The sequence below is a fragment of the Triturus cristatus genome, chromosome 3_2 (assembly GCF_964204655.1).
Source record: "Triturus cristatus chromosome 3_2, aTriCri1.1, whole genome shotgun sequence".
Lineage (NCBI taxonomy): Eukaryota > Metazoa > Chordata > Amphibia > Caudata > Salamandridae > Triturus > Triturus cristatus.
The window spans coordinates 161,980,267-162,124,445 of record NC_140584.1 but is presented as its reverse complement, the minus strand read 5'-3'; the positions used below and the strand labels follow the sequence as shown (position 1 = coordinate 162,124,445).

At 44.7% G+C, this 144,179-nt stretch overlaps 2 protein-coding genes across 5 annotated transcripts in view; one reads left to right on the top strand and one right to left on the bottom strand.

Annotated features, from left to right (window-relative positions):
- CD3E (CD3 epsilon subunit of T-cell receptor complex) overlaps positions 1-62,190 on the top strand; it is a 64,589-nt gene extending 2,399 nt beyond the window's left edge. The window contains exons 2-6 of the mRNA XM_085647412.1: positions 2,689-2,712; positions 4,877-5,092; positions 16,110-16,268; positions 40,732-40,775; positions 59,182-62,190. Of these exons, the coding sequence (XP_085503538.1) occupies positions 2,689-2,712; positions 4,877-5,092; positions 16,110-16,268; positions 40,732-40,775; positions 59,182-59,235 (497 nt within the window). The 3' untranslated portion in view covers positions 59,236-62,190. The remainder of the gene's footprint in view (positions 1-2,688; positions 2,713-4,876; positions 5,093-16,109; positions 16,269-40,731; positions 40,776-59,181) is intronic.
- Positions 62,191-95,638: 33,448 nt separating this feature from the next.
- On the bottom strand, positions 95,639-140,446 carry CD3D (CD3 delta subunit of T-cell receptor complex). 4 transcript variants are annotated; one of them, XM_085647404.1, is made up of 6 exons: positions 137,860-138,060; positions 116,334-116,348; positions 114,548-114,727; positions 111,266-111,403; positions 103,093-103,136; positions 95,639-96,073 (listed from the first exon to the last, which is right to left on the bottom strand). In XM_085647404.1, exons 1-6 carry the CDS (start codon positions 137,912-137,914, stop codon positions 96,008-96,010), a joined length of 498 nt encoding a protein of 165 aa, XP_085503530.1. In that variant the 5' UTR covers positions 137,915-138,060; the 3' UTR covers positions 95,639-96,007. The 4 variants fall into 4 exon arrangements, with proteins under 4 accessions (XP_085503530.1, XP_085503533.1, XP_085503532.1 ...); XM_085647407.1 differs by lacking the exon at positions 137,860-138,060 and adding an exon at positions 121,603-121,777 and having other exon boundaries at positions 116,114-116,348; XM_085647406.1 differs by lacking the exon at positions 116,334-116,348 and having other exon boundaries at positions 137,860-140,446.
- Positions 140,447-144,179: the final 3,733 nt, after the last annotated feature.

The following is a 144,179-nucleotide window of genomic DNA, read 5'->3' as shown; positions in this document are numbered from 1 at the left end:
TTAGTTTTTATTGCCATAAACGTTTCTATGCTAGCCGGATGGTGCAGGCACCTGCAATCTCATTCACACTCAGACTCCAAGCACCACAATCTTGCAAGACCTTATCACCTTCACTCAGTCTCTTGCTCAAGACCCCTGCATCATTCATTCACACTCAACCTCCAGTCCTCTCAGACCCTCACTCATACTCACAAGCCACCCCCTGGTCTCAGAGGCTCTCCCTCACATCCTATCTCAAGACCACTTGGACCCACACAGACACTCATACTATACTTCCAGGCCCAGACTTACACTCCATATCCAGACCTGAAATCCTCACTGGCACCCACGATACGTAAAGAGAGTGATACCAACTCCAGATGTTAGCGTCACCTACACCTTGCATTGGCTTCTCTTCCCGTCCCTTCCCTTCTCTTCACTTCCCTTCACTTCACTTTATCTTCACTTCAATTCCCCTTCGCCGTCTCCTTCTCCTTCCCCTTCCCTGTCCCTTACCCTTCCCTTCTCTTACCCTTCCCTTCCCTCCCTGTCCAATTCCCCTTACCCTTCCCTCCCCTCCCCTCTCTTTCCTTTCCCTTCCCTCCCCTACTCTTCCCTTCCCTTCTTCCCCTCCCCTCCCCTCCCACCCCACCCCCTCTCTTTCCCTTCCCTCCCCGTCTTAACTTCCCCCTCTTGACTCACAAGACAACAGAGCTCTCAGATATCATATATGTGACTGAGGATCCCAGTACGTCATTCTGAGGTTTCATGGTGCAGCAGAACATACAGACCCGCCAACCAATTTTTTACCATGGGAACGTACAGGAGGCGGCGGCGTGGCCCTTGATGAGGGGCATTTACACAGCGAGTTGGGCTTTGGGCCCCCTTTTCTGCCCTTCTGTGCAAGGGCTTCCAGCTCACTGCATGTGTGTGCTTCTGCACCCTGTGCCGTGTGATACTGTGTGCCTGTGACGTGAGCTGGAAGGTCTGAAGATAGTGGTGCTATCGTAGTACGGCCCATTTAGGACATAGAAACTGGGATTATCAGGATATGACCTTATATCCCACAAGAATTTGGAATATTTCAGTATGTTTACCATTTCAGAGAAGTACATGGAAACTCATGATAGGGTCCTCTGAGACCAGACCGCAACTAAAAACATCATGATATGCCCTCTCACATCTCATTGCACAAGAGCATGGAGCATAAGCCCTCTCATTTCACAGGAGAACTTGATATATCATGATAGGGCTCCTGGTTTTATGGTATTTATTTTCTAGACATTTCCGTCTGTATTTATCCATATATTTTATTTTTTTAATTTTATCTGTATTTATTGATATTTATTTTGGGTTTTGTGAAAAAATAAAGTGAAAATGAACATATTTCTACATTTATTGAACCAATAAATATGCACAAAATGCCTGAACGCCTGCCTGGTTTCAGTGATATAAACACACTCCGATGATAAAATATACACTCATAAGCAAACATGAAAATGTTATTATCAAGGTTGTAATCCACTGCTGTTTAAGGTTTTTTACTAAAATCTCTTTATTTTGTTCAACTCACATTACCTTTCAATCAGCACAGCATATTGGCCTGGCAGTCATGATTGACAGCATTTAGAATCACTAAAAAAACAAACCGATTTCCGTTTTTATCCACATTTTAAAATAAATACAGACAGGAAAATATATGGTTTTCTGTTTGTATTTATCTGTAAAAATCAGTAAAAACGGGAAATGGAGAGCCTCAATCATGATATTGCCCTCCGGATGAGAATGAAAACATCACAGGAGAGCCTCTGCGATTATCCAACGACTCCTCATACACACATGGGGTTCTGTCATCACGTTTCATGTTTAAGGTTATTTGAGGGATTTTAACAACACAAAGGACCCCCTGACATTACGTTAGGTTTTTTACCAATTGAAATGTGATACGAGACTGCAAACTCTTCAATTTTCTAATTTGTTTTGGTTTTACCATCAGTGCATCTCATGTTGTTTTTGAACAAGGTTCAGCTGGTGCGCATTGTAGGTGATGTCTGATCTTCTTACATAAATACACCCCATTGTCCCATGTCTTGTCACACATCTAGCACATTTCACTATTGAGTTCCATCCAATGAACAGTGATTTTATCACCAAGGATGAATGGATCTTGGCGAACAGCCAGATTGGTAGGAAGCATTGTGTCTACTTGATTCGACCAGGGACCTCTTACAATTCCACCTCCACAGCTGAAGAAGGCTGTGTTAGGCAGTGATGCCGAAACATGTTAACAGGAAGGACCTCGAAGTGGCGATAATCAAAACTCTTTACTCCAAAAACCATTGGAGCAATTTTTTTTTATCACATCTGGTTGTGACAAGGGCCTGTTGCAATGCATGTTTTTAGGAATTTGTATGCATCACACCTGTACATCATTGTTTGGTATTTAAATAGATGCTTTTGCATTTGAGAACAAAAGTGGCTCTGATGTATCTCCCGAACGGTTGTTTAAGGATATGTTCCTGTTAAAACATGGTCTGATGATTACCGGGGCACTCCTAAGAGGACCTGGCAGGGAGGGCAGTAGCATATTCTGTAATAACACACACAGTCTTCATCTGCCCTTCGCAACCAACACAGCATGGAATATCAGTATTAGAAACTAATGGACAACTGTCTTTATTTGATTCAATTTTTTCTACTTTATTGCAGTCTGGTTCTCGGTTGCAACAGCAGGTAAGACACAAGCCTTTATTTTCCCAAATAGCAATATTTTACGCTTTGATGAAATGTGTAATATTATTAGCACGCTGAAAATGGCGATCATACCCTTATACTTTTCAGAGGTGTACAGAAAGCAGCCAGAGTATTACTGAACTAAGAGGAGTCCAATGGTGTAGGAGGTGTGCCACACGTTCTAATGCCATACAACGAGCCCCACTAATAAATACCTACAAACTGCCTGAGAAAGAGGAGGGGGGGGGGCGAATTTCTCTTCAGTTGATGCAATTACCTTCTCTCTTCCTTATGTAGGAAGGCAGACGAAGACTCTAAATCAGATTTTCTGAAGTCTTTGATACAGAAGCGTAACTTTTATTGCAGCAGGTGCGATGGCGGTCAGTCCCGGCTGTGTAAGGGGCATTTTAGAGCCAAATATGTTTGTTTTTGTTACCCTGTCATGTTTCAGGGTGGCACTTTCCTTCCTGGCTGAAGCATAGCACCCTGTAATACCACTGCGGTACTATATTTCTGTACCAGGCAGGAATTTACACATTCTACAGCAGACATGAGAGGTGGGAACAAGTAACCAGGAATGAGGAAAGGAAGAATTTTGGGAACTGGAGGGAGCAGGGACAATCCTGGTTTCTTAGCCACCAGCACGCTGCATTCTGGGATATGTAGTTGCACTTCTAACATTACAATGATATGCTCAAAACTCTCAACCTGTAAAGAGTTGTTGACTAAAATTGCAGAAGATGCTGTAGATGAATTCAGGCGTTATCATTATTACTTTGAGCATTTGTAGAGTGCATTATTATCTAAAAGGCGCCCTGGTGCATGGGGCCACTTGGCAGCTAAGGAACATCATTGTGGAAATTTCCTTTGAACATTTAGCCATTTGGGTTTCCCATGAGACCTGAACAGTAGAGAGACCTCACGTTGGTCTTTAGTTCAAGGTAAACAGACCCCACCTCAGCCCATCTGCTATTTAGATCAGAGAGGTGCCGTGGCAAGGAAAGGGGCATGTTTGGATGCCATTCTGCCACAAATACGAGAATAGAATCATCCAGGGCTTTAAGAGAGCCGTGTCCTGCCGGTGTTCCAAAAAGCAGGTGCCGAAACTGGTCTCTATCGGGCTCTCCATTTTGGCCCTTACCCTCGGGGTGAAAAAAAAATCTTAACTCTGCAGCAGTGCCACCCTTCACTGCCTTTGAGGCAACTTCAAAGAGACTTGTTATATCAATAGTACATGCAACAAAGCCATAGTTGTTGCTTATGTATCTTATGCAACTAACAGCCATTGACAAAGTCAATAGCCATAGCTTGTTGTAGGCAGTGCTTGAAATGGAAAAATAGATGTGCAGGTCCTCTGTACCAGAGTACCTGCTTGTTTCTGAAAAGTGCCGCTACTCTCCAATGAAACGTATTACGTCACTCTTCAGAAGTGCAGGTACTCTCCCTCTCAAAATAAAAAAGGCTGGTACTCAGTAAAGGCCCATTTAAAGCACTGGTTGTAGTTCATAATATTACTTATTGTGTTATATATCTGGATTCAATCACAGAAGCAGCAAAATGCCAATCAGGTGGCACCCTATGCTAAGCACAGAAGTTTAGCTTACGTGTTTTACGCCACGCCTTTAACTGCATCGACCACGCCCCTTTGAGAGGCCCCCAGGTTTTTCATCCCACTTAAAGCCCTGGAATCACCCCAAATGCCCGCCTGTATTCCCTTTGAAACTGATTGTTCCTGTGCCTCAGAAGGATATGTATGTTATGCTACCGGCATTTGTATAGCACAAAATCTACAATTCGTGGGGCTTCGCTGCACTACTAAAGTAAATAGAATGTATTTTTATTCGGTGTTGTAGACATTTGTCGAGAGATATCGTAGGAAAGAGTAAGTTACTCTCCATGAGCGTTGGCCTGAAATTGCTGATTTCCCTCATGGCCAGCCCTCTCCTGTTTATGAAAGACTGTTTTTTTTTCTCACCAAAAGTATTTTTTTTATCATCTGCATTTCTGATCTTTTGTGCTTTATTTTCTTGTCGTCCTACACTTTGATTGGCCTTTCTATCTTCTCACTTCCGGTGCCTCACTACCCTCACTTCCGGTGCTGCCTTCGCTCTTCCATCCCTCTGTCGTTTCTTTCCCCATATTATATTTCCTTTTCACACCACAGGTGATCCAGAATTCACTGTGCGCATCTCAGGGTCCTCCGTGTTTATTACCTGCCCTGAGCCGAATACAGGCAAACTGTTGAAAGATGGAAAATCCCTGATAATGACCAACACGGACACGGGGGAACACGAAATTGAAAAGTATGAAGAAGAGAACAATGGAGAGTACCTCTGTGAGGTGCAGACAAAAAAATATCTACTCTACCTGAAAGCCAAGGGTAAGCAGCATCTAGAACCAATTATAAGGAGGGTTGATACAGTGGTTAATTTGTAAAGAGAAAAAGAAAAAAATAAGCGCCAGGGCTCAGTGGCGTAACGAAAGTTGAGGGGCCCCCCCTGCCACGCATACAGAGGGGCCCCGCTCCGGATTTAATCCGAGCTATTGGGCTTGAGTACTGTGCTGAGGGGGCCACCTGCAGCTCAGGGCCCCCCGCACCGCGGGGGATGCGGGGGCCTGTGTTACGCCCCTGCCAGGGCTGTGGTCGGTAGGCCTCTGCAGCTTGTACCACCCATTCCCCCAGCCAGCGCTGCCGGTGACAGTACAAACACACCTAAAAGACATTGTCTAGAACAGGGTTTTGCAGGGAGTAGCTCCTGAGCTATTAGTAGCTCTTCAGTTACCTGTAAGTTGCTCTCTTTTCTGCAACCCAACATACTGAATTAGAAGCCTTTGCTTGGTTGAATAAATATATGTATTCCAAAATTGAAAAGGGTTTATTCGAGACAAAAACGTGTGCATTTTCAGAACTCATTAGCTGATGTTTGGAGAAAAATGGTCGAATTCACAAAATATATTTAAAGATGGTATTTGAATGACAGGAAGTGAATGCAAAATCATCTGGTGTTGGGCGGACCTCATTAGTTTTATGAACTTGGTGCCAGGAGCATTGTAGCTATTGCAGTTATGTATTTCCCTTGTAGAGGCATGCCACATTGACAAAGCATTTATTTACATTACTGCTGGCAACCGCACCTGATGTATTGATGTGAGCACTGCTGGTAATCTTGCATTTGGTGGCCGCTAATGTAATCCTGGCTGAAGTGGTCACTATTACAACTCTCACAATATTAGTAGCTCATATAGATTTTCATTGAACATAAGTAGCTCTCATTATTGAAAGGGTTGGAGACCCTGGCCTCGGATATGCTACCCCGAAGCCTGATGGCAAGAGACACCTAGACCTAAAGACAAGGAAGGGTCTACGGCAGCAAAGGATAGAATATGAGAAGCTACTTGGAAGATAATGGTAAAAATCGTGTAGAACCAGAGACAGCACGGGGTCTATGGCAGCAAGAGATAGCGAAGAAGATGCAGCTTGAAGGCTAAGTGTAAGAGGTTCCTGGAAATGAGGTCAAGGAAGGTTGTGTGAGGTAAAACAACGCATGGGCGGATTTACCTGACAACTAACATTAAGAATAACCTAGAACAAGGCAAGGTCCTGGGAGCAAGATTTAGCACAGGAGATGCTTCCTGATGGCGAACATTAATTTTCACAATTATTCTATTAAATTTGCAATATTTAAATATATCTAGACTTATTAAAACATTGTATTTAAGGTCTGCTACCGTTGTAAAAATACAATCTAATACATGATTCCCGAACATACTATTCTGGTCAGGGAGGCCTTACTAACATGTAAAAGTATCCACAGTGTGATTATCAGAAATGGGGGTGGGGAGATTTGAAGAATATTTAGAGTCCCTTCCCTTTTGACACCTTCTCCCAGCCAGGATATAAAGGACAACCTTTTTTAGTGATGGCCCATGACAGAATGGTTTACTGCAGCTCATCTTTTTCTGCTTAAAACAAAGCACTTTTCAGCATAATACTTCATTTGGCCAGAGCCTGGCAAAACCCCTAGGATCACTTGAAACCGCCCTAGAGGGACGCCCCCCCCCCTCCCCCCCAGTTTGAAGATCACTGGTCTATGGGAACAAGAGGTAGGAAGGAGATGGACTGAGGGTGAGAAGAGATGGAATGAGGGATGGGGGAGATGGAATGAGGGAAGGCAGAGATGGAATGATGGAGGGAGGAGATGGAATGAGGGAGGGAGAAGTTGCTTCCTGAAGGCTAATATTAGGAATTACATAGAACTAGTGATGTGAAATGGTCAATGGGAGTGAAAGAAATCATAGCAGATACTTTCTGAAGGCTAATTGTATTGTATTGTATAGTCTTATAGCACTTAGAAATCACTCCATGCCATTGTTTTGGTTTACGTAATACTATGATGTGCATTTCGTTCCTGTACGCTCTTTCAGACTCAATGGTTGAAAAAGGCATTGGCTGTAGATTGGCCTGTATAAAAGATAGTTGTGGAGGAGTGCAGTTCTTCTGGCAAGAGTTCCAAGGAAGCCGAGACAACAAAGGTCTTGTAGGAAAGAGAAAACACAGGAGATGCTTCCTGAAAGCTAATGGTGAGAAGCTTCTAGAACCAAAAATAAAAGGTGGTTCATAAGGGGAAAGAGATAGGGAAAAAGATTGTAACTGAAGGTAAAGGTAAGAGGAATTCAGAGCCCAAAGAGAGGCGTATGTTTTAACCCATCCTCTACATCGTTAACATTTACATTGTCACATTCAAATTGTCATCCACTGCTTTATCAATACTTAACCTACATCATTTGTACCATCAAAATAATATCACTGATGCCTTAGCCTTGCCATAACTGTTCCAAAACCTAACCCTTACTAGCAATAGACCTAACCATCCCATAATCACTTTTACATTGCCAATGACTTCACAACTTCAGCGGGCCCAGATTTAGCCCTACCCTACTATGACCCTAAAATGTAAACCATAATCCCTTACTCTAAATCATGCCACGACTCCTACTCCTGTCCGTAACCCAACCACTAACCCTAATTCTTAACCCAAACCCTAAAGCCAACTGCTATTCAAATTCCTAACCTCTAGCCCTAAACCTAGCTCAAACATTTAAACAAAATTCCCTAACCTAACTACAGCCAGTAAACCTAAATTCAAACCCAACCCCTACTTTGACTCCTAACCCTGTCCCTAACCACAAATTCCCAGTGTAACCATGACTGTAAATACTAACCCCAATCCAGAGTTCTCATGCTAATCCCAACCTCCAACCATACACAGTGATTTATATCTTACTCCTAATTTCCCCTACCCTGACTCCTATCCCTGACAGTAACCTATAACTGTAACCCAATCTTTAACCCCTGACTGGAATCCTAGTCTAGGAAACTCTAACAAAAGATTGGTAGTGAAAGGGATCTAGAACTGATGAAATAAGACTCCACAGGGACAAGAGATAGCATTCAAGACTCCACCTGCAGCTTACTGTTACAATCACTTAAGACCAGGGACGAGGAAGGATAGATCATTCACTGTTTACTGTAAGACACTCTAACTGAATGTAAAAGATGGAGGCACGTGGAACCATTCTAAATAGATTCAGATACAAGAGACAAGGAAGAATCTGTGGGTGGGAACTGATAGCATATGAGACTCCACTTGAATAATAAGGGTAAGGTACAGCTAGAACCAGAGACAAGCGAGAGTTTGGGATGGGCAAGGGTAGGCACAGTTGGCAGGAGCTGATGACAAAGAGTAAGCAGGATAAATGAGAGAGACGGATGTTTGTATGAGGACAAGGGAACAATGCTCTACCGAAGGCTCAGGATACCGGGCCCAAGAGATGGAGGCAGACAGTGATGAGGGGTCTGAATAGGGTCTACTAGGCCAAGACCAATCACCAGAGACTCTCCCTTAAGGCAGAGAGCAAGGGGGACTAGGTAGAGTCTAAAAGGCATGGGTTTGAACATGCAAGACATACTATGATGGCTGAAGGGTGAGGGCAACCCAGACTCAGTGACAGAAATTGGTCATTAGGGTGAGTTCAAGAGTAGGAGACGCTACATGAGTATCACTCATAAAGAGGACGTACAACCAGAGATAGAGGAAGGTGCACAGAGGCAAGACCAAGTGAAGGTCACTATTTCTGATGGACATGTGTTAGGAGGACCTAGAACCTGAAGGAAGGGGACATATAAGAGTAGCGCTGAACACCAAACAATCAACCTAATAAACAATAATCATGGTTCCTAAGGTCAGGGACAGCCTAAGTGCTCCCCAGGTGCAAGTTTAAGACAGACCTAGTACCGGAAAGTGTTTAAAGGGTTGTGTAGGACTTGGCCCTTTTTCCCTCAGTTGTTTTCATTTTTCATGTTGATGCAGATTCAGGGAGCCATTTTAGCTACCCCTGAAACTTCTGTCTGAGGGCCTGGAGCACAAAATGGTGGCCACCTGTGACATCACCAGCATCCACTGGAACCTACTAGCACCTTCCAGAACATTCCAGAACTCTGTGACCGTTGGAGGCGGTTTAGAATGTTGGGAAGCTAAGACAGAGAGTTGGCAGTTGGAGCTGGCAGTTGGCACCTGACTGGTGAAGAGTGAGCAGCAGAAACCTGAAGGAGGAAGGAGTGAAGCAGCAGGGGTGGAAACTTGTGCCTGGAGTGGGGTCCATAAACCCACCCTTGATACTAGTCCCTACTGACGGAGCCCAGCCTAGAGCCCTGTGTGGGAAGAAGCAAGAAAAACCATCCTAAGGACCTGGACAGCAGGAACAGGCCTTAGAACCAAAGAACAGCAAGATTCTGACCTGAAAACTGGTTTCCCTGGAGTCCGACGTCGAGTAGCCTGAGACCTGGAGCCCGAGGTGGAGAAGCGGCGCTGACTGGAAAAGCAGACGTCGTACCCGGAGCCGCCAGAGGTCGAGAGAGGGCGCCGTCAGAGGTCGTAGAGAGTACCAGAGGTCGAGGAGGAAGTCACCCGAGGTCGAGTGAGCGGCGTCATCGGAGGAGTGAAGTCCGCCCTCCGGAGTCGTCGGAGACCGAGGTGAAGCGTGCCGGAGGTCGGGAGTGGAGATCGCACTCCGGAGTCGCCGGAACCTGAGGAGAATCGTGCCGGAGGTCGGGAGTGGAGGTCGCACTCCGGAGTCGCCGGAAACCTGAGGAAAGGAGCACCGGAGGTCGGGAGTGAGGATCGCACTCCGGAGTCGCCGGAAGTCGACATCGAGGCAAGGCCGGCCGACGTCATCGAAGCCGAGGTTGCCATCGGACCGGAGCCGCCCGAAGTCGACATCGAGTAAAGACTGCCCGACGCCATCGAATCGGAGGTCGAGATCGAGCCGAGGCCGCCGACATCGAACCGGAGCCGCCTATCGGCGTCGTCAGGAACTGACATTGTGCCGAGGCCGCCGACATCGAACCGGATCCGCCTCACGGCGTCGACACGACTCCAGCGGCGTCGGAACATCAGAAAAAGGGCAGTAAGTGGAGTAGAGGGCGCCAAAGGCCCTGTGGAATCCTAAGAGACTACTCTAGGGGTTAGAGAGGTGCTGGAACCAGCTGGACTGTGCCAGGGGTGAGCTGAGACTACTTTAGAGGGGTTGTGTAGAGTGAGAGAGCCAGGTCTCTGGTATTCCCCCCTTGATCTACCTCAGTTTAGGCCTCAGCCTTGTCCAAGCCAGGGAATAGACACCCTCAAGCCTTCCACCTCCCCACAAGCTGTGCCTGGGCCAATTTAGCCCATAGTAATCTCGAATGTGATCTGATTATATGAGTGTTACTGTATACTTTTAATTATTTATTGGGGGCACTGTATTTATTGTGTTTAACCTATTTATTGCTTCACTGTATTTATTGGTCCACAGTATTTATTGATGCACAATATTTATTGGTTACAGTATTTATTGCCTCAGAATATTTAATTGCTTGTATTACCTGCACTTATATTTATGTCTTTTATATTTATGATCACCCCTATTTATTGAATCATAAGACAGTATTTATTTGACCTGCACTATTTAAAGTTTGTATATTGTGATTGTCTTATTTATTTTTCTGATCAGCAACTAAGAGAAAAAGATAAAGAAAGATATTTTCATAATTTTTACGGTGTAGAGTCGTTTTTGGAACGGATGCACGCATGGTTATTGTATGGGTATATTGTATGCTTAGCACGGTGCCTGTTTCCTGACCACTCGAGCCAAGCTACCACAGTGTGTTCGGGAAGTCCACCACCACCCTGCGGAGTGGGAGTGGGTTTTTCCAACATAATTGGTGGCAGCGGTGGGATAGAGCTGTGCCTACGTATACTCAACAATAACTGTGGGTAGTCCATAGGCCTACACCGGGAGTTTTCTCAAAGCGGCCTTCCTAATTGTGGGTTTTTGTTTTTTCCAAATTTACTCTGGTGGTGGGAGGAGGTATTATTAAAGGTACCCCCCTGCATTCTTACTGCACAAAACCTGTCCTCTAACCTGAGTGGGCGAGATGGAGTTTGTACTAGAAAATCTAGAAACGTACACTGTGGCCCAACTCAGGGAGTTTTGCCAGCGGGAGGGGGTGTACTGTCCCCCAGGAGCAAAGAAGGGTGCACTCCAAACCAGCTTAAGGGCTTGGGGGGAGGCACGCCGAGAAAGCAAGGCTGAGGAGGAGGACAGGGATAGAGAGCCTGACCCCGAGGGGGCTGAGATGTACCAACCTGAGGTGGGGAACCTGTCAGCAGGGCCCAGGACACTTTCTAGGAAGGGCAGCACTGTCTCTAGCGGTGGCTTATCTGAAGTGGAGTTAGCAGATCGGAGGGAGAAAAGACAGCTCACATGGGACTTAGCAAGGCTGGAGAAGGAGAAGGAGGAACAGAGGATGGCTCATGAGACGGAGAAACAGAGGATGGCTCATGAGATAAGGCTGAAAGAGATAGAGCTTCAGATCCTAAGAATCGGGGCACAAACTGTTCCTAATGGTGGCAGCATACCGGAAGCTCCACAGGAGCTAGAAGTTTATTTACCCCAGGATGACATCCCCAGGGTGTCTGAGGAGGCATTGGGGTGGGAACCTGAAGGGGGTGGTGCAGGGATCTCCCAACCCAGCGAGGTGGGAGAAGTGGCAGATAGCCCAGCTAGGTCCCAGGGAGAGAGGGTTGTAGGGCCTCACGACCTATCTGTAGGAAGGCGTGAGACGGGGAGGTGTCCCGAGGTGCCCCAACCGAAGTCTCAGGGCCTGGAGAGTTCCGCAAGGGAGCCCCAGGTTGGGAGCCTAGGCTGTCCCGATGTGCCCTCCAGTGCAGGGGAGCCCCTAGTGTCAGGAGGACCCAGGGCGACTGTAACAGGCGCGCCTGAGGTTCTGGGGTTGGCCCAGTTTCAGGGTTTAGGTCCTGGGCTGGGATGCCAGGCTCAGGGGTTGCCTGACCTGGCGGGTGGGGCCTCTGTTAATCGGGTCCCCCCGAAATTGACTTCCAGGGGTACTTTTCCCGTTAGGAGGGTGCTGACATCTGGAAGGGGGTGCAGAGGGAGGAAGGTCTTGCCTCGGGCACCGACTCAGCCTAAGGGTTTAGACCCTAGGTTGAAGGATCAGTTGAGGGGTCAAGGCCCTTGACTGAGGAGGAAGTGTTGGTCTGAGGGTGCCTTGCAGGGTAGGGTGAGGAACCCCAGAAGGAGAGTTAGGGGGAGGAGAGCCTCGCCCCTGAAGGCTGGTCAGCCTAAGGGTGTGAACCCCAGGAGGAAGGACCAGAGGCAGTTTAGGACTGCAAGGAGGAGGACCGGAGTGGTCAACGGGCACTACAGGCCTGGGGCTACTGCCCCCCACTCCGCGAGATCACCCGGGCCAGAGACATCTGGATGGCCCAGGGGCCGGTCCTGGCCACAACTAGCTAGGGAGCCCCAGTGGGGTGGATTTGTTGGTCCAGGGAGGTTCGTTAGGGAACCATTGGGTTCCAGAGCGGAGGAGAACTTGCGGGAGCTCCTGCCGTTGCGGGCCGGCGTCCACCTTTTCTCGCCCCAAGCAGGGAAGACCATCAAGGCATTGATCGGTCTACCCTGGCTTTTGGCTGGAAGGGGGTTATGTAGGACTTGGCCCTTTTTCCCTCAGTTGTTTTCATTTTTCATGTTGATGCAGATTCAGGGAGCCATTTTAGCTACCCCTGAAACTTCTGTCTGAGGGCCTGGAGCACAAAATGGTGGCCACCGGTGACATCACCAGCATCCACTGGAACCTACTAGCACCTTCCAGAACATTCCAGAACTCTGTGACCGTTGGAGGCGGTTTAGAATGTTGGGAAGCTAAGACAGAGAGTTGGCAGTTGGAGCTGGCAGTTGGCACCTGACTGGTGAAGAGTGAGCAGCAGGAACCTGAAAGAGGAAGGAGTGAAGCAGCAGGGGTGGAAACTTGTGCCTGGAGTGGGGTCCATAAACCCACCCTTGATACTAGTCCCTACTGACGGAGCTCAGCCTAGAGCCCTGTGTGGGAAGAAGCAAGAAAAACCATCCTAAGGACCTGGACAGCAGGAACAGGCCTTAGAACCAAAGAACAGCAAGATTCTGACCTGAAAACTGGTTTCCCTGGAGTCCGACGTCGAGTAGCCTGAGACCTGGAGCCCGAGGTGGAGAAGCGGCGCTGACTGGAAAAGCAGACGTCGTACCCGGAGCCGCCAGAGGTCGAGAGAGGGCGCCGTCAGAGGTCGTAGAGAGTACCAGAGGTCGAGGAGGAAGTCACCCGAGGTCGAGTGAGCGGCGTCATCGGAGGAGTGAAGTCCGCCCTCCGGAGTCGTCGGAGACCGAGGTGAAGCGTGCCGGAGGTCGGGAGTGGAGATCGCACTCCGGAGTCGCCGGAACCTGAGGAGAATCGTGCCGGAGGTCGGGAGTGGAGGTCGCACTCCGGAGTCGCCGGAAACCTGAGGAAAGGAGCACTGGAGGTCGGGAGTGAGGATCGCACTCCGGAGTCGCCGGAAGTCGACATCGAGGCAAGGCCGGCCGACGTCATCGAAGCCGAGGTTGCCATCGGACCGGAGCCGCCCGAAGTCGACATCGAGTAAAGACTGCCCGACGCCATCGAATCGGAGGTCGAGATCGAGCCGAGGCCGCCGACATCGAACCGGAGCCGCCTATCGGCGTCGTCAGGAACTGACATTGTGCCGAGGCCGCCGACATCGAACCGGATCCGCCTCACGGCGTCGACACGACTCCAGCGGCGTCGGAACATCAGAAAAAGGGCAGTAAGTGGAGTAGAGGGCGCCAAAGGCCCTGTGGAATCCTAAGAGACTACTCTAGGGGTTAGAGAGGTGCTGGAACCAGCTGGACTGTGCCAGGGGTGAGCTGAGACTACTTTAGAGGGGTTGTGTAGAGTGAGAGAGCCAGGTCTCTGGTATTCCCCCCTTGATCTACCTCAGTTTAGGCCTCAGCCTTGTCCAAGCCAGGGAATAGACACCCTCAAGCCTTCCACCTCCCCACAAGCTGTGCCTGGGCCAATTTAGCCCATAGTAATCTCGAATGTGATCTGATTATATGAGTGTTACTGTATACTTTTAATTATTTATTGGGGGCACTGTATTTATTGTGTTTAACCTATTTATTGCTTCACTGTATTTATCGGTCCACAGTATTTATTGATGCACAATATTTATTGGTTACAGTATTTATTGCCTCAGAATATTTAATTGCTTGTATTACCTGCACTTATATTTATGTCTTTTATATTTATGATCACCCCTATTTATTGAATCATAAGACAGTATTTATTTGACCTGCACTATTTAAAGTTTGTATATTGTGATTGTCTTATTTATTTTTCTGATCAGCAACTAAGAGAAAAAGATAAAGAAAGATATTTTCATAATTTTTACGGTGTAGAGTCGTTTTTGGAACGGATGCACGCATGGTTATTGTATGGGTATATTGTATGCTTAGCACGGTGCCTGTTTCCTGACCACTCGAGCCAAGCTACCACAGTGTGTTCGGGAAGTCCACCACCACCCTGCGGAGTGGGAGTGGGTTTTTCCAACAGGTTGACACAAAGTCCCAGATGCGGCTCATGAAGACCAGTTGTAAGAAGAGCTCATAACATTGAAATGGGTAAGCCAAACAGGAGTGAAAATACCTTGGGCCATCTTACACATTGTGCCCCAGGGGTGCAACAGGCGTGTGCGCCTACTTTGTGTGTCCCCGGGGCAAAATGGTATTTCGAGGGGGGCAGCAGACATTTGTGCTTCACCTTCTGTAATACAGACAAAGCTGGTGAACGTGTCGTGCCAGCCCTGTCATAAGAAAAAGTTCCCTCATTTGCAAGGGGGTTACCTCCATGCAAATGAGGGAATCCATTTGCCTCTGTGTCAGCACCATATTATGGACACAGAGGCAAACGTGCCATTATGAGGCGCACTGAAATTGCACCGCAAAAAGGAGGAGCACTGTAAGTGCACCTTCTAAAGGCAGCTCTCTGGAGGGGAGTAAGGGAGCATCTCCTGCAGGTGGGTGCAGTCACTCACTGCAACCGCATGCAAAAGGATCTCTCTCTCCTCTTCAAAGTGCAGTCAGCATGCCGCTTGCACTGTGAAACACGGAGCAGCTTTTAAACAGCTTCTCCGTGTTTCACTTAAAACGCCCCTCCCAGAGTGCAGCACAAGTTTGTGGCTGCCCTGGGAGCACCTCATTCTTTCTAAAGGGCCCACTGTCCCTGTTTGCAGCCGGCGCACCTTTTCAAAGGTGCACCATGGCACAAACAGGGAAAGTGTGTGATATTTATCATACAGCTCCAGATGACTAGCTATAAAATTAACCTAGAACAAGAGAGACAGAAAAATCTTTGGATGGAGACATTAGGGGTCTGAGATTCCACCTAGTGACTAAGGGTATAAGGGATTGAAAACCAGAGACGAAAGAGTGTCTTTAAAGTAAGAGTGGGATCTAGAACGCAAATTATTTAACAGTTTATGGGTACATGACAATGTGCTGGAGACTCTACCTAAATGTCAAGGGCGTGAGAGATGTACAAGCAAAGACAGATAATGGCCTGCAAGATCAAGTTTTGACTGCCCCACCAAAGCACTGACAGAAAACAATCTGCGAGGGCTGGGACTAAGTGCTGGAGGCTCTGCTTGAAGGGTATGTGATGCCTAGGATCAGAGACAGAGAAAGAACAACAGTGGGCGAGCCAAGTATCACAGACTACATATATGAGCCCTAGAATTGATGATGGAGAGCAGATTCATAGTCAAGACCAATTGCCAGAAAAATGACCTGAAAAACAGGATGAAGTGGAAGAAATCCTCTTGGTGCATCAGAGCACAGGGGTATGAGAGACTGGCCGGGCACCGAGTAAAGTTGGTCTTTCTATCTGCAGAATGTGATAATATCAATATGGAGTCCTGACTCTCGTACAAGTGATGATCTTCTCTTTTCCTACCTCTTCTATGCTTCCCCAGTGTGCGAGCGTTGCATCGACATGGAGTTCTGGACCGTGGCTGGCATTGTGGTGGGTGATCTCCTGGTCACTGTTGGAGTGGTCATGCTGGTTTATTTCTGGGCCAAGGGCAAAAAGCGAAGTCCAGGTGCTGGAGGTGCACCTGGACGGAAAACGAAAGGTAGGTCATCGTCTGAGCAGCCACACCATACAAGTGCCACCATTAACCTGTAAAATCTACAGTATATAGCTATGTCCCTATTAGGCATTGAAGGTCAAACATATACACCTAGACTTTCTTGTTTTTTCAGAAATTCACTCATGTTTACATGCCTGGCACAAGATGTGGTTCCATGTGAAAACATATGGCCTCTTTTAGGGGTTGGGTGGTAATGGAGCACAACCATGAACCAGCAAATATCCTATAGGCCCATATCTTGGTTCCCTCACCACAATTTAAGGTGGGGGACTGCAGTTTACCCTATAGCGGTACTACCACTGGCGCTGCTTGGGGAAGACTGAGACAGTCACCCCTCCAATCTAGTGTTTTTTCTTGCCCAGTTCTTCCATGCATGACAAGCAGGACATGGCAGTCTTTGAGGAAATAGCAAAATATCTCAGTGTTTTCAGTCAGAGGTTCAGTTTACTTTTTGATTTGCAAAGACAAAATTCTGGATTGGGGGCTTTGACTTTTAAAACAAAATTACCTGCATGACGGGCTGTTCTTTTTTCCACAAAAAGTTCTCCTGCCCTTTCAGAAAAAAGAATCCCTGATAAACTACTGGAGTGCGCCATACAGGGTGGACCAGGCACAACAGAGCCTGTGGAAGGGGACCTCCTCTAACTCAGTGGTTTGGCAGCCTGGAAACTCTAAATGAGGCCCACACATGGTAAAATCTCAGAACTCAAACATATCTACAGCCAAAATATTGACCATGCATAAATATCTCCTCACAAAAATTTCAACCAGTTTTAAATTCTAATCTTTCTTCCCACATTCCTCTGAATTAGATGAATTTGCGTTTCTAACTCCTCTGTCTTCGCATATTTAGGGGCATTGAAGGGGCTGCCTTTATGTGATTCAAATCTTCTCAATCAAACCAGACCCAGGCAGTAAAGTTGGCCTGGGTCAACTTTACTGCCTGTTTCTAAAATGTAATTAAAGAAACAAAATTCCAGCTAAAGTATAAACTATATATAGTTTATAGTATTCAAAATTATTGAAGGTGATGTATAGAATTAATTAAAATTAATTTGTTACATTATTTTTTAATTTAAAAAAGTTATTAGAATTTTTAAAAAGAAAGTAATAAATATGTTTTATTTACAGATAATTTCTTAACATTGACTTAAATATTTTTATAGTTTGAACTAGTTTATATAACATGATTTAATTGAACATTAATGCCAATAGGGTTTTACTTTAAATCCCTACCTGCTTTATTATCTATGGAAGGGTGCTGCAGTATCTGTGGTTGGCAATGTGTGGTGCTGGACTTACTCCAGCTCTGAGCTAGAGAACATTTACTACTCTTTTGGGTCTTTTTTGGCTGTAGTAACTATAGGCGTGCAGTTTGTGAACAAAAATGGGCTTACTCCTTTGTGGGTAGATGCATGTTCCTCCCTAAACCCTTACCTAGATCCCCTTGAGCCCCTCCTTAGATCTTCCCTAACTCCTTCCCTTTATTCATAAATATTCCCAATTTTCCAGTGACTTTCCTCCCACATTTACTGCTAAGACATATACTTATGTGCACAGAGATCTCTGCAGTCGGGGGGGAGGGGGCTCCACAAGTAAAATGTAGAAGAGGCGGTAGACTAGACCTCCACACCTATAAAAGTGAAGAATAAGTTATTAGCACTGCTGTAGAATTACTAAATGTACTGCAAAATGCAGATTGTGATTAGTCCCCAAAATCCGAAATGGTTGAGAAAGATAATTCATTTGTTATTTCCTGACGGAAAGTATATGCTACTCTTGGCCCTTACATGCTCCTGTCTAGATAATACCAATTCCCTGTTTTTGGAGCTTCCACAAATTCTACTACAAAACAGTAAGGGCTGGCATCTACAAGGAGGGGAGGTGGGGGGAAGGGGTGCTAGGGGGAGTGCACGCATGCCCAAATATTCTAATTAAAAAATGAAAAAGCGTACCTGAACCTCGACATCCTCGACGTCCTTCTCTCCGGACCGCTTCTCAACCGGATGCTGCAGTGCAGGCACCAATCCTGGGGCTGCACTCATGCTGTGAGAGCAGCGCCTTACTTGGAGGAAACAGCCTCGCTCGCCAATCCCAAGGATACTGGAGCCCTGCACTTACTCTGACCCGGCTGCTGTAAGACATTAGGGCAGGGGTCTTCAAAGTGTGGGGCGCGACCCCCAGGGGGGCCGTGAAGTGATGGAAAGGGGGTCGCGCATTCCCGGTCACACTTCTGCGAGGCACAACAAGGGATTCAGCCCCCCTCCTCCCCCGTAGTGTGTCTCAGCTCGAGCTGCTGTGGGCTCCGCTGGGCTGTCTGCAGTCTTATCTCCTGAGTTTTTCACAGGTCGTTAAGGACCATTTGCAGATTTACATACCTTTTGTAAAGTGCTTACTGATTTTTTCTAGTTCCAGTACCCCCTGGTCCCCAACTCTGCCTTTTCCTTACATTTGTATTTTACAGTTACTGCAGTAGTGTGAGAATGCATTTCATGAAAATAAATATAAAGTAGGGTTGCAAGAAGAGAAATACCAGCCATTTGATGTTTAAAGAGCCTGACACTAAATGGGATTGTACATAAAATCATATGCATTCCTTCGTAATGTGACTTTTCTGTCTTTGTTCCCTTTAATTATCAGTCATGGATCATTGAGGCAGCCCTAGAACAAATTAAAAGTGCTTTTATTTATATTTGCTGTTCCAAGTACGCACAGATGAGTGCTGAAATATACAGCTTTAGGTGACTGCTTATTTTTGTATTGTCTGGGACATCAAAATAATGAGCAGGCAACCCTAACCATAGGACTGGAAGTGTGTTGCAGGGTCAGCATATTATTTATTTCCTCCACCCTCGATTCCTGATTAATGCCAGAATAGCAATAGTTTAACTTATATCTTAAACCCTACGCTGCCGTCAATAATATGCTGAGTTACTTCAAGTGTTTGGGAATGCACCCTGCATTCAGAGAACTCACTTCTCATTCTCACACTTCACTTTCACGCTCACCCTGCACTCACAGCAATCGCAATGCACTCACACTGATCACCATGCACTCACATCATTCACCCTCTCATACTGCACTCACAGTGATCACTCTGCAATCACAATGCACTTGCGTTGTCCACCCTGTACCTCAGCCTGCGGTCACACCACTCATATGCACTCATGTGACACCTCATTCACCTCTCCCCTCACTGCTCAATTTGCAATTTGCTCAAACAAACCCATTATTAACCATGCATTCATTGTCCCACTCTGCACTTATATCCGCACCCAAATTCATGGTCACCTCACTCACCCTGCAGTCACTCCTCTTTCCCTACTCTCACACTGTTGCATCACTCACCGTGCACTCACATGGGCACACTTCTCATCTACCGAGTGCAGAGGTTTAATGTGCCTGCTACAAAGAACATGTACTATGCAGATCACAGAACTGTGAGTAAACTGAGTAGCACTATAAAAAAAAATGTTTGTCAGAAAGTTGCTACAGAGAGATGAGGTGCTTTGTTGGTGAGTGGTAGTGAGGGAATTTATGGAGAAGGAGGAAACGGGGATGGGGCACCAAAAAAGACTGTTGCACCACGTGTGGCCAGTGCTATGGCCAGCCCTGCCTGGGAGTGTAGGCCCCCTCGTGAAGTTTGGGTCTAGTCGCTCCCATGCTTCTGCCTACTACTATTATTATTACCATTTGTAGTGTGCTGCTATTACCAAAAGGTGTCCTGGGACTAATAGCCATCTGCTGCCTGAAGGCAAATGAGAAACATACAGCAGGGGAAGGAGAACCAGCCAAAAGGGGTGACCTACAGAGCATAGAGCCAGATTTTTATATCTTCCTAAAGGATAATAGAGTCTTGGTGGAGCGAAGCAAAGGAGGGTGCACGTTCCATAACTGCGCGGCCTGCACCAAAACAGCGCAACAGACAATTTGTGCCTTCCTGAATTAGGTAACAATAAGCAGAGTGGCACAGGCCAAGAGGAGCATACGGGTCCGACCCGTGTGCTCGGTGAGGAGAGATGAGAGGATGAGAAAGTACAGCATTCGATTAGAGAATTCGATTGAAGAGGTCAGGGATGAGGAGAAATGTGAAGTGCCGAAGGGAAGTGCAGACACGCAAGAAGTGAGTGTGAGGATAAGTTGCGGGCACAGAGGAGGGCTACTGTCAAACTGTGAGAGAAGATAGCTGAGAGATGATCTGTGACCTAAAAAGTAATTTGATGCAACATTGGTGAGGGACAGCAGCGATAGGGGAAGAGAGGAAGTACTAGGGTGGGTGCTGAGCAGTGATTAATTTGTAATTAAACATGTGCCAGGAACCTCACCAGTAGGCCACTGCAACTTTAACCACCCACCCATTGCCTTGCATGTGCGGCCAATGTCAATACCTATGCAACTACCAACCATAACACTGTACAAGTGTGACTATTTCAAGCCCCCAAAGCTATAAGAATGGCATGGATGTCAGGAGTTTATCGTTTTTAATGTATTTTGAATTAATAAACAGCTGTTCTGCTCATCTCTAAATTACACAGACAGAGCCATCAAGTGGCATGTGGCAGACGGTCATATTGCCAGTGTGCACAATTAGGTGCCAGTGCGGAGCAACGGAAACTACCTTCTCAAATTAAGCACTGGTGCTGAGGGGAGAGGGACATTGGTTCAAGAAGGTGTGAAAAAACAAAGGATAGATGTGAAAGATGAATGGGGGACTGGAGAGGTGTAAGATACAAATAGACAACAATTTGAACTGAGAGACTTGAGATGAATGAGAAGTGCAGATGGGCACGGGAGGTGACAGGGCCAGAGAGGCCATGAGATAAATGCGAGAAACTGTTAGAGATGAGGGCAGTGAAAAGGCAGAATGGCAAGAGGTGATTAAGGGTGAAGTGATAAGTTGAATGAGGAGAGTTTAGAAGTTGTAAGAAGGGGTGAAATAAAATGGCCTGCAAAGTGAGAGAGGGATCCAGGAGAGTAGAGGAGAGAGGGATGGAAGGGAGGGGTGAGAGGAAAGTGGCATGGGTAAATTGCTTAACTCTGCACAAGACTGTCAGGGTTTTAAGGGTCCCCTGCTGCTCCCGGCCAGGGCCAGGTGAGCTTCTAATATGGCATCACGTATTCCTGCGGAGTGGAAGGCCCATCTCAAAGGTTGACTATACATGTTTCTGATGTTAATTGCTGTTTTTTGGTTATAAACTGGTATTGATGGGGTGAAATCTTTCCTCAGTGTTACTGTGTGCAAAAAAATTAAAAATAATGAAGCAATTCTATCCCAAAATAACGCTGCATCACATAACATTATTTAAATTTTCTTCCCACACAATTTAGTCAAGCCTGTCGTGTAATTTGGTCATCACCTGCCTCGTAATTCCAGAAGCCCTGCCTACAGGTTTAGAAATGTTTATCAGGAGGGGGTCCTTATGACTGAAAATGTTGACAGGGGGGTCTCGGCACCCAAAAGTTTGAAGACCTCTGCATTAGGGTGAGAGGTTTCAAAGTTTGCATGTCTGGCTGGCCGTCATAAGAAGGACGGCCAAAAAAACATGGGCATTTAAGTGCAAACACAGCCTACCCTCCTCCCTGCTGCTGTCATTCAGCAGCGGCCCCACTCCCTTCCTGATGCTAGGTTCAGGATGGGAGCATGAGACTAAAATGGTAATGTATTACCATTTTATATTTTATCTTTGGTAGATAACTTAAGTGGAATGACGCTCCTCAGCTCCAACGGAGGAGCTGCCCCTGCTACAAAATTTACAAGTAGTATAAAGTACAATTGCTTACCTGCTTTCGGGGCCACACTCTTTGTGCATGCCAGTCTGCAACTACAAATATTACATTGGCTTCCCATTAAGTAGCACGTTCCATTCAAGGCCCTCTGCATGATACGTAGCGTATTAACAAATGAGGATCCAGACACATTAAAATATATGGTCTGAAAAGGACACTTTGTTCATCCTCAGCCAACCTATTGATATCCCAAGATTCTGTAAGTGAGGGATCAATAGTCGTAGCATAGAAATTTGTGCTGCAAAACTTTGGAATGCTTTCCTTGCTTTGTTATGTCTTAAGAAATCTTTGTTAAAAGTTCAATTGGTGACTTAAGATTTGACTTTTTAGTCAGGCTTAGTCCAATGTTTAGCATTTTTATCTGTTCCTTTTTACCTTCTACAGCACCTGGAGACCTTTGGTGTGTTCACTTCATAAGTATTTTGTAACAAAACATAACATAGCATGGAATGACATGACATTGTATCCTTCTAATTTTTGAGAGTGGGGTGATGTGGTAAAGTCCTTTAGCGCAATCTAACTTTGAGAGGATGAATGATGTTATTGCTTTCATTTTTGAGGAAAACCAAGATGTGTGAAAGCTTTTGATGGGGTACAGAGTGGATATAGACAGATTGTCCACTTGAGCATTTGTAGTAAGTGCAGCATCCATGACAGTTCCAAGATTTCATACCTCATTAGCTATTTTTGGTGGCGGTCACAATTTTCAAGCCAGAAAGATAAAGGATAACAACTTTTATATTCGCAACAGGTATTCAAACAGCATTTCTATATCTGAAGCATTTAGTTTGAGATGATTACATGTCATCTACCGGTCTGTCAGTCAGTCAGTCAGTCATTCAAAGGAATGTTTATTTAGACCTTGGTCTCTAAACAATTCTACACAGTTCTACAAACAATATTAAATAAAGACAATTAAAAACAGTGTCTGTACTTTCTCAGCTCAGCAATAATTAAAGCCACGTACATTATGTAGACTCATATCAAGGGTAACGGTTTATCAGAGGTGAGGTACACATAATTACTTTCTACAGTCGGGGGCACGACTCTATAAAAATTATATAGATTTTAAAACTCTCTTAAAGGTACAATTCAATGTTTTAAAAAGGCTGTAAAAACATTTTTTTTTTTTAAAGTTCGCCTACTTCTCGCTGGGGAAAACTTTAATTGCCCTCAAATATTTCCCCAATGCAATTGCTATCTCAAGGTTTGGCATTTCAACGAATAGCTCTATCCCCTGTGCCCGTCGCCTTATATCATATTTTAACAAAATTGGACGAAGGTATCGTTTACGCTGCTCTACTAATATTGCACAATCTAATAGAATGTGCAATATGTCACCTTTTGTTCCCAATGTGCACTTACATCTACCATCTTCAAGCAGCATTTTTATTTTTTGTTCTTCATTTACCAACCATGGATTTATGCCAATTCTCATTCTTAAGATCTTCTGTCTATACCAATGGTTTGGTAAAATATCCAAGTAAGGGAACCAATTTTCATTTGACCATGCGACCCTCATAAATTGCACAGACTTTTTCTTAGTCAGATATTCCCTATCTGTTCATCTAGATACTTCCAGACTATGCTTTTTGAGTTCACTTTTTGTAAAATCTACATGCAAGGAATCTTGGTCAATTTCCACTTTTATATTCTCAGAGGCGGATAATATTTTCTTCCTTGACTTCTTAGCCCATTTCAAACTACTTGATTGGATCTCTTTCCTACACCATTGGGATACTTTTTGGTTTGTCTCTGTATCTAAACGTTACCAAAATCTGATTAGAGACGCTTGTGACTGCACGCTCCAGGCAATTGTTTCTATTTCGATTCGTATAGCCTGGACCATCGATGAGAGGGGCAAAGACAAAAGTGTTTTCAGACACTTCCCTTCCTCTCGATCCCAGTCCTCTTTGCCATTTATACAAAGGACCTCTGCCCCATAGAGCATTTGTGGGGGTACCATCGCTTCAAAGGCTTTAAGCACGGGTCTATGGGACATATCCCCATATTTCCTATTACATTTTTTCAATCCACAGATCGATGAAAAGGCCTTCGCTTTCTGAGCTTCTAAGTGTATATGCCATTTTAAGGACCTATCAAACCACATCCCGAGATAGCGATATTCGTTTACCATTTCCAATTTCAAATCACCTAAAAACCATTTAAATTTAATATCTTTTTTCCCAAAGCATAAAACTTTTGTCTTATCCATATTTACAGTTAAAAATCTCCCTTCGCAATATTCTTTAAAAACATTAGGTTTTCTTTGCAGGCCTATTTCAGTTTGGTCCAGGATCAACAGGTCATCTGCATATAGTAGGCAGGGCACTCTATTTCCATCCATTCTCGGGCTTGCACTATTTACAATTTCTAGGGTGGTTGGTAAATCTGCACCGGTCTGTCACTGTGAGGCAACTGCCAAGTTCGATTTTCTTAGGTCCTTAGAGTTTTATAATTTTAGAAATATCTGTGTGTAATCTGCATCATTGTACTAGGTGCATTCAAGCTGTTGATTAGCTCTGGTGATGGGCACATTTAAACCTTGAAGAGAAACATCCTTGTAGAAATCCTGTTTTATGTTGTCGATGAGAAAGAGGGGATAGGAACCATGTTAGTCCTGTTGTGTATGCAGGATGAAGTTCAACCAAGAATTATGCCTTCAGGACCTGTCTTTCCTAGTGGCTTGTGGGTACCAGTTTGCTATCCGGATGGAAAGCTTCAAGTATTGTTTATCTTCACCCCACCAAGGTTCTGTGATGAATAATATGTCTGTTCCTGTGTTCACCAGAAGATCAAAGATATGGTATTTGTTTTCATTCATCAAACTTGCCTTTCTCAGAATAAAACTTAGGTGGCTCGGTTTGCTTTTGTTAATGGAGTGCATTAGGTTCTGAAAGATGTTGGTATTGTCTTTCATGCTCTCTGTTGAGCTGTGATTATTGCTGAATGAAACATCTTTCTCTTGTGTGTAAGGTGGTGGATAGGAGTATGGAGGGTGTGCTTGGGAGTGTTCATATTAAAAGTATTAATCTTGTTTCAGTCAATAACCTCTTATCTTGTGTCATGATAAAGTCAAGAAGAATGACCTCAGAGGGGTTTCAATATCTAGCAAATGTGCACCATGGATGCTTTTCAACTGCTAGCTCTATATGCCTTGCTTCAGGGCCCAGAAGAGAATTCAAATGTAAGCAAGTAAATCGCTTTGTTCCTTTTACATTTTTTTCATTGATAGAAAACAATTGTCAAGTAGTAATGGTATTGTAGAACTTGGATTTCTCCAGTGCGTATTCGTGCATCTCTCTCGGCGTTTGTATGACTGTTAAAAAGCTCAGAAGCCGCGCTATGCATATGAAGGGAACCTGTGGCCCTTCGTACCATGAGAAAGCATAAACAACTCCTGCATATTGGTCCTGTAGAAAGCTCTCCTACTATTCATGTTTTCTGCTCGACTGCAAGATCCATGGCCACTGAGGACCTGAGGGAGATCCATGGCGACTGAGGACCTGAGGGAGATCCATGGCGACTGAGGACCTGAGGGAGATCCATGGCGACTGAGGACCTGAGGGAGATCCATGGCCACTGAGGACCTGAGGGAGATCCATGGCCTCTGAGCACCTGAGGGAGATCCATGGCCACTGAGGACCTGAGTTGCAAAAAAACGAAAACCTCGTACTGGAAAATATGTCCAGGATCGCTCGGAATATAGACAAAATGCACAAATGGAATGCCACCCTTGGATTTCGCTCTCCCTGTCATCGATCTAAGTACACTTACTCATAGAAGAAGGAATAAGACACCAAATACAACTTCGGAAGGACCTCGGCTATGGTTAATGGGATAGATGATCTTTCTTGCTCACCTGATTTACTCCTAAAGAACTCTTACCATCTACCAGAAGATTACGTGCACTTCTTTGACGCTCTCAATGCTCAGAAAAGAATCTTAGAATCTATGTTGCAGCTGTTTGCAAAAACAACCACAAATTCTGATCACATCCTGGAAACGGTGACAGTTATCTTAAACTCCCTCACTTCACATGTAGAGCCTCCTTCAGACTTTGAGGGGTATGGGGAGATTAGGCCAAGGCGTCTATTAAAGAATTAAGGAAAGTAACATGCTAGACGTGAATAAATTACAATGTAGGTCATGGGAAATTCAAGCAGGAAAAGCTTGTGTGAAGTTAAAAAAAAGAGAAGCATGATAGCAAGGGCAAAAAAAGAAAAAAGAAAGGGTAAAATTGTCCGAAGAGGGCTAAAGCGGATTCGATTTAAACTAAACATGATTGTAGAGAAAATAGGGAAACTACTTCCCCTATCTCATTAGAAGCAAATCCAGGTCAAGTCTCAAAACTCTCTCTAACTCCCTCTTCTGCTTCTTTGAGAAAATGTAGTGGGCCTTTAAACCCACAAGCACCTGAATTTAAAGCTAACTCCCTTGTTTCTGAGGAAACAGTATCGTAACCTGAAATGCAATAACTGCTTGCAGTTATGAGATAGTGAATATTTCCTTGGAAAACACCATTTCCCTTCAATGTTACTCAACTATCGAAATACGTGATCTTTTCCCTACTGACAACAGTCCTTTAAATAGGCAAATGTGGTCAGACCTTTTTACATATCTGTCCCCACTTTCATTCCCTCTCTTCAGCAAATTTCGAATTGGTTTACTTCCCAGAAAAAAGTGGCTTATCCACCACATGAGTTGAATTCCGGTCACATATTTGATGTATAGAAGTACACCTAACTTAATTACTAAAAGCTCCAATTTGATCCATTCAGATTTTGACTTCCTCAAGCGGGCTTCTCAAGTAACCTCTCCTCATCATTTAAACGCCAAGGATGGTTTTGATCCTCTTATCATTCAAGTCAACACGAATGGTAGGCAAATAAAAAGTTAGAGACCACAGTCTAATATGAGTAGAACCACAGAGGTATTTTGGTCTTGGATTGCTTGTTCAGTTAATGAAAATAAAACAAAGAAACACTCCAAACTCCCTTTTTAGCAATGATTTAAAAATGTTATCTTGGAATCTATCTATCTTCTCTGAAAAAAAATTGCCTTTCTCTCTTTACTAAAACTATTAGTTATCTGTCTCCAGGAAACGTGGCTCACCACAATGTTTTCATTAGATTCATACTTTGTAATAGATGTCCCCGCAGAATCAGCTAAGATAGTACATGCTAAAGGGGGTCTTGCCATCTTGCTGTCTACGAATGTGCATTGGGACTTTGAGGTACTCACACTCCCTCTAGTGCAAGGGACTCTAATTATTATGCCCAAAACAACATTTCAGCAAAGCAATTCCATTTTTGAGTCTATAGCTACATTCCACCTGGCCCACAAAATAATCTGATTTTGAGCCAATCTTTTGAATTTCTAGTCTCCATTTCGGATGGAGGAAATGTTCTCGTCATGGGGTATTTTAATGGGAAAATCTCTAATTCATTATTAAAGCTACATAAGGACAAATATCTCGAATATGTCTGGAAAAACCGGAAGCTCTTTTCCCTCTTAAGATTGAAGCAGATAGGCGAAGCAGACTTCTTCTCGAATCACTCCCTAGGATAAATGCTAGTTAATGGGAGAGTGACTCATATATTCCAGCACTACCTACAAGAGGAGGCATAACAGGTTTCTCGCTTTTCAATTATATAATCGCCAGGTGCGATCTATATTCTATATTTCTTTCAATGGACATCCAGTTTCACACTGGTAGTGATCACTCAATTCTCTACACATCCTTAGACCTCCAGTTACAGGAAACTGCGCCCTGGTCTTTGAATTCTGATAATGGCAGAGAAATCTTAGACTTAAGGCAGAGTAAAATATTTTGGGACTCCAGAAGGATTGATAAATTGAACATGATAATTCTCCCTAAATGTAAAGGCTACATAGGAAAAGATGGCAGTTCGAAAAATCTAAATGAAAAAGTTATAACAGCAATAACGGAGATGATATTGATTAGCAGCAATTTGCCAACTAAGAGTATACTACAAAAGTACTTAATCATCAAGCAAGTTTCTGTGGAAATAAACAATCTTATTCGCCTCCAATTTCTGAATAACTTCCGTTTCAGAAAGAAAGAAATTCAAGTGCAGCGGAAAAAAAATTGTTTTTCTGCACAGATGACGGTGTTTTGTTTGATCTTACCCTAATTGGCCTTCATCGTACCCTTAATGCACTATACACATAAGCTCAGTGGAATTGCTGAAGCATCAATATATCCAAAATCAAAATGCTTACCCTTTAAGGGAAGAAATTTGGGTCACCCACACTTTTAGAAACTGGGAGGAATCACTATAGAATCAGTAAAATCTCATATTTATCTAGGTAGAGTGTGTTCTCAGGATTTAGATAGTAAGGCCCATCTTACTCATTTAGGAAACAAGGCATATGCACAGGCAAATGCCTTGAATAAGTCTTATAAAGCCTCTGTAAGAACCCATTTGAATAATCTTTTAAAAATCTATGAAGTAAAAATACATTCTATGCTCACATATGCAATTGACGATAGTCCTCTGTAAACTAACAGCATTCAGCTAATCAACCCCAATCTAGGCTTTAAGACTTGAGCAGACACTAACCAGTTCTGTTAATTTGGCAATTTAGTATGCTGGGCTTACATTTTACTAAATGCTCCAGAAGGCTCTCTCAGAGGTACTTAGAAAAAAAAAATCGAATCACCGGCAAAAATTGTTACTTTTAATAGAAATTTAAGGTTTGTATTAGGACAATGTAATTGTAAGATATATTACCTTCAATCATGGTCACCTGATCAAAGAAGCATTTAAAAACAAAAGGTAACCCAAAGGTTCAGTTTTACAGAAGACAATATTAATTTTAAGTCACTGAAGCTATTTTCCTCTTATTTGGATTGCATATAATTTGTGCCTCCCCAAAAGTATTTCTCTTTTACACTTGATCACGGAGTCAGGCGAGTTATACTAACTCTTAGGTTAGGCATACTCCCATTGAAAGAAAAAAGAATAATTAGTCTACGATGAAAACAGAAACCAACCTTTATGACATGTGTAATGGAGTGATTCAAGACTTAAAGTATATTTTATATGCATGTCCATCGATTGCAATACCTCCCACCCGTTACCTAGCCTCTCTATATTTTAAATGTAACTTAACACAGGTCAACAACTTGATTTCTTTAATATTTTCCCCGCAGAAATAATATATTTGTTCCAAAAGGTTTACATTTTAGCACATTTATGAAACTCTTAATTATTATTGATAATGTTTGGAGGTGTGATTTTATATTTTATTTGTGTTTAAGTTGAATTTCTTTGTTAATCTCAGTAGAGGTATTTATCAATAAACGTGTCTGTCTGTTCCAAAATATAGTATAAACAACAATCAAGCAGTTTGGAGTGGCTCTCCCTAGGAGTTTGCTAGCTTGCCCACCTCTGATTCTGACCCAGGTTACACTTTCTCTTTCACACACACTTCAGTCGAGCATATTTGAAATGCCCACAATTGTTGACCAGATACTACCCCTTTCTCAAATAGCCATCAGTCTACCATCGATTCTCAGCCAGACTATGTCTCAAGCCTACTGGGCTATCACTTGTAGGTGAAAGCCTACCAGACAACACAGCTGTCTGGTTTGCTAACAACATCTAGGGGACATTCAGAAAGCTTCCCTGGGAATGCATTCCGCCCATTGCTTACCATTGTCTTTGTGGTTTGTAACTCACATTTTCTTCCTTTCTATTTGCTGGATTTATTTGGTTTAGGTTGGTCAGCTTGCGTTTATCCCCTCCGTACCCCATACCTTATTTACTGAGGCTATTCAGACAAAACATAGAGTTTAAAATATCGTCCTACAAAGATATTGATTTTAAAATGTTGTGACATGGAAATATCGCAGCAAGAATATCGATATCAAGAATATTGATTTGAAGGTAAGTAATATCGTTTTTTCAAATATCAAAGTTATTAATATCGTTTGTAAAAATATAGTTGTTGAAAATATCGTTTTATAATCATTATGTATTTTAGTATATTCTTTAAATGTATATGATTGTTTTGTATAATTATTGTTTATGAATTTTTATGTATTTGTTAATTTTTAGTAGTTAATACATTTAATTTAATTACATTTTGTGATTTTTAGTTCCATAGCAGGTTGAGGGTTTATAAGGCTATAGGGTGGGAAGTAATTTAATTATAATAAATTAATGAGTATTTCTTATTTTATATTATTTATTTAATTGATATATTTTTATGTTAGTTGTGCTATTAAGATTTTTATGTAAATTTAAGTGTGGGTTTTGTGGTTTATAGGGGTAAAGGGTGGGAAGTAATTTATTTTTATTAATTAATAATTAGTTAATTAACATTAATTAATAGTTATATATGCTAATTGTGTAATTTCTTTTGACTGTGGGTTGTGAGGTTATGGGGTAAAGGGTGGGAAGTTGACCTGGTATATGCTGTCCACTAGTTATAGTGGGCACCTTGTACCAGTCCAAACAACCCCTTATTGGTTATAGGTTAAAGACAACCTTTATTGAAAGCTATCCTAGTGGTAGCTATGGAGAGCAGCCTTCAGGCTAAGTCTTGAAGGAATGTAAAGCAGCTTGTTTTACCAGTCTATAACCTCTTGAATGGCTAAATGAAAGACAATCACACCACATATATATATATAAAATATATGTATTTATTTCTAAACACACCCTCCTAGTCTCTTTCTGAGACTAGAGGTCAAAACACATAAGTTACACTTCAAAATATGACAGTAATAAGCACAAATACACATCAGGCCCTAGGGGCGAGCCAAACCATATACTAAAATAGTGGTATAAGAACCACGACTTGACTAGACACAAGGCCTAGAGCCTGTAGAATCGCTGAGACCCCAAGGAGCCACCCAATGTAGTGACACAGGGGACCCACGGGGGTCGTGTGCAGTGTGAGAACACAGCCGCGAGCTCCTGTTAGCTTGTATGGGGAAAGTCGCGATCAGATTTTTGAAGATTAGGGACACTTAGAATCGAACTAGGACCAAACCCTTTGGGACTTAGGAAGTTCTAGGGACAACACCCACAGGAGCACCAGAGTACTCGTGTTACTTCACCCAGGAAATCCGGGTGCATAGGTGTCAAATGGTGTCGGGTCGCGTCGTCGATTTCAATGGGAGCTGGCAATGAAGTGCTGCTGCCGGGAAGATGAGAAGTGTCTGAAGCGATCCAAGCCTGGATCAAAGATGAGAAGAACCTGAAAGCAGAGGGGACAGAGTCTGGGTCACTTGCTAGTGACCAGGAAGGCGATAGGCGGATGCCCACCGATGCCGGGTGCTTCAGGTGAAGAATGTGAAGCTTGACTCTTTAGCCACGAGGACCAGGAGGTGTCGAAGATGACCAGGAGCTGGATTCGAGCTGTCTCACAAAGGATGTCGAGTGCTGCAGCATCGGTGCCCGGATTGGACACAACAAGCCTTGGCAACAGCAACCCACACAGAAACGAGAAAGATGCTTTGGTGCAGACCAGCAAGGTCTGTGGGACTCACCACTTAGTTGGGAGTCAGGGCATGTCTGGAGCAACTAGGGAAGCCCAAGGAAAAGCAGAGTTACCCCATCAGGGACCCACCAGTCAACGTAACAGGGATCGCAAAGGGACCTTGAGAGGAAACACAAAATGGTGGCCCACGGGTCACTTGGGGTGACTAGGCCAACAATCTTCAGTGGATCTTTTGCTCAAGGTGGGGGCTACAAGTAACCCCAAGCACGACTTCAAGAGACGTCGAGAAGTCAATGCACTTGTACGGAGTTCCGGTTCCACGCTATTCACAAGGGCTGCGGGTCTCAGCTTTGCTGGGGATTCGGGTCGGCCTCTGAGATGTCTGGAAATCCTCTTCCTGGGCTGCAAATACTTCAGAGTCCGGCGGGAGCTTCAGAAATGCAGACTGGCAAATTGCTTTGTTGGTGCCTGCCAAGCAGGGGAGTCACTCCTTGACCCCAAGGGAGATTTCTTCAGTCCTCTAGTCTTTAGTAGAGCATCGAAGTTCCAGGATTCAGCTTCAGAGTTTCGTCCAGGGATATCTAAAAGTCTGGTTACAGAGGTTCCTTACTTATACCTAAGGAAGGGGTTGGACTAGCTCTGGGGACCCACCTACGGCAGGATTTGGAAAGAGGGGTGGCTACACCCATTTCCTTTACGTGCCAGAAGAGCGGCTGGAAGCCCCTGAACCGGTTTGAGCTGGACTATGCACAGGGACACCAAATGTGCCCCAGTGCAGGACTTCAAAGCACTCAGAGAGTGCTCCCACCCAGCCCCAATACACATCAGCCTGTCTGGGAGGTGGTTACACCTCCCTGTGACAGGAAACCTATTGTCCAGGCCTCCCCTGCCGGAGTTTCGGTCAACAGCAGGAGACCAGACTTGTGTCTGTGGCTGCTGCATCCATTTTGTGATGCCAGGACTCTATTAGATTTCTACCAGGTATACCAGTGCTGCCATGTCTCTCCCTCTAGAAGGGTGGGACCATACTCCCAGACCAGTTACTGGTGTGAGGGTATGATTCCAAGGTGTTTGACACCAATGACGACATGTTTCCGTGCAGCCAGTCCAAAGTTAGCATTTACCGTTTGGTTATAATGCACTTAAGAGTATATGCTCGGGCTGCACCACTGACAACCCCGGAGAAGAGATTCCGAAGGCTGCAGAGGGGCTCAGCTCATGCCTGGGCACCCTCTCACATACAGCCAAGCACTCTGCCTTCAGGATTGTTAAGGCCTGCCTTAGGAGTTACTGATAGGTTTGTATGTGCAGTGATAGGTGAGGTATAGTGAACCTATACCTCAGTAAGGGGTGCATGCACCACCTTACCCAGGCTGCAGTAGCAGACCTGTGGTGACATTTCGGGTGGCTTTACAGGGGTGGCAAAATACATGCATCAGCCCCTGGTAGGCCTCTGGGGTACCTATGCCCTGGGTACATAGTATACCATATACTAGGGACTCCTAAGGGTACCTCAGGATCCAATCTGTGGTGTACCTAAAATACATGCAATCAATTTATAAGATAAAGCAGATAGGCTGGGGACCTGAATAGCAGGTTCCCAGCCAAACTAAGTCAAAAACCATCAGAACACCAGGACAGAAAATGGGGGCAATCATGTAGTCAGATTCCACCTTCCTACATAACCCCCCAAACGAAAGGAGATAAGGCTAACCTTGCCCAGTTGAGCCTTTATTGACTAAGTGGCCATATAAGGAAGTACCTGCACTAGCATCGTTACCCCCTGTCTTATGGTCCACTAGGCTATCCCTCACCCTAAGAGTATGAGAGGGTCTCCACCATGGGGAACTACTACCTGTGGTGTGTTTTGGTAAAGTAAAAGGCTGGTGAGGTGTCTGAGTAGGGAAGTGAGGCCCTAATAAAGTTGGTCTCAGCTTCCTCAGATCACTGGCCACCATGTAGGCCTTTCTTTCCATGTCTGAGTTGTACTTTGCTCTAAGGGTCAACCTTTGGCTACTTACAGCTGGCGTTTGGGTCCCTTTGGTTGGAACACTGGGGGGACATGGCAGGTTTGGAACCTTTTGGTCCCAGGTTTGCCCTTGCCCAACCGAGTCCTTCTGGGGGAGGTCCCTACACAAAGGTATGGGGGATCCCTCAGTGTTTTGAGGAATTTTCACCTGGCTAGGGCTGCTAGACTGGGTGCCCCTAATCTGCTGATGGGGGGGTTCCTCTGGACAGGGGACCCTGTGGGGTCCACTGAGCTCCCTGGCCTCTGTAGCCCTGGGCTGACTGAGGCAGGGTAGAGAGGGGCGAGTTACCTGCTCCAGACTGGGTACCACCTTGGAAGGGTCCCCTGCCATCAGAGGGGTTGCCAGGCCAGGCCTGTCTACCTCTGGGGCAGTTCCTTAACTAGGGTTAAGATAATTTGCCTGAGGAGGCTGACCCTTACCTATAGTCTGGGGGGAGAAGGCTTGTCTTCAACCATTGTGCTCTCTTGTGGAGGAGAGTGGGCCATTCTTTCAGGCTCCATTACTCCAAAGGTTTCCTGGGGTGGGGGTTGGGCTGTGGCCATCACAGACCCCCTAACATTTTCAGGGATGCCCAGCATTCTGAGATGGGCTTGGTGTTCAACTTCAGCCCAGGCTGAAATTTCCAGGTAATTGCCCATCATGCAAACTACAGGTAAGTTTGGGGACACTGCCACTCTCTTGGGGCCTGTGACCCCTCCCCAGCTGAGATTGACTATGGCCATGGGGTGATCTGTTCTGACACCATCAATGTTGGTCACCTGGTATGTAAACTCAGGTAAAAGCTGCTGAGTGGGGACTAGTTTCCCTGTCACCATGGTGACACTAGCCCCTGTGTCCCTGAATGCCACAGCTTTCTGACCATTAATCAGTGGCTCCAATCTGTACCTGCCCAATGCATTGGGACGTATGGTAAAAGTGGCAAATCCCATACCACCATCAATGGAGTTTATAGGGGTAGAGGGTGGGAAGTAATATGCCATCCAACACTTTCACTACTGTTGTAATGACTGGAGTGGGAATTGTAAATTTTACCCCTCCGCTAACCAACACTTTCCCTACTGTTGTACTGCCTGGAGTGGGAATAGTAAATTATCTCTCTCCGCTCGAATAGTTTGTTTACTGTTGTACTGGCTGGAATGGCTATAGTAAATACTACCTATCCGCAATCCAACACTTTCATTATTGTTGTATTTACTGGAGGGAGATTTGTGTGCTTTAGTTAGTTTTATTATTTTCAATTTGTGTAAAGTGGGATTAGTACATTTGATGTATATATTTAGTATAATATCTTGGGGTGTTTTGTACAAATTGTAGTTATAATAGTAAATGTATTAAACGTAATAATTTCTTTTAAATTGCAGTAATTTATATTGTCTTGTTTTTGTTTATATAAAATGATGTTATTTTTAATTAATTATGTTTTTAATGCGTAAAATAATTGTTACTAAATTTTAAGATTTATAAGGGGTTTACTTTAATTTAATTAGAATGGTTTGTTTTTTAAAGATTTAATGTTATTGGTATATATATATTCTTTTTTTGTTATTTTTATATTATTTACAAAATGTTAAATTATAAAATAAATTACAATTATTAGTTTAATAATTGTTTTTATGTAGGTATTTGTAAATATATATATATACTAACTATTATATATTTGTGTTTAACTTTCCTTAATTACGTTAATTTGTTATATTTCTTAAAATATATAATTTAAATTAATGTTATTATTTAATATATTCAATATTTATTATTTAATTCTAAACATATTTAAAAAACAATATTTAATACAGCTATATTAATGACATCGATATTCCCCCCTCCCCTCCACAATATTTTTGTACTTACCATGATAAGTATAGGATGTCGATATTTTTGGCATTGATATTTTGGTCACAATATTTCTGTAAGGAGATATTTTGTCTGTCAATATTCTATCAGTGAACCTTTACTGTATCCTTCCGAGTGCTTCCTTTCTGTAAACAGGCCTTTAAATCTTGGTCTTATCATGTCACATTTACTGGGCACCTAAAGACAGAGGTCAAATGTCAGTCTCAGTATTCTCAAAAGAGCTTGGTGTTTACTTTCCTTTCTCTGACTTCAAAGTGAGAGGATTTATGTGACAATCATGCTCGCTATTGGGGGTAATTTTCTTAATTCTGACGTGTGATAGAAACAAATATTTTAATACGATCAGTACAAATCAACACACTAGGTGATGACATATCCAGACATTATTGTTTGTGAGCTGTATAGTTTTATCAGTTAAACTGTATGTCTGTGCAAATGTAATGTTCATTTCAATTGAAGATGAGTTGTCTGTAATGGTAGTGCGCTACCACACCATACATACTCCATACTCCACGATACCACACTCCACTCTACTCTGCACCACTCCATGCCACTGCACTCTGGTCTGCATCACTCCACACTATACCATTCTACTCTACGTCACTCTACACTGCGTCACTGAACTCTACTCTGCTCAATTCTACGCTACACCACTTCACTCTACAAGTCTTTACTCTAATCTGCATCACTGTACTCTATGCCAGTGCGCCTTACTCCACAATACTATGCACCACTGCACTCTACCCCATTCCAATCTACACCACTCAAATCTACACCACTTCACTCTATGCCACTCTTCTCTGCAACACTGCACTCTATCCCATCTATGCCACTCCAATCTATGCCACTCTACTCTGCAACACTGCTTCTATGCCACTGCACTGTATGCCAATCCACTCTACTCTGTACCTCTCCACGCCAGTGCAATCATCACCAATCCACTCTATGCCACTGTAATCTACTCTGTGCCACTGCTCCCACTGCACTCTATGCAACTGTATTCTACCATGCACCATTTAACTTTACTCCACTTCACTCTACTCTGAAACAATCTACTCTGCACCACTCGACTCTTGGCCACTCCACTCTGCACCTCTCCACTCTACTGTACGTAACTGCAGTCTGTGTTGAACTACTCCTCTCTGTGCCACTCTACTGTACTCTGTCCCAATCTACTCTATGCCACTGTTCTGTACTCTAACCGCTGCACTCTATGCCAATGCACTCTTCGCCACTTTACTAAAAACCAATGCACTCTGCGCAACTGCACTCTACGCCAATCTACTCTGCACCACTGCACTCTGCGCCACTATACTCCACTTTGCAATATTCTACGCCACTGCACTCTGCACTACTGCATTCAACACTGTTGTACTCTACATCTCTGCACTCTATGCCAGTGTGTCCTACTCTGCACCAATGTACGCTACACCACTGCTCTCTACACCCCTCTACTTGACACCACTGCACTCTATGCCAAAGTACTCTACACCACTATACTAAAAACCACTGTGCTCCTCAACAATCTACTTTGCAAGAATGTACTCTCTGCCACTGAACTCTACACCACTCTACTTTATGCCACTGCACTCTTTGCCACTGTATTATACACCACTGCAGTCTACTCTGCACCACTCTACTCTACGCCACTGTATGCCAATGCACTCTACACCACTACACTGTACACCACTCTAATCCGCATCACTCCACTCTGCACCACTCCACTCTATGTCATGCCACTCTACTGTGCAACACTGCACTCTTCCTGAATGCACTCTACAGCACTCTACTCTACACCACTTCACTCTACGACACACTACTCTGCAACACTGCACTCTCTACCACGCTATTCTGGCCCACTTCACTCTTTGCCACTGTACTACTCTACTCTAAGCCAATGCACTCTATACTAGTGAACTCTATGCCACTGCACTCTATGCCACTGTAATCTACTGTGCACCACTGCACTGCAGTCTATGCCGCTTTACTCTGCACCACTCTACTCTGCACCACTCTACTTTACACCAATGCACTCTACTATGCACCACTGCACTCTACACCACTCAAGCCTGGACCACTCCACTTTACCCTGCACCACTCCACTCTACTCTATCCTGGACCACTCCACTCTATGCTACTTCACTCTACTCTGAAACAATCTACTCTATGCCACTGCACTCTACACCACTCCACTCTATGCGAATCCACTCTACTCTGCACTACTCTACTCTACGCCACTGTGCTTTATGCCACTCTTCTCCAAACCACTGCACCCTATGCCAATAACTCTACACCACTTTTCTTAAACCCAATGCACTCTACGCCACTGCAGTCTATGGCACCTACTCTGCACCACTGCACTCATTACAACCATACTCTCATCGGCAGCACTCTACTCTATGCCATTGCACTCTGCACCACTCTACACCATTGCACTCTACACCACTGCACTCTAAGCCACTATGTTCTACTCTGCACCACTGTACTGTACACCACCGCTCTCTACAGCCCTCTACTATGCAACACTCTACTCTACGCTAATGCACTCTATGTCAATGTACACTACCTATATGCACTCTACGCCGCTGCACTTTTTGTCGCAACACTCTATGGCACTCTACTCTGCAAGACTTCACTCAAGTAAACTGCGTTTAGTTCACAAGTGGAAGAACGTGTGCCATAACAATGCGGTTGTTACAACGACCGCGTTGTTATTTCGCATGCCGTTACAAGGCAAGTCGGAAAAACGACTTGCGTTAAGGGGGAAGAAGGTGTTTGATTTAAAATCCAACACCTTCCCCAGTGTCCGCACAGACTAAAGTTGGAATAGTAATTTATACTATTCCAACATCCAGCCCCCCTACAGCAAGTCGTTGTTCCGACTTGCATTGTAATGGTATGCGACATAACAGCACAGTCGTTGTAACAACCGCGTTGTTATGGCATGCGTTGTAAACGCATGCGAAAAAAAGGTATATATTCCTTCACTCCTCACCACTGAATTCTATGTTACTCTACTCTGAACCACTGTACTCTACTCTAGATCTCTCAAATCTACTCTACTGCACTCCATGCCAATGCACTCTATGCAACTACACGCCGCTTTACTCTGCATCACTCCACTCTATGACACTGCACTCTACACCACTCTAATCTACTCTGCACCAATGCACTCCATGCCAATGAACTCTACACCGCTCTATGTCACTACACTCTATTCTACTCTACTCCTCAGCACTATATCCTGCACCACACCACTTTACCTTGCATCACTTCACTTTACTCTGAAACAATCTACTCTACAGCACAACACTCTAAGCCATTGCTCTCGGTGCCACTCTACACCACTCTGCGCCACTCTACACCACTCTGCGCCACTCCACTCCACCCTGCACCACTCCACTCTACAACATTGCACTCTACGCCACTCCACTCCACTCTGCACCACTCTATGTCACTACACTCTATTCAACTCTACTTTACACCTTCACACTATATCCTGCACCACACCACTTTACCCTGCATCACTTCACTTTACTCTGAAACAATATACTCTACGCCATTAAACTCTATGCCATTAAACACTTCGCCATTGCACTCTATACCACTCTATCCACTCTGCACCAAGCCACCCTGCGCCACTCCACTCTACGACATAGTACTCTATGCCACTCTGCATCACTCTACACTGCACCACTCTACGCCGGATGTATGTCGTTACAACGCACACTTTTACAACGCATGCACTTACAACGCATTTTTTACGACGCAACATCCACTACAACGCATTCCATTACATAGCATGACACTACAACACATTTTTAAAAACTACCTTTACAACGCATTCCATTACATCGCATACTACCTTTACAACGCATACCATTACAACGCATAATATTAAATTGCATTTAAGGTAAGTATTGGATAGTATAGGGGTAAAAATTACTATTCTAACTCCAGGGGGTGCAACAGTAGGGTAAGTGTTGGATAGTGTAGGTGCGTTGTAATGGTATGCATTGTAAAGGTAGTATGCGATGTAATGGAATGCGTTGTAAAGGTAGTTTTTAAAAATGCGTTGTAGTGTCATGCGATGTAATGGAATGCGTTGTAGTGGATGTTGCGTTGTAAAAATTTTGTTGTAAGTGTAGTGCGTTGTAATAGTTGCGTTGTAAAGGTTGTTCACCCTCTACGCCACTGTACTGTATGCCAATGCACTCTACACCACTTTCTAAAAACCAATGCACTTTATGCCAGTCTGCTCGGCACCACTGTACTTTATGCCATTCAACTCTAGTCCACTCCACTCTACGACACTCCACTCCATGACACTCTACTCCATTAAAGTCCACTCTATGACACTCTACTCCACTCTATGCCACACAACAGTCTACTCCACTCCTTTATACTCTACAACCCTATTCCACTCTAAGGCACTCTACGCAACTCCCTCTGCACCACTCAATGCCACTTTACTCCACTCTATTCTATGACAAACTACTCCACTCAACTCCACTCTATGCCGCTCCACTCTATGACACGCTGGCGCTCTATGCCACTCCACTCTACGACACTCAACTCCACCACACTCTACTTCACTCTATACTATGCTTCTCGACGACACTACTCCACTGTATGCCACTCCACTCTACTCTAAAACATTCTACTTTTAACAACACCTTCTGCGGCACGCCACTCTGCTCTACAACACTCCATGACACTCTTTGCCACTTCACTCTATAACTCTCTACAACACTCTGACACTCTACTCCACTCCACTCTATGGCACTCTTCTCCACTCTATGCCCTTCCATTCTACGACACTCTACTACCTCCACAACACTCCACAGACCTCTAACGCTACTCCACTGTATGACACTCCACTTCACTCCACTCCACGCTACTCAATTCTACCCTACACCACTTCACACCACTCCACGACTCTCTACGCCACTCCATAACACTCTACTCTGCTTCTTAATACTCTACTTTATGACACTCCACTCTCCTTTACGCCACTAACTTTTAGTCATTCTGACCAGCAGCCATGCTGGTGTACTATATGGCTAAAGCATATTGGCAAAGACAATAGGTCTTGGCCAATGCTCGTTATATCGCAACCGTTGATTCTCAACCATGGTACAGATTGACTCCCACAATCCTATGGGGCTGCCGTTTTGTTAACAAGGCCATCCATTGTCTCCCAAGAGAGGAAGTTCTCCTCACCATGGCCGTACTTTGCTGTCCCGTAAGTTGTGTCGGGGCACATTACCCTCACCCTAACTGCTTCTTCTCTTTCATTGCAGACACAAAGGAGCGCCCCCCACCGGTCCCAAATCCAGACTACGAGGTAAGGGCATCTGCTCACTCCGTGAGAGAGAGGGACTCTCTGGTGACAGGGTCTCCTGTTGACCGAGTTAGAGTGAGATATTCAACCACTGGGCATGAGTGGGATTTGTAATTTTTGTTAGAGTGAGATGTGCATTTATCAACGAGAGTAGGACAATCACCATCCGCGTGAAAGTGAGATGTTCATCTTCAGTGTAAGAGTGAGACAGTCAACCTCAATGTGAAAGTGAGGTATCCATCCACTGTGTGAGAGTGGGGTGTTCATCTTCCATGACGCTGTGTGGTACGCCATTCTTTCCCATGTGAGAGTGAGATATTCATTTTCTGTGTTAGAGAGAGAGAGAGAGTCATCCTCATTGTGAGAGTGACACATTCAAATTACATGCGTGAGATTTTTTTTTTCTGTCTGAGATGTCTGTCCTCTATGTGAGTGTAAGATCTGCTGTGTGAAATAAAGATATTCATTTATGTTCGAAAGTGAGACATTCATCTTCTGTATGTGATGTTAATTTGTGAAAGTGAGAAAGTCATCTTCTGTGTGAGAGTAAGGCATTCATGCTCAGTGTGAGAGTGATATACTCTATTTTATGGAAGTAAGGCATGTATGCTTTATGTGGAAGGCAGTCATCATATGTGATAGTGAAATACTCATCTGTGTGAGAGTAAAGCATTCATGATATGTGGGAGGCATTCATTGCCTGTATGAGAGTAAGGCATTCATGTTGTGTGTGAGGTATTCATTGTCTGTATGAGAGTGGGATACTCATCCTTTGTGTGAGGGTAAGGCGTTCATGCTGTGTGTGACATTCATTCTGTGCGAGTGGGATATCCATCTTCAGTGTGCCAGTACGGCATTCATGCTCTGTGTGAGAGGCATTCATCATCTGTGTGAGAGTGCGATACTCATCTGTGTGAGAGTAAGTAATTCATTCTCTGTGTAAAAAGCATTCATCATCGGATTGAGAGTGCGAGAATTAGGCATTCATGCTGTGTGAGAGGCATTCGTCATTTGTGTGAGAGTGGGATTCTCATCTATTTTGTGAAAGTAAAGCCTGTATGCTCTGTGTGGGTGGTAGTCATCATATGTGATAGTGAGATACTCATCTGTGTGAGAGTAAGACACCCATGCTCTGTGGTAGGCATTCATTGTATGAGAGTGAGATACTCTTCTTCTGTGTGAGAGTAAGGTGTTGCCGATGCCACTAACCTTAAGTCCAGCGAGGCTCAATCCACAGGAGCGACGATAAGTTCCCCACTCTCCCCAAACCAAGGCACGTCTGTGGACAACTAAACAGCCTCAACACACATACATTGATTCTGAGAGATGTGGGGATTTAGAACTCTGGTGGTATCACTTCTAAATCCCCCAGCCGGTTTATGAGTAGGGCTCGTGAATCAGGAAAAAACGACAACCTATAGAGAGAAGAACATATCATTTAGCAAGGAGTTCTATCAGTGATGTGGTCTAACAATACCGATATTCACAACAATATAATGTGTTTGCTCTTTAGAAACAAAACCATGCTCACCGGCTGGACATCTCTTTAAGCCAAATTGAAGAATGCCAACGAGGTGGGGTGTATCTCCAAAGTCGGTAGACTTGAAGGGCAGCAGGCCCAGAATGCGTGAAAATAAAAGGAAAGGAAGGGCAGCTAGGAAAGTAATATCACGCTGTAACAACCCCTGGATTACTAAATGGAGGCGTTAGGGGATTTGCGAAATTCCCGCAACACCAAACAACAAAGGAGTCAAGATAAGAGCTCACCAGCTCGTTTTCATTGCCAATAAACACTACAATGTATCTCAATGGAGTCTCGTACACCCCGTTCTGGAATGAAACTCAACCAAAACAAAACTCGACCGCGTCTTAAATAAACAGAGCGCGGTTCCTCACCAAAGACATAAACTCTGTGCACAATAAACACCGCTTTTAGAAAAGCGGTCACGGAAATGAACATTCGTCCGTCAGGACTTCAAGTGCCAGAAACACTTACCTCTGGGACCGCTGAGTGTGGAATATTCCAACGTGCCTCAGGCTGGATTTCAATGACTCTCACGGGGAAGGGAAAATGGGAAGCCTGGGTCTCGGGAAGGCAACAATGCCCGGGAGCTATGCACCTAGGGCGTAACGGACGAACTCGAAACAACAAGAAAGCAAATGCTTTCGTACGTGGGAAGTTTAACATGCGACTGCACGAACCAGCACAGTAACCACAGGATACGGGAAGCATGGAATCTGGAAAAGGGATTTTCTAGGAAAATGGGACAGGGAGCAGAAGAATTTCAGAGAGACAGGGGAGCAAGGAAACTCGACTGGAAACAAAAGCCAAGCAACGGCTTTTTCAGCTGGGGTGGTTTTGAAGGTGAGGGAGCGTCAACAAACTCCTCCCCCCGATAAGAGACCAGGGATCGTCTCAGAATTATGCGGCATTTCTAAAGAGCAAACACCTACACTGATCTCACACTACAGTGAAGCAGACAGGAGGCTTGATGTCTAACAGTTCTCCCACCCAAAGGTCGTCTCACCGGACGGGGCTTAGTGGGATAGAGGGCATGAAATCTACGTACCAAAACTGGGGCATGAACGTTTTCTACTGGTTCCCATGACCTGTCTTCTGGGCCGTATCCCACCCAGTCAATTAAATATTGGAGCTTTCCTCTGTATCTGCGAGAATCTACGATCTTCCTGACTTCATGTTCCAACTCTCCATTCACTTGAATAGGTGGGGGTGGGGTTTCGGGGTCGGTTGGAGTGACGTACTTCTTAAGTAGAGCGGTATGAAACACGGGATGGATCTGCATTTCCTTAGGCAGGTCCAATTTCATAGTAACATGAGTGATAACTTTACTGATTGTGTAGGGCCCTAGATAACGAGGTTGTAACTTGCGGGGTCCGTCTAGGCGTAGATTCTTGGTAGATAACCATACTTTATCCCCTATCTTATATTCGGGGGCTGGAAGGCGATGCTTGTCAGCTTGTTGCTTCATTGACTCTTTTGCCTTGTGTAATTCAATCTTAGCGTTTTCCCAGACTTTCAAAAGAGTAGCATGATGGGTGTGGACAGCAGGGATGTTCACTAATGAGAGAGGTAAAGGAAAGGGCAGAATTCTGGGATGATGAGCATTGGCAAAGAAAAAGGGGGATATGCCTGTGGCGGAATGTGAGGTGTTATTGTAAGCGAATTCCGCTAAAGGCAAAGCCTGTACCCAATCGGAATTGATCGTGGATAACAGACAGCGGAGGTATTGTTCTAATGTTTGATTTGTTCTTTCCGTTTGCCCATCTGTTTGAGGATGATACGCAGTGGACAATCGGTGATCAATACATAGGCTATTACGTAGCCCTTGCCAAAAACGGGAAATGAATTGGGTTCCCCTGTCTGTAATTATTACCGAGGGCAAGCCATGCAATCGGACAATATTAGTGATGAATACATGTGCCAATTCTTGAGAAGAAGGTAATTTCTTCATAGGTACAAAGTGAGCCATTTTGGTGAACATATCTATCACCACTAAGATTGTTGAGTAACCCTGAGTTCTAGGAAGGTCCGTGATAAAATCCATACTAACTGAATGCCACGGAACCGAAGGAATGGGTGTAGGTTGTAGTAACCCAGCTGGAGCCATATGTAAGGATTTCTGCCATGCACAAACTGGACATGCCGCGACATAGGCCATGATGTCCTTATTGATGCCTTTCCACCAAAACCATCGTTTACAAGTCTGTATAGTCTTTTCCCCACCTGGATGAGCGGTTAAAGAGGTGTTGTGACACCATCTAATGACTTGTTGCTGCAAATCCACTAAGGGTACATATATTCTCTCTTGATGGTAATACAATCCATCTCGTATTGTATGGTGGGGTTCTGTCAACCAGTCACTGGGAAGGATATTGACACAAGCATTGGTTAACTGGTTTAGAAAAGAAGAAGGATTCTTCCCCACTTCGCCTACTCCGATGATTTTCTGACAAGGAATGAGTGGGGAGTTCTCGTTCACTGGAATTCTGTTCTCTGATCCCAGTCTGGATAAGGCATCTGTTTTACCCTGTTGGGTTCCAGGTCTGTAGGTAATAACAAAGTCATATTCGCTGAAGAATAAAACCCATCTCATTTGTCGCGGTGTCAATGCTTTAGCGGACCTAAAAAATTGTAATTTCTATGGTCCGTATAAATGGTAATAGTGTGTGGAGAACCAAGGAGATAGTGTCTCCACTCCTGGAAAGCCAATTTTATGGCCAAAAGCTCTCTTTCCCCAATTGTGTAGTTTTGTTCCGAAGGCAACAACGTTTTAGAAAAATAAGCAACGGGATGCAGACAACCGTTAGCAGGGTTACGTTGTGACAATACTCCTCCTACAGCATATTGAGAGGCGTCTGCCTCCACAAAATAAGGTTGAGTGTTATCAGGATGGCGAATAATGGGGCAGAGGTGAATCTGTCTTTTAGTTGTAAAAAGGCCTGTTCAGCTTCAGCTGACCATACAAAAACAGAACCCTTTCTGAGTAATCTGGTGATGGGTGTGATAAGATCAGAAAAATGATCGATAAAACGCCTATAAAAATTGGCGAATCCAAGAAATGACTGGACTTCTTTAACATTCCGAGGACTGGGCCATTTCACTAAGGCGTAGATCTTTTTGGGGTCCATGTGAATACCATCAGGGGAAATTACAAACCCCAAAAAGTCCACTTTAGTAGTATGAAAAGTACTTTTGTCCAATTTGGCAAATAGTTGGTTATCCTGTAATTTTTTCAAAATCTTTCGAACATGCTCGACATGTTCCTGTTCCGTTTGAGAGAAAATCAAAATATCGTCAATGTAAACAATCCCGAATACATCAAGATATTCACGTAATACCTCATTGATAAAAAATTGGAAAGCCGCAGGGGGATTGCACAAACCGAATGGCATGACGCAATATTCATATAATCCGAATTTGGTCCGAAAGGCTGTCTTCCATTCATCACCCTCTTTGATTCTAATAAGGTGATAGGCCCCGCGGAGATCCAATTTTGTGAATATTTTTGCTCCTCTCACTTGGTCAAGAAGGACTGATATAGGCGGAAGAGGGTATTTGTTCTTAATGGTGACCTTATTCAATGCACGGTGGTCCAGGCAAGCCCTCAACCCTCCTTCACGCTTAGGAATAAAGAAAATGGGAGAAGACACAGGGGAGGTGGAATGTCTGATAAATCCCTTTTGTAACATGTCTGTAATATACTGTTGTAAGTAGTCGGTTTCAGGTTCAGTTAACGCATAGATGCGACTCACTGGCAATTCAGCCCCTGGGACTAGATCTATGCGGCAATCATAACTCCTATGTGGTGGTAGAACGGTGGCTTTCACCTCATCAAATACTTCTTTATACTCCTTATACAGGAGCGGAAGATTTTCGTGATTGTGCTCCAAGGCACAGCATAAAGAAGTTCCCCAATCCCTGGCTTCTCTATAACAGTGCGACAAGCAGTATGCTGATTTCAAAGTGACCTGACGGGCATTCCAATCAATATGGGGGTTGTGTACCTGCAACCAGGGAATCCCCAATATGGCGCCGAAATTGGGTGTGTCAATTAGATCAAAGACTATTGATTCCATATATCCATTGCTACACACCACAGTCAATGCTGGAGTATGATGGGTTATCAACCCTGAGGATAATTCAGTTCCGTCTACAGCCCTGATTGGTTCAGGTTTTGTTTTGGGCACGAAGAGAATACCTAATGAGTGAGCCAGCTGAATGTCTAGAAAATTACCTGTAGCCCCAGAATCGAGAAGGATGGACAGTGCTTTTCTGCGTTGAGCAGACACTATTATTGTAACTGCTAACGTGAAATGTCGAGCTACAAGGGCGGTAATACTGGCTACTTTATGTGAGACCACGGGAGTCATAGAACTTGAAGAAGAGGTCTCTATCGTCTCCAAGTTATCTAGTTTTCCGATAGGATATTGCATTCTTGTGTGGCTGCAGCGGTTTTTTAAACGGAGTTGACCTTGACAGGACATGCCCTGGCATAATGACCTCCTTTCCCACAATACAGACAAAGATTGTTCTTTCTTCTCCGTTCTTTTTCATCCATCGTTAATGGAGATCTCATCCCTCTTATTTGCATAGGTTCACAAGGCTCTTTGAGTTCTTTCTTTTCGCCTCTAACCACAAGGAAACGTGCCAGGTTACCACGTGATTTCTCTCCCTTTCTCTCACTCAATCTATGATTTAATTTTACAACCAAGTCTATAAAGGCTGGACAGTCTTCCGGAGGATCCACTATTTGAGAAAGGAGATCTTTGAGATCGTCATTTAACCCTCTGTAAAACAAGGAAGTTCTCTTGTCCTCGGGCCACTGGGTTTCCACAATTAATCTATTGAATTCAGTGAGGTAAGCGAGAAGATCCTCAGTGCCTTGTTTTAAATTCAATAGCTCATTATCACTGGCTTGCACATACGTGTGTCTGGCGAATAAGCTTCGTAACTTGTCTTTAAACAACTGGAAATTATACAGAAGGGGGTCATTATTTTCTACCAAAGGAACGGCCCACCTGGCCGCATTACCTCCAAGATAGGAAATCACAAATGCCACTTTGGCGGCATCATCAGGAAAAGAAGACGCCTTACATAAAAAATGTAAATGACATTGATTTATGAAGACGCTATATTTTGCACTATCCCCATGGAATCTTTCAGGGACTGCCAATGGAACAGGAGTATGTGTGTGTACTGATACATGGACAGCTTGCGGATTGTCAGGGTTGGGGGGTGTTATTTGTCCTATAGAGGAGGGAGTGGATGAAGGCACGGTGAAATGTGCAGGTTGAATATAGGTACGTTTACTCTTGGGCCTTGTATCATTCTCGCTAACCCTAGGGGTCGGCTGCAGTCGTACTTGCACTAGTTCAGTATGTAGTCTCTGATTTTCTACTCTGAGGCGTCCCACTTCCCCCTGTAATTCTAGTAATGCCGTGGCTAATTCTTCAACGGTGGGACTATGGACAGGGTTCTCCATTATGGCGCAAGGCTCTTCGGGATTCATCGTCGCCCAGGAGGACTTGATTCGTGGGCTTGGCTTTCTGTTGCCGATGCCACTAACCTTAAGTCCAGCGAGGCTCAATCCACGGGAGCGACGATAAGTTCCCCACTCTCCCCAAACCAAGGCACGTCTGTGGACAACTAAACAGCCTCAACACACATACATTGATTCTGAGAGATGTGGGGATTTAGAACTCTGGTGGTATCACTTCTAAATCCCCCAGCCGGTTTATGAGTAGGGCTCGTGAATCAGGAAAAAATGACAACCTATAGAGAGAAGAACATATCATTTAGCAAGGAGTTCTATCAGTGATGTGGTCTAACAATACCGATATTCACAACAATATAAAGTGTTTGCTCTTTAGAAACAAAACCATGCTCACCGGCTGGACATCTCTTTAAGCCAAATTGAAGAGTGCCAACGAGGTGGGGTGTATCTCCAAAGTCGGTAGATTTGAAGGGCAGCAGGCCCAGAATGCGTGAAAATTAAAGGAAAGGAAGGGCAGCTAGGAAATTGATATCACGCTGTAACAACCCCTGGATTACTAAAGGGAGGCGTTAGGGGATTTGCGAAATTCCCGCAACACCAAACAACAAAGGAGTCAAGATAAGAGTGTAGTGGGCTGGCCCCACGTGTGCAGGATGTACAAGTAGACGCTGTAGACGTGGCTAGGTAGGAGTAGATGAAGTTTATTGAGATCTTAGGTGTAGAAGTAGTAAATCCAGAACAGGCTCCACAATAGGCCCCAACATAGGCCCCAGCATTAGCCCCACCAGGAGCAGCCTCCTAGCTGCTCAGCCCATCTTCCCAACTGTCTCAGTCCCACACAGTATCCAAGCATTCCACCCACACTAATATTCTACGCGGAACACTGACACTGGCTGAGCAGCTAGGTACAGAATGAAGGGAACATAATAACATGACCTGAGGATACTACACATCCTCTTCCTTTACACTGAAAATTAATAAAACCTAAAATAAACCCAAACTACTAATAAGCAAACAAATAAATACAGAAATGTACACAAGATATGAATAGTCCATAAACCCAGGAATGCATGTAGAAATACATCACGAGAGGGAAAACAGACACACTAAGGAGAAAGGAAAGATGCAAGCATAGATCAACACACTAACACCATCCACTTCCCTTAATACTGAACAAAGAAATTTTTTAGAAGTGAAATAAGAGTTCACATACGACAAATGAATATGATACCCAGAGTAGAATCCTACGGGTATAAATGTCTATGGGTAGAACAACACCCAAGGAAGTACTTCTCACGTGAGAAAACTGACGACAACTCAAAACACCACCCCTCATGTAAGGGACACTATGGGACTAAAACCCACGTGTTTAGGACTAACACCCAAATGTAAATAATACGTCACATGGGACTGAAACCCACTGACACGTGAAGCATGTAAAACCAACACGCAGCACAGTGTGGCATCAAAAGATGGCTACACACACAGAAGACAGCGAAAACGTAAATGAAAGGACTGATACCCAACATACACGTAAAGGTGGGACTAAAACCCCCTTTAAACTTAGTAAATAGGACTGGTACCCATTACTAATGACATAGGTGGGACTCTAACCCCCTATAAATAGGTGGGACTCTAACTCCCTATAACAGAGTAAATGGGACTGACACCCAAACTCAAAGGTGGGACTGAAACCCCCTGTTAGAAAACTGGGCAACCGGGTTAGCAGTCACCCGGCCTTTCCACGCATAAGGGGTAGCTTGGCTCGAGCGGTCGGGGGTCAGGCACCGTGTTAAGCGTACGTCACACCCTCACAATAACCATGCGTTCATCCGTTCCAAAAACGACACTACACCGTAAAAATTTATGAAAGAATCTCTTTGTGTTTATCTTAATTTTCTCTTAGTTGCAGGGTTATGTCACAAATACAATACAAAAGGATTTTCTTCAGAAATAGCAGGTCAATTAAATAATAACACTTTACAGGTGCAATAAATAGGACTAGGTCATAAATACACAAGGAATAAATAGAGGGGCGATAAATACATAGGGCAAATAAATACTGTCAGACAATAAATACCAGGCAGGAATAAATACATTCAGACAATAAATAACACTCCTTCAATGAATAATATAAGCAGACAAACAATTGCAAATCAGATCACATTTATGAGGTAGATTGATTTTACCATGCCCAAGTACAGCTTGTGGTCACTGGGGAGGCCTGGGGATGTCCCACCTAGTGTGGTCAAGGCTGGGGCCTAAGCTGAGGTAAAATGGGGGTACCCTAAGGTTCTGGCTCACCAACTACACAGTCCCTCACACAGGTCCCTGCACCAGTCTCAGTTCACCCCCCCTAGCACCCTCAGGATGGTCCTAACCCCCCTCTAGCCCCTAGAATGGTCTTTTAGGGCTCCACAGGGCCTCAGATGCCCTTTCTACCACTTACTGCCCTTTTCTCGGTGTTCGGCTCTACTCGGCGCCGGGTCGACGTCGATGGGCGGCTCCGGTTCGATGACGAGTCGATCGGTTCCACTTGACGCCGTGTCAATGCCGTCGGCCGGTTCCGGTTCGATGTCGCTGGGCGGCCTCGGTTCGATGTCGGGTCGATCCGCTTTACCTGACGCCGGGTCGATGCCGTGAGGCGGCTCCGGATCGATGACGCTGGGCGGCCTCGGCTCGATGTCGGGTTCCGGCGTCACAGGGTCACGGTCTCCCCGCTTCCGGGCGACTCCGGAGTGCGACCTCCACTCCCGACCTCCGTCGGCTCCACTTCGGGTTCCGGCGACTCCGGAGTGCAATCTCCACTCCCGACCTCCTGCGCGCTTCGCCTCGACCTCAGGCAACTCCGGAGTGCGACCTCCACTCCCGACCTCCTGCGCGCTTCACCTCGGCTTCCGGCGACTCCGGAGGGCGGACTTCACTCCCCCGTCGACGCCTCACCTCGACCTCAGGTGACTTCTACTTGACCTCCGGTGTCTCCCCACGACCTCCGTCGGCGCCCTCACTCGACCTCTAGCGGCTCCGGGTACGACGTCTGCCTTCTGTCAGCGCCGCTTCTCCACCTCGGGCTCCAGGTCTCCAGGCTACTCGACGTCGGGTCTCCAGGAGGATTCCACCAAACAGGTCAGGAACTTGTTGTTCTTCTCCTTTAAGGCCTGTTCCGGCTGTTCAGGTCCTTAAGATGATTTTCTGGTCTTTATCCCACACAGGGCACTAGGCTGGGCTTGGTCAGCAGGGACTAGCATCAAGGGTGGGTTTCTGGACCCCACTCCAGGCACAAGTTTCCACCCCTGCTGCCTTACTCCTTCCTCCTTCTGTTTCTCTGTCCTCTCTCCTCTCCAGTCAGGTGCCAACTGCCAACTGCCAACTGCCACACTGAGATGGCCTCCCAACATTCTAAACCGCCTCCAACTGTCACAGGGTTCCAGAATGTTGCAGAAGGTTCTAGAAATCTCCAGTAGGTTCTGATGATGTCACAGGTGGCCTCCATTTTGTGTCTCAGGCCCACAGACAGAAGTTCCAGGGGTAGGGAAAATGGCTCCCTGACCCTGCATCAACACTAAAAAGTCTGGTGGTTCCCAAAAAGGAAAAATTCATAACAGGGTTTGAGGCAAAAGTGGGACAAAATAAATAATGATGAGGAGGGACCACCCAAAGGGCTGACAGGTCTAACACCCCCTTTTAAAAAAATGGGGCTAAAACCCATTCCCATATAAATTACTGTGAACATGGGGTGATGGGACTAAAAACCCATTCCTATCCCTAAGCAGGGATAAAACTATCTAAAGAGGAACAACCCCTGGATTACTAAAGGGAGGCGTTAGGGGATTTGCGAAATTCCCGCAACACCAAACAACAAAGGAGTCAAGATAAGAGTGTAGTGGGCTGGCCCCACGTGTGCAGGATGTACAAGTAGACGCTGTAGACGTGGCTAGGTAGGAGTAGATGAAGTTTATTGAGATCTTAGGTGTAGAAGTAGTAAATCCAGAACAGGCTCCACAATAGGCCCCAACATAGGCCCCAGCATTAGCCCCACCAGGAGCAGCCTCCTAGCTGCTCAGCCCATCTTCCCAACTGTCTCAGTCCCACACAGTATCCAAGCATTCCACCCACACTAATATTCTACGCGGAACACTGACACTGGCTGAGCAGCTAGGTACAGAATGAAGGGAACATAATAACATGACCTGAGGATACTACACATCCTCTTCCTTTACACTGAAAATTAATAAAACCTAAAATAAACCCAAACTACTAATAAGCAAACAAATAAATACAGAAATGTACACAAGATATGAATAGTCCATAAACCCAGGAATGCATGTAGAAATACATCACGAGAGGGAAAACAGACACACTAAGGAGAAAGGAAAGATGCAAGCATAGATCAACACACTAACACCATCCACTTCCCTTAATACTGAACAAAGAAATTTTTTAGAAGTGAAATAAGAGTTCACATACGACAAATGAATATGATACCCAGAGTAGAATCCTACGGGTATAAATGTCTATGGGTAGAACAACACCCAAGGAAGTACTTCTCACGTGAGAAAACTGACGACAACTCAAAACACCACCCCTCATGTAAGGGACACTATGGGACTAAAACCCACGTGTTTAGGACTAACACCCAAATGTAAATAATACGTCACATGGGACTGAAACCCACTGACACGTGAAGCATGTAAAACCAACACGCAGCACAGTGTGGCATCAAAAGATGGCTACACACACAGAAGACAGCGAAAACGTAAATGAAAGGACTGATACCCAACATACACGTAAAGGTGGGACTAAAACCCCCTTTAAACTTAGTAAATAGGACTGGTACCCATTACTAATGACATAGGTGGGACTCTAACCCCCTATAAATAGGTGGGACTCTAACTCCCTATAACAGAGTAAATGGGACTGACACCCAAACTCAAAGGTGGGACTGAAACCCCCTGTTAGAAAACTGGGCAACCGGGTTAGCAGTCACCCGGCCTTTCCACGCATAAGGGGTAGCTTGGCTCGAGCGGTCGGGGGTCAGGCACCGTGTTAAGCGTACGTCACACCCTCACAATAACCATGCGTTCATCCGTTCCAAAAACGACACTACACCGTAAAAATTTATGAAAGAATCTCTTTGTGTTTATCTTAATTTTCTCTTAGTTGCAGGGTTATGTCACAAATACAATACAAAAGGATTTTCTTCAGAAATAGCAGGTCAATTAAATAATAACACTTTACAGGTGCAATAAATAGGACTAGGTCATAAATACACAAGGAATAAATAGAGGGGCGATAAATACATAGGGCAAATAAATACTGTCAGACAATAAATACCAGGCAGGAATAAATACATTCAGACAATAAATAACACTCCTTCAATGAATAATATAAGCAGACAAACAATTGCAAATCAGATCACATTTATGAGGTAGATTGATTTTACCATGCCCAAGTACAGCTTGTGGTCACTGGGGAGGCCTGGGGATGTCCCACCTAGTGTGGTCAAGGCTGGGGCCTAAGCTGAGGTAAAATGGGGGTACCCTAAGGTTCTGGCTCACCAACTACACAGTCCCTCACACAGGTCCCTGCACCAGTCTCAGTTCACCCCCCCTAGCACCCTCAGGATGGTCCTAACACCCCTCTAGCCCCTAGAATGGTCTTTTAGGGCTCCACAGGGCCTCAGATGCCCTTTCTACCACTTACTGCCCTTTTCTCGGTGTTCGGCTCTACTCGGCGCCGGGTCGACGTCGATGGGCGGCTCCGGTTCGATGACGAGTCGATCGGTTCCACTTGACGCCGTGTCAATGCCGTCGGCCGGTTCCGGTTCGATGTCGCTGGGCGGCCTCGGTTCGATGTCGGGTCGATCCGCTTTACCTGACGCCGGGTCGATGCCGTGAGGCGGCTCCGGATCGATGACGCTGGGCGGCCTCGGCTCGATGTCGGGTTCCGGCGTCACAGGGTCACGGTCTCCCCGCTTCCGGGCGACTCCGGAGTGCGACCTCCACTCCCGACCTCCGTCGGCTCCACTTCGGGTTCCGGCGACTCCGGAGTGCAATCTCCACTCCCGACCTCCTGCGCGCTTCGCCTCGACCTCAGGCAACTCCGGAGTGCGACCTCCACTCCCGACCTCCTGCGCGCTTCACCTCGGCTTCCGGCGACTCCGGAGGGCGGACTTCACTCCCCCGTCGACGCCTCACCTCGACCTCAGGTGACTTCTACTTGACCTCCGGTGTCTCCCCACGACCTCCGTCGGCGCCCTCACTCGACCTCTAGCGGCTCCGGGTACGACGTCTGCCTTCTGTCAGCGCCGCTTCTCCACCTCGGGCTCCAGGTCTCCAGGCTACTCGACGTCGGGTCTCCAGGAGGATTCCACCAAACAGGTCAGGAACTTGTTGTTCTTCTCCTTTAAGGCCTGTTCCGGCTGTTCAGGTCCTTAAGATGATTTTCTGGTCTTTATCCCACACAGGGCACTAGGCTGGGCTTGGTCAGCAGGGACTAGCATCAAGGGTGGGTTTCTGGACCCCACTCCAGGCACAAGTTTCCACCCCTGCTGCCTTACTCCTTCCTCCTTCTGTTTCTCTGTCCTCTCTCCTCTCCAGTCAGGTGCCAACTGCCAACTGCCAACTGCCACACTGAGATGGCCTCCCAACATTCTAAACCGCCTCCAACTGTCACAGGGTTCCAGAATGTTGCAGAAGGTTCTAGAAATCTCCAGTAGGTTCTGATGATGTCACAGGTGGCCTCCATTTTGTGTCTCAGGCCCACAGACAGAAGTTCCAGGGGTAGGGAAAATGGCTCCCTGACCCTGCATCAACACTAAAAAGTCTGGTGGTTCCCAAAAAGGAAAAATTCATAACAGGGTTTGAGGCAAAAGTGGGACAAAATAAATAATGATGAGGAGGGACCACCCAAAGGGCTGACAGGTCTAACACCCCCTTTTAAAAAAATGGGGCTAAAACCCATTCCCATATAAATTACTGTGAACATGGGGTGATGGGACTAAAAACCCATTCCTATCCCTAAGCAGGGATAAAACTATCTAAAGAGGAAATGGGACTAAAACCCACTCCTATCCCTTAGGCAGGCAGGGATAAAAATTTTGAAACAAGGGTCATGGGACTAAAAACCCACCCCTATCCCTTAAGCAGGGATGCGTACATAAGAGACATGGGACTAGTACCCACTCCCATGCCAACAAAACAAGATCTATAACATAGCGATAAAACAACGTTGGCATACAGCAATAACAAGACATTGTAGAAAGAAATAAACATTTTTGCGATAAATTATTCTCTTGTGAAACATGTTTGCGTTAAATTCTTTCACTTGTGAAAAAAAACATTTTTGCGTGAAATCTTTAAAACAAATCCTACAACTCCTATTTCTAAAGTCAATGGTGTGCCTGCCACCGCGACAGGCGTTCCAAAAACAATTGAGCACTTCAAATTCATGTAGTCGCACACGCAGTTTTGAAACTTGAATACACCGCTTCGTCGCTTCATCAGTTAACAGTGAGTGTTTACTGGTGACCCCTTTTTCGCTGCTACCGCTAAAACACAGTACCTTTTTAAATACGAAGACACCACTTCTCTGCTTCTTCTTATTTCGTTGTTCTTTTCCTTTTTATTTTCCGTTTGCCCTTGGTTACGCCGATGCGCAAATTCCCCTCAGGCTCTCACTGCACGGGTACAGCAGCACCTGTGCCCAATCATCGCCGACTTTTTTTTTTTACAATTAACTTTATTTTTGCGCGCAAAACGTGGTTGGCAATACTCCTCAAATTCCCTACGCTGGCACTGTCGTCGTAAAAATATACTGCTTGCGTACAACGTGGTTGGCAATGAACTAACAAGACAGTCCCACGATGATTACACGTAGAGTCACGCTAGTGCTGGAAGGCTCACGGCACGTCCATGAAACAACACGACCCGCAGCATAGTTTGAAAACGTCATCAAAGAACAAATGAGAAAACTCTATGACTCCACACTGCGCGAGATGTCCCGTGCTCGCGTTTTGAAACTGCAACCAAGCCGTTTAACTGTCACAGGTAGAGATGACCATAATGTTTACTATGCTGAATTCCATTTTAAAAATTAATTCAAATACGTCAATGTAATGTAGACTCTTGGCCGATGGTTACATTTAATGCCACGCATTCATAACACTCACGAAATATCCCCAAAAAATTACTTGCAACAAGTGTACACCAAACTCTCTGTTAAGACGATAGCTGCACTTTAAAAAGGTGAAGACTAGACGACTCACTTACCAAGGTGAAAGTCATTCTATAACGCAAACTACTTTCTTTGTCTCACAACACCAGTGGACAGCTTAAATTAACTGTTGATGAAAACGAACTTGCTGAAGTCGGGTAGACAGCTGTCATGCATTAATCAGAGACACGCTGAAAAGTTGATCTTCATTTTCAAACAAAATCACCTCACCCACTCGAGGCACATTCTCCATTAATAGTGACATGCTTGTTGTTGCTTGTACACGGTGTACCTTTACTTTTTTTCAGTTGGTTCTTCTTGACAGACCTAGACACTTTTTGTTGATAAATTTCTGGCTGTTGAAGACACTTAGATGACAACACAACATGCCTGGGTTGGACTATCCGGTGTGATGGACACTGGTGGGGCAGACAGGCATGCTTGACATATTTATTTTTCTTCAACTGCGTCGCTAAACAGGTTTCTTTTCCTTCCTTTAAGTTTCTTGATGCTGGTTTCCTTTTTTTTTTTTATTTTACATGACCTAGGTTCTTTTCTACACGTTCTCTTGGTCCACTCCTCATTCTTGGTTGACTTCATGTTACCTTTTGCGTGAGATTTGCTCCAGATCGTCGCCATAAATGTAGTGGGCTGGCCCCACGTGTGCAGGATGTACAAGTAGACGCTGTAGACGTGGCCTGGTAGGAGTAGATGAAGTTTATTGAGATCTTAGGTGTAGAAGTAGTAAATCCAGAACAGGCTCCACAATAGGCCCCAACATAGGCCCCAGCATTAGCCCCACCAGGAGCAGCCTCCTAGCTGCTCAGCCCATCTTCCCAACTGTCTCAGTCCCACACAGTATCCAAGCATTCCACCCACACTAACATTCTATGCGGAACACTGACACTGGCTGAGCAGCTAGGTACAGAATGAAGGGAACATAATAACATGACCTGAGGATACTACAAAGAGCTCACCAGCTCGTTTTCATTGCCAATAAACACTACAATGTATCTCAAGGGAGTCTCGTACACCCCGTTCTGGAATGAAACTCAACCAAAACAAAACTCTGTGCACAATAAACACCGCTTTTAGAAAAGCGGTCACGGAAATGAACATTCGTCCGTCAGGACTTCAAGTACCAGAAACCCTTAGCTCTGGGACCGCTGAGTGTGGAATATTCCAACGTGCCTCGGGCTGGATTTCAATGACTCTCACGGGGAAGGGAAAATGGGAAGCCCGGGTCTCGGGAAGGCAACAATGCACGGGAGCTATGCACCTAGGGCGTAACGGACGAACTCGAAACAACAAGAAAGCAAATGCTTTCGTACGTGGGAAGTTTAACATGCGACTGCACGAACCTACACAGTAATCACAGGATACGGGAAGCAGGGAATCTGGAAAAGGGATTTTCTAGGAAAATGGGACAGGGAGCAGAAGAATTTCAGAGAGGCAGGGGAGCAAGGAAACTCGACTGGAAACAAAAGCCAAGCAACGACTTTTCCAGCTGGGGTGGTTTTGAAGGTGAGGGAGCATCAACAAACTCCTCCCCCCTGATCAGAGACCAGGGATCGTCTCAGAATTATGCGGCATTTCTAAAGAGCAAACACCTACACTGCTCACACTACAGTGAAGCAGACACGAGGCTTGATGTCAAACAGTAAGGATTTATGCTGTGTGTGAGGCTTTCATTATCAGTGTGAGAGTGAGATAGTCATCTGTGTGAGAGTAAGGCATTCATGCTGGGCGAGAGGCATTCATTATCAGTGTGAGAGTGAGATACTCATCTGTGTGAGAGTAAGGCATTCATGCTGTGTGGGAGGCATTCATAATCAGTGTGAGAGTGAGATACTAGTCTTCTGTGTGAGAGTAAGACATCCATGCTGTGTGGGAGGCATTCATTGTATAAGAGTGGGATACTTGTCTTCTGTGTGAGAGTAAGGCATTCATGCTGTGTGTGAGGCATTCATTATCAGTGTGAGTGTGAGATACCCATCTGTGTGAGAGTAAGGCATTCATGCTGTGTGAGAGGCATTCATTATCAGTGTGAGAGTGAGATACTCATCTATTTTGTGAAAGTAAGGCCTGTATGCTCTGTGTGGGAGGTAGTCATCATATATGATAGTGAGATACTCATCTGTGTGAGAGTAAGGCATTCATGCTGTGTGGGAGGCATTCATTGTGTGAAAGTGGGATACTCCTCTTCTGTGTGAGAGTAAAGCATTCATGCTGTGTGTGAGGCATTCATTATCAGTGTGAGAGTGAGATACTCATCTATTTTGTGAAAGTAAGGCCTCTATGCTCTGTGTGGGAAGTAGTCATCATATATGATAGTGAGATACTCATCTGTGTGAGAGTAAGGCATTCATGCTGTGTGTGAGGCATTTATTATCAGTGTAAGAGGGAGATACTCATCTATTGTGTGTGTGTAAGACATTCATGCTCTGTGTGAGGCAGTCATCATATGTGATAGTGAGATACTCATTCTGTGTGAGAGTAAGGCATTCATGCTCTGTTTGAGAGTGAGATACTCTTCAACTGATTCATCCTCTGTCAGAGTGTGACATTAATGTTCCATGTGTGAGAATGAGGCATTGAGCTTCTTTGCGAGAGGTGTGAGATGGAATATTTCTTTTTCACTGTGACGATGCTATTCACTCTCTCGCGAACAAGGCATCCATCTTGCATCACCCTCTTCACCCTCTCGCAAACAAGGCATCCATCTTGCATCACCCTCTCGCAAACTAGGCATCCATCTTGCATGTGGGGGAAGCAAATGTTTGTATTCTATGAGACCGAGATCTCAACTTTTTGTGTGAGTAGCAGGGAGATAGTCATCTTCCACGTCTCAATACTGCTCTCTGGCTGTCTGGGTGATGTGGGAGCTACTATCTCCTTGGTCGGATGGTGTAGGAAGTACTTTCCCTGGTATCTGGGTGCTATGAGTACTCGTCTGCCCTCGTTTTGTGGGCGCTGTGAGTAATTCCCCCCCCCCACTTGTAGCGTGAGTACTGTGAGTACTGCTCTTCCACTAGTTTTCTGTGCACTGTAAGTGAAACTTTCTCCCTGGCAGTCTGAGTTCTGTGAGTACTGCTCTTCCTCGGGGTATGTGGTCACTGTGAGCATCTCTCCTTCTCCCTGACAGAGCTGGTAATGTTCCTATTTTGTTTCACCAACAGCCAATCAGAAAAGGTCAGCGTGACGTGTATGATGGTCTGAAGCCCGTATTCTGAGGTGTCTCCTGCAGTTTCTGCCCCCACCCCATTCCCCAGCACAACGGCGGACGAGAAGCCACGACCCCAACCTTTTTAAGTGTGAAAAAGTGGACTATTGAAAAGCTGATGAATTCTTCAATTTCTTCCAGTGGTGAATCCAGAAAAGTGTGTAACTCAGCAACATAGACTTTTACATTTCCTCTTATTACATCTGTATTAAATATATGCATGACGAAATATCTGCTGTGGCTGTTTCCCTATCGCCTTACAGGCTGCTATCTATCTATCTATCTATCTATCTATCTATCTATCCATCCATCTATCTATCTATCTATCTATCTATCTATCTATCTATCTATCTATCTATCTATCTATCTATCTATCTATCTATCTATCTATCTATCTATCTATCTATCTATCTATCTATCTATCTATCTATCTATCTATCTATCTATCTATCTATCTATCTATCTATCTATCTATCTATCTATCTATCTATCTATCTATCTATCTATCTATCTATCTATCTATCTGTCATCAAACAGGCGCACAAATCTAAAACTACTTCTGAGCATCGGCCAGCCAAACTGGACTCTGGAGGCAAAGTACAGCGCATAATGCTTACAGAAAATATAAGGCGAAACCAGTGGCGTAACGAAAGTTGAAGGGGCCCCCCTGAAAGGTACAAAGAGGGGGCCCCCTCCGGATTTAATCCGGAGCTCTCCGGCGTGAGTACAGTGCTGAGGGGGCCCCCTGCAGCTCGGGGACCCCCTGCACTGCGGGGGATGCGGGGGCTTTTGTTACGCCCCTGGGCGAAACCCTTCCGGCTGTAGTAAAGTCGCACTCAGCAAAACATGACACGATACTGGAGAGCTGCTCTCTCTAGATTGGACCTGACTGTGCGCATGTTTCCTACCGCTGGGTGGGAACTGTGGCTAAGTGTTTAGGAACATGGATTTTGAGAGAGGAGAAGAGTGACGGTTAATACAGGGAGTAAAGAGGGGCAATCTTTTAAGGGTGATGGGACTCAAACTTGAGGAGCATGAAGGGTCGAGGATGTGGTTCGTCGGCTAGACTGCCGACTTTGGTGCTGGAAACCAGGGTTCGAGCCTCGGGGTCGCGTCCACATCCTGTGATTCTGGGCAAATCACTTAATCTCGCCGTGCCTGAATGTGTAATGTAAATATGGTGCTCATGTAAAGCGCTCCAATACCTTCGGGTCGAGTTCGCGCTATATAACTATGCAACAAAAAAACAAAAAAGGAGAGTTCCCAACAGAACAGAAATGTTGGTGTGATGCAGTCATTGCATGGGAGAATGCAGGCAATGATACTAGCTCCTTACCTAAGGCTAACATTCAAAATAATTTCTTCCTGCATACTATTAATGCTGATTTATATTTAAGTACACAGCACTGGTGGACAAGCATGCTTGGAATCATCCATTACCCCCTCTTTTCCAAGTACCATTCATAACAAAGTGAGACATTTTTAGTCCTAACAGACTTATGATCCCCCCCCCATCCCCCCCCTGGCAATATATTACTGTGTAGCCTTCTCTTGGTGCCATTCCTTTCCCAAAGCAAAATCTAATTAGTTAAACCTCATAATGCGCTTAAATGTACTCATGATATACCTGATAAACCTATTTCTGAGGACTTAATATCTGATGTCACTCCCAGAGAGATCACTTCCTGTGATCTTACGTGCAATGCCATGCGTCGTGGCGTCATGTGCTATGGTGGCATGCGCCATTATTTCACTTGCAAACTACCTAACTTGGTTAGTCCCCCCACTTCTTTTTTTTTAGGACTTATGCCCTGGAGGAGGGGGTGGTGGTAGGTGGAAGGTTGGGGCGAAGTGGCCAGTCAGTATAAACCTGTGTATAACTTGTTGTTTACTGCGCATTTTTAAGTGCATGAGCACCCGGAAGAGAATCAAATTACAGCAAACCATGGTGTAGGCTTGTAAGCAGTGTCTGTGGCAGGGGAGTGGAAGTGTTGATGCCACTGGTCAGGGTAGGGGTGCCTGCACCCTGTTCTGGGGTGAGAGAGTAGAGAGGAAGCAGGGCGCAGCGTTGGGCACCAACACATCCTCTCTCTCCTTGTTTCGGGACCCAGCAAGGGTGCATTTAGGCTTTCAAGAGTGTCTTCAACTCTTGCGGGCACATCAATTTCAAAAGTAGTGAGTTATGATTGACCCTGGGATCTTTATTTCCCTTGGGCCACATCGCTCCTGCAGAAGTCAGAGTCCCGCAGTTTCTTTGATTGGCTGCCAGCAACATGAGAAAAATGTTGCTGCCAGCCATTACAGGACTCGAGGACTTAGCATAGCAAACAAATATTCTCAGACACTTTAAACATGCCTATTTGAAAGTGGAATCCTCTGCTAAAATAGTTTCCATTGATTTAAGACTGAAAAGGAATGATTACGAGTGAAATAAGGTGCTGCAATAATGCCGCTAAATTTCAATTTCTGTGCTGCTAAATTTCCATTTTTGTGCCGCAAAATTTGCAAATCTATGCCGCAATATCCTGGCGGGTCTGGTCAATGTTCTGCGCAGCTCCCAGTGCTTAGTTTATGTATTTAAGGCTCTTCTTGGCGCACAGATCTCTTTATAATTCTCCAATGCCAAAGCACACTCAAAGGCCTCAGTTTTGACCTGAAATGCATTATCCAAACACAGACCTCATATAGTACTCGTTATGGCCAGGCCATCTGACGGACCCGTTTATCCACATAGAGCCGTTCTCAGCTCACAGGCATCTGTTTATATTTGTACTGCCATGCCCTGCTCACTGGCCTCAGTTTGTCTGCAAGGCCTTGCCCAGGTCACAGTCCTGAAATTGTGTGTAAAGACTTGCTAGCCACAGGCATCTGTTGACTCATGTGAGGTATGTATCACTTGAATGTTCCTTTGTATGCATCCTTCTTTTCATAATATAATAAAACACAATAAAAACACTCAATTTTCCCTGGCGTGTGGGTTTTTCTGCCATTTGAACCTATCTGCTGTTGGCTTTGCTAACCATGGATGGTGCTTTAATTAAGCCAAAGGGGGCAGGGAGGTGCGAGGGGGCTCCCTTCAGAGTTTATCTACACTCGCACAAGCCATTGAGGCACGGGGTGCAGAGATTACAATTACGGTAGTCAGACCTTCACAGGAAGTGTGAGGGAGATCGTTTGTTGCATTTCTTGTGGTGCACCGTCTCCCCTTAGTGTCATACCGGTACATAGGCGAATGGGAGCTCCCTGCAGAGGCACAGGCTGTCAGCCTGACTTTCTACTCATGTGTGTTGACTGATCCTTAACTCTGTGCAATACAAGTTAACACGCATGATTTCCGTGAAGCTCGCTTTTTTTCCGGATGTGAACAATGGAGGCCCCGCAATGAGATACAGGAACCTGAAAACCAAGGCAGGTGGTTTACGCTCTGGTGTGTGTGCAGCAAGAGCACGTCAGGAGCCCCTGGGCTGGTGGCCCCTCCTCCTATCACCCAGAGGATGTACTTCCGCTCGCAGGATGTGGCTAAGAAGACAAGCAGGTGCAGCCGAGCCTATCTCTCAAGAGCCCTGCGAGAGAACCATGCTGATCTATTGGGACCCCTTTCAGAAGAAGTTTCTAGAAGAGGAGCTCAGTCGGTTCAGCACTGGCTGCAGAGACTTAAGTGTTACCTTTTGGTAACAGCTTCCAATTCCATCGTAATAATTTACGTGGCTTCAGCTGCTGAACATATATCTGTGTGCAACCTGAAAGCCGTAAGTTTACATCTCAGCAGGCAAGACTCAGGCTTTTGCCCTTCAAAGGTCTATTATTGTGTTGGCTTCGGCAGGGGTCCTGTCTGTGGCACTCTTTGTATATATTTATGAATGCGGTATGTGTATAGAGCAAACCTAGCCAAAAGGCAGCAGAGAGCTGTACACGGATCAGTTCTACAGGTGACAGACTGGGAGGGAAACTGGGTACTGGGAGCAGATGTGGACAGTTACTCTTTCCTGATGCAGTGTTCTTTAACATGGTATGTCTTCGGCTCTCTCCTATTTTGCTGCAGAGTTTGATAGTTCCAGTGTATACGGGGATGTGTTCCAGATCCTACCCCTGACTCTGCTAAAGCTTGGCTCAGCAGTGGCCTCTTCTTCATCTCTAGTGGTGTGTCACTTAGCATAGCTAGATTAGCAATGGGATCTGCAGTGACCCAGTTTACCGACTTTTTTTAAGCAAGGTTCAGCAGGGGCTTTGCAGGGACTCTGTCTCTGGTAATGAAGCTTGACCCAGCAGTGGAGACTGCAGTGACCCTTCCTCTGGTGGTGAAGCTTGGCCTAGCAGCGGGCTCTCCAGTGACTTCGCCTCTGGTGGTTAAGTTTGGCCCAGCAGCGGGCTCTGCAGTGACCCTGCCTCTGGTGGTGCAGCTTGGCCTAGCAGCGGGCTCTGCAGTGACTCCACCTCTGGTGGTGAAGTTTGACCCAGCAGCGGGCTCTGGCGTGACCCTGCCTCTGGTGGTGAAGCTTGGCCTAGCAGCGGGCTGTGCAGTGACACTGCCTCTAGTGGTGAAGCTCTGTCCAGCAGCAGGCTCTGCAGTGACCCAGTCTCTGGTGGTGAAGCTCGGCCCAGAAGCGGGCTCTGCAGTGACCCTTCCTCTGGTGGTGATGCTCGGCTCAGCACCGGGCTCTGCAGTGATCCTTCCTCTGGTGGTAAAGCTCGGCTCAGCAGCGAGCTCTGCAGTGACCCTGCCTCTGGTGGTGATGCTCGGCCCAGCAACAGGATCTATAGGGACCCTTTTGCTGGTAATGAAGCTCGGACCAGCACTGAGCTCTGCGGTGAACCTGTCTTATGTGGTGAAGCTCGGCCCAACAGCGGGCTCTGCAGTGACCCTGCCCCTGGTGGTGGAGCTCGGCCCACCAGTGGGCTCTGCACTGACCCTGTCTCTGGCGGTGAAGCTTGACCCAGCAGCCAGATCTGCAGTGATGCTGTCCCGGGTAATATAGCTTGTCACAGCAGCCAGCTCTGCAATGACCATATCTCTGGTAATAAAGTTCGACCAGGCCGCTGGCTCTGTAGTGTCCCTATCTCAGGTGTTGAAGCTCGGCCCAGCAGCGGGCCCTGCAGTGTTTCTGTCTCTGGTGGGAAAGCTCGGCCCATTAGTCGACTCTGCAGTTACCCTGCCTTTGGTAGTGAAGCTCCGCCCTGCAGCGGGCTCTGCAGTGACCCTGCCACTGGTGGTAAAGCTCGTCCCACCAGTGGGCTCTGCAGTGTCTCTGTCTCTGGTGGTAAAGCTCGGACCAGCAGCGGGCTCTGCAATGACCCAGCCTCTGGTGGTGAAGCTCCACCCAGCAGCGGGCTCTGCAGTGACCTTTCCACTGGTGGTGAAGCTTGGCTCAGCAGCAGTCTCTGCAGTGTCTCTGGCTGTGAAACTTGACCCAGCAGTGGAGACTATTGCGTCCCTGCCTCTGGTGGTGAAGCTTGGCCTAGCAGCCAGCTCTGCAATGACCCTGCCTCTGGTAATGAAGCTCAGCCCAGCAGCGGGTTCTGCAACGACTCAACCTCTGGTGGTGAAGCTCAGCCTAGCAGCGGGCTCTGCAGCGACCCTGCCTCTGGTGGTGAAGCTGGGCCGGACAACGGGCTCCGCAGTGACCCTGCCTCTGGTAATGAAGCTCAGCCCAGCAGCGGTTTCTGCAACGACTCAACCTCTGGTGGTGAAGCTCGGCCTAGCAGCGGGCTCTGTAGCGACCCTGCCTCTGGTGGTGAAGCTGGGCCGGACAACGGGCTCTGCAGCAAGCCTGCCTCTGGTGGTGATGCTCAGCCCAGCAGCGGGCTCTGCAGTGAACCTGCCTTTGGTGGTGAAGCTTGGCCCAGCAGCGGGCTCTACAGTAACCCTGCCTCTGGTGGTGAAGCTTGGCCCAGTCGCCCACTCTCTAGTGACCCTGTCTCTGGTAATAAAGTTTGACCAAGTAGTAAACATGGCCCAGCAGTGGGCTTTGGAATTCCAGGTCTCTAGTGGAGTGAAGCTTGGCTGAGCACTGAGCTCTGTAGGTCTTCGTCACTATGCTGAGGAGTGTGAGGTTTGGCTCATCATTTATCTTTGCAATGTCTATGCCTTTAGAAGCTTGGCCCAACAGTGGGGTCTGCAGCGACCCAACCTCTGGTGGTGAAGCTCGGCCCACAACTGGCTCTGTAGTGACTCTGCCTCTGGTGGTGAAGCTCGGCCCAGCAGCGGGCTCTGCAGCGACCCTGCCTCTGGTGGTGAAGCTTGGCCTTGCAGCGGGCTCCGCAGTGACACTGCCTCTGGTGGTGAAGCTCGGCCCAGCAGCGGGCTCTGCAGAGACCCAACGTCTGGTGGTGAAGCTCGGCCCAGCAGCGGGCTCTGCTGTGACCCTGCCTCTAGTGGAGTAGCTTGGTCCAGCAGCGGGCTCTGCAATGACCCTGCCTTTGTTGGTGAAGCCCAGCCCAGCCGAGGGCTCTGCAGTGACCCTGCCCCTGGTGGTGGAGCTCGGCCCACCAGTGGGCTCTGCACTGACCCTGTCTCTGGCGGTGAAGCTTGACCCAGCAGCCAGATCTGCAGTGATGCTGTCCCGGGTAATAAAGCTTGTCACAGCAGCCAGCTCTGCAATGACCATATCTCTGGTAATAAAGTTCGAACAGGCCGCTGGCTCTGTAGTGTCCCTATCTCGGGTGGTGAAGCTCGGCCCAGCAGCGGGCCCTGCAGTGTTTCTGTCTCTGGTGGGAAAGCTCGGCCCATTAGTTGGCTCTGCAGTGACCCTGCCACTGGTGGTAAAGCTCGTCCCAGCAGTGGGCTTTGCAGTGTCTCTGTCTCTGGTGGTAAAGCTCGGACCAGCAGCGGTCCCTGCAATGACCCAGCCTCTGGGGGTGAAGCTCCGCCCAGCAGCGGGCTCTGCAGTGACCTTTCCACTGGTGGTGAAGCTTGGCTCAGCAGCAGTCTCTGCAGTGTCTCTGGCTGTGAAACTTGACCCAGCAGTGGAGACTATTGCATCCCTGCCTCTGGTGGTAAAGCTTGGCCTAGCAGCGGGCTCCGCAGTGACCCTGCCTCTGGTAATGAAGCTCAGCCCAGCAGCGGTTTCTGCAACGACTCAACCTCTGGTGGTGAAGCTCGGCCTAGCAGCGGGCTCTGCAGCGACCCTGCCTCTGGTGGTGAAGCTGGGCCGGACAACGGGCTCTGCAGCAACCCTGCCTCTGGTGGTGATGCTCAGCCCAGCAGCGGGCTCTGCAGTGACCCTGCCTTTGGTGGTGAAGCTTGGCCCAGCAGCGGGCTCTAAAGTAACCCTGCCTCTGGTGGTGAAGCTTGGCCCAGTCGCCCACTCTCTAGTGACCCTGTCTCTGGTGATAAAGTTTGACCAAGTAGTAAACATGGCCCAGCAGGGGGCTTTGGAATTCCAGGTCTCTAGTGGAGTGAAGCTTGGCTGAGCACTGAGCTCTGTAGGTCTTCGTCACTATGCTGAGGAGTGTGAGGTTTGGCCCATCATTTATCCGGCTCTGCAGCGACCCTGTCTCTGGTGGTGAAGCTTGGTCCAGCAACGGGCTGGGCTCTGCAGTGACTCTGTCGTAAATGGTAAAGCGTGTGCCACCACTAGACTCTGCAGTGATTCTCTCTCAGAATGATGAAGACTGGCTCAGCTGTGGCCTTTGCAGAGACCCTGTCTCTGCTGGTGAAGCTTGGCCCAGTAGGGGGCTCTGCAGTGACAATCTCTGCTGGTGTAGCTTGGCCCACAGCGGGCTCTGCAGTGACAGTCTCCACTGGTGAAGCGTGGCCCACAGCGGGCTCTGCAGTGACAGTCTCCACTGGTGAAGCTTGGCCCAGCAGCGGGCTCTGAAGTGACAGGCTCTGCATGTGAAGCTTGACCCAGCAGCGGGCTCTGCAGTGACAGTCTCTGCTGGTGAAGATTGGCCCAGCAGCACACTCTGCAGTGACAATCTCTGCTGGTGAATCTTGGCCTAGCAGAGGGCTCTGCAGTGCCAGTGAGTGGCTCCTGACCAGATTCCGTTTTAACTGAATTCATTTCTCCCAGGGTATTATCTTGGGCTGGTCTAAACCAGAGAATATAGATCCATGACAGTGTGATAATTTTTCACCACAGGACACATTGCACTTTATGATGGTTTGCAATTTTTATACAGAAATACGAAGGAGGTTTTTAGTCCCTCTTTTAATGGGCAAGGGTTTCTTACAGGTCAAGCCAGCTCTTCTTTATCTGCAAATGCTTAGTAACACCTGGGACATTTTTAACATCGCTAGCTTTTTGGTTGCAGCTGTACGACTTAAAAGTCATCTATTTTTTTATAGAATGAATTTGATATGTACCTGACTGTTTTTAATCTTAATGAAATATTTACTTAAAAACTGTTGATTTTATTTCGCCCATAATGTTTTATGTTTGATATGATTGTGCAAATTTTTAAATATGTATTGTACTTTTTGTGATTTTAAATAATCGAATAAAATGGCTTGACTGACATTCTCTGCATGTGAAGTTTGAACCAGCAGTGGGCTCTGCAGTGACTCTTTTGCTCGTGGTGATGGTTGGCGCTGTATGACCCTGGTATCTGTTCCAAATGGGTAGAACCGGTGGTCATAAGGTGTCCCTAAAATGCCTCACACCCAAGAAGTGACTTGGTCTCTATCCCCGGAGAGGCGAAAGCATTGCCAAGCAATGGGTCCTGCAGTGACCCGGTCTCACCTCATGGAGGATGAAGCTTTGCCCAGCAGCGGGCTCTGCAGTGACAGTCGTTGCTGGTGAAGCTTGGCCAACATCGGGCTCTGCAGTGACAGTCTCTGCATGGGAAGCTTGAGCCAGCAGTGGGCTCTGCAATGACAGTCTCTGTTGGTGAAGCTTGGCCAGTAGCGGCCTCAGCAGTGACAGTCTCTGCATGTGACGCTTGACTAGGCAGCGGGCTCTGCAGTGACAGTCTCTGCTGGTGAAGCTTGGCCCAGCAGCGGGCTCTGCAGTGACAGTCTTTGCTGGTGAAGCTTGGCCAACAGCGGGCTCTGCAGTGACAGTCTCTGTATGTGAAGCTTGGCCCAGCAGCGGGCTCTGCAGTGACAGTCTTTGCTGGTGGAGCTTGGCCCAGCAGCGGGCTCTGCAGTGACAGTCTCTGCATGTGAAGCTTGGCCCAGCAGCGGGGGAGGCGGAGCTAGCCGTGCTTGGAAATGGCCGCGCCGTAGGCAAGCTCTCCCGACCACGCCACAATCCTTGGTATCTAGCTGCGGCTCGGACCACAAGACGGAGGGACCGAGCGACTGAAACCGCTGGCACGAAGTACACGCGCTCCGATCTGCTCTGCAGGGCCCCGGATCGTAGCAGAGCGGGGCTGAGATCCTGGCCGGGTGAATAAAAAATTGTGAGATGCGAACATCCCCTATGCTATGATATATAATGCACATCTGAAAATCACAGAAGATGGCAAAAATATGATATACAATGACCCTAAGGAAGTTCTCAAATACTTGCAGCTGAAGCACCCACAGACCCTACGTCGTAAATCGCCAAGGGGAATGAACGCTGAACAGGATCCCACTTCTGACGTAGAATGAGAGCAGAGGCCTCATGGACATGGTGTTCAGTATCCAGTGGTGGGTATAGCGACCTCACAGAACTCATAGACCTTCTGTATGATATCCTGCATATTTCTATATGCCACGGAACATGTAAGTTTGGTAAATGTAGTCGCTCATGTTGTACTCTACTGGGTTATTGCTATATTCCTACAAACTCCGTATCATAAATGCTTCCCTTTCAGTTCTTGGTTGTTACATGATACCTCTAAATGTTTCTATTATTATGTGTTTGTGGTGGGGTCCCCCACCCGATTCTCGGATGGGGTAGTCAGTAGGCAGCCACCGCCCCCCCTGTGTATACCACAACTTTGCTCATTTGGGAAGGGACTTGAGGGAGGGGTAAATTTGTTTGCTGTTACGGGGATATGTTTTTGCCAAGTTTGGGATGGCGGAGTGGGTGGGGGGAGGTATGGGGCAGGTTTTTTTAGTTATACGGACAGTCGAATGTACTCCAGGATGTCATGCCCACACGCACAACTAGATCGCATGTTCCAGAGTGCTACACACAGGCGCACACTGACTATGATCACAGCACGCAATGCTAGAACTAAAAGTAAACATGGGTTATGTCAAGTGTGTATTCAAAGGCTAAAAGCACACCCTTGCAAATTATAACATGGAATGTAAGAGGCCTTAACAATCCCAAAAAGATTGGACAAGTCTTCGCCTATCTTGACAGGCATCACGTTGACATTGCACTGCTTCAGGAAACACATCTACTCAAGCACAAGGCAGATAAATTAGGTAACAGATGGGCAGAGATGGCAATCTCTGCTACATATTCCTCATATGCTCGGGGGTCACTACAATTATACGTAAGGGCACAGGTTTTCTTTTACACCAGACGTTTATAGATCCTCATGGTAGATATGTCATCGTCACTGGCGTCTTAAGGGAAACAAAAATAGGTATCATCAATGTGTATGGTCCGGACAATGACAAACCTGACTTCTTTAAGCACCTCTGGACGAAGATACATGCTTTGCCAGATATGGAGCTGATATGGGGGGGCGACATGAACGTAGTACTGGACGATACGTTAGACAGATCCCAGAATACTACGGAATGACACACGCATACAGCCTCCATCATTCTCAATGGTATGACGGAATTCCACATGCTTGATGTATGGCGTAAGCGCAACCCGACAACTCAGGAGAGCACTCATTCCTCAACTGCAAATAACAGCTGGTCGAGACTGGATTACTGGCTTCTCACAAGCCAGGCTTCCACATTGGCTAATGATATCACACACTTTCCCAAAACACTCTCTGACCACAAGCCAGTCCTACTGGCGTTAACGATTCCGACTTACCTACCCCCACCATTTGTATGACGCTTCAACGCAGCTGCGCTCCTAGATACTATCTATAAAGACACAATACAAACGGCGATAGAAGATTACTTTGTTAACAATGCCAAATCAGTTGACAGTGCAGGCACCCTGTGGGAAGCTTTTAAAGCTACGCTAAGAGGTGTCTGTATAAGTACGAATGCAGGTATCCTGAAGGATATCAGAACACAACTGAAGGCCAGTGAGGACCGCATACGACGCCTAGAAGCAGAATATGACAAATTCCACAGTGCACCCACCCTCGGTGAATTGCGGGAAATATAACGCGCTAGCAGATGATGAAATAAAATACATCTCCCGACACCATGTAGCGCGCAGGCTGGGAGAGGGGGGAAGACCAGCTAGAGCGCTAGCTCAAAAGGTACGCATAGAACATAAACAGCATATAGTGACTCAGGTAGAGGATGGTAGCGGGCAATTACACTATGATACCCTGGGCATACTTAACACATTTGTAGAAACATACAGTGCATTTTATAAGTCGCAACATACAGCGCATGAGACCGAAATATTAGAATACATCGATACATCGAAGATATAGCCTTGGTATGGCTATCGGACACACACTGTGACTACCTCGCTCGACCTATATCTGAGGAAGAGGTACTGACAGCCATCAAATCGCTACCTAATGGCAAATCGCCCGGTCCTGACGGATATACTGCCGAATTCTATAAAGCATATCCAGATCTACTCATCCCACCATTGCTAGAGATGTATGATGAAGCTTATAATGGCAAAATTCTCTCCCCAACGCTCCGTGAAGCGCTTATAGTGGCTCTCTTAAAACCAGATAAGAGTCCAGACAAGGCAGAATCTTATAGGCCGCTATCTCTGATAAACACGGACACAAAGATGCTAGCCACAATACTAGCTACAAGATTGCAGCCACTCATGCTCACAATAGTTTTACCTGACCAATCCGGCTTTATACCGGCTCGATCAACAGCGCATAACCTACGCACCATATTTGCTCTTCTCCATCAGCTGAAGCCGGAGTTGCAGGCCGTGGAGGTGCTACTGGATGCAGCTAAGGCCTTCGACTCTGTTGAATGGCTGTATCTGTTTGCGATACTGTGAGCGATGGGCTTACCACCCATGTTCATTAACTGGGTTGCCCTATTATTAGGCTTTCCTGTTATCAGTTTCTATTTCTGGTAAATTCTGGTGGGGTTTTTTCCGTGTTTTCAAGTGATTTCAATACCTTAAAAAAACAGTGGTTATCAGTGGTTACACATTTTCACGCCATTAGAAACAACAGAAACAGTGTTTTTCCGGTGTTTATGAAATGTTTTACTTTTATTATTGCTTACTTTCTGCACTGATAGCACATGGTATATAGACAGTGTACTTAAAGTGTATATGAGGTCCAAATAGATTTTAGCAAATTAAACTTATTGTAATACACCATACAATACTTCTTCACTGAGTCTTTGGTCATGTGCACTCGCTCTTTCCTTCCCATGTAAACTTCTATGAAAAGGCCCTCTCAACATTGGCACTTGAGACGGGCAATGCCAAAACAGCCAGTTCACAATTTGTTAACTCTGGCCACAGACATAGCTTTCCAAGCCAATACTAGTGTACTTGAAGATTGAGATTCTCAGGGCAGGTTCTGCAACATTTGCGTTGAGCTGGGCACTTATGCCCTCAGAGTTATTGAAGTGGTAAAAAATGAAGCAGCACTTTTGAAACTATGGAGGAAATTCCCCTTTATGGAAAGGATCTAGAACTTGTACAGAGAACCACAGTGAGGTTTGATTGACTTCAAATGCCATGGTTGGTGAAGGGACATTTCTATGCATCATTGCAAGCCATTTCTTATACATTGTAAAATAAAAGTTCCTGAATTGCTCTACAACATTGCTTTGCTTACAAAATGGCAAGCACTCTAACATGGAATATGTTGCAGTGCCAAAGTCACTAAAGGTGTCGCCCGACCTACTCGCAAGGAGATAATTCACATCTACACCAATTATGCTGAACACTTGGCAGACAAGGGTATTCTCAGACTCTATTTTTTTTATTATGTCCACTACAGCAGTTAAGTTTTCCTGTAAAAATCTAAGAATGCAGTAGAGTGTACTTTTTTTCAAATCACTATCAATGTGTGACCAAAGATCCTCACATTTCTTGCCCTTGGCATCATCACTCAGCAAAAGTTCGGTAAACGGTTGCCACATGGATAATATAACCTTCATAGCCCCTTGGACTGAGAACCATCAGCTAAGTGACACAGTTGGGATGGCTCGTTATTTGATGCCACACAAAGCACAAAATGAGAAATAATTGCGTTTTAGTTCCTGTGCATAAGAAAACAGTGCACCAGAATGGACTAAAAAGTCAATAGCATTCCTCATTAACTCTGAAGATTGTAAAGATGCTTTCAGCATACAATCTAACAAGTGGCAAGGATCTCTTACAGGGAAGCACTTCAGCTCAGGTATCAATTTTGACAGGTCATCAAACAACTTTTTCATATACGTAGCTGAATCACTGCAAATACAAACAATATCCCTCCAATCTTTGTTGAACTTGGAAAGAACCTTTTTTGCAGAGCATTCCAAGTGACACTGCGTTCCATGTTTTACAAAGGTCTGGTGCTATGCTTTCACCACTATCCCAGATGCTTGGTGATAGCACTCTTTTCACATATACTTGTCACTATACCTTGCATTGAATGTTTATAGCCTGAGGTGTTGGCAATTCATCTACTATCAATACTGACTCACTAGAAACTAGGGGCTGATGTATTAAGGGTTTTTACCCATTCTCTGTGGGTAAATGTGATGACATATTAGGGAAGATTCTTAGGAAACCAGCCAGTTTACCCATCAGTGAAAGAATCCAATGTAGTCAAAATATAAAATATGGTTTTGATATTTCCTGACTCTCTACAGTTTATACAATAATTAAACAAGACCTAAAACATGCTTCTAAACCCTGCATCTTTAGACCAAGGACCACAAAACTGAAAAAAGCAAAACGAAGAAGAAACAATATTTTAGGGGCATCCCTAAACAACAAAACTGAAGCAGAATAAGTTTAGCCCAGTCTTTCTTCCTGCTAGCTTGTATAACAAAGTTACATTGTATTGGCCAATTCAGGAAGAAAAAGAAATGACTCTGTCACTCTCTTTTTCCTTTCTTTGAATGGCATTTAGTTTGTGGTTGTGCAGGTGTTTTTTCAGTGTTTATATCTTTTCACTGGTGAGTGCCATTTCTCTTTCAGTGGGGTTTTATCAGTTATTATAGGTTTAAACCTAAAACCGGACAGCCTACCTATTATATAACAAACCTATTGCCCGTATCAAGGTGAATAGGCACATATCGGACACAATGGTAATAAAAAGCAGCACCAGACAGGGATGCACGCTGTCTTCAATACTTTTCGCCATTGCCCAGGAGCCGCTGGCCTGTAAAACCCGTCAGAACTATGCACATGCGGCGCAGCGGTTCAGCCTTAGACCTATTATCATATCATTATATGCAGATGATATGGTTCTATACCTACGCGACCCGGAAGAGACCCTCTTTCCACTGCTGCGTGAGTATATAAAGTTTTGGGCGTGTTTCGGGACTGCACATCAACTGGAGTAAATCAGCTGTCATACCACAACAGCACACACTAAAGCACCACAAATGGAATTTCCACTTGTTTGGCATGAAGATCCAATCAAGTATCTGGGTATCTGGGTGCATCGAGATGCGGAATTAGTACTGAGATATAATTATGGAACTACGATAGACCACATGGAAACGCAAATATCCAGATAGATTATACTGCCTTTGTCACTAGCTGATAGAATATCACTAATAAAGATGGTGCTATTGCCCAAACTGTTATATCTTGTTATTAATATACCAATAAAACCACCAGCTCCAATTTTTAAACGGATATGCTCAAATTTCAGCAGGCTGATATGGGCTGGGAAACAAGCCCGTATAAGTCTCCAAATCATGTCACTTCCCCATGGCTCAGGCGGTTTCACAGTCCCAGATATTGACTCATATTACTTATGCACACAGGCACAACACGCACACTATTGGTACCACCCGGTGAGATATCTGCTACACTTAGCGGTGGAGGATGGTGATGCAGATCCCATACCACTATCAAGTGTACTCACGCATACTCGACATCACCTATCGCCGCGAGAAATAAACACGGTACGGACGACATCAGAAGCTTGGCACAGCATTAGTTAGAAAGCGGGCAAAGCCCTGATATATGCCCCAAATCTACCACTGTCTCATCATCCTGCGCTGTCAGTCACACAAGAAAAAAACAGCATGAAGATTCTAGAACAAATAGGCATCACACAAATGGGGGATCTATATTCAGATGGTACCTTTATCATATTAGAAGATCTGTCCTACATTAGTAACCAAACACTGCTATTCAGATTTAGTTACCACAGATTAAGGGCAGCCATTAAGGAACTGTACCCCACATTCCCAGCTGAGCCTCCAATATTACAGCCATTGCAGATGTTGATAGCCACACCTACGCAAACTAACATGATCTCCAGACTCTATAAGCTAGTTCAAGCCGAAATTGAGACACAAACGCATATGGCCCGGGATAACTGGAATAAACTTCTAGACACCCCCCTGACAGATGACGACTGGGCATCATGCTGTGCACTTATTACTCTGCTCAAACCTAATGGTAACCTCTGAATTATTGATTACAATTACATTCATCAAGCCTATCACACTCCAGCCAAATTACATAAATATGGTCTACGGGACAATGCGTGATGTAAGAGATGCGGAGCTGATCAGGCGGACTTTGCACATCTAGCGTGGAACTGTGCCAAGATAAAATGATATTGGGAGACAGTGACTCATCATTTGGGTATATTGATCTCATGTACATTGGCTTGCACACCACAATTATGTCTATTAGGATTGCATATACCTGTGAAATCAATGAAAAAGAAATTAACTGCCTTACTGTTGCTCTTGGCAAAACGGAGGGTGGCAATGCACTGGGACAGTAAGCAGACCCCTACCCTGTCAAACTGGATACAAGACGCTGTATACTGCAGAGACAATTTTTTGTTACATGCTGAGAAACTGCCGACTGCGTCGAAACCATCAGACATTTGGAAGACACTTACAGCATATCTGTGTGACCATCCTGACTTATTCCAAACTAGCCATTGATTTAACTCTTGCTTTGTAAATATGATGTTATGGCGCAGTGTAACACCCAATTGTGTGTTGTTTGGAAATGTGATTGGCAGAACTTTGTATTGCATTGTCCCTGCATGTACTGTCCTGGAAATGTCGACTGTTATGTACGGTTATCAGAAAACTCAATAAAAAAAAAAAAGCTTGGCCCAGCAGCGGGCTCAGCAGTGACAGTCTCTGCATGTGAAGCTTGACCCAGCAGCGGGCTGTGCAGTGACAGCCTCTGCTGGTGAAGCTTGGCCCAGCAACGGGCTCTGCAGTGACAGTCTTTGCTGGTGAAGCTTGGCCCACAGCGGGCTCTGCAGTGACAGTCTCTGCATGAGAAGCTTGACCCAGCAGCAGGCTCTACAGTGACAGTCTCTGCTGGTGAATCTTGGCTTAGCAGCAGGCTCTGCAGTGACAGTCTCTGCTGGTGAATCTTGGCCTAGCAGCTGGCTCTGCAGTGACAGTCTCTGCTGGTGAAGCTTGGCCCAGCAGCAGGCTCTGCAGTGACAGTCTTTGCTGGTGAAGCTTGGCCAACAGCGGGCTCTGCAGTGACAGTCTCTGCATTGGAAGCTTGACCGAGCAGTGGGCTCTGCAATGACAGTCTCTGCTGGTGAAGTGTGGCCTAGCAGCAGGCTCTGCAGTGACAGTCTTTGCTGGTGAAGCTTGGCCCAGCAGCGCGCTCTGCAGTGACAGTCTCTGCATGTGAAGCTTGACCCAGCAGCGGGCTCTGCAGTGTCAGTCTCTGCTGGTGAAGCTTGTCCCAGCAGCGGGCTCTGCAGTGACAGTCTTTGCTGGGGAAGCTTGACCAACAGCGGGCTCTGCAGTGACAGTCTTTGCATGAGAAGCTTGAACCAGCAGTGGGCTCTGCAATGACAGTCTCTGCTGTTGAAGCTTGGCCTAGCAGCGGGCTCTGCAGTGACAGTCTCTGCATGTGAAGTTTGAACCAGCAGCGGGCTCTGCAGTGACAGTCTCTGCTGGTGAAGCTTGGCCCAGCAACGGGCTCTGCAGTGACAGTCTTTGCTGGTGAAGCTTGGCCCACAGCGGGCTCTGCAGTGACAGTCTCTGCATGAGAAGCTTGACCCAGCAGCAGGCTCTACAGTGACAGTCTCTGCAGGTGAATCTTGGCTTGGCAGCAGGCTCTGCAGTGACAGTCTCTGCTGGTGAATCTTGGCCTAGCAGCTGGCTCTGCAGTGACAGTCTCTGCTGGTGAAGCTTGGCCCAGCAGCGGGCTCTGCAGTGACAGTCTTTGCTGGTGAAGCTTGGCCAACAGCGGGCTCTGCAGTGACAGTCTCTGCATTGGAAGCTTGACCGAGCAGTGGGCTCTGCAATGACAGTCTCTGCTGGTGAAGCTTGGCCTAGCAGCAGGCTCTGCAGTGACAGTCTCTGCATGTGAAGCTTGACCCAGCAGCGGGCTCTGCAGTGTCAGTCTCTGCTGGTGAAGCTTGTCCCAGCAGCGGGCTCTGCAGTGACAGTCTTTGCTGGGGAAGCTTGACCAACAGCGGGCTCTGCAGTGACAGTCTTTGCATGAGAAGCTTGAACCAGCAGTGGGCTCTGCAATGACAGTCTCTGCTGGTGAAGCTTGGCCTAGCAGCGGGCTCTGCAGTGACAGTCTCTGCATGTGAAGTTTGAACCAGCAGCGGGCTCTGCAGTGACAGTCTCTGCTTGTGAAGCTTGGCCCAGCAGAAGGCTCTGTAGTGTGATGTTTGAACCAGCAGTGGGCTCTGCAGTGGCTCTTTTTCTCGTGATGACGGCTGGCGCTGTATGACCCTGGTTTCTATTCCAAATGGGTAGAACCTGTGGTCAAAAGGTGTCCCTACAGTGCCTCACACCCAAGAAGTGACTTGGTCTCTATCCCCAGAGAGGCGTTAGCATTGCCAAGCAATGGGCCCTGCAGTGACCCCGTCTCGCCTCATGGAGGATGAAGCTTGGCTCAGCAGTGGCCTTAGCAGTGACCCTGTCTCTGGTGGCTTTGGGCGGAAGTGGCAGACTGTAGGGTCGGTGGCCACCAACTAGGCTTACAGTCCAACCACCGGAAGAGGCCCTGAATTCTGTGGTTTCTGAGTTAAACCAAGTGTGTGAACATAATCTACACGGGGAGGGAGGGAGCCTGAGCTACGCGTCTATCTCTGCCCCGCCACTCTCTCTCACGGCACAAGTCCGACATGTAACTAATAGCACTGCTACAGGTCTTTTAAAGTCATTGGCCTTATGTGTTTTTTTTAAATGAACTCAGCCCCATCTCTGTCGAGTGCGCGAGACTATCAGGCTGGCATGTGACTGACTCCCCAGCACCACCAAACCGTCGTAGGTGCTAGATCCCCAACCGCTGTTCATGTTGTCTGGACGCCATGTTTTTACAGGGCCAGTAGTTCAATGGCTATTTTATGACTGTATTTCAGTCCTGTCGGTCCTAGAGGCAAAGTCCTGTCGTTAGTATTCTCTTTCCTTATTTTACTGGGGTATTTATGTACCACAGGCTTCCCCCAAGGGGGTTGCAGAGTTTACTTATGGGTTAGGGGCGGGCACTTGCGATTTACAGAAGCACTAACGTACTTTTATAAATGCTTGAGGAGCGTCAGGAGTGTGGGAAAACAATATATAGCTATGTCAAGGCTTCAGATTCATTCCCTTTTAAGTAGGGTTGACCCCTTTCCCAGAAAAAAACCTCGGCCATTCGTTCTTGTTTTAACATTATGCAAAAGCCAGAACATGATGGTTAATTAGAACTTTATATAAAAACGTCCATGTTCACATTAATATGCCCTTTCTTTCTTTGTTTTCTTTAATTATCTTGTTGGGATCATTAAGTCAGCCCTAGAACTCATTTTAGAGAGGATATTTTTCTCAAATTTACTGTTTTAAGTATGTACTAATAAGGAAGAAAAATCCAGCTATCGGCGATTTTCCTCATTTTTAGGTCGAAACCTATAAGACCGCTCACCCGTCTGGTTTGCTAACGACTTTTTGTGGGCATTCTGAAAGCTTCCCTGGAAATGTATTTCACCCATTGCCTACTGATGGCTTTGTGGTTTGCTACTCACAGCTGCTTGCTTTCTATTGCCTGCATTTATTTGTTGTACCACCCCACTTCACTCAACTCAAATCTACCCCACTCTACTCTAATCTACCCCACTCCAATCTACCTCACTCTACTCCACTAAAGTCTACCCCAGTCTACAATCGACCCAAATTAACCCCATTCTATCCCACTCCATAATACCCTAATCAACCTCACTCCATTCTACCACAATCTACCCCATTCCACTCTACCCCACTCCATTTAAATCTACCACAATCTACCCCACTCCAGGCCACTAACTTTCAGCCATGCTGAACAGCCTCCACACTGGGGCCGTATTACAATACTTTGATATTACAAAAGGAGGCGCAGACGCTTGTGCCCCGCCTTCAGTAATACCGATAGTGCTGGCACACTTAAAGCGGCAGCATTACCTTCAGGGGACATTCCCTTGTTTGCATAGGGGGTGCCTTATGCAACTAAGGAAATTCCTTTGTCTCTGCACCCACGCCATATTACAAACGAGGGTGCAGAGGCAAAGAAGCTCTCAGGGGGCACACTCACTGTGTGGCACAGTGTGAGTGCCCCCTCTGAGAGCAGCCCTCTGGAGGGGAGAAAGGGTGTCCTATGGGCCACCTCGGACATCGCCTTGCAGACGGGTGCAGTCACTGACAGCAACTGCCAGCAAGGGGATCTCTAATCCCCTTTAAAAGTGCAGGCGGGTTGCCTCATGCACTGTTAAAACACGGAGCAGCTGCCAGTAGCTGCTCCATGTTTTCACATGGATGTACTGCCCCCAGGGCAGCGCAAGTTCACAGCGGCCCTGGGGGCAGCGCATACATCGTAATCGAGCGTATTGTCATTGTTTACGCTGTGCGCACCATTTAAAAGGAGCGTCTGGGACAAACAATGACTATGTTATGTTACGTTATTATGACTTGTACAGAGTACGTATACCCTTAAGTGTCTTGGCGCTTCCAGTTCTCCATACTGTGTTTCAGACCACTATTCCTTAAAGAGCCATGTCTTTAGTTTCTTTCTGAACTCAAGGAGAGAGGGAATTTTCCTAAGATGTAGTGGGAGGGAGTTCCATTCCTTTGTGGTATTGTAGCTAAAACTCCTCCCACCCCAGTTCATTTTTTTGATTCTGACAGTAGGCATCAGATTAGTATTGGCCGATCATAGAGGTCTGTTGGGGAGATACCATCTGAAAAGTTCCCATCAAAATTTTGGACCTTCTTTGTGGAGAGCCTTGTGAGCGATACCAAAGCGCCTTGAATATTACCCGCTGACCGACTGGCAGCCAATGCAGGTCCCGAACCCTGTTCTAACAGACTGATGTTTGGGGATATCCAGTATGAGTCTTGCAGCGGCATTTTGTACCGTTTGCAACTTTCTGAGTTTGTGGATTGGATATTGATGTATAGGCCATTGCAATAGTCAAGTTTTGATAAGACTAGAGAGGTCACAACCGTCTTTCTGGATTTTATGGGAATAACAGGAAGTATTTTTCTTAAGGTTTTAATCATAAAGTATGCGGAAAACACTACCTTGGAGACTTGGAGCTTCAGGCTCAATTTGTCATCTATAATAACTCCAAGGTTCTTGGCTTTGCCTACAGGTGTAGGAGGGGGGGGGGGCGAGATTCTCTGGCCACCACTCTGGGGACCAAGGTGGGAAGAGATTAACAAACATGATCACTTCCGTTTTGCTTGAATTCAGTTTCAAGCAATGATTGTTCATACAGTTACTTAACTTAATCATACAATCGTGAAGTTTTAGAGAATGATTGCGTAATACAGCCCCTGGTGTACAACATGGTTAAAACACATTGCCAAAGCCAACAGCAGGCTAGACCTATTTGATTTTCCAATGATTGTTGTACTGGTTGGGATATTAAAATACTGGTCATGTTGATAAAAACAGTCAGGTGGGCAATCTTTTGGCTTGTACCATTATGTCAACTGTTTCTACACTTAACCTAATCTTGAATATTCCACTTTAGTACCCTTCCCCCTAACCCCAATCCTCATAGTAACAATAAATCTGTCACTATCCACAACCCAAATACCTGTGGCAACACAAACTCTTGTGTATATGATTAGTTTAATTTAAAATCTGTATTACTACTTTTTAGGGCACACATACACACTGCTTTAGGTATACAATAAGAATTCATGTCAAGACACAACACATACTACTATACCACACAAAGTACAACACACACACACACATTGTATAACCTATGTAATCCCCTGAACCAAAATATGGCTCTACACCTAGAGTACACACATGGGCATCAATTCAGGGATAGTGAAAGTGACATCACACACCATTTGACCTTTACTATGACTCACACACTCAAATGCTTGAACATACACACACATTCACACATTCTCTCTCAGATAAACACACTCACCTACAAGCATACCTACAACATATATTTAAAAGCATTTTATTTTACTTACATTAACTTTCAGATAGGGTCTTATTCTAGCTAATTACACTCCATTTTTTACACTAATTGAAGTACTGGGTATTTTAGACCCAGCGGTGCAGGGGCACACACCCTATGACTTCGGGGTTTCACCCTGTTCCGGACCTACAGAAACACAGAGTCTTCTGGGTGAAGTCAAAGAATCGTTTATTGGCTGCAGACCAATGACAGGTATCCTAGAAGTACAACAGCGTGTATGTTCTCAGGAGACTGCTGAAAATCATAGGAACGGACTACATCTTAAATAGGCCTTTTTCGGCCTCAAGCATACATTCCTGAGTTTTATGAAACGGCAATATAACAGTGTACATTACAAAGAAAAGGCAGAGTCATGATGACCATCCCACATTCCAGTTCGGCCAACCCACAATGATTTACACAATAAGGTTGCGATCCCACGTTAGTTGTCAGTAGACCCCCCAATAAACATGAGCATCTCCTGTTTTGGGAAACAAGTCATAAAGCAGGAACAAGCAGGTGTGGAAGAGATTAGCCGGGGGTATGTGTAGGATGAGAAGGGTTTTATGATGGGTCGAGCCCTGATGCTAATCACAGGTGGACGGAGGAAGGGGAGCTCGTGAGACCAGTTTGACCCGGGGCAGCAGAGCCAGCTGCCCAGGTCACAGAGAAGTCACTGGAAAGCACATGTACTGAGAGGCCCGTATTTGCTCCATTATAGCCTATGTGAGGGCAATGACAAGAGGGCCACTGCTTCCAAAATGGAACCCGCGTAGTGCAGCAGAAGAACGTGTACGCAGTGCATTCAGGGCTAGAACGACAAGTAAAGCACTCGTACATGCCGCATTTACCATTTGCGGTTCGCTAATACCAAGATAGGCAGGGGTAGGGCCTTGTCCCCTACGCGGTCCCGAAGATTAAAGTACGACAGACCCTCCTTTTGCCCTTACATAGGCAATCACTATACTCATCTTAATCCTTAATCTGAGTCTAGGTCAATGTCCGCAAAGTCATGGAGATGTTGCTGTAGCATCATCCTATTACTTAGCTCGTCTCTCGATACAGGTTTCCTTACACATAAGGTAGCACAGAGGCCACACATCGCAGGAGCACACTGTATGCACAGACAGAACAGGAAAAGAATGGCTAAGATCATTCCAATGACCATCAGGACTTTCCAACCCCAGGCAGATATCAGTTCCCAGAACCATCCCATCAGTGACCAATCTCCCTTATCCACGTGTATGGCTTCAGATATTTTGTGGAGTTTGGAGATGGCTTGATACACCGTTGGAGCATTGTCTGGTATGAAAATGCAGCAACTGGATTGGATGACCTTGCATACCCCACCACGGTCTGCAAGAATAACGTCTAGGACCATGCGGTTCTGTAAAGTCATAAGGCGGTCCGCTTGGAGCTCAGCTGTCAGATTACTAAGGGCACCAGCCGTTACATTGATAGTGGATTCAACCACACGCGTCAGTCGTCGCAGGTTCCTACTATTGACCATAGGTCCCCAAAACGGCAGGAAACCCAAGAAGAAGTCTCCTGCTTCCTGACCGGCAGTGTCCTCCTTACTTATCACACCTCTCACAACTCTCGTCTTGTGATAATCAGAGGCAGCAGTGAATGTAGGCGGTAGCAGATTCGCAATATAACATGTGCCTGAGAAATCAGGGGGCAACCAGGTATATGCTCGATCATTACAGATGAAATAGGTACCCTTGGCAGCTAGAAAGGCAGGGGAAAATTGTGACGGGAAAGTGTACGTTTCGGTACAGTCACTTCTTCCCAGTTGAGCCCTAGGGTTCTGACCATTACCCTGTAAGCAGAACCGACCCATGTGGGGTACGACCCAGATTGGAGAAGAGATTTGTCGCTGTCTTTCACCCAGACTAATACTATACCCCGTCGCGTTCCATCCTACATAAGGTCTCAGCTCTTCTTTGGGAATGGACGAGTATGCGTCGATATCTCTACTCATATCGGCAACTCCTTTCATCAAAGCCTTATTATTGGTGATGGGTCTGATGGAACGTGGTTGGCGAGGGGAGTACGTCTCTAGAGCGTAGAGAAACATGGTCTGGAATGCCCATGACGATCCATTTGAACTATACGGCAGCACCAGGTAGGGAATACCCTTGTTAATGGTATGTGGCATTAACCCACAGACCCAGCAATTGGTCGTATTCACTACTAGCTGGTGCTGGTGCAAGAGCTGGATAAACGAGTTATTTACAAACTCCGATCGTCTGGTCTGTTCGTGCTCAGGCAGGGGGTGAAAAGAGTGAGAGGAGGCAGTAGAAAGAGATATAGGCTGTTGAGTGGGTGCAATAGGCTTTTGAGCGGAGAAGAACACAAGTCCTACAATAAACATCATGATACTACACAGTATAAAAAGGCACAAAAAGACAAAACATTTACTTTTTACAATTCTACACATCCTGTCTTTAGAGTTCATTTCCTCGATCGGTCTCTCCATCTTAAAAAACTCCATCCTCTACTCGGGCCGCTCGCGGCGGGTGAGTTTCTTCTGCTGAGGAGTACGCCTGTCAGTCCAGGGAAACGCCCTAGACCAACCAGAACCGTCGACCTAACGTCTTCGGCCTGTACCCCAAAGTCTTGACACCGCGACCCTGCGGCAGAACCCGGATGGTGGTTCGAAAAACAAAAAATCAAGAAAGTCTTTCAGATGGGAGAGTAAAAAATGTCAAAAAGGAAATAGTGAAGAAATCTTTATTTGTCCATGGGCCTAGGTCTCAAATCATAACGTAGACGGCCAGGTGCCGTTTGGTCTCGAAACAAAAGTTCAGGCTCAGTGGTGTCCAGTCGATTCAACGGTGGCACAGCTTCCTGTAGAATATTGTCACTCTCTTGCTCTGAAACTGTGTCTCTTAGGCGTGCATCACTGAATGGTGTGAAACGGAGTACAGTGTCTGTCTCAGAGTCGGTGATACCCTCCTTGACCCACCGGTCATATGGCAAAGGCAAGGGGACTACCTTGCAGTGGGTACCATGGACCCAGTGCTTCTTCCCTTTCACTCGCACTGCTGACCTTGTCGATAGTAGAACAAGATGAGGGCCAAGCCAGCGGGGCTCGTCGTTGCTCTTGCGCTGGAAGTTCCGGACTAGCACCCACGTACCAGGGTTGATGGGGTGTCCAGGAGTTTCAGAGACTTGAGGAAGAGTATCATGTACCTGTTGGTGCAAAACACGTAGTTTAACAGTCAAATCATACAGGTAATCGAGCAGCACTGGATGCTCTAGTTCACTAAATTTCGTGGGCCTTGGCACACCCCATACATTAGCCGGGCGGCCAAAGACCACCTCGTAGGGACTAAGTCCCACTTGTGAGTGTATTGTCATTCTGGTGGACAGGAGTGCTAGAGGCAGGGCATCAGGCCATTTAAGACCAGTGCTCGCCTGAATTTTAGCCAGCTTGAGCTTTAAGGCTCCATTGTAGCGCTCTACCAATCCAGCTGATTGGGGGTGATTTGCAGCGTGGAACTTCTGCTTTATCCCTAGCCCTTCACATACATTCTTCATCACTTTACCCACAAACTCACTCCCATTATCACACCATACCACTCTCGGCATTCCAAACCTGGGGAAGAACTCTTTCACAAGGACTTTGGCTGTGGACAGGGCAGTGTTATCTTTTAGAGGATAAGCCTCTAACCATTTTGAGAAAGCACAAACAACCACTAGTACATATTTCAGGTTGTTGCATCTTTCCATGTGAATAAAGTCCAGCTGCAAAACTTCGAATGGACATGATGGGGGCGCAAAGTGACCGGCTGGAGTTGGGGTTCCCCTACCAGGGTTGTACTTCAAACATACCATACAATTCTTGACCACATTCCCTGCACACTTGGGAATCCCAGCATTCTGCCATACTGGAGCCAACAACTTGCATATACCTTTCGTACTGATGTGTGCCATTCCATGCGCCATAGTAACTACTGGAAGCACATACGCGTCAGGCAACAACCATCGCCTATGTTCTGTCAGATCAGTCCAGCAACCATTCTCATCCAACTTACCCATACTCTCTCTCCACTTGCTTAACTCTTCCTCTGTGGCTTCAGCCTGAAGCAACTTCACACTCTCTATGGTGTTCTCGCACATTCCTACATCATTAACCCATCTTGCGGGGCCTGCAACATACATTCTAGTCTTCACATTCTGTGCCGTTTCTTTCGCGGTCTCATCAGCAAACGCATTCCCACGACCAACATCATCTGTAACCTTCCTGTGTGCACTGCATTTCATGATCGCAACTTGCAACGGTAGGGTCAGTGACTCAAGGAGATCATTCACCAACTTGCCATTCTGAATTTTAGCTCCATGTGACGTCAGGAACCCACGCTCTTTCCACAGTCGTCCAAAATTATGAGCCACGCCCAAGGCGTACTGGCTATCTGTATATATATTCACTCTCATTCCTTCAGATAACACACATGCTCTCGTGAGGGCGATTAATTCTGCTGCTTGGGCTGAATTATGTGGCACTCGTGCAGTTTCCACAACCGTATGTAAAGTCGTGATAGCATATGCAGCAGTCGTGTCACCATTAGGGAGCTTAAAGCATGAACCATCTACCCATAAGGTACCATCACACTCAGTCAGGGGAGTATCTTTCAGATCCACTCTCCCCTTCGTTTCTTCTTCCGTTCTGAACAGACAGTCATGTTGCTCAATCTCATCTGAGTCTGCCGGAATTGGCAACAATGTAGCTTGATTCAGTGTATTGCATCGTTTTATGTGAATGTGATTCGCTAACAGTGTAAGTTCGTAACCCGATAGGCGTGCACTAGTCAAGTGTTGTGTCTTGGTTCTATTCAATAATGTGTCTACAGCATGTGGAACCATAACGATCAATGTGTTATCCATTACCAGACCAGCAGATTGTCGGATAGACATCGCTGCAGCAGCTGTCGCTCTCAGACAGCTTGGCAATGCCCTCGCTACAGGGTCCAAAGTAGATGAAAAATACGCGCACGGGCGCGGTCTGTCGCCAAAGGGCTGGGTTAACACTGACAACGCACATCCATCTTTCTCATGGACATACAATGTAAAAGGCTTGCTATAGTCAGGAGTACCCAACACAGGAGCCGAACACAATGCATTACGCAGTTCCACAAAACTTTTCTGGCACTCTTCAGACCATGGGATAGGATTCGGTGTGTCTTTGCATGTTAAGGCTAACAAAGGTTTTGCCAGCAAGGAGAAACTAGGGATCCAATGCCTACAGTATGAAGTAATGCCCAAGAAAGCACGTACTTCTCTCTGTGTCTTTGGCACACTCAACTGTGCAATGGCTTGAATTCTCTCTGGAGTCAGTCTCCTTCCCTCCTTCGACAAGAGATGACCTAAGTAGGTCACTTCTTGTCGACAATATTGCAGCTTAGAGAGAGACACCTTGTGATGAAAAGCAGATAAATGGTGCAACAATGATAATGTGGCTTCTTTACAGATCTCCTCAGTATCCGCGGCGATGAGTAAATCGTCCACATACTGAATCAGAATAGCACCACTAGGCAAAACAAGTGCATCAAGCTGCGCTTTCAAAGCTTGACTGTATATAGATGGACTCTCACAGTAGCCCTGGGGAGCGCGTTTGAAGCGGAAGCTTCGGCCTCCCAGACTAAACCCGAAAATGTCTCTGCTCTCCTCTGCAATTGGGATGCTAAAGAAAGCATTCTTTAAATCGATCACTGAAAACCATTCAGCAGAGGCTGGAATCATCGTTAACAAGGCAGTTATATCAGGGACAACTGGAAACTGCGGTACAACAATCTTATTAACCTCTCTAAGATCAATCACAAATCTGTAAACAGGTGGCTGTGAAGGGTCCGTTCGTTTTAAGACAGGTAAAATCGGGCTATTGCAAACGTTGCCTCTTGTTTCTTCAATCACACCTTTATCAATGAAGTCGTGGACAATGTCTAACAATGCCTTTTGGCCTTCATTAGAGATCTTGTACTGGGGAATACGTGGCAGTCTGACATTAGCCTTTAAAGTCACCACGTATGGCGGTATCTCCAAAAGACCCACATCATTGGGACCAGTAGCCCAAAGGGCATCCGGAAGGGATGACAATTCAGGCGGCATCGTATTTTTGGACAAATACATTGGGGAAATTACTTTCTTGCCTAATGTAAGTTGTACTCCCGAGGTAGAACAATACAATGTAGCATGCAATCTTTTCAACAAATCCAGTCCCAGCAAATTCTCACCACAACCTGTCGTCAGAATCAGAGGTGCTTTTAGCTCGCAAGGTCCAACAGAAAGTGACATGGGACTAGAAATCGGATTCCTAACAGGGGCGCCAGAAAAACCTATGGAAACATTTATATCGCCAGACAAAGGTGCGCCAGGGAGTTTGGAATGCATAATTGAACTCTTTGCAGCACCAGTGTCTAGCAGAAAAGGCTCCGTTACATTTGCTGTAGTCACCTCAACATACGGTCCACTCTGATCCACTGGCACTGAAACAACTCCCTCTCTCTGTCTATGGCTGTCCTAGTAATCAGCATGTTCTGCATCACCGTCCTCTGCATAATAATCATTAGTGTAATACTGAGCCGTATTACCAGTCGCGTTAGCTTGCTGATCAAAGCTATTAATGGTATTCTGAGGCGGCAGAGGACGCGCATTTTGGGGAACACTTCCACGCCCTCTACCTCTAGGAGCTTGCTGACCACCTCTACCTCTTGCGCCATACATATTACCATTCCGCTGCATTAATTTAGGGCAACTATATTTAAAATGACCTTCCTCTTTGCAGTATGAACATTGGTTGGGACCTACCGGGACACGTGGCTGATAATACCCGTTCATTTGCTGATTGTTCTGAAATTGTTGGGGTTGGTGATAGATACCTGGGGGCTGCCTATAATTATTCTGACCTCCACGTGGCGGATAGGCCTGCTGCAAAAGGACCTTTGTCTTTAATTCCTTCGTTTTCTTCTCTGTTCGATCTTTCTCGTCTTTATCTCTGTTTTCATAATACTGTGCGGTAGCCAGTATTTGCGCTGAAGAGGAAACAGCCCAAGAACTCTCTGAGTCTTTCAACTTTTTACACAGGTCAGGGAGTAAATTCTGCACAAACTTATCCACGAACAACCGTTGGCCACCCTCAGTACTCATATCCTGCCCACTGTGATCAATGAACGTTTCCTCAAACCTAGTAAAGAAGTCTGACACTGTCTCATCCTTTTTCTGCTTACATGCAGATAACTTGTCCCAATTTACGCGCATTGCTGGCATTAATGTCTTCATATACGTGATGATTCTACCAGGGAGTTCAGCTACTAAAGGCTCAGGTTTCGCGCCACCAGTTTGTCTTGCATCAGCAGCAATAATGTTAGCCCATGTAGCCCCTAGCTCTTGGTCATGATCCGCATTACGGATCGACCCCCATAGGGGCTGTGGAACAACATTACCAAACAACATGTCTATGTCAGCCAAATTCATAATACATGATCCTGCCGTTTGTGCCAATTCTTTATAATAACCCGCCGGATTTTTACGGGGATCAGGTAAGGACTGTTTAAGCGCTAACACCTCAGAACGCTTCCATGGAACATGCACCCAAACACGCTGGAAATGTGCTGGAACAGCGGGATTAGCACCGGCAGCTGCAACCGCTTCCTTCCATACCGGGGGCACTTCTCTCATGGGGTATTGTCCCACTTTTTCTTTTCTCCCCACAGGGACATCCTGTTCGAACAATGACTGTTGACATTCATCATTCCTGAAGGACAGTACAACCGCAACTGCTTTATCTATATCGCGGTCTACAATCATACCAGCTCCAAAATCGGACCTTACTCTACACAATTCCCGTGGCCTCGGATTTCTACCACTATCCTCCAATTCCTCACAGAGAATTTCGCACATCTTCTCAAACACATATCTCTGCTTCGGGGCATCCCACTGATGGAAGACATTAACAACCGATTCCACATCATACAATGAAGGGAAAACAATCCATCTGCGCGCCATGCTATCTATTACGTTCTTCTCATCAGGGGTAGGCAACTGACTACGCAATTGCTTACGCTGCAAACCAGGAGTCGCACCAGACAACTCAAAGAGAAGCGACATTAATGAAGTAACCACATTAGCTAAACGCTGTCGCGCTGAAGGAGAAGCTGAGGCAGAAACAGGGGGGAAAACAGAGGGAAGAAAAGAGGACGTAGAAACAGGTACCGAAGTGGTGCAAGGAAAAGTGTTGGGAGAGGCCGCTGCCGAATTAGGCAAGGTTACAGGAAGCGCGGGGGCAGTTGGAAGCACAATTGACGGCCCTTGAGAGGGCTGTGGTACATTAATAAAAGCCGGTTGTGCAGCAGCTGGTGCTTGCGGCAAAGCCTGCAATACATTAACTGGAGGTGGCATATTCACAAGCTGAGGAGGCGCCGTAGCATTTTGCGCATATGGGGGAGGCGAACTCAACAAGTGTGACATTAGGGGATCTTTCTCCTTGTCTTCGGACTCATTCTGCTTAGAGTGTGGTAAAGCCGGGTAACATTTGTCAATCCCTAACTTACGCTGCCTGTGCAACTGCTCGCTCATCTGCTCCTCCTCATTGTCTCTAAATTGTACAGCTGCTTGCATTACTGACATACCTCTTTCTCTTTTATTCTTTTTCGCTAGCTTAATTTCTTTCTGTTTGGCTTCCTTTCGCCATAAGCGGAAAGAGTCAAACATCGCCGGCCGGGCTTTCTTCTTAAACAATTTAATTTCCAAATTATCCAGAATATCGGTATCAAAACTACCATTTTGGGGCCATTTTAAAACACCGTCTTTCCTAGTGTAGTGGATCCACACTTCGTTATATGCAATAGGGCCTACGCCATGTTTTACATAGAGCTCATAAGTTGGAGTTCCAACCGGAGGAACCGGACATGATTCTTCTAGCTGGAAATCTTTTCCACAACCCAAACAGAATAATCTACCAAATATTCTAGAGCCAGGCATCTTCGCTCACTAGTCTAGATCCAAACGTCAAAGGATTATCGATTACGATAGTCTCGTGAATACACGAGTCCTCTGGCTTTGGGGTTTGCAAACACCAAATCACCAATTACCAAATCAAACCAAACGATCCCGAGGGATACCAAAACAAAGGGGAGACGCTCCACTTATACTTAACTGAATATTGCTGATCGATGACGTCACCAGAAGACTCTCTCGATTGTTTCGCTCTCTCAAACTCGTCAAGGGTCCAAAACAGGTCGATTAATCAGGGCAGCAGTCCTTCGTAGCCGTCGGGACGCGGAGAACCTCGCAGAAAAGACTTTCGGACCACGTCGACATGCAGGGGTCGATGAAGTGGCGGCCTTCCTCCGGAATTTCCACACGAAGCTCCTCACGAACCTCTGGCTTGGACTGGTACCGCTGAAATCGGCCCCACGTTGGGCGCCAAACTGAAGTACTGGGTATTTTAGACCCAGCGGTGCAGGGGCACACACCCTATGACTTCGGGGTTTCACCCTGTTCCGGACCTACAGAAACACAGAGTCTTCTGGGTGAAGTCAAAGAATCGTTTATTGGCTGCAGACCAATGACAGGTATCCTAGAAGTACAACAGCGTGTATGTTCTCAGGAGACTGCTGAAAATCATAGGAACGGACTACATCTTAAATAGGCCTTTTTCGGCCTCAAGCATACATTCCTGAGTTTTATGAAACGGCAATATAACAGTGTATATTACAAAGAAAAGGCAGAGTCATGATGACCATCCCACATTCCAGTTCGGCCAACCCACAATGATTTACACAATAAGGTTGCGATCCCACGTTAGTTGTCAGTAGACCCCCCAATAAACATGAGCATCTCCTGTTTTGGGAAACAAGTCATAAAGCAGGAACAAGCAGGTGTGGAAGAGATTAGCCGGGGGTATGTGTAGGATGAGAAGGGTTTTATGATGGGTCGAGCCCTGATGCTAATCACAGGTGGACGGAGGAAGGGGAGCTCGTGAGACCAGTTTGACCCGGGGCAGCAGAGCCAGCTGCCCAGGTCACAGAGAAGTCACGGGAAAGCACATGTACTGAGAGGCCTGTATTTGCTCCATGATAGCCTATGTGAGGGCAATGACAAGATGGCCACTGCTTCCAAAATGGAACCCGCGTAGTGCAGCAGAAGAACGTGTACGCAGTGCATTCAGGGCTAGAACGACGAGTAAAGCACTCGTACATGCCGCATTTACCATTTGCGGTTCGCTAATACCAAGATAGGCAGGGGTAGGGCCTTGTCCCCTACGCGGTCCCGAAGATTAAAGTACGACAGACCCTCCTTTTGCCCTTACATAGGCAATCACTATACTCATCTTAATCCTTAATCTGAGTCTAGGTCAATGTCCGCAAAGTCATGGAGATGTTGCTGTAGCATCATCCTATTACTTAGCTCGTCTCTCGATACAGGTTTCCTTACACATAAGGTAGCACAGAGGCCACACATCGCAGGAGCACACTGTATGCACAGACAGAACAGGAAAAGAATGGCTAAGATCATTCCAATGACCATCAGGACTTTCCAACCCCAGGCAGATATCAGTTCCCAGAACCATCCCATCAGTGACCAATCTCCCTTATCCACGTGTATGGCTTCAGATATTTTGTGGAGTTTGGAGATGGCTTGATACACCGTTGGAGCATTGTCTGGTATGAAAATGCAGCAACTGGATTGGATGACCTTGCATACCCCACCACGGTCTGCAAGAATAACGTCTAGGACCATGCGGTTCTGTAAAGTCATAAGGCGGTCCGCTTGGAGCTCAGCTGTCAGATTACTAAGGGCACCAGCCGTTACATTGATAGTGGATTCAACCACACGCGTCAGTTGTCGCAGGTTCCTACTATTGAACATAGGTCCCCAAAACGGCAGGAAACCCAAGAAGAAGTCTCCTGCTTCCTGACCGGCAGTGTCCTCCTTACTTATCACACCTCTCACAACTCTCGTCTTGTGATAATCAGAGGCAGCAGTGAATGTAGGCGGTAGCAGATTCGCAATATAACATGTGCCTGAGAAATCAGGGGGCAACCAGGTATATGCTCGATCATTACAGATGAAATAGGTACCCTTGGCAGCTAGAAAGGCAGGGGAAAATTGTGACGGGAAAGTGTATGTTTCGGTACAGTCACTTCTTCCCAGTTGAGCCCTAGGGTTCTGACCATTACCCTGTAAGCAGAACCGACCCATGTGGGGTACGACCCAGATTGGAGAAGAGATTTGTCGCTGTCTTTCACCCAGACTAATACTATACCCCGTCGCGTTCCATCCTACATAAGGTCTCAGCTCTTCTTTGGGAATGGACGAGTATGCGTCGATATCTCTACTCATATCGGCAACTCCTTTCATCAAAGCCTTATTATTGGTGATGGGTCAGATGGAACGTGGTTGGCGAGGGGAGTACGTCTCTAGAGCGTAGAGAAACATCCAACCTCTGAGGCCAGGAGTCACAAAGGCAGTGCCAGGGGTAGCAAGGGGTCACAGCTGCGACCCCTGAATGAAGTCTATGAGTGCACATTAGACACATAGATCATTGCTTGCAGTCTGTTGTGAACACTTAAATAAGACGGAACAGCTTTACTTTCACATATTTTAATTTTGTCAATTTCTTTAGGGTGGCACAACTCGTAAAACTTAAGGCATAGTCTAACTATCACCAACTCTGCTCGTCATAACTGTGTTCCTCATGGCTCCACCGTCTTTTCAGCCATGCCATTCCCCTCAATGTGGGGGTTCACAAACTAATTTCTTTCCATTGTCAGCACTGCAAATGGACATGCATCAGTTGTCATTGGCAGCACCTGCAACACGTTCTGTACTTATTTAAGTCAGGGTGCATCACAGGGCTGTTGCAGGCTTCTATCGTCCTCTAGGCGAAAGATGAGCTCAGGAAGAGGGGTGCAAGTATATTATTTTTCGTTTCTCTCTAGAGACATGTCTAACTACTGATGCTTGCACTGTCCTGGAATATAAATAATGTATTTTAATAGCAGGCACATTTTCTGCTATTTGAATAAAATATTGAGGTGTAAAAATATCGGGAGACAGAAATATTGAAATAAAAATATTATGATACAAAAAATATCATGATGCAGAAATATCCTTGTCAATAATATAGTTTTTCAGGTAAGTAATATCGTTGTTAAGAATATCGTTGTTGTAAATATCGTTTTCAATAATATAGTTGTAAAGAATATTGTTTTTTAATTAATCTTATGTATTTTAGTTTATCTATTAATGTTATGTGTTAGTATTTATTTCATAACTGTTATTCATTTTGTTACATATAGTTTGTAATTTTAAGTGGTTTACAATTTTCTATTTAATTGTTAGTAGTAATTTATAGTTTTTTAGTGGACTGTTGGGTTTGTAGAGTGTTAGGGTAGGAAGATAATTAAGTACCAATTAATGATTAATTATGTAATCATTTTAAAGTAAGTATTTGATTGATATACATTATGTATATTATGTAATATTAAATTATCATATATATATTTTAGGTGAAGGTTGCTACATTTGTAGGGGTATAGGGTGGGAAGTTTATTTGGTAATCATTAATTAACGATTAATTTTTAATTTATAATTAATTTTTCAATTATTAATTATGTAAGTTGTGTAATAATCATATATTTAATTATAGTTTAAGTGCAGACTGTTGTGTTTGTGGAGTATAGGATTGGAAGTTAATTAAGTAATAATAAATTAATAATCAATTAATCATTTATTATTAATTATTGAATTGATTATTAATTATGTACATTATGTAACACTGATTTATTTTAGTTATATTTTAGTTCAATTACAGACATTTACATTTTGTTGTGTTGGAGAAAACAACCTTTCCTTTACACGCTCAAATTACCAGATAAATCCTTTCTAATTTGAAGTATGAGAAATAAAAATAAACACCAAGCTCCCTCAGAAGACACAGCCTGACATTTGCTCTCTGTCTTTCAATGCACAGCAAATGTGACAAGATAAGAACAAAATGTACAGGCCTGTTTAAAAAGTGAGCACTTGTGGAAGAATACTGTAAACAGACTATGCTCCATGGGAGGGTCAAAGGCATGCTTGACAGAATAAAACAAATAAAGCTAGCAAATAGAAAGCAAGCAAATGTGAATTACCAACCACAAAGTCAAAGATAAGTAATGGGAGGAATGCAATTTTGGGTCAGTTGTCAGAATGTACCTAAGAGCTCTTTAGCAACCAGACAGTTGTGCTCTCTGGTAGGCTTCGACTTGCATAAGGTCAGGAACTAAACTTTTAGTTTTACTCCACAAGTGTGGCAAGTGGCATTATGACATACAAGACCATGAGCCACTCCTGGCATTTCAGCCAACAGCACATTGCATTGTGGAGCCTGTAGTTTTGCTTTAAATGGTTTCATTATGCACTCAAAAGCCCAACATGAAAAGTGCTGTTGGCTACAATGCCAGACTTGGCCGTAGGTATTACTCATGACATAGAGCCACTTGCAAGGTATGTTTAAAAAAATGTAAAGTAGTTTTGTCCATTTCAAAAACTGCCTATTTCCCTCGTCAAGGTAAAAATTGTTGATATGTTTTGTGCAGGATCACTCTTTCTTTCACATCTTGCACTAAAACCAGCATTACCAATGCAAATTCTTTTGCCTTTTGTGTAGTGGAAAGTTTTATACCATGTTTCACACTAAAGATACAACAAGAACAGCAGTACAACCTTCTCTCACACCAATAATACATCAAGGACGTGTTAAAGAACTGTTGTACACTCTATGTACACAGACATAAGCATACAAGAAATAAGAAACTCCTGGAAAAAAACAGTCAAACCTCTAATGGAATTTCCATACATTCGTGTGCTCATATAGGAAGGTGAGCTTTCACCAACTAGTGGGATATGTTTCATTATTGGGTTCCATATTTAGCACTGGGAAGCATCCAAGACTACAACTAATCAATGACTATTCAGTCCCCTCGATTTGAGTTCTCTGGTTTGGGTGAGGTTATGCTCCTTATATTGATATTTATATTGACATTTATGTTCTCCCTTTGTTAAACTCTCACACCTACATTACAATTGTGTGTGGGTGAGTTAAAACGTTTTACTGTTGTCTGTTTACCAAAAGCTTAAAAACAGGAAGGTCGAACAACAGACCGTGCTTTTTCTGTCAACATGTTTTGGAGCTTGAAGATTGCCCTTACAGGTTCAGGCGCCTTCCTCAGGGTTATAGGTATCAAACATCAAAGATTGTGAAACAGTCCCTAGTTAAAAGAGCATGTTATTGTTCAAGTGCATCCAATCTATCCTTTATTTTTTCATATTATGGGGCAACTGCAGTTGAACAGACAATGAGCAGGTTCCCCTTGTGAGCTCTGTTTTCCCAATTACATGAATTACTTCTGGTGTCAAAATACATAACTATAGGGACACCAGAAGTAGTGTGTGTTATTGGGATGATACAGACCTCAAAAGAGGAACATGCTCATTGTCTGTGCAGAATTGGTACCTAGTGATCAGAGGGTTACACCCAGCCTGCACACGAAGTCACAAGGCGCTGTGCAATCCCAGCCTCAGTGCTGCAGGTGTCTGAAATGTTGAGCGCAACCACCAGTTGGAATCCTATTAAGATAGCTCAGAGAGTACGTTCCCCGGCAGCAGAGATCTGGTTACAATCCTAGTGAGAAATTCTCAGAAAGTTAATTGACTCCCACTGTAGATATGGTGACAAATAGACCTGCATACTGCTTCCGGGTCAGACTTACATCCTTCTTTGGTCCATAAAATGATGTATTTAAAGCGTTTCAATGCTGAAGACATTGTCAATAAACGTTAACAATACATATATGCAACTTTCGTATTTATTACTATCAAAGCAAGCTCGAAACATATTTCCAAATAGCACAGAAGAAATTTTGAAGAAAAAGATTACTTGCATAACTTAGGCCTGTGCAAAGTTCATTGACATTGAAGGTAGCTTAATAATAGGGTTTGGGGCACTCCCTGGCGCTCACTGTGAGGGCCTGTGACAAACAATGACCCACAGGTTGAGGACCTCAGATATTTATAGTGCACTTTTACATGGTATTCTGATGTCATGTGAAGTCACCAAGTTTCTGAAGACTGAACGAGAGACGGGCTGATAGACTGCGGCCATCTTGAAACAAGCCTCTTTCGCGCATGCGTGGGATGATGTCAGCCTGCAGGCGACTTTACTTCCGTCGGGGCCTGCTTGCAGAGATGTGACTATAGGCGCTCTCTTCGCGGTCTCTCAGTGGCTGCCAGAGAAAAACACCAAGATAATGTGTGAATTGGCTGACCCTACACAGAGTGTCAACCTGTGAAAATCAAGCCAGGGTCAACCTACCTTTGCAACTGTTGCATACTTTTGCCTCTCCATTCGTAACATAATGGACGCCAAGTTCAAGTAAAAGGAATACGAAAAGAAAGATATGCAAGTTTAAAGATGGGGTGCAAGGATTAGGTGTTAATAGATGTGAAGGATGGAAGAGAAATGGGGTGCAGTACAGGGGTTGCTAGGATACAGAGGCTCTATGGCTGCATTAGTGTTATGATGACCAGATTTTGATTTCCAAAAACGGGACATGGATATTCAATTAATACTGAAGTTTGGCAGCATTTGAGGGCAGAAAATGAAAACTGACAGCAATGACATTCTAAAATTGCAAGGTTTGTCTTAATTACGCTGGAAAAATTAAATAAACTTGACGCACAGTATCACCCAAGATACTTACATTTCCTCCTTATGATCTCAGACCTCTCAAGTGTTACCAATGTTGAGGAGAAAAACTAATTAACACAATTATGACATAACAGGAAGTGATGTCACATGACATTTGAGAAGGATGACACTACAGGAAGTCAATTAACTAAAAGCTACAAATGCTCAAAATATTTTTCAACAATATAATAATACTAAAACCATCACAAAACACACACACAAATTAAAACGAACTTAAGACTTCAATTATAGGCTCGACGTTATAGTAATTACCACATTCCAGGATAAATACCACATAAAATTACGACACATCTTATCAGAAGTTAAAGTCACATGCAATAGTTTTCGCATGGGGTAAATACCAGACGACAGTGGTCCGCGTGGATCAGGTATTGCTTGGACTATATATCACATATGATATTTACCACATAAAAAATAGCACGTGGTAAATAAACCCAATTACAAGTATGAGAAAGTATGAAAACCAGTATAAATTATCACCTAAAATACCTGCACTCAAAAGCATATGGTTATAGTTCCTGAAAGAGTAGAGAATGAAGAAAAAGTTGGAAACAACACCAAAAATTTAACAGTACACAAAAACAGTGCCTGCACGGTTTTATCTGAAAAAAACACACATCTGTCCACAGACCCAGACCTAAATAAATCGCCATGCAGAGGTGAACCATTCATACAGGGACTGCAGCAGCTCACACTTCCACTTTGCAGTACACCACCATGGGTAAAGCACTGCTAGGTAGGCCTTCTGGAGAGAACTGTACTCACCACAACCAGTAGGTCATCATGTATGTCCACTCATTCTTTGTTACTGAATGACATTGTTCTAAAGTGTGATGTAACCTCTCCAATTGGGAAGGGTGTTGCGAGTATTGGAATTTCACTCACTGTTTTTTAAATTCTGTTGAACATGTTTGTAGGACATCACTCATCATTCACACATTCACTAGAGTTGACATGAGTATTCTCTGACGGGCACTCGCACAATACAGGTGCATATACATAGCCACAGCACCATCTCTCCTCTCATGTTGGATTCCACTGACCTCTTGACCGCAACTGATACCTTTCACTCTGAACATATTAAGGATAGTCCTAATTTTTTCTTCCCAGGGCTTGGGGTAGGGGTTGGGTGAAGAACCGCCCCAGAGGCCAACCGCTCTTCCTTGAGCTTATGTTTCCAGCGTTTCAACGTTTGGAACCACTTTTTGACATCTTCAATGTCACATGGGTATGTTCATACAGCAGTGATTGGGCCCCTTATTTTCTTCCACAGTTGTGCTGCTGTTTGCAGTGGGGCTTTTTAGCCGATCAGACGGTTGAGGAGACTTCTTACCTCCTTTGCAAGGAACTCTTGTCAAAGACCCATAAACTGGTCCTGGGTAGCCCTGATGGAATCCCTGATGGAAGAATTTTATAGGCTTTTTCAGATGTTGGCCAAGTGATGCCAGAGGATGGCAACTGATTCTGTTTGGCAATTTGTAAGATATTTTGGCCACACAAAATGTTCGCTTGTGGACTGCCACACAGGAAGAAGTGTTAGTGTGCAAGGCTGCCGGGGGGGGGGTTGCGCAGCAGCCCCCCCTAAAAGGGCGGCTGCCTTAGTGCCACAGGAAGGCACTGGAGGCACCAGTCTAGTCCCTGGGCCACGGCCAGGGAGGATGTCCGGTGGACCCACTTCCGGGGAAGGGGGAGGGGACAAGGGTATTTAGGCTGTCCACGCACGATGTTCGCCCTCTTGTCCCTCGACGTCTCGCCTTGCCCACCCCTCCGCTTACCCGGCAGCCGGAGGTACAAGGAGTGAGGGGGGGTTAGGTTTTCTAACATGTTATTTTGTGTTGCAGGAGGAGTTACAGGGCGATCCAGAGTCTGCAGATACCAAGGGGTACTTCATGCAGCGGCACAGCGTGGTGCTAAGCCAGGATACCCAGGGATGTCTTAGGTTGTCCCCTGGAAGAACTACGGCGCCCCGTTAGTCCTACGGGCGGTTGTGGGTCTGAGCAACCGGGGGCTGCCATAATACGCTCCGCCCACCTCTTTCGGGGGGGGGGGGCGTGAGTAAGCAAGTGGACTGGTGGTCCACGGATGGGAGGGGGTGGCCCCTCCCAAGATTTGGTATGCACCATTTGGCGACTACCACAGTGTAATTTAGGCTTATCAGACGGGCAGGCGGCATAGGGGTTGGCCTGCCCTGGGATCGGATCGCCCGTAAGATAACCCACCATGTTTGCATATTGGTTATGCTAATAAACCTGCAGCAATATTTCTCCACTTACAAAAGTGTTGTGTGGTTTATTGATGTATTTGTGTGTTATGTGACTACAGTTGCCGATATTGGCACTATGCTTAGGGGATGTCCCTAGGTTTATTGTGTGCTGCTCTGGCTGTTTCTGCACTCTACAAATAATTTTTCTCACTCAAGGGCTGTCAATGCAGTGGCATAGCTAGGAGGGGGCGGGGGGAAGCGGTCTGCCCTGAGCGGCACTGTTTTTATGGTCGACAGAAGTGAGCAAGTCGTGTCTGTCAACTACCACCATCCCTCCGCCCCGAGAACAATTCGTCCGCCAGACTCCCACTGCTCCCGAAACAAGTTGTCCGCCACCCCCACCCTCTTATCTGCACCAGGCGGCAAACTTAGGGTCCGCCCCGGTTGGCATTAGATCTAGCTTCGCCATTAAGGCAATGCCTGAAAAAGGGCTTTTCATTGTGTTTTGCACATGCACTATTTATTGAGAGGGACATTGCCTGCAAGACGTAAATAGCACATGTTTTAAATTTAAGACATGCAATGTTGGTTGGTCGTTTTTTATCGCCTGCAGACAAAATTGATTTAGTTTGTCACGGAAAACAAGCCTAATCACTGTAATTTACCAAACCTTCTGGAATCAGAATTCACCAAATGTGTGAGTTTGTGCGTTTCACCACCAAACTCGAGGCCTAAGTAGATAATATGCACAGGTATTCAGAGGACATATGGGAAATGAATTATGTAGAGCACTCTATTTTGCAGTGCGTCCCCTTTCACTTTAAGTCTGTGCTGGTGTCTGGAATGCTAAGAGTGAATGATGATGTACAAGAATGTTGACCTGTGCGTGTGGAGTAGGAGCCTCCAGACAGTTCCGGTGGATGAAAGGATAAAGCCCCAACGAGAGCTATGCACCTGACGTTGTATCTAAGAATACAGAAGATATCCTCCTCTATCTTACTAGCTTCAGTCTGCAGGCACTACAGGGCCGGACTGGGAACACAAAGCAGCCCTGGCAATCTTTTCAGACCAGCTCCTCCGGGGAGAAGGGGCAGCAAGTGTTAAGCACTATTGCTTTTGTGACAGGGAGCAGATATCGTAGAATCATTGCAAAACCGGTCCCAACTGCGGCAAAACTGGTCCCACCCTTCCAGCCTCCTGGGGAAATGCCCAATGCCCGCTACTGCCAGTCCAGCCCCGGGAGACGAGGTGTTAAACGTTCCAGCATGTCAATGTTGGAAAGCTTACAAGGAGCTATGAAGATCTTCCTGTGAGAGGAGGGGTCTTGAAGACCAATAAGATGTATCTTGGGATGCCCGTCCTCAAATATGCCTTGTTGGGCAGGAGGAACTCAGAAAGGAGGGTGGGCAGAGGAGTGCAGTGACTTATTAGCATTGGACACGGTGCAGGAATTGTTTCAGGTCTGCATCACTGGAGCTTTAATAGAAGTGCCATGTGGTGGGCAAAGGATATAAGTGTGCAGGCCATTTGGTGGAACAGTGGGAACTGTGACATAGATTAATTAATGAGAAGACAGAGACTGAACAAGAGGTCCAGACATTAAGGATTGACCATTCCAAAATAAAGCATAGTTTATTATCCGTATGGAAAGTTGTAGGCTCCATTATGGTCAAAAGTTACAAATTCTTTTCTTCAGAAACAGCCAACACGTCTTCATCACACAGTGGCTCTTTCAAGGCTTAAATGTCTAGAAATGGAGGTCAAAGATCCAAATAGTGTTCGGTTGGTGAGTATCTGATGCAGCGCCTCTGAAAATGTATATCCACACTTTGTAATGTTGCAACAACATGAAAATAAAGTCGACTTATATTCATTTTCAACACTGTTAGAACGCTGGGTTATCTTAAATAATATTTATGTACATTCTGTGTCTCTAACATTCAGTGTGTAAATCACACCTTGGGTAGTAGGGTGTTTATAACCTGATAGCACCATATATTCATACGGTTAGTAGTGTTTTATACTGTACCCACGACAACCATTGTTCTTCCCTCCATATGAAGTGCGAATAACGAAACCACTACTACCCTCTGTTTTTTAGGACTGAACAAGAGGAGATGGAAAAGGTTGAGCAGTGTTTCAGGGCTACTATTGCTGAACAAGGATCCAGCACAGGGAGGTGCTGGAAGTGTAAGATGATTTTGTTTGGGTGCATTTTGAGACCAGACCAGTGGTGACTGGCCAACCGGAGTTAAAGGTACTGTGGGCTTTTGGGGAAACTACAAGATGTTATGAGCTCCCTAGTGGTGTGCCAGCTCTTAGCAAAGGTCAGTGTGGGGTTTTCAACAACAGTTGGTGAGTGGATGAAGCCCTGCCTACAGCTATGTACCCAACACTGTTCCTATGGGCCGAACATGGAAAGAAAGAAGATAACCTCCTCTACCAGATTAGCTCCGGTCTCATCCTAGAAGAACCTTCCTCAAGGCTTACCAAGGATATGTCTCCATGTGCAGAGCAGCAGATGCAGGAGAGCCCTTTGAGCTGCAGGGAGTTGTTCTCATTAAAGTCACTTTTGAGGTCTGGGTCGAGAGAGCCGCACCAGTGTGAGAGTCAACCGGTGAGCACTGAACTGAGCCACTACCTGTGAGTCACACTCATTATGAGCAAGACTTGAGGCCTTTACAAGCTCTGCAAACCAACCCTGCACAGATTCATCTCAAGACCCATCTCCCTCTGTGCTTAGTCGACTCTCTTTGACAAGCAGAACCGGTAGCATGTTCATAGAGATATGCTGGGATAGATGGTGAAAAACCGAGAGTGTCCCAGCAAATCTTGGACGTATGGTCACCCTAAAAAAGAACGCCCTGTCCTTCATCAGGATTTGTCGGTGGCATAGAGACCCAGGCCGCAGGTTCACCGCTGACCTCCTCGCTCGGCCACTGGTTTCACTGTGCAGGTGTAGAGGGAACCAATATGAAGCCCCCTGTGCAGGAGTAAAGCTCAAGCATTGATGCCGCTCTACTGAGCAATATGAGGCTAGATACTCTACGGGGTAGGACACAGAGGGAAACAATTCTAAGGGCACCATGTACAGGGAAGAAAGTCTCAAGACACCTGAATGTGTAGCAGCTAATCATGTCATGTGTGACACCTTCAGCCAGTCCTCACCTTTCACTCAAAGGTACTTTGCATACATAGATTCATATTACCAGCGAAAGCCCCACGTACAATGTGTTGCTGGCTAAAAAGCCAAGACCAGCTCAAGGAGTCACATATATGACTAGGGTCCCCTTAGCAGTTCAATAAACGTTTGCACAAGTTCTAAAGTCAAGCCACAAGTTTTCCCACATCGCTAGACATACTGTTGACTTACTTTTGTCCTCTGGAGAAATTGTGACTATTCTTTCCACCACCCGGAAGTGCATGACAGATCACTCAGCTGTCATGTTCTTTTTCCCTGTATGTGTCAGAGTCTCCACCAGCAGGCCTGTCTTTGAAACTGCTACAGCTCGTAGACGGACAAGGATCAACTGCAGCAACCTTACAGATACCCTTTCCCAGGCGGCCCTTTGGAAAGTGGGGGCCCTGGGCAATTGCCCCCCTTTGCCCATGACAAAACGCCTGCAGTGCTTAGTTTGCAAAAAAAAAGCAAGTACAAGGGCCCTTCTCAGGAGGCCACTGTCGCTTGCACCACATGTGGCCCCTGCCAGCTGCCAATGACAGTGCCAACACAACTACTGGCCATCACACTCCTACACGTGTGACAATTCCAGCCCCCCAAAGCAGTAAAAATGGTGTGGGCAGTAGGTTTTATTAATATTTAATTTACATTGAATTAATAAACAACTGTTATTGTGCTCATCTAAAAATTAGACCAATAGCGCTCCCATGTGGCGCACTGTCATAAAAGCCGGTGTAGAGAATTAAGTGCTGGCGTCCAGCACCAGAGACCATTGGCTCGAAATAAGCACTGGAGTGGGTTAAGACAGCAGTAGAGCAATATGCATTGTGCCTCGTGATTGTGCGACACGTCCACCTTCAATAGCCCAACGGCCTTCAGCACCTTGAAACCCTCAAGGGGGTGATATGCTTGCGCTTTACAAATAGGAATTACTAATTATAATAAGTCTAAAAATTATATATATTTGTAACACTCCAGTGAGACCGATAACAGACTCCCCAGACATTTTCACCTTAAAACCTTTAAAATAAGGGATCTAGAGCTGGAGACACGTCACACAAAAGCACACCCTCACACATACCTTTATTAGCACAAGTACCACATAGAGGCTCTGCCTGTCCCCTCACTGCCCACTCTTTCAGTCACCCACCTGGTAGAGTTGGTCATTTGGGATCAGCACCTGTTTGTCTGAAGCTAAAGAAAAGAAAATACATTTTTTAGTTTTAAATGTTTACTGAAAACAAAAATGTAACAATATGTATAGAGAAATAATTGTGACAATTAAGACTATTAATGTATGAAATTAACAATCATTTGTAAATTAATATAATTTATTTAAGAGTATCTGAATTTGTGGAAATCTAAACCAGAAAATACTATTTTAAAATTTTAAAAAAGGAAAAATTTAAAGAATTTAAAGAGGGAAAGGAAAAAAAGAAGTGTGAATGGGAAGGGATAAGAGTATAAGTATTAAGAAAATCTATACAAAAACGTATGGATTTACTGTGCATAGTAAATGTGCAAATAAAGCCGAACATAATTGTGTAGACATATTTTAGAACAAATGAAAAGTTTAAACTTTTTAATTACATAAGACAGATATAAAGAATATAAATTCAGGAAGAAAATACATTTAATGGTACGATCTGAATTGGAATTAATTCCTTTGTTTCTACAAACCCTACTGCGCATGGAATTTGCATGACCCCTACACAAGTACCTTCAACACCCATGAGCACCCAAGGAATTAGGGCTTGGCAGAGGACCTAATACAGGTTATTTCATGGAGATTACAGTTATCTACCACCAAACTCATCTAGTCAATTTCATCAACAACCTCGTCATCTAAAAATGTCATTAACATTAAGGGGTCCTTAATATCCAGTTCATTTCATAAAGTTTCGATTTCGCATGCTGTTTAAAATGAAATCTGGGAACAATACACATCAGTTATTGCAACATAGGGGCCGATTAGGATGTCCGATCGCCACCCTAGCAGTGCTGCGACCGGCCACCAGTGGTGCGGCGTTCTCACACCTGCAATTAGGTTGCCACCGGCACCATGGCAGTGGCATTGTGGCGGGTGGCGCTCAGAGCACCACCCGCCACAATGCTGGGAATGCACTGTGTGCATTGTCATGCACAAGGTGACAGGCACCTCGCGGTGCCTGCCATCTTGTCCATGACAATGTAGGGGGATACCATAGGTACCCCAATGTGCACCTCCCACCCCCCCAATATCCTGGGGACCCGCAACAGGCCCCCGACAGCAAAATCCGCATGCCTTTCCGTGGCGGCATCGCCACCACGGAAAGGCTGCTTCCCGCACCCATGCTAATATGGATGGCGGTGTCTAGCAGAAACTGCCACCATATCTAGTCCCTTTTCTGCCTGGTCGACTGGTAGAAAACCGGCGGACGGTCATATTAGTATGGCGGGGGAAATGGGTGGCGGGCGGAGGGAAATGTAGGGCGGATCACCACCGCCATGCGGGCGGTGGCGATCCGCCCTACATCGTAATCAGCCCCATAATGTGGTAGCAGGGAATGTTTTCTCAGCTTAAAGTAGAGCATTACTCCATCATGCCTCTATGTGTCTCTGTGTATTTCTATAGCGCTGGGAAGCACCGGAAAGCTGTACAGTCAGAGCAGGGTGCTGAGAGACAATTTTCAAAATCGTGTACTTCAAGTGGAGATTACAGAAATATGCCTTACCCATTATATTTCACATTTTAATCAATTCTTTGCAAGATTATTTCTTAAGATATGATCTCTCAACATTAAAGTTCAGTATGCCAGTAACACCCACAGCCCTAGTGAGCATATGTATGTATGTATGTGTGTATGTATGATTGCTGCAAGTACTGCTGGTGCAGCTACTGCTAGAATTGCTGATAGTATGTCTACTGTGCTGCAAATACTACTTTCTCCAATACATTGTAGTACTAATATGACTTCCGCGCATGCTGCAACTATTACTAATAATGGTCTACTGGTACTGGTACTACTGCTATAACATACCATTAATCCAGGTCCTACTTCTGTACTGCTTGCAAATCTACCCCTGCTATTCCTACTGCTACTAATAATATTACTTCTACTATTGCCACTAAACCTGGGCCCTCCACTACTTATCCCCTTCCTACTAGGATTTACAGTGCTTCAAGTACCTGTGGTACTGAAATGATAGTACTGTTGCTACATGTACCAGTGCTAGGCTACACCTAGTGGCACGACAGCTGCTGACCGTACTGATGCTTCTGATCCAACTGATATTTACAGAACTGTGAATCTGTCTTGGGTCCAAGATCAGTCCGAGGTTAATGGGCATCATTTGTAGCAATTGACCATCATACTGTTGCACTCGGACTGGATGGCCAAGTACTCTTCTTTGGCGCTTGAATCTCCGAGAGTGGAGAGGCCCCGCCACCAAGGCTTACTCAAGGAGGTGATTTAAGGTTAGACACAAAAAACACAGTATAGGACTAGAAGTAACAGCAAATAAGGTAAATGCCCAGATAAAAATGGATGGTGAATACTCTAAACATAAACCTGGAATAAACACTTAAAACCAGACTTGCTGGCAGGAGGATCTAAGCCTGTTGGACTGAGGCCCTGGAGTCCACACAGGGAGCACCTATCGCCTTTTGTCTACACCTTATTCAGGTCAGATACCTACAGCGCAGATACTTTACCAGATGTAGGCTCTGGAGGGCTGGCCTAATAGCATCCCCTACATACCTACGATGTGGCAACAACTACGGTATCTTTATACCCACGATCTGGCTGTATGAAGCGCTCACTAGGTTTTCACAGGGGGTCATGATGTAGCTCTCCGAAGTGTTGGCTTGGGATCTCCCCTAGTCACCAAAATTGGTCTTTTTTCACATCACAGATGAAATTGGAGGCAATAGGTATAAACAACACTTCGGGGCTTATTACAATCTCGCTAGGAACGCTCTCCATACGACTCTGATCCGGAGGGCTTTCCTACCGAATCGTGATGTGCGAGTCCGACCGAACGAATACGATGCAGCCGTATGCTAATGGACTCGGTTCACTCGGACTCCTATTGAACTCTATGGGAGCCTGTGTACCAAAGCGTACACAGGCTCCCATAGCAAAAAAGGGGTGGGTGGGGAAAAGCGTATACCCTGTGTCGGGCACCCCATGTTACCCACCACACTGTGCATGCTTGGATCAGGGGGACCCATGCACACCTCCTCGCGACCGATTCGGAGGGCTCCAGGTGAAGGGGCTCCTGCTACTGCCCCTGAAGTCCGATTCCGACAGCCGTTTCACCTCGCTGAGACTGAGTCAATACAGCTGTCTGTATCATGCATCGTACTCGCTCGTTCGGAATCCAGCTCCATTGTGCGGCACGACTCAGCTCTGGACCAGTCAGACGGACAGGATCTGGTTGGGAAACGAATCGGTCGACGCGGACGAGATCTTCACATCGTGCTTGGCCGTTCGGAGTGGGGGTGCGACTCAGTCGGAAACATAGGCTCCGAATTGTATTTACTCGTTCCGGAACCCGTCTGTAGGCATTCCTAGCGAGATCGTAATCGGCCACCTACTGCTCTTGGGCCTTACTTTGGCAAAACGGGATATCGCCTGACTATGGAAGGCTACACCCCCCGTCTGCTGGGTGTATGGAAAAAGAGGACTTTTGCATAGGCAAGGAAGTGGCTCTAATTAAAGCCAGAGGATGTCCACAGAAACACCCCAAAATCTGGCAGAGATGGGTTGACTACCGCAGCCTTCATTTCGAGCCTCTGACCCCAATGGCAATGGTTGTGGAGAATGAGGGTCGATGGAGATGCTAGCGTGTAGAATACTGTGTGACTTAACAGCGTTGGAGATATCGAGGTGTGGGTGGGTAAAAGCTGGGGAGTATAGCAGGGACATAGCACATTTTGTTGTATTATTGAATGTTACTCTCTTTTTGAAAAGCATTGATGTAGATATTAATGCTGCACATATGTACATTGCTTTGAATATATGTGAACTCGGCCTGGTCAGCCATATGTGGAAGTCAACACAAATAAAATCTGTTGTGAAAAAAAAAACAGACTTGCCTAGCATCCTTTGGGTCTGAGATCCAACTCCACATATTTTTAAAGCTCCTAGTACGCATTAGGCGCTAGAAACAGAAAGTAACTTTAAGCCCTAAGGCCCACGTCAGTCTAGGTGAGAATATTCAGGGATATTCAGAAGTACCTGAGACCAGTATTTCGAAGACCGAAGTACCATAGTTAGTTTTAGTGAAACAAAAGGTACATTTTAATGGCTAACATAACATTATGGGGGTTTCTGATTTGGGGTAGATATGCGTTCTGTTATGTGTTCAGAAAACTGGCAAGTGCACCTACGGCAAAGCCAGCTTACTACAGTTTACCAAGATCTGGCCACCTGAACCCACTATTCAAAGAATAATGTGACACAATGTCTTTGGGGCTTCCTGGTGTGCCCAGTGAGGGTCCAGGGCACAAGCCAAAGGTACACGCAGGTAGACATCATCTACTCACTCTCTTCATAAGGTGGATACCATCTACCATGCCAAGAGGTCAACCCCCACTGCTAAGCTTGCCCTGGTGTGATTTTCAGACACCAGGGCACATCTATCAGTGCCTGCACGTCATTTGCTTTCTTCGGAACCGCAACATGCAGGCGGGAGGGGGCTTATCAGATTCAAGCTGGGCCCAAAACAAAGTCCGAGGTAAGGGGCCATCAGGCCTCCTTTTGTTGGAGTATCCTGGCTGAGAGCTAAGGGGGGCCTAACACCTAAAGGCAATGGAGGGAAAACAAAGGCACACAGCTTGTTATCACTTCACAAGTACTTAGAGGCATGGTTTGGACTTAGTTCAATCCCTGTTTAAGACACATGCATGCACTGTAAGAATATCAGATGTGTTGGTATGTCCCAGAATTTACACAAATAACAATTTAAATACCAATATTTTGTTTTATTTCTTCTATAGCGCTATAGTGCTACTCAACCCAATGCAGGGTGTCCGAGCGCTTCATATCATACATACACATTGTTCATTGACAATAAATCATATGTGTGGAAATCAATGTACAGGGTGTATTACATAAGACAGTGAGGGTTACAAGGTGTAGGAGCCACATGTCCTTCATAACTCACTGTGCTGTATTTGAAGGATTACAATTTATGAACTGTAAGTAACAAAATGATCTCTGTGTTAAAACAGTAACCACTTACCCATTTACCTAAAATAGAAATCTGTCATCTGTGTGTTAAATAATGTGCTTTGCGGGAGACATATTAACCCTCTATGCTACTTTGATTCAAAACTGGAAGGAGACAAAACACACATTTTTTTCAGCAAATAGGTTAACCTCCAGAGTTTCCTTACCATTATTATTATTTCCTGAGATTTAGTTGGCACACAAAGGTCTCTGCAGCAGGGGCCTTCACCCCATAAGATATTTTAAAATGCAGACTTTGCAACCAATTAAGCAGCACATATTTACTGCCATGATTCTTTGTGTTGCCAATTTCTTTGTGGCAGGGCTTTAAAAAAAAATGTATACGCAGAGTTTACCTTGGGGTTGCATCACTTTTTTGGCATAACACTGATGAAAAATCTAGTTTGTTAAATATTGTAATGCGCTCAAATGTACTCATGCTAGACCTGCTAAACATATGTGTGAGGTCTTAAGATCTGATGTCACTTCTTGTGATGTCACTTCCGGTTAGGTCATTGGTTGAGATGTCACTACCTGTGATGCCATGTGCAATGTCATGCGTCTTGATGTCACTCACTGTGATGTCATGCTCCATGATGTCACTTGCATACTGCCTAACTTGGTTAGTCCCTCCACTTCTTCTTGTAGGACCTGTGAGCTGAGGGTGACTCAGTGTCCGGGCACTGGTGTGAGGTGCTGAGGGTGCATTCAGCTGCAATCTGGTAGGCACTGGTCTAATGGTTGAACATGGTGGATGGTAGGGGAACCAGCTCACCCTAAATGACTCTTAGATTAAGGTGACTTATATATTGGAACCCACTGATCGTGGCAGAGATTTTTCTGTGGTAGATGCACCTAGGAGCAGGGTGCTCACAATGGTCCAGTGGCCAGCTAGAAACTGGAATAGGGGTACCGGCCAGGGAGTTCTAACCTCTATATACATAGAACTGCTTACGCTAGAATTATAAATCTAATGTTCTGGAACAATTGCAACCTCCTCCAGCTGCTGGCACAGGACCCAAGGACAGCGGTTAAAGTCAGGATCTCTAATGTCCTCCTCAAATGGCTTTTGAGTTTGATACAGGCAAACCACGGGCAGGGTTGGGTTGGAGCAGGATTACACTTCTCATTTCCTTTTCTGAGACCAAATTGTCATTGTCCTGGGCAGTTCTTCAAATGAGGAACTGGGTTGGGTGAATTCATAACTCCAGGACAGCCATGGTTAATCAGGTGGTCCTGCACGGGCCCTTCCAGTCAGCTTTGGATCACTCAGTCCCTCTGATATTTGCAGATCAGTCTCTCAGGTTGCATGTAGGTCTCCTTCTCTTCACCGGTCAGCAGCGGGGTGGTCTTTCAGTCTTTCTAAGACATCTGCCCAGTATGGAGGGAGAGTAGTAACCCATAGAGGATGAATTCTTCAATCTTCGATATCGTTCTTCTAAACTGGTGCGTAGGACCTCCTCCAATGTCAAGATTCAATGGCAAACAAGGCGCTGGTTGCAGGGCCCTGGACTTACCTTTACCACATGATCAATTTCATGATTGCCAGCTTTAAAATTATAAAAAGCCCCACAATCCTGGGGCATGTGTTCCAAAGTGATCGATTGAGAAAGGTTTAGGATGGTTCAGACAGTTTTGTGCAATGGCTCCATACAAGAGATAGTCTAAAGGAATGCAGATCAGGGCAGGAAATGGATATGGGGTTGGTTTCATGCTGATGGGGCAGTTGTCATTATTTCCAAGGATCGAGGTAAAGGACCACAGTTATGGAGGACTTCTCAGACTTTCCTCGGAAAGGGCTGGTAGGTTTTCACCCCATAGCAGTGATGTAGCAGAAATCACATTTAATTGTAGGGGTGCATCGAAGAACCATCAGATTGTGAGTCTAGAACAGGTCTAGAACTTATGGGTCTGGCCCTTTCAGGAGTATAGGTGAAAAGGCCTATCTTTGGCCAAAGGATCATACTGTCCCACTTCTAGTCCACAAGTGACCTGGGTGGAAGAGACAGTAATCATCCGTGCAAAGAGGGTGATTCCTTCACACTCAACAGGAAATCTCTGGCTTGCTCTAGAGCGTCTTAGTAAACAGGAGGACGCTCAGTGGGCTTGCATGATTGTCAAGTTTACTAGTGGGAGATGTTCAAGACCGTCCAAAATATATACAAGGGCAGCAGAGCTTCACAAATCCAGGAAAAGCAATTTTGTTCCAACCACTGCCACCACCACCAGTACACATGTTACTAACTCTAATGAAGCATTGGCAAACTCTAAACAAGCATACTGTCTGTTGTGGTGGGCTGAAACAACACGTGATTGATGCTTGAACAGACCTATGACTGAAGAGGGCTGACCAAAAGCTCCTGCATGGATGTATTTTTTCCCTACCGTTTTTGAGGAACATGAGATCGCAAGTCAGCTAAAATTGTCTCTTGGCCATACCTAAAAATGACTTACTCCCTGTTACCCCATCATACTTTGACCTTTCAACTTCTTGTTAGCTTTAGTCATATCACCTAAGAAAAAGTACACGTAAGAGACTTGATGTACATATTCCTCTAAGAAATGGACATGATGTAAAGTTCAGTCAAAGCGTTTGATCTCAAAGGGTTCACCCCATTGCCTAATGTGAACACATGATTCCATGTCACCAGGACAACAGTTTTCTAGTTCTGAGATTTAATTTAACAAATTTGTGCATTGTGGGTAGTTGATCATTAGTTTGACTCCATGGAGGTAATTGCACTAACACACCTGAAAGTAATGACTGGTTAAAGGAAAGTCCATGGCTGGGAAACAGGTGTTCCAGTGACATGCCTCTGGTCACCATACCATTACCCCACTTGCAAATTAGAGATCTTCAGTGTCTATTATTGAATCGGCCCCCACCCTAAGGTCACCCTCTTGCTAAAAGGTGGAGCCATGCCAAGCACTCTAGGACCACAGATGCTCAAGGTGATCTGTGTGTTGAATTAGAGGGCTCTATTGCACAAGATCACACAGATGGTGAGTGGCCCTCCTTCATTGAAGTCAACTAGGGAAACTTTCAGCCACGCATGGTCTTATCAGTCAACATGCTAAGCATGCTAAGGCGTTTAGGTCCATGCTCACATTTGCCTCGTGTGGGCCGCCCCTTTTCGGTCCCGGACACGCAATACACAGCCACAGCGATGAGGATGGTGATGATGACGTCAGCCACTACGATACCCGAGATGGTGCCTGGGTCCAGCTCTATGCAATTCTCGCACACTAGAAGAAAATGAAAAACAAGATCTGAACAACCAACTATACCCAATAACCAACAAAAATCAATAAAAATGGACTAACCACGGGTTCTGGAGTAAAACCTGGAATAAAGTGCTTCAATGCTCATTGGCGGAGGTAAGTGCAGTATAGATACAAATCCAATACAATTAAGAGGTCACATCTAACATCACAGACAAAGTTCAGATACCACCTCAGCCACCAGAATCAAGTTGAAAGCTGGAGATATCCTACAGTCTGGTGTCTCTGAAGGGCCAACACCCAGAGGCAGAAGAGACAGAATGTGGGGATTGGATATGGCTTGCATCTAAGCTCACCATGATGGGTGTGATCAGCCTGAGTATGGGTTTGGGGTCAAGGGTCAGGGATCAAAGGTCAGGATTGTATTTGTGTCAAGGTCTGAAATGTTTCTGCCTCAGAGGTCAAAACCGGCTGTGATCAGTAGAACTGTAGAAGTGGAAATAGATTATAATGGTGGCAGGCTTCAGAGGTCAGAAATGTGACAGGTGTCATGAGGTAAGGTTGGAAGGAAGCTGTGATCATGGTCTGAACTACGTCTGAGAGCAGAGGTCGGGTTGAAGAACAGGGCAGGATTTTTGTTGTATATCCCGACCGTTCCTGGAGATCAAAGGGCAGGTTTATTGCTACTGATCAAAATAAAAGTTGAATGTGTTTCAAGTTCGAATGTTTAAGTGGGACTTAAAGCCGGCACCTACTCAGCGCTGCTGTGCTGAAGCGCGGGAACCTCATCTGGATTCAGGCATTGCTTTATTTTTGTGTTTCAGACAGACTGCATTTAAAATGACACGCAGATTTTGGTGCAAGTGAAAAACACATGGCACATGAAACATTAAATTAGGCCTAGTCAAATGCTTTTTAAAAGTTGCACTTTTGGTGCATTTAAAGTGAAAGACATGAAATGAAGCTTGGTAAATGCTTTCAGTCTGAAATGCTTGTGCTGAATTAACGTGTTTTTGCAGTGTAGGGAAAACTTGTGATTTTAGTGGACTCTTTAGTTTTGAAGATGAAATGAAATGTGTTCTCTCTTCCCAGCTCATTTCCCCTGTAATCTACACTCCCTGTTCCTGTCTTAAGAAACTTTGGGGCATATTAGCAAGACTGGCGACTAAATTATCGCCATTTTAGCGGCAGGAAACTGCTAATATGCGTTATAGAATTCCAATAGAATTCTATAACGCATATTAGCAAGCCCATTATCGCCGTTTTAGCAGCAGTTTCCTGCCGCTAAAACTGCGATAATTTTATCACCGGTCTTGCTAATATGCCCCTTTGGCTTTGTTGCATATTTAGACAAATATATATTCAGTTCATAACACATCTTTTTCTAATGTGTATTAACCAACCATGCACCAATATTACACGTGGGGCTAAAGCATTTTGCATGAAAAGCTATCTAAAACATTAGAGCATATTCCTATGATTATGTATTAACTGCTTGCGCTTTGAAAATGTGCACTCGTGCATGTTTATGCTATGTTGTACATTGCACATTTTTGCATGTTGTGCACAAATAATAGAAAAGCTGCTTTAAATTAATAGCTTTTGCTAGGTAATAACTAATACAGGGTACTAGTATGGGGGAGGTAAACAAAAAGGGTTTTTATTTAGTAAATTAATACACTTTTTGTGTTTGTTTTGTTTTTGGGCCTAAGATAAAATGGCTGCCTGTGAATCCAGTGAAGACCTGGTTCAAGGCCACCATGAACTGTACATTCTTGTTGTCCTGCCAATATAAGAGTGTTTGTGGAATGTGTTTATCCTGCGTGCGATGTGACAGGATGGAGGAAATAGACTGAAACATTTTTTTCCTAGTAAATGTTGCTAAAACATATAATTGTATTAATCATTAACGATACTTTTTTTAAAACCGGTATGGTTTGGAATTTGCAATGAGAACAGGATGGTGAGACCCTCATGTCATCTATGATAACCAATCACAGTGTAAGCATTACTGAAAACTGCAACATTATTAGTGTAGTCAGCCAAGAATTAGAGTATAAATAATGACCTCTATGGAGACGTGTTAGCTTTAGGAGGAGAGGAGGCAGATGAGGCCAGTCATCATATGGGTTAGGTACGTGAACGTCACGGGTGCAGACTGGGAGGAGATTGCGTCCGAGGAGAGATAGAGGGAGGTGGGGGGCATAGGCTAGCCTTGCACGTCATATTTTTGGCAAGGCAGATCACATTCCTCTGTGGTCTTGTGAAGGGCGGGCTGTCTCGCTCCTTGTGAAGCATAGAAAGGCAGATGGAACAGACCAGGGCAGAAGGTTTAGATTTAGATGCTAAAACTTTAAGTTTATGCTTTGACTAATTAATTAGTTTCAAAAAGATTTATTTGTCTTCTGCATTTATTTCTCTTTACGGGAGATTTTCACCAATTAATAATTATTGATTAGTCTTGGAAACTCACTATTGAATTATATTTTTCCTGAAACTCTTTAAAGAGTTCTGACTGACATAGAATTAGGGATTTTTCCTCTTGTATGCAACCCATAATATATTTGTATTAATTCTATTTTTCCTATTTTCAATTCTGTAACCTGATTGATATTTGACTAAAAGAATAAATGGTCAGAGAACTTTAACTTTTAACTAGAAAATAAAACCCTTAAAAATACTCACAACTCTCTTTATTGGTTTAAATGTTATTGATTTGTGATTTTTCATGTTTGTGTAAAGTCTCCTGAAGGTAATATACAGTGGCAAGGGTCCAGTACCTTTAAAGAGGTAAATTAGAGGTAAAGAAGGTTTTACATTGAGAAATTACAGTAAATTACAGCCAACAGCAAGGCATCATTGACGTGTAGGATAGGGTGCCCAAGGGTTCAGTGACGACTGAGCATCATGTTTCCAGTTCTCTACTTTTATTTAACACGACAGTGCATTCTGGGAGCTGTGGTCTTTTTTTCCTTTAAATGCATTAGTTGGCTAAACGAACCAAACAACAGTGACGAAAAGCAGAAAGCCCACGTCTGGGTGGGTGGTGCTTGGCGAGCATGGAACACTGCGGCAGCCCTATTCGCATAGTGCATACATCATAATATACACAATATATAGCTACATAAAGTAAGCGAAGGGGAGGGGCCATGTGGGGCCCATACTCACTCCGCACGTAGACCTGCAGGGTTTTGGTGATTCCATTTTTGCCATCTTTATCGCAGGTGTAGGTCCCCCGAGGGTCACTGGTCAGAGCGCCCAGGTTCAGATCCTTTCCTTTGTCCCCGGATGTCCAAATCCCGCCTTCACACTCCAAGACCAGCTCCCCGTGGCGCTCCACCACTGTCACTGCAAGCAAAGAGACATGCAGAGGGTCAGGCCGGAGGGGCAGGCGGCATTAGACCAGGGTCAGGCCTAAGCACACAAGTAGGCAAGCCTAGGGGACTACAGAAGGCCTAAAGTTCTCACCAAGGGGAATTTAGAAACCACCTTAGGGTCAGGCTTGAGAGGCAATGGCGTCTTGCCTAAGATCTGGCCTTTTCCTCTGGGGAGACGAGCCTAAGCACAGGCCTAGTGCTAACAGTTAAGCCTAGGGTGAGGGCTAGGGCATTGAGAGGACAGACCTGAGACCCATGGTTCACACCTAGAGAACCGTAGATTCAGGCCCAGGATCACATGTATAGAGGTGGGGAGACAAGAGCAGGGTAAGGGCTGGCCTAAAGAGACAAGCCTATAGTCATGCAACGAGACAGAGGAATTCTAGGGTCAAAGATGTGGGAGGGAGAGAAGTCTTTCAGCCAGCATAGGGGTAAAAATGCAATCCTATAACCAGGCTTACGGAACAGGGGAGACAAGAATAGACTCCACCTAGGAGACTGATGGACCAAGCTTAGGGCATGAAGTCATGGCCTAGGAGACTGATGGGCCAAGCTTAGGGTATGAAGGTATGGCCTACGGAACTGGGAAGACAAACCTAGGGATTGAAGGCATGGCCTAGGGGACTGGGAAGATAAACATAGGGTATGAAGGCAAGGCCCAGGGGACTGGGAAGATAAGCCTAGGGTATGAAGGTAGGGCCTAGGGATTGGGAAGACAAGCCTAGGGTATGAAGGCATGGCCCAGAGGACTGGGAAGATAAGCCTAGGTTATGAAAGTAGGGCCCAGAGGACTGGGAAGATAAGCCTAGGGTATGAAGGCATGGCCCAGGGGACTGGGAAGATAAGCCTAGGGAATGAAGGCAGGGCCTAGGGACTGGGAAGATAAGCCTATGGTATGAAGACATGGCCCCGGGGACTGGAAGATAAGCCTAGGGAATGAAGGCAGGGCCCAGGGACTAACAAGACAAGCCTAGGGTATGAAGGCATGGCCCAGGGAACTGGGAAGATAAACCTAGGTTATGAAGGCACGGCCTAGGGGGCTGGGAAGATACACCTAGGGTATGAAAGCAGGGCTTGGGGGAATGGGAAGACAAGCCATGGGTATGGAGGCATGGCCTAGGGGACTGGGAAGATAAACCTAGTGTCTGGCCTGGGACTAAGAAGATAAACTTTGTGTCAAGCCGACAGGACTGTAGAATAACCTAGGTTTACCAGCGGAATAGGTGACACGTCTAGAGCCAGGACAAGGGCACAAAGGTAAAAAGACTAGAATTTGGTCTACGGAAAAACGTCAAAGGGACTTAGGAGGGCCTGAGGAGACAGACCTGAGCTGAAGGGTGGGTTGGCTCAGACATACAGACAAAGCGCATCCGCCCCAGGGCTGGACAGGATCAAGCGTACAGAGACTGCCACCACCAGGAGTGAATGCACGTGAGGGACTAGGATCCAAGTCTGCCGCCTCCACCGTCATATGGGATCCACGGATGGACACGCGAACCCTGTGCCTGCCATCACGAGGCCTGGACGGGCTGAGGGGAAGTGACGCTCTTTCGACAACATACTTTCATGCCACTCACCGTTAACATCAGTACCTGTAAGGGATGAGAAGAATAGCAGATTATTGAAATGTTTTTTTATATTTCATTTCACATTTCCAACTGCAGAACATGTTATCCAATGTGCCATGCTCTCTATGAGGCAGTCCCTGAGGAGAGGCCCTGTCTATGCCAGCAACTCCCTAAACTAGAAGCCCAAGGAAGTCTTGTGACCACTCTACGAGGAGCTTCTCCTGGGGACCCTCCTCTCATCATTTTGCTAAACCCCCAACTAATTGAGCCATGGGGAAGTCAGCCTTACCGTTATATTTTAATCATTTGAAAGGTTGTTTAAAAAAATGAGTCCTTATATTCTTTCACAGCAGCAATAGAAAGCAAACGTTTGAAGTGAGTCTTTCTCTCGCAAACTGATTTTACACTCTTTGGTTGTTTTATAAAAATGTTTTTGTTCATAGTTTGTCCACTGAAAAACATTTTTATATTTTGTCCACTGAAAAACATTCTACTAACAGGACTGATAAGACTGACATGAGATGTAGGTAATTTTCGTTTTTCCAATTATTACGACTAAAACCAATTGCACAAAATGCTACAAACTTTACTGTTTCATTTTAAAGATTTTTAAGACAACTTGTTCCACTAACAAGATGTGACGCAATTACTAAGAAATGAAAAGCAAACTGGTACTGATTAGTGTGACATCTTTAACGAGAAGATCTGTTATCGTTATTTTCTTTATTTTTGTTGTTAAACAGTTATTATTACAGATTTCCACCCTAAAAGCCACTTAAGCCTATAATGCACAGGTGGAAACTCAAAATTCTTCTCCACTCCACTCCATGAACTTGTGTTCATCCTACTAAGCATTTAGAAATTACATTTACACAATCGACCCTTGAACACAAGTTCAGAAATGTTGCCAGTATTCCTGTGTCAATACTCCACATCTTACATAAAGAGTCTACCTAGTCCCAATTGTAATCAGTATACTATCAGTGCTAGTTTACTGTCATCTGTGAATATGCTTTCATCAATATTCAGTAAATACTGTGGGGCAGATTTATGAGGCCCGTTGCGCCATCGGAACGTCACTTTTTGTGACGTTCCGTGGCGCAGAAGCCTGCGTGATATTTATCAAGCAGCACTGAGCCACTTTTTTTGGCTTAATGCTGCCTCATAAATATCAGTCCCTTTAACTCAGTGTTCTGCGTTAAAGGGGCGTGCAAAGGGTGTTGCTGGGGGCGTTCCCAGCAACACCCATGGCCTTTTGACACTGCCCCAGATTTACGAGAAATCGTAAATCTGAGGCAGCGCCAAAAGCTTCCGCCTCCCCATGGGAGGCGTAAGGGAGGCGCAACGGGGAGAAATATCTTTATTTCTCCTCGTTTTTCCTTTTTCTATGTGTGCTGCATTCTGCAGCACCCATACAAAGAGGAAAAACCTCTTGTGATTATTTTTGAACAGAAAGGTTTCCCTTCCTGTACAAAAATATTCATCTCCGCAACGCAGGCACCCTTGCACCATGGTGCAGAGGTGCCTGCGTTGGGGCAGGCAGCCCATTGTGCGCCGGCGCAGGGGAAAAGGACAGGAATGCGCCGCATTTTATAGATACGGCGCATCCCTGCCCTTTTCTTTTGCCGTAGGGAAGCGCAGCAGGAAGGCCTGCTGCGCTTCCCTACGGCAAAACCTCATAAATCTGCCCCTGTATTTCTTGCCCCTGAACCAAAGCTGCATTTGTTTTACATACTGACGCTGGAGTAGGGCGACAGCTTCATGTAATTGTAAAACAACAGACAGGTAAGAAATGTAGACAACAATGGTCCTCAAAACATAGGTGATGCAAAAATAAATATAGTTCCGAATCGATACTATATTCCGGAAGTCCAGCCGGACAACCGATTTAATTATAAACAATTGAAGGATGCATACATATAGGAACAAATGTACGTGGGACACAGTCCTGTGCCCAAGGTAGAACAAAACATTAACAAAACAAACAAGGCATTTCAGGCAAGACAAAGAGTTAAGCTTATTTTGAGATACAGTGTTATAAGCTTTTTTTTAAAAATAGCTGTTGCACTTTTTAACACATTGGAGTAACGTGCATGCTATTTTTAGAGGGGGTCGACGGCGTTTCGATCCTTTTTGTAGGGTGTCAGGATCATCATCAGGACTTAGATATGTACATGTCTGATTGTAAACGAAATTGCCTGTATGAGCGGGGAGACGGGGACCGTACACAGACGGCGACCACTACGGTGAGGGCTCCAAGGAGAATACTCGAGGAGAAACCGCGATCGGTTCAGCGATGGTGGAAGGTTCTGCTATTTTCACAATGGAAAACTCCCGTAATGTGGGAATGGATATTAACGATACTTCAATTGAAGGCGGCGTGGCAATGCACAGTGCTCCGCCAGGTCCTGGAGTTAGTAGAGAATCGTCACTCGATTAGCCCTAGTATCACAGCTACTTTCAATTTTTTCTGCTTTCGTCCATTATTTACAGGCAATAAAGCATTTTCTTCAGGAGCAACAGGCCGTCCAAAGGGGTGCATCTCCATCGCTATTAGTCAGTTTGCACTGTCCTTATTTTACTTACCTCACTGCACAAGTTAGTCCATAAAAGTTGGCACTATTAAGTGCCTGGCAGTTGGTGCTTGCTCCGTCCTAAGCACTTTCCTAGCTTATCCGTCATCATCTTCTGGCTGGCAATTGGTGCTTGCTCCATCCTAAGCACTTTCCTATCCAAGCACTCAACTTCCAAGGGCGCAAATTGTATGGTGACTTGGCAGGTGGGCCAGCTGATGGTACACGAGGCACTTTACCAATCAGGGCCAAAACACTTCTTTCCAGAGGTTGCTCTCGCCAAAATGGTGGTGCGCTTTTCACATTTGTCAAATTTATCCCATTGTTGTGGCCTTCACACCGCACTGCTGTCTGTATCACCAACAGTAGTTACACTGGTCCTTTCCAGTGAGGGTGCAAACCTTTCTCTCACAAGATTTTAGTCAGGACCCAAGCGCCCGCATTGGTGCTATGCGTCTCTCCTTCTACCAATAACATAAAATCTAATTTTAAAAAAAAACATTCTATTATGAGTTAAAACATTAAACTATTTAAAAATCTTCAAACTTACATTTTCCACTCCAGTGAGTGCAACAGTAGGGAAAGTGTTGGATAGCGGAGGGGTAAACATGACTATTCCCACTCCAGTGAGTGCAACAGTAGGGAAAGTGTTGGAGAGTGGTGGAAATTACTATTCCCACTCCAGTGAGAGTAACAGTAGGGAAAGTGTTGGATAGCTGAGGGGTAAAAATTATTATTCTCACTCCAGTGAGTGCAACAATAGAGAAAGTGTTGAATAGTTGAGGGGTAAAAATTACTATTCCCACTCCAGTGAGTGTAACAGTAGGGAAAGTCTTGGATAGCGGAGGGGTAAAAATTACTATTCCAACTCCAGTGAGTGCAACAGTAGGGAAAGTGTTGGATAGCCGAGGGGTAAAAATTACTATTCCCACTCCAGTGAGTGCAACAGTAGAGAAAGTGTTGGATAGTGGCAGGATAAAATGTACTATTCTCACTCCAATAATTGTAAAAGTAGGGAAAGTGTTGGATAGCGGAGGGGTAAAAATTACTATTCTCACTCCAGTCAGTTCAAAATTAAAAACAACAACATGTTAACAACAATACAAATATTTTTAAAACTAAATAAATAAAAAAAGATATAAATATGTTAAAAACTATAAAAAATATACTTAATTTAAAAAAAATTATATTGTTAAATACATATAACAAATACCTACAAATATTATAATAAATAAAATGTAAAATATTTCTGAAAAAATAAATATGTTGTATTAAAGATTATTTAGAAACAAAAACATTAAATATTACATAGATTTACTTTTTTATTTACTACCCTATAACACCACACAATTCACAACCCACATCTAGATTAAATGTACTTCCTCAACTAACATAATTAATTACCAAGTAAAGAAATATTATTAATAAAAAAACGAATTAAAACTAATAAAAATTATTTAACTTCCCACACTTTATGCTTATAATCCCCACAACCCACAGCTAAAATTAAACTGTAAAAAAATTAATTACACAATTAAAACTTATTTCAATTAAAAACTAACAGTATTTAACGACTAATTATAAAGTAAGGAAAATTAATTTACTCCTGACCCTGTACCCTTATAACAATAAAATCCACTCACAAAAAAATGAACAAATACCCTTATTAAATACAAATTAATTAATTAATATTAATGTTCAACTAATTTTTAATTAATTAAACAAATATTTCTTCCCACCCTTTACCCCTATAAACCCCACAACCCACACCTACAATTAATTACACAAAGTCCATATTTGATTTTCAGATAATTAAGCAATATTAATTAACAACTAATTATTAATTAATTAAACATACATTACTTCCCACCCTTTACCCCATAAACCCCACAGGCCACACCTTAAAGTAATCACACAATTACAATAATTAATTATCAATTAATTAGTTAATATAAATTAACAACTAATTATTAATTAAACATAAAGTACTTCCCACCCTTTATCCCTATAAACCCCACAACCCGTGCCTACAATTAGTTACACAATTTCCGTAGTTAATTTTCTATCAATTAGTTGATATTAATTAAGAACTAATTATTAATTAATTAAAAATAAATTACACCCCACGCTTTACCCCATAAACCCCACAACCCACACCTAAAAAAATCACACAATTACCATAGTTAATTAGTTAATATAAATTAACAACAAATTATTTATTAAATAAACGTAAATTACTTCCAAACCCTTCACCCCTATAAACCCCACAACACACACCTAAAAAGAATTACACAATTACCATAATTAATCATCAATAAATTAATTAATATTAATTAATAACCAATTAATAATTAATTACAAATAAATTACTTCCCAAAATTAACGCTATAAAATCTAAATTAAATAAATAAAAAAGTAATTAATTTATTATAATAAATTACTTCCCACCGTATTCCCCTAGACACCCACAACCCTCTACGGAACAAAAAAATACAAAATTTTAATAACATTAAATTCATAACTACTAAAAACTTAACACATATATATAAAAAAAAAACAATACTTATACCAAAAGACATACATAACATACATCTCAAATATAAGCTAGAATACATAACACTAATTAAAAAATCGAGATTTTAAACATTTATATTAATGAAAACAATATTAATGACTTCTATATTTAAAAAAATGATATTTCTTACCTTAAATTAGATGTTCTTGAAAACAATATTCTTGCTGTCGATATTTCTGAATCACGACATTTACAACTCAATATTTGTGTATGTCGACATTTCCAACTCAATATTCTGTCCCAGCACCCTCTTCAGATAGTTCACAAACACTAATTAATTTGTGATTAGTTTCATTCTATCTTACATGTTTCTACCACTGTTTTTTTTTTGTGATCGCATATGCTGCCAAGATAGTTCCATCTGGGTTCTTGAGGCAAAAGCCATTCACAAAAAGGGCGCCATCTACAAGTGTTAGTGGCGTAGCAACCAAATCCACCCGACCCTGTGTTCCTGTTGCAGTGACAATCACATAATTGGGCTGTCCTTCTTCCTGCTCCAAAGGCAGAGCCGTCAGGGTGGCTGGATTAAGGATGGTACACTGTATTAAAGCAACATTTGCCGCCATCAGTGTAAATTCATAATGAGTTAATCTGGCATTGGTCAAATGCAGAAGCGGTCCGTGGAGGGAGTTCCCTGGGGCGGAAAGGCGGGGCAGGGGTGTGGGGGCAGGGTGGGGGGCACTAAACACCGGAACATGCATAATTGGAGGTAAGTAAACAATTTCCACCCCACGGAACTCCCTCCACGGACCGCTGCTGGTCAAATGTCACATGTTGTTTTGTTCAATAAGATGTCCACAGAATAAGGTACGTATACAGTAACCTCATGACCAAGAATAATTGAATCTGCCCGTTTTAGCACAACAGCCACTTTGTTTTTGTTTTTAAGGCAGTTTGGTGGTCCTTTTACTACCCTTGTCCAATGTTGAGGAAAAATATGCACATTGTCTATTCTTCTCTACGTTTTTCTGTGTTAATACAGCCAAAGCATAACCATCTTTTTAGTGCACAAAAAAGCAAAATGTTAAATATAATCTAGCATACACAAAACTGGTGAATTGCAAAGCGCTATTTTTAATTTCTTGATGTTTTGGATTTCAGGGCACTGGGTCACTGATACAATTGTGCATTAAAGACAACAACGTTTACGCTTTCAGGGAAAAATTTGGTATCCATTGTCTGTCAAATGAGACCAAGCTTAAAGATGCGCATACATCTTCCTGAGTTTATAGTTGAAGCATGTTTTGTACAGCTTTTTTTTCGATCCGGTCATCCCATTTTCGACAGGAGGTTATCTAAATAGGTAACCTCCTGTTGACAATATTGCAATTTCGATAGCAAAACTTTGTGTCCATGTGAAGATAAAAACGATAATAATGTACGATAAGTAACAGCATTGTTTCAGTCGGCAATTTATATGCATTCATTTGTTTTTTTTAAAGCCTCACTGTAAATATTTGCACTTTCTATGTGGGGTGCTCTACAAAATACATAGCGCTTACTTGAAAACTAAAGCCGAAGAGGTATTATTACAAACATATTTCCAGCCATTGTGCATATTATTTTTTTCTCTAATAAATACAGCATTACTTTTTCCAGACTATGTTCTTCATCCTTGGATATTTTATATTGTGGTATTCTACACAATATGGCATTTTGTTTAACTCTAACGTTCACAGGCTCTTTTGCATACAACCAGTGTCATTTGGACCTCACGCCCATTCTTTAGGATCAATATTTAACAATTCTGGTGGCATATCTTGTTGTCCTTTAACCATAAAACGTTTGCCAAATGCATCCTTTCTGCAATGTAAATAAACACCCAATGGAGTAGAGTATATTGTTGCATACATCATTTGTAATATTTTTAATCCCAACAAATTAAAGGAACATTTATCAGTTAACACAAAGGACATCTGTACTGTAATAGGGCCAATGCTCAAATCAAGGGGCATAGATATGGGACTTGTAACAGTATAAGAATAACCCACCAACCTATTATTTTTCCCAAGAGAGGAACGTGGGGGAGCAATCGGTGGACCATAGAGGTGTTTGTGGCACCCGTATCTAATACAAATCGTTCTTCCTTTCCTGCAACTGTTATGTTATCATACAGTCCAGAAGAATCTACAGGTATAGTTACTCTCTCCTCTTTCTCTCTTGGGCACCTTCATGCATTCTATTCATGGACATTTCTGTCCTCTGAGTAGTCCTGTGTGCAATATACCTTAGTGTTTCTGTCAAAGTAGCTTTTGTCCTGTGCCTGTCCTGCACCCTCACTATTAAATCGTCCTCTTTCTCGACCTCTTCTTCTTTCTCTGTTTCTTGCCTCTTGTCCTCCTACATTCTGTCCTTGTAAAGACAGACTCTCACTCTTCCATTGACCTTCCTGTAAACAATAGGCATATGTATTGTAACCTAATCCTGTTCTCTGTTGCGCCAGAGGTGAAGCAGCTCGGCCAACCCCTCTTTCACGTACCCCATCCTTCTGATAACTTCTTCTGTTTAACGAACTTCCCCTATGAGGAAAAACTTGTTGCTTTAAACAGGTTCTTTTCAAATCTCTCATCTTTTGATTATTTACTCTTTTCTGCATTTCTTTTGTTTTCATAATATCCTGCCATTGTCAGTAAGTGAATTGGTGTCTAAGTAGTCAGCGTATTTTCACATATGTCTGTATTGCGTCTCTCAATTCTGGATTTAGTTTATTAATAAGTTGAGTGGTAAAAATGTGTAAGTCTGCTATCGTCGTCATATCTTGTCCACGGTGCAATTTAAATATTTCATCCATCTTACTATTTACAAGTAGTCACTTTATTCCAGTCTACCTTCTCCCTGGGCCTTATTTGTTGTAGTTTTTGTATTAGTTTCTAGACTAGCCTTTTGGTAAATACTTTTCCCCTGTTTTCTCCCTTCTCTTTTCTATCTTTCATGGTAAAGAGACAATAAAAGAAAAGTATGTCCAAAGTTCATAAACCTCAATCATTGTTGTTCAAACTTTTTTTCCAAATACTCACACAAATACAGCAGTTTTACTAAACCAAAAGTTCCACTTATGGAGAACTCCAAATACCAAAGGTACCATTTGTCGGGAACTCCAAATCCTTATTTATTCCAAAATCTGTTGTATAAAAGCAACAGCATTTCAGTATACTTATTCCAAAATCTGTTGTATAAGTTCACAGCAACTCCCTTTTTAACCATCAAGTTTGTTATCTGAAGTTGTACAACAGCCCCAATGTTTAGAAATGCATTTCTAAACCAACAATATCCTCAGTTCCTATTTCTGGCACAAGCCACTATTATCAATATACCAAATACCAAATATATGACAACAATCAATATTTATTACAACAATATCACCAATATCTCAATCCTTGCCCAACGTCCGACCACCAGTCTTCAGACAAAATGTCTGCTCCCAAAAGATCAGTTCAGGGACCTCTGCCGGGGAGATCCTGTTGTCGGGAGGTTCAGTTCGAGACTTCAGATAGCAGCTGCTTAGAAACTCTGTCTCATCTGTGCAGGGGCCAGGCAAACCTCCTCGACCACTGTCCTTAGCCTGTTGGATGTCCCACGGAGAGGTCACTTTGTGGTCGCCAGTTGTGGAAACACAAAATTCTTCTCCACTCACATAAAGAAGATCAGCAGTTGGAGGTAACTGAAAATCTGCCAATATTTATTATCACTATAGTGGGCACACACGGACAACCCTCAGCACAATCAATGGCCATGAGAGTGCAGGTGAACGACTATCAGAAGTCTTACAAGCTTTTTATACATTTCTTACACAATAGGTGCCTATGACAGTTGCAAAAAACATTAATCTCGTTGACATCTGTGGTTACAAAGTAAGCTCAGGAAATATATTCAGCGCATTGATTCTCAAAAGTTAGGCTAGGCCAGGTGCAAAGTAAAAAAATGTTTTTTGCTCGGAAACCCCTGCCCAACAGCCGAAGCTTTGTACAATTTGTGGTTATATCTTATACCCAGTTCTTGTAACATTTCCCTCAAGCGAGAAACATAGGTAACAGAAGCCAATTACTAGTTAAAACAAAATATGTAGAATATGTAACAGTACCAGGTGGGCGAAGACACACAAAAAATAAACTTTGTTTTTGTAACAATGTCAGATTACAAAAAAAGAGACGCCAGAGCCCATGATACAAAATGTTAGCTAAGAACAAAATAAAAGAGCTTGTGTTCATCCTGGTGAGCATTTAGAAATTACATTTTTCACACACAATTTTTAATAACAGTATAGAACAGAAGTTCGCGAAACTGGAACATAGAAATAAAGAAGACCATTATTGGAAAACAGTGCCACCGATGTCGCAGTGACGTATAAGGGTGGAATGACACAATAAATGGTTCATCAGTGGGAATTCACGGCATTTGGTATCCAAACCCATAGGGTTGGCTTTAATTTACAATTTTATATAGGCTGGAAAGGGAATACTTTATTTATGCTGAACAGTTTGATGGAAATTTTTCACAAAGGCCAGCTATTTGGATGGTGAGTCCATTTAACACTGAGCATGAACCACACTATCATATTTTATAATTACTGTGTTTGTCTTGTTAGTATTGCTTTGAAAATCCATGATTTATAGGGGCGATATCATCTCCAAGAATTATGATACATGGAAAAATTACAAAAGATCATATATGAAAAATAAAAAATGTAGGTAGCATATTATAGATTTCAAAAATGAAACCTACCATATATTTTAAGAATACTTAAAGTCACCAAGGATTTATTTGACTATTAAGAAGGATGAGGCTAAAGGGCGAGTTCATTTATGAGGTCCTGGGACTTCGATGGCTGATTTAGTCTGTATGAGAGATTGCAATATCACTCTCTGCCACTTCCACGCACCCCTTTACCACAACACTCAAATACATTTTTGGTCTTTTGGTCCTTCTTAAATACATAATAGATAATGTATTTTGTTTCTTATATTTAAATGAAGACTCTTTGTACATTGCAAACCAAAAATAATATTTGTGGCTGACTAGCATCTACAATTGAAGATGGTTTGCTATGCAAATGTAAATAATGATATATTCATTTATAAGTACCAATTAGATTTCTAAAAAAATCAGCACTTTTATTGTAGCTTTAAACACATTATTATCCACGGTATCTAAAATACTTCCACATTTTGTAAATAATTCTGTTCATTGATTAAAGAAAGTTGTGCCCACTTTGAAAAAAGCAGGAGTTCTGTAACATATTAATGTCCTCATTTAAAAGAAATGAGAATAGATAAAAAAAATACATTCACTGTTAAAAATGATCCTCTATATTTGTTAATGATGGCTGAGGACTTCTACGAATTATACTTCACACAATTTGTTTTAATCAAAGGCCCTAGTTCAATTTTTTATTTATCTTTTAGAAAAAAATGCATTCTTTTTCACGACAATCTGGAGCATTTTTACACAATACTGAATACCTTTTAAAATAACGTTTCATAATTTTAAAGGAATGCTGCAAACATTTCAAAACTGCACTGCACATTTATTTAAATAATTATACACACTTTTTAAAATTCAATAAAAAATAATGCTGTATAGAAATATGAATATTTCCTTGTACACTTTTTTAAAGATGTGTGTGTAGTTTTGAACTCTATTTTCCATGCATATTTTAAATGCTAGTTTTCAAATATTTCTACAAATTAAAAAAAATCTACATTGGTTTTCAAATCAAGTTTAAATCTTTTTACAAATAATACTTTATTTTTGATTTTTTTCCAACAAACTCTCAAGTTTTAACAATAATCCTGTTAATCAAAACAAAATGAATTGAACTGCAATTACACACTTTTTCAAATATGTCTTCTCATTTTCAAACTATAATTATGTATGCTTAAAAAAAAGAATTCAGCACATTTTCTAACTGAATTCTGAACATTTTCAAAAAAATCTTCACACTTTTAGACAAACATTGGCAAAACTAATAGATCTGACTTTTTATTAGAGGAAGTGTTAAGTAATAATTGGTTGACTTTGCATGTGTTTTCCCTAGCCGCCCTACAATAAAAATGCTATACTGAAGCAATATCTTTGCAGAAACAACGTGGATGCTCGGAAGTGGCCCTTATGACAAACAGACTCTGTTAGAAGAGTCAGAATATTAAGTCTATGGTTTAAGTAAACTCTTACTTACCTTTTAAGTAAGAGCAGAATATTGCACACAAGAAATTTATGAGAAAGGGCCAGTAGCCTTGTTGAATCTTTTTGAAAGTCTAAGGCCCTCATTACAAGAGGCTAATTAATTCCAATATGCGTGGTAACTTCGGTTACCAGGCCAATATGAATTATAAGATGTGGTGTTTTACATAGTGTTTTGGACTGCTGAGATCTTCGTGTGAAGCACAGGGGAAAACATGCAGACACATGTGTGGAGAAGCCAATTCCCACATGTTATCGCCCAAAAACTTGTAATCCCTGTTATTGCCTCACTCCTGTATTTACTGGGTGTTAGACCTGTCAGCGTTATGGTGGTCTTCCCCCAATCATTTTGCTTGCTTGCCTCCAATATTGCTGATCTTGTTTTTGTTGGCTTTAGGAATCCGGGCATTTTACCACTGCTAACCAGTGCTAAAGTGTATGTGCTCTCTCCCTAAAGATGGTTTGATTGACGTATCCACATTTAAGATATTTAATTTACCTAGTCAGTAGTAAAGTACACTATATGTGCTCAGGGCTTGTAAATTAAATGCTACTAATGGGCCTGCACCACTGATAGTGACACCCACTTAAGAAGCACTTTAAAACGTGCCTTAGATCTGCCACTGCAGAGCCTGTGTGTGCACTTTACACAGCCAAGTTGAATTGCCATTTAAAACCCCTTGCCAAGCCTCACACTCCCCTTTTATCGCACATAGTCACCTCTAAGGTAGGCCCTAGGTAGCCCATAGGGTGGAGTGCTGTGTAATTAAAAGGTAGGACATGTACTTTTAAGTTTTACATGTCCTGGTAGTGAAAAAAGTCCCAAAAGAGCTTTTCACTACTGTGAGACCTACCCCTCCCATAGGTTAACATTGAGGATTCCTTCTTACATTTAATAAGCTGTAATTCCCAGTTGGAATGAGGTAGATCGGTCATGTTTAGTATCTATGAAATTGTAGTGATAAATCCTCTTTAATGGTAAAGTCAAACTTATTATTACAATTATAAAAATGGTACTTATAGAAAGATGGCATTTTTCTGCTCTTAGCCCTGTTTGCCTGCAGCCTGTCTTCAATACACATCTGGGGTTGATAACAGCTGGGCTTTGTGCATTCCTTCTAGACAGCCACACACAAAGGGAGCTAAGGTGTGACTTGATGGGACATCCACATCCTGATGGGCCATCCTGTGCAGGATGGGGGGGTTCACACTTACTTCTGAATAGGCTGTGTCCTGTCCCACACAAAGGGATAATACTTGGAACGACTGCACCGCGAGGGAGACTTTTATACTACAGGGGCATATCATAGCCCTAGTTTCTGTGACTACTAAAACTATAAAACAACCAGTGGATTTATACAAAAAATACGTGACTCAGTCTTCTGTTCTGACAAAGAGTATATAATATATTTAGGGACAGACGATTCCCCAATACAAGACTTGGACATTTCTATACAACTTTTTGGTCGCCTTCTTTATCAATGATCGTAGCCTTGAAAAAGTTTCTATGAAACAAAACACGTGTCGGCTGCCGGTTCAACGCTTAAAAGGAGGATTGTTACACCAAGCTGTCTACTCCTGGATTATAATGTCACTGCTTTTTAAATTTGTGATTCAAGACTCTGGAATATATTCATATTAAATTGATACGGCAAAAACTAAATTTATGTCCTGTGGTGAAGTCTGGAGCCAGAGCATGAATGGAGGATCTCTGTGCATTTCAGAGCCCTTGTTCGAGCCTCCCCCACTTCAAAGGCACCACTAGGTATAAGTACTGGACTTATGACCCTACCACTTCAGTACACTTCTGTAGCTGTAGATACCCTGCCAAGTAGAAGGATGGCTATGCTGCTGTAGGACTGCCACTCTGCTGGACTGCTGCTCTGGAAATACTGCTTTCTTATTGTGCTAACCTGCTGCCCTTCTTGCCTGGATGAGAAGGACTGGACCCACAGCACCCGAACCCAAAACCAGAGTGACCCTGTCGCAGGAAGGAAGCGTGCCACACGAGAGTTGCGTGAAGGAATACTATTTATTACTGAATTAGTCCCATATGCAAAGTTTAAGGTTCATAGGGCAGGGAAGCAAAACAAAACGAAGGGACGACTCCCACGAGGTCCGTTCGCGGATACGTTGTCCCCCAGGGTGCTGCTCCTTGGGGCCTTTATTCTTCAGGGCGTAGGTCAGGGCAGCCGGGTCAACGTGGGAGGATATATGTGAAATAAAAGAAGAAAAACGGCACGTTTTAGGGTTACAGTGCTCTTTGATCGTCTTCAGTAGGAGAGGGTGTGAGGGCAGCAATACCAGGGTCTCTCAGGGCGTTGTGAGGAGGGAAACTACCACCAAGGTCGCGCAGAGAAGTAGGGGCTGAAGTATATTCACCAACCAGCACGCGCTCACTCTAGCGGAGCCCCTACCCTCACGGACCCACCACCCGTCTCCTGGTTCCCCCGCAAGCGCTTACTCACCTGGTCAAGCCACGTCCCTCCGGGAACGCGGCTGGGCGGATCACAGGAACTTTGGCCTCCAGGCTCCCCGTCACCAGGAACTGCGGACGTCTTCGAGAACTCCGGCTCGCTTTCTCTCTCTCGCTCGGCTGTCACGGCGTCTTCCTCCTTCCGTGTCTCTCGCTCTCCGGGATAGGCTGCCAAGTCTTTATCCCATAGTGCCGTTGTGTGGCTCCGCCCCCAGAGGCTGGATGTGGGAGCTTCCGTGTCCGTGTTAAAGGGCCAGGCATATGAAGCGGTAGAGGGTGAGGATCCGGCCTGGGTAGGCTCCGTGTCCGGTGGCTGTAAAGGGAAGAAAGGGGCGGTTTCATCAGGTAAGCTCGGAGCTGGGCTCGCACAGTCAAGGCTCCGGCAGACCCCAAGGGATTGCTTGCTTGCTTCCTGATTGAAGGGACATAACATACTTCCAACTCACCTGCCTCAACATTGGGACTCTGCTATCTTTGATCTGCCCTGCCAAGTGGTGCCAGTCCAGTCTTGGGCCCTTGGAAGTGGGTTTAAAATGATGCTCTAGCAGACTCCATGCAGCGCCATTGACGCAAAGGACTCGGAACAAACGCATTGTCACCATTGTTAGGATTGACTCCATTGCATCACTGACTGTGTTGCTCAGCGCCACCATTACTGACGCATCTCTGACTTTGCGCGGCTCAGAACTGATGCATCACCTTCACTCTACAGATCGATGACAACACATTGTATCTTGTTTTCGACTATGACGCGTTGCCTTCTCTGCATCCCACATCTCGTCTTTGGTGATAAAGCAACCAAGGTACTTTTCATCAGGCCAAAGCTGGTCCCTGTATCCGACTCGCCCTCCATCGTGGTCAGCCTGAACTTTTGGATTTGTCCCAGTCTAGTACGACCAGATAGCCCCACTTGGCTCTTTATGTTTATAAGCACTATATTTCAGTTTATGCTTTAAAAATTCATAATTTCGGTTCTACTTATTGAATTTTTGTTACTTTGGTCTTATTTTATTCATTAAATTAAGCTCTGTTTTTCTAACCTGGTGTGGTCTCTTTTTGAGTGGTGTTTTCACTGTTTTATTGTTTTAGGTGTGCTGCATAATTACTCTACACATTGCCTCTTAAATTAAGCCTGATTGCTCTGTGGCAAGCTACCAGGGGATGAGCACAGGTTAAGTTATGGTGTGTGTGTGACTTACCCCGACTAGGATTGTGGTTTCTGCTTGGACAGGGTGCATACCTCTGCCAACCAGAAACTCAATTTCTAACAATGGGACCCCTTGTAACAGTAATTCCAGGGTTGGGGACATAACAGGAATTATTCTGGGCCATTCGTAACGAAGGCCTAAGCATGCACACATCTTCTCCTTTTGAACAAAAAAAGGCCAACAACCTGTCATTACCAAAGCAGAGTAAAAGAAATAAAACCAAAAATCTAATATGAATACAAATGTGATAATGTATCCATTCAATAAACACTATGGCTTTGATGGGCAGTCCATCCCTGAAATGGAAAACCATGAAAAACACATGAAAATCAGTGGCAAAGAGGGAATGACCCAAAGCCCACTCTCTCTGCATATCTTCTTATTGTTCTTGTTATAGGAATTGATGATGCACGTTCTTATAGGCAGCTAAAGTGGTCTTGAGCCACGCCTAAAAATATGCATACTTTTAAAATACTCCACACTGTAAATATATGCACGCCTTGCAAAAAGCAATGTATAAAAACATTTTCAATACAATGCTGCCTTTAAAAAAAGAAGGCGGATCTATTTTAGGTAAGGAGTTCTATTTTTAAACAATTCTGTATAATTTTGTTCATAGAATTCAGCTGGTTATAAAAAAAAATCATGTCCAATTTTGATAGCTGTTCTACACATGCAACATATGCTCAATTCTGATTCGAAATGTTGAGTAATTCAATTCAAGATTAAATTAAACTGTTATCAAATGTCTCCGGGACATGTAATGATTTTAAAGAAAACTCAGCTGGAAACTAATGACTCAAGTAGAATTTTCTACAGGGCCACTGTGATTCTGCATAAAGTAAAAATATTCCATAAGACAACAATTCTATGAAAATGTAATCATAGACAGTTGTGGTATATTTCAGCAGGACTAATATGATGGCAACGTTGCAGCCTACTTAAGTATTCACATACAGACATAAGAATGTTCATAGAGGTGCTATTAAATGTATACTTAGGGGCCGATTCCGACCCGGGTCGGAAGGGCACCGAACGCGATCCGGCCGGAAAAACTACAAGCTGTATGCGTGTTTCCGGCCAACTCGTACAGCTGTACGAGCGAGCAAGTACAATGCGAGCTACATGAAATTCACCGACCGAGTCGTTTCCGGGTCCGAACCGCTCCGTACGTCTCGGTCATAAGGTAACCGTGGCGTGCAATGGATGGGATTCATGACCGAGCCAGTACGATGCACGCGTTGGACGGCCTGTGCGAGCCGGAGTGTCCAGCTCGCAAATTGTCCGAGTGGTTGCCTTTGGGGTCCGCGTCGGACACCCTGTCACCCGCAGCCCTACGACTCGGACACAGGGGGAGACCCATGGGTCTCCCCAACACAGGCATGTACGGTGCGGATGGCACTGATGCGTACCCACTGTAGGGGGCACACTTGTCCGCGACGTACCCATTCAGTCAACGGAAGCCCATGTACGCGTCGTACGACCGGCTCCCATTGACTTCTATGGGAGTCCGACTGAACCGAGTCCGGCAGCATACGGCCGCATCGTACTCGCTGGGTTGGACTGCAGGACTCCGGCTCGGTCGGAAAACACTCCGGATCTGGTTCGGTCGGAGTGCTTTCCGATCGGAATCGGCCCCTTAGATGTTTGTTGCACTTGAGCTGATATCACAGTTAAATTACTCTGCAATATGCACGTGGACATTTTAATATCTCGACTAAAGGAACATTTCATTCAATAAGACTTTCAAGTTTCATTTTAAGGAGAACTGATTGGCTCATTTAGTCATTCAAGGTTTTAGTGACATGATATCATTGCTGCATGCCACAAACCAAAATGCAGTGCGCTAAAAATATAGAAGATATTTTGCATCATTCCTCACTAGCATGAGGATTAAATAAGAGTGATCTATATACTCTCTCAATCTAAGGGGCTCATTATGATGGTGGGCGGACATGAGTCCGACCGCCATCGTTGTGGTGGTTAGGACCGCCCGCCAGTAATGAGGCGGTCTCACCACACATATTCCGATGCACCCATTGCGGACGGTGCTGCTGGATGCAGCACCGTTCGCAATGTCACAATGGCATGCACTGCATTTCCCTGCACTGCGTGGCAGGCACCACGCGGTGCCTGCCACGTAGTGCAGGGAAATGGTACCCCCCAGTGCAGCAACACCCCCCCAAACAATGGGGGACAGAAATGGGCCCCCAAACCCAATCCCCGCTGGCCTTTCCATGGCGGCATCGCTGCCATGAAAGGCCTTTTCCCCCCCCACATCCTAATTTGGTGGACAGTGCCTGCTAGGCACCACCACAATTTTAGGTGCCCTGCAGCGTCCGCCAGGCAATCGGTATGATTGCCTTTGGCAGTGAAGCGGTGGACAGACTTTGCATCCACCACGGTACCCACTGCCATCCTAATTGGGCAGTGGGTAAAACGCTTAGTGATGGTGGAAGGCCCGACACCGCCGGGCCGGCGTTGACGGGACTTCCGCCATCCTAATCAGCCCCTAAGTTAGGTGTCCCAGCTTCATATCTACCATACGTGATCTTTTTATTGAATTGGTATTTCTCCATATTGATGGCCAGTCCTTTTAAAGGTGTTTATTGCTTTGTGGACACCGGATTGTGAATATTCTTTAATTTTACAGCAAGAAGTACACAGGCCTATGGATTATTGTACAAATCATTTGGAACACTCCTTATTGTTCATGCATACACATCATAAAAAATACTAATTGATAAAACATTACAAAATGAACACATAACAAAAATTCACAAACCTGTATATATTACAATTAATTCATTTACATAATTAATAATCTATTTTAAAAAATTAAATATTAAAAAATAAAATTGTAACGAACAATTACATTGTAATGAACAATTTATTAAATATTATAACATGCACATTTACATTTATACACTTCCTAACCTACACCTCTACAAATCCAACATCCCTCAAACAAATAAAAAAAACTTCAAATGAAATAAAATATTATCCTTTAAATATATTTCCAACCAAATACAGAATAAAGTAACTGTACTAAAAGAATTACAAAGGATTAACTACAAAATATTAATTTAGAACACTCAAACTAATAAAACAAACTGAAGAAACAACATTCTTACCTGTAGTTTTTGTCTGATGACATTCTGGACATCACAATATTTTTGGAATAATATTAAAGAGCAACAATATATTTAAACTATTTTAGGGTCAAACAATGTCCTTTTCAGACTGAAGTTCAATCAACATTTAAGTTTGCGTAGACAAGGGTAGACATCAATGCGAAATAAAGAAAGCGACCAGGTGCATTGCAGGGCCACAATGCGCTGAAAAATGTCTATTAGATGCGGATTTCTACACCCTGAAATAGACATTTAGAGGAAGGGTGCGTGATGGTTGATAGATGGTCAAATATACCCAAAAAAATACGCAACAGGATACTTTTGTTTGAGGTATGGCCTGAGTAGAAGATGGTAACACATCCAAAAAATGTGTCCCTGTCTAAAACACATTAGGATCCTGGGCAATATGTCATAGACTGTGGGATTTTACTTAGGATGGCTTAATTCATCCTTATGATAAACACCGCTAAGGTGTATCTAAAGGTTCCTAGCCAGGAATTTAATAGTATGCATCTGAGGAAGACACTTGGGACCTCAGTACCAGGTCTCCATCATCTCCTCAGTACCTCTGCCCCATGGAGTTACCAGCACCGAGGGGTAGAGTTACTGGAGATTGCAAGTGGGGCCTTTCAGTCCGCTTAGATATGCAGAGTTAGTGAATAAATCTGTAATTGTGCATTTTATTCTACTGAAAATTTCTCATTGTCGCTAAGATTGTCTACCCGATATTTCACCTGATTCTTTTTCACCTCCAGGAGCAAAACACCTCAGATCAGAGGCAAATCTGCAGAGCTTCTCATTTTGGTGCGGCTGGTAACATCAGTTACAGGCCCATCAGAATTAAATGGCAATTTCCAGTCATATCCTTGAGACCAGATTACGAGTTGGTCACAATTTGGGCCAGAATCACTACCTATAACTATCATTATCTTCCCTACTGGAATTCCGATTCAACTTGTCATCCAGCCCTTTTATCCTGTTTTAAAACTGGCATATTTTGATTTCCCATTTCAATGCTGCCAAATCATACATTATCTTCCATGAATTACGGTGTCCTTTTCCGATTATGGAAATTCAGAAAAGTTTGGACATTTCTGAACTGTGTTTCTGTGATTTAACCAGAGTTTATCATAGGGATTCTGTTCTATAAAATATGGCCAATCTTCACATTTCTCATCCAGAACTTTAGAACACTGTAGAAAAGAACTTCTGAACATTTTCCAAGCTAGGCAGATCACCTCTCTAGTGATCTTTAAGGGTAGTTAATAAGTTGGCCCATTTCGCATCCTCTGGTAGCACTTAGATTTTCCAATACATAAAAACATGTAATCCATAACCTCTCAAGTCAAGTCAAGTTTATTCAAATGTTCAGTCTTTTAAAACCATTACACCGTATAATTTCATTTACATTACCTAAAGCATCCTATGTGCAAAAAAACATTAATTAAAAGAATAAAAAATGTTATACATTGTTCTACACTTCATAAAATCAAGACCCGATTATATTGTCCATAAAGTCTCACCGTCCTCATCTTAAAAACCATAATCATCCTAAAACTGTATATTAAATTATTTGATTTTCTTCTGCAATTCTTCCTAATTCCTTTAGGTACAAATTTATGAATTTAACCCCCTTGCAGACTAGCAGAATCGAAGACCCACCCAACCAGGTGGTTACAGCTTCTCTGCATGTTCTTATGTTCATATTAATGAATATTTCTTCCAAAGGTATCTTTCTTTCCTTTAATAACTTAGGACATGCACAGAGTATATGTGATAGGGATTCATGTTTGTAGTTGCACAATCTGCAGTCTTGATTTTGGTGCAAGTCTTTCCAGGAGGGGATCAAATCCTTTGTTTCTCAAATAGTTCATGTCTGTTTGGCAGTAAGGGCGCAATCACATCATCGGGTATGACAAGGAAAAGTCATAGTTTTGCCAATACGTATGTAGCCATTTCGGGTATTATTTACAACCATCTGAAGAAGCCGGGATAATCTTTAGTATCTGGAATGAAAACACACTTGATCCTGTCTTTTTAAGCATATGCATAAAAAGTAATAGGAAGTGTGAAAAATGCTTATTTTAAAGTTTGGAATCATCCGTGGAAATATCCTTTAAAACTTGCTTGCTGGTTTCTTGTAAAAATAGCAGATTGTTGAATACTGCTCAATTAACAAGAATATCTTGTCCCTGGTCAAATTTGCACGCTCAAGTGAGCATGGATGCAACCGCATACAGGATGTATGGAATCTGTTGACTACCAGCACATCCTGCACATTTCTAAAATGTTGCCTATTGTTCCTTATCGTCCCCCATTGAAAGCTTGTGTAGATCTACATGTCATGATGGTGGTGAGTTTTTAAATTTTCAATTCTGTTGAAAGAAATTTTGACATTCGTGTAGTTGGTGTTAATTTGAATGAGTTTTTTTTATTTATTTACGAAATGCATGAGCCATGTAAGTGAAAGTCAGTGACATGCTCTTATACATTCTTTGCATAACGGAGCGCACATTTAAAAGCTGGACAAATAAATCTATAAGATATACTCATTCGGAGGCGTGTCGCTATCTTACTCTTCCATTGTGTTCCAACCTAAAATTTACATTAAAAGTTGTTTTTTAAAAGATCATCAACGCCGACCGAACTGTTAAGTACCGGCTGTAAATAATACAAACATCAAGAGATGGCCTATAGGAAAGACGCGCTTCTTTTTTCCTAAATAGTACCTAGAGATGTAATATTTAAATGCATGTGAAGCATGAGAAGCACGGCCCTACAGCTGTGTCTTATCGGCTTTTTTTTTTTTTTTGCAGTTTTATATAGCGTGAACTCGACCGATGGTATTGGAGCTTTACATGAGCACCAGCTACATTACACAAGGACACATACATTCTCTTTTGGTAGGCACGGAGACATTAAGTGATTTGACCAGAATCACAGGATGTTTGCCAGACTCGAACCTGGTTCAAAGTCGGCATCTCTGACCGTTACGCCACATCTTCTGACGTGCATTTTCAATGGTGTGCATGCGACCCAAGTGTATAATTATAAAAATAAAGGGGTGTTTATAGCGCTTACAAGTGTCTTTCTGGGGTATCTAGGAGCTGAATAGAGTTTGTAAATAGACAGACTATACATTGTATTGACCTCGGCAGGATGAAAGCCTGAGTAAGAGCTGTCACAACTCGGTTTAAAGTTACACCGAAATGTCTGCGGCAGGTGCATTAGCCTTATAGTTTTTTGACGTACTTAGTTCAACGTAAATAAATAAGCAGGCATTTGGGTCTCTGATAAAATGCTAATGATCGGAATAGTGTTAACGGTAATGGGTGTAGGAAATACGTTATCAATCTGGTGATAAAATAAGGAGGTCGAGCTGTGCTTACCTAAGACGATGCCCGCCAGAAGGAGCAAAGCCAGCGCGCCTCTTCTCACAGCCATGGTAGCTGAGTGTGTGATTTATGAGACTGGCTGAGGGGAATCCAACGAGGCACCGGGCACGAGCCAACGACGAGCGTAGTGCAGATACAATGACACACTGAGCTCGAGCGAATGATACCCTGTACCGAGAAACAACCACACCCTGGGCCGAGATACAACCACACAAAAGGGCTTGGTGCAACAACAACCTCAGCTGAAGTACAGCTACACACGGGGCTCGAGCCAACAAGACCCTGTGCCGGGATACAACCACACCCTGGGCTTAGTGCAACAATACCCTGTGCTGAGATACAACCACACACGGGGCTCGAACTAACAACTCCCTGATCCGAGATGCAACCCCCACCCTGGGCTTAGTGCAACAATACCCTGTGCCGAGATACAACCACACCCTGGACTTTGTGCAACAACTCCCAGAGCCGATATACAACAATCACACCCTGGGCTTGGTGCAACAACACCCAGTGCCGAGATACAACAACCACTCCCTGGGCTTGGTGCAACAACACCATCTGCTGAATTACAACCACACCTTTTGCTTGGTGCAACAAGACCCTCTGCTGAATTACAACCACACCCTTTGCTTGGTGCAACAACACCCTCTGCTGAATTACAACCACACCCTTTGCTTGGTGCAACAACACCCTCTGCTGAATTACAACCACTCCCTGGGCTTGGTGCAACAAGACCCTCTGCTGAATTACAACCACACCCTTTGCTTGGTGCAACAATACCCTCTGCTGAATTACAACCACCCCCTGGGCTTAGTGCAACAACCCCCTCTGCTGAATTACAACCACACCCTTTGCTTGGTGCAACAATACCCTCTGCTGAATTACAACCACACCCTGGGCTTGGTGCAACAATACCCTCTGCTGAATTACAACCACACCCTGGGCTTGGTGCAACAACACCCTCTGCTGAATTACAACCACACCCTTTGCTTGGTGCAACAACACCCTCTACTGAATTACAACCACACCCTGGGCTTGGTGCAACAACACCCTCTGCTGAATTACAACCACCGCCTGGGCTTGGTGCAACAACACCCTTTGCTGAAATACAGCCACACAGGGGGCTCGATCCAACAACACCCTCTGCTGAAAAACAACCACACACTGAGTTTGATCCAACAATGGACTGAGTTGACCCTTTCCAATGACCCACAAGGTGGATCCAACAACCCGCTGGGCTGGAATACAGCAGCACTCTAGCCTGGTTTCGACGATGCTGTGGGCGGGGAATCAACAACAGATACTGCACATTCAACAATACAGTTGGCCAGGAAGGAGTGACACACTTTGCAGGGTCAAACTGAGCTAACAAAGCTAATTCAGAGCCAGCAACACTAAACGGTAGATTAAAAGGCTCTTAGCTGGATGCAGAAAAACCCCTCCTTGGACAAGAACAAAACAGTGTGTTAGTGCAAATCAAAGATTCACTGGGCTGAGATCCAACATCACACTGGGGTGGAACAAACAATCCACTGGGCTGAATCCAGTGACAAACTGGCCTGAATGCAAAGATGCTTTGATTCAGATCCAAAGGCCCAACTGGCCAGACTCCAACCATGTGCACAGCCGAATCCAATGATGCACTGAGCGAGGTCTAATGACGTACTAGACCAGGTTGAAGACGCACTCAGCTGGATCCGGCAATTTTCTAGAGCATTTCTGTCAATGCATTGGGACAGCCTTCTAGTACGCACTCGCTAGATCCAATGTCATATTGAGCTGGATCTAACCGTGCACTGGACTGGATCCCACAACATACTATACTAGATCCAACAATCCAATGAAGCTCTGATTCAGATCTATGATCCACTAGGCCTGATCCAACAATGCAAAATGTGATACATCAAGAGGCCAAACTAAACTTAAGACCACGCCACGCCAAATCTAAGGAGGCACTGGACCTGATCAGACAACACACTGGATGCAATCCAGCGATCAAGCTGGTGAAATTCAGCAAAGTGGCAGGGGAGCACCAGTATCACCCTGGGGCAAATTCAGCAACACATCAGCGCAAGTCCAACAATGTACAGACCGAATGAAGCGAAGATCTAGGCCAGCTTCATTAAAGAGACCACAAGGCCAGATACAAGAAGGCAAAAGGCACACCTCAACAATGTGCTAGGGTGAGACCACATGAGGCGTAAGGTGTGCTAGACCAAACATGCTAAGATAAATCTCACCAGGGCACAACCAATGATATGGGCCACAGCCAATGACATGCAAGGACAGTCCTACCAAGAGACAGGCCAAATGCAATGACTTGCTAGGCAGAACTCCATGACTCTCATGGTCAGATCCGACAGTGTGACAGGCCAACTCCAAAGATAGGTCGTGACAAACTCAATGACCCTCTAGGCCGAAGGTCATCTTCCAACGACGTGCAAGGCCAAACCCAACGCTGCACGGAACCAGGCTCAACATTCACACTAGACACAGCGAACATGTGCCCCGGGGGCCTGTGTTTTCGTGCTGAGAGCTTCACAGCCTCCTCCCACCCCACAGCCTAGCAGCTCTCCCCGCCTCACCCTGCAGCCACAGGTGGTGTAACGCTTTTTCCGTGCATACACATGCGGTAAGCTCCCTCGGAGGGCGAGCTTGTGAACAGGAAGCGCTTCAAGCGCTACAAAGCGCTGGAGGTTTCTCCACTCTCCCCTCTGGCTTTTTGGGGACCTTGTTAGAAAAAATACAGGAAACGTCATTTCGAACCCCACGATATAGAGACATCGATATAATTATTCGCCATTTCACAGGTCCTTGTACTAACATAAGCAGAGCTATGTGCAAAGATTGATGGCAGATATTGACCCCTTGACCCGCCAATCTGGACATTTTAGTCAGCTTTTATAAATATGCTGGGACTCCTGGTTCCACGTTTGCCATTATTGATAAGGACAACACCGTTTTTGTTTTTTTCTGACTGTTTCACGTAAGTACGCATGGAGAACATCTTTTTTTAATCTATATTTATTTATAAAAATGAAAATATACAGAATTTGGATCTCTTTGAGTGTTCCTCTAGTGATTGCCAAGCCAATATCCGTGCCAATTAACTGCAAAGAGTTAAACACGGGATACGATTTTCTAGTGACGTTTAATGGCTGGAAATTTGCACCAGTGTTTCTACTACAATGCTAATGTATTCAGGTGAGTGTATTGTTCTATTGTGAGTGGCTAATTGGGACAACAAACCTGAAATTGAAATAAGAATATATGTAGACTACTTAAAGAAATATGCCACTTAAGATTTCATTTTTCACTAAACAAAAATAAATTTGGAACATTGCAAAATAAGTATGAACAAAATAAATATGTATACATACAGAGTGGAGTGGCGTAGAGTGGAAATGTGTAGAGTGGCGAAGAGTAGGTTGGCAAACAGTGGGATGCAGTATGCTGGTGTGGTGTAGAGTTGAGAGGGGTGGCTTGGCATAGAGTAGAGTATAGTAGGTGGCATAGAGCAGCATGGTGTAGAGGAGAGTGGCATGGAGTGGTGTTGAGTTGAGTGAAGTGTTGTAGAGTACAGAATCACACTTCCAAAAAATCTGAATAAAATGAAGGAAGTTTGGCAGAAATATTTTATTTCAAATCCAGTTCAGCCCAAAGTTAATAGACATGCAGATGTGGAGGATGATAATGTAAAGTGTCATAGGGCCTTCTTCTTATTGTAAATTAGAGTAGAGTGGCGTAGAATAGGTTGGCATAAAGTAGAGTGGCATGGAGTGGTGTAGAATGGAGTGGCGTAGAGTAGAGTGGCTTAGAGTATAGTGGCATAGAATGCCATAGAGTGACATTGTGTGGAGTGGAGTGGTGTAGAGTAGAGTGGTGTGGCATAGACCAGGGTGGAATAGAGTAGAGTGGTGTGGAGTGGCATAGAAGGGAGTAGAGTGGCACAAAGTGCAGTGGAATGGGGTAGAGTATTGTAGAGTGGCATTTAGCACAGTGGCATATAGTGGGATGAGGTGGAGTAGAGTGGAATAGAATGGGGCAGAGTGGCATAGAGTACAGTGGCGTGGAGTGCCATATAGTAGAGTGGAATGGTATAGAGTAGAGTGGCGTAGGGTAGAATGGAGTAGCGTGGAATGGAGTGAAGTTGAGTGGTGTAGAGTAGAGAGGCGTAGAGGGGAGTGCCATACAGTGGAGTTGTGTAGAGCGGAGTTGCATAGAGTAGAGTTCCATAGAGTGGTGTGGAGCAGAGTGGCACAGAGAGGTGTGAAAAGAGTGGCATAGAGCAGTGTGGAATAGAGTGACGTAGAGAGCAGTAGAGTATGGTGGGGTAGAGTAGAGTGGTGTGGAGTGACACAGAGTGGTGTCAGTATCTGGCAACATAGATGAAATGGCAGACCGCTTCAGGGACTGCATGATGCAAGTAAATCAATGGCTGCAGCGTTACTGTTTAAAGCTGAACAACGGTAAAGAACAAGTTACTTACCTTCGGTAGCGCTTTTTCTGGTGGATACAATATGTGCCTGTGGAATCTTCACCATGTGAATATCCCCTGCGCCAGCAACATTCGGAAACTTTTGTAGCAGTCCATGCCGATGAGGTCGAAGACGACGTCACAGAGGCACGGCTATGCTCGCGACTCCGCTGACATCACCGGCTCCATAAGAAGACCTCGTCGGCATGATGACGTCAGTTCCGCCCTTTTTTCCATGCCTTCTAGGCACACGGACAGACCGACAGCAATATATACACAGTATACACAGTACATAATATACAATGCAACACACACAGTGTGAAGAATAAATAGAAAAGCAAAAGAAATAACACAATGCCTTTGACAGTAACAAATACAATGTGAAACAACATCATTAGAATTGTAGGTATACAAGGGTGGACAACGGGGAGGCGGGTGGGTCAGTGAGGAATCCACAGGCAGATACTGTATCCACCAGAAAAAGCGTTACCGAAGGTAAGTAACTTGTTCTTCTGATGGATACATCTGCCAGTGGATTCCTCACCTTGTGAAAAGATTCCCACAGCAGTCCCACTCCCGGAAGAGGGTGTCCACCCTTCTATACCAGAAAGTCCTGAAGGACGGAACAAGCAAAATGTCCGTCCCTCCTCACCTCAGAATCCAAGCAGTAATGCTTTGCAAAAGTGTGGAGGGAGGCCCAAGTTGCCGCCCTACAAATGTCCTCTACAGGAACACCTCTAGACAAAGCAGAAGTGGAAGACTTAGCTCTAGTAGAATGAGCCCTTAAACCCTCTGGGGGTTCCTTACCGGCCAAAGAGTAGCATATCTTGATGCACAAGACAATCCATCTGGAAAGGGTGCGCTTGTGCACCGCTCTGCCTTTCCTGTAGCCAACAAAGCCCACGAAGAGCTGGTCGTCAACTAGAAAGTCTTTTGTCCTGTCAAGGTAGAAGCTCACCGCTCTCTTAGGGTCCAAGCAGTGAAGCCGCTCCTCCTCCTTGGAAGGGTGAGGGGGAGGATAGAAGGTAGGGAGGGTAATGGACTGCCCCAGATGGAAGGGAGTTACCACTTTAGGCAGAAAAGCAGCCCTGGTCCTGAGTACCATTCTTTCAGCATGAATGGTCAAGAACGGGGGTTTTGAACTCAGAGCTTGAAGCTCACTTACCCTCCTTGCCGAGGTGATCGCAATGAGAAAAAACGAATTAAAAGACAACAGTCTCAAGGGACACTTGTGTAAGGGCTCGAAGGGAGAACCCATCAGATAAGTTAAGACAAGATTTAAGTCCCATTGAGGCACAATAAAAGGAGTAGGAGGAAACTTGTTTGTAAGGCCTTTCAGAAATCGTAAAACAATAGGAGATTTGAACAAGGACGGCTGATCCGGCAAGCAAAGGAAAGCCGAAAAAGCCGATAAGTATCCCTTTACAGTGGCTACAGCAAAACCTTGCTGAGCAAGAGAAAGGGCAAACTGTAGAATGTCAGATAAACGAGCCCTCAAAGGATCAATTGACTTCTCCCCACACCAGAGCACAAATTTAGACCACCTATAGGAATAGACAGATTTGGTGGAATGACGTCTGGCAGACAAAATTACATCTACCACATCTGGCGGGAGAGAAAAATAATTCAGGTTGTCCCGTTCAATTTCCAGGCATGAAGGTGTAAGCTCTGGAGGTGGGGGTGTAGAACCTGCCCCTCCGACTGCGAGAGGAGGTCTGCCCTCAGATGAAGACGGAGCGGAGGGCACGAGGAGAGGTGGAGAAGATCTGTATACCACACTGTAGGAACTGGGGTCACCAGCCCCCCAGGGGGTAGCTTGGCGCGAGCAGGTAGG

Bases quoted from the DNA above. Each gene is read 5' to 3' on its own strand.
- CD3D (XM_085647404.1), bottom strand. From the start codon at position 137,914: ATGGCTGTGAGAAGAGGCGCGCTGGCTTTGCTCCTTCTGGCGGGCATC. The intron at 111,404-114,547 runs GTGAGTATGGGC...ATTTTCTTCTAG, and splicing joins CCTGCAGGTCTACGTGCGGA to TGTGCGAGAATTGCATAGAG. The intron at 96,074-103,092 runs GTGGGTGACTGA...TTTCTCTGGCAG, and splicing joins CAAATGACCAACTCTACCAG to CCACTGAGAGACCGCGAAGA.